The sequence below is a fragment of the Myodes glareolus genome, chromosome 8, assembly GCF_982192425.1.
Source record: "Myodes glareolus chromosome 8, mMyoGla1.1, whole genome shotgun sequence".
Taxonomy (NCBI): Eukaryota; Metazoa; Chordata; class Mammalia; order Rodentia; family Cricetidae; genus Myodes; species Myodes glareolus.
The window spans coordinates 20,827,773-20,931,304 of NC_142033.1; the positions used below are offsets into that span (position 1 = coordinate 20,827,773).

Below are 103,532 nucleotides of genomic sequence, written 5' to 3' on the forward strand. Positions count from 1 at the left end.
GTTAGAAATTTGAATGGCCACACCCGCTTGTTCCTTAAGTCTGTTTGCTTGGAAAAGCTTTTCCTAACCCTTTACTCTGAGTATGTGTCTGTCTTTGTGATTGAGGTGTGTTTCTTGTAAATAGCAGAATGTTGGATCCTGTTTTCGTATCCAATCTCTAAGTCTGTGCCTTTTTATAGGTGAATTGAGTCCATTGATATTAAGTGATATTAATGACCAGTGGTTGTTTACTCCAGTTATTATTATTTTTTGTTTGTTTGATTAATAGAGTTTGTATGTGTCCCTTCTTTGAGTTGTGCTTGTGCAGGGTCGCTAGATGTCTGAGTTATTGTTGGCAGTGTTGGGAATGTTGGATTCCTTTGGTTGTGATTTTCCTTCTAATATTCTCTGTAAGGCTGGATTTATAGCTATGTATTGTTTAAATTTGTTTTTATCCTGGAATATTTTGTTTTCTCTGTTGATAGTGAACAATAGCTTGGCTGGGTGTAGTAGTCTGGGCTTGCATCATGGTCTCTTACTTTTTGCAGTACCTCTATCCAGGACCTTCTGGCTTTCCTGGTTTCCATAGAGAAGTCTGATGTAAGTCTGATAGGTTTACCTTTATATATTACTTGACCTTTTTCCTTTGCAGCTATTAATATCCTTTCTTTAATCTGAATGCTTTGTGTTTTGATTATTATATGGTGAGGAGATGTTTTTTTCTGATCCAGTCTATTCTGTGTTCTGTATGCTTCTTGAACTTTCATAGGAATATAGTTCTTTAGGTTGGGAAAGTTTTCTTCTATAATTTTGTTGAATATATTTTCTGGACCTTTGATCTGCAATTCTTCTCCTTCTTCTACCCCTATTCTTCTTAGATTTGTTTTTTTTTATTATGTCCAAGATTTCCTGAATGTTTTGTGATAAGAATTTGTTGGATTTGCTGTTTTCTTTGGTCAGAGTGTTTATTTTCTCTATGGTCTCTTCATAATCTTAGATTCATTCTTCTATATCTTGTATTCTTTTGGTTATGCTTGTTCCTGAAGTCTCTGTTTGTTTACCTAGATTTTCCATATCCAGCCGGTCCTTGGTTTGTGTCTTCTTCATTGCCTCCATATCAGTTTTCAATTCTTGAACTGATTCCATTACCTGTTTGATTGTTTTTTCTTGGTTTCCCAGGGTGTCGTTTACGAATTTTCTCATTTCTTCAAACTTTTTGTTATATTTCTCTTCCATTTCTTTACTCATTTCTTCAATCTTTTTGTTATATTTCTTTTCTATTTCTTTAAGTGAGTTATTCATACCCTGTTTAAGAGACTCTATTGCTTTCCTAATGACACTGTTTTCCACTTCTTCTGGAATAGGGTGTTCAAGTCCTTCTGTCATAAGATCGCTGGGATCTGGTGTTTTCATGTTGTTTTTCAGATTGTTGGAGAAATTCTTGCCTTGGTACCTGCCCATCTCTTCCTTCAGATGCTCTCCAATGGCTCTTCCCTCTGCTGGGTGTTCTGCTACAGGATTAGTGCCCCATGCTGGCCAGGAATCACTTTGCCTGCAGTCCTACCTTGCGGGCTTGTTTGGCAGGTCAGGAACACACTTACCCCTCCATTGTATCTTCTCCTACAGGATCAGTGTCACTTGCTGGTCAGAAATCTCCCTGCCTCCAGTCTTACCTTGCTGCAGGCAGGCTATTAAAACAAAGGAACTCCCTCCTGTTTGCACTCACCACTCCATCCCAGCGGTGCCCACACAGTCTGAGTTGGAGGATTTTATGCCCCCCAAAAGGGAGAGAGGAATGGTAGAGGTTCCTGGCTGAAAGCCGGAATGGGGTGGGAGGAGAGAGGGTTTAGCTGGGGGAAGCTGCCCCTTCGAAATACCCAGGGAGATAAGGATGGTGGGAAAATTGTGTGTTCCCTTACCGGGCTTGTGTGGCAGGTCAGGAACACACTTACCCCTCCATTGAATCTTCTGCTACAGGATCAGTGCCCGGTAAATTTTTTTTAAATTTATTTTATTTAATTTAATTCATTTCTGATGAAAGTGACTCTACATTTGTCATTAGTTTTTTCTCCCAGGGAAATAGATATATAATCAGTGGACTTAAACATCTTGCTATCTAGAAAGTCAAAAACCTCAGGAAAGAGTGTGATAGACCAGTGAGTGACATATTCGTATCAGTGAATTAAATTAGGCCTGCTAGGGTACTTGGTTGTCTAGCCATTGGGTAAAGTCCTTACCAAACAACTAAGAGGATGCAAGTTTGAGTCCTAACACCCAGGTAAAAATTTTGAATGTCCCAGTACAGTGCAATGGCATTAGTGCTGGGGTTGCAGAAACAGGTTGATACTGGGAGCTTGCTGGTCACTAATCTGATAAAAATTGTAAGATTTGCTTTCAATGTGAGACAATCTAAAAAACTATGTTAAAGATTGATAGATGAAGGTATCAGATTTTAACTCTTGGCATTTATATGCTAAACAAATACAAGAAACCTCCCGAGCACACCCAAAACACATACACACACACACACACACACACGAACACACACACAAAAGCATACATGTACACGTGAACAGACACAAAATACACACACAGGCACACACACATATACCAAATACACGTGCACACAAGCACGCACACACACATATACCAAATACATGTGCACACAAGCACACACATATAAATACATGCAAAAAGACAGAGAAATTAAGTCAGTTAAATTCATCATTCAGAAACTGCTAATCACCAAAAGCCATGATGAACATTTACCCAAGGTAATTGATAGTTGGACAAACAACATAGACAAAGTTTCTTTCCAACCAGTAAATTATGCATGTTAGCTCTGAAAATAACCTATTCATATACAATATCATAAAATAATTACATGGTATATGTTTATCATGAAGTTATGATTGTGTCTCAAAGAACCAAAACATTTTATTAAACATAGTAGGAAGTTTGTGTAAATTACCACATATGTACATACAACAACATAAATATTATGTCATCAAACACTAGTTAATAATTTTCAATCAGCCATTTTAGGAGAAAATAAAATAACAAGGGAAAATATTTTCTATGAGACATAAGCCTGTAAATGAATCTACAATTTTATGAATACATCATAGAATATGCTTTTACTCCTGATTTTTAATTTTGCCAGAGGAAAATATTTAGAATGTTTGTTGGACAATGTGTGAATACAGTTTGTATGGATGTCTGTGAAGTTCAGTCTTTGATATTGCTTTTTTTCTCTTCTGTGTGTTTTAACACCACCATTCTAAATAGTCCTAGAAACACTTTAACTTTTATTCTCATACTTTTTCATAAATGATTCATAAGTGATTATTCTACAACTACATTTTTGTCATGAAACAAATACTCTTCACAGGAAATGGAAGATTTTGTCCAGAGCTCTGGAGAGCATGGTGTCGTGGTGTTTTCACTGGGGTCAATTGTCAGCAACATGTCAGAAGACAAAGCCAATGCAATCGCATGGGCCCTAGCCCAGATTTCACAAAAGGTGAGGGAAAGCATTCTAAGCAAGGTGACTCTATACTAAGTCTGTGAACATCCTTGAAAGGTCTGATTACAGAAATACTGCCATGAAAAGTGAAGTTTTAAGGAAGCAATAATTTTCCTTAGTCAAACAGATATTAGAAATTTATATTAACAACAAATGCTTCAATACTACAGAAGGTGTAGTATTTTTGACTAGAGTGACTTGTAGATGTAATGTGACCACCATGCGCACATTTTGAAATGCTGGTATGATGATGGTATTGCTATCAAGAGTATGCAGATATAGCCAAATTCCTCAGAGTCACTTGTTCTATTCGTTGGTTACTTAACGTCACTGTAAACATTAGAATTTCAGAGGTGAGTTAACTTGTATTTAGTATTTCTATGAGAATAAAAGTAAGCAGGTGTTGAAAAAGTTTGAAACGCAGCATGACTCTGCACCCTAATTTTGGAGTTCATTTTGCTGTTGAAAGGGTCCTTTAAAGGAAGGGAGTCTGAGGTTCACTAACTGTCAATCAAAGTACAATTTTGGCTAATTGAGAGAAAAAGCAATAAAAGAAAAAAATCTATTTTCTGGTTGGCCTGCCAGTATTTGTAGGAGAAATATCCAAGGGAAACTTAGAGACAGGTGCTTCCCTCACAGTGATGTCTGCATCATAAAAGATGAAACTCAAGATTCTGCGCTTAACCAGACAGAGTGAAAGTCGAACCATTCAAGGAATAAATAGAGAAAAAAGAAAGAGTCCAAAGGAGCATTAGGTAAAAAATAAAGTTTCAGATGACTCACTTCATAAAGCATACTAGAAAGTAATTTTTCACAGTTTAAATTTGAATGTTTATGAGCATTTTAAATTTGCAATGGAACAGCCACTCTTTATTCAACTACATTAATTCTTTGATGTCATCCTATAGTTGATTTCATCAGTCACATAGCAAATTTATGTTAACCGTGTGGCTAATATTCCAATTTATGAGATCTGTCTGAGAATTTCAACATTAGCACTTATTGTAAGCCTCAGATAGACTAATTTTTCTGTCACAGAATATTCTGACCTCTGCTGCAAAATCTTTGCAGTTCATCACAAGAACTGCATACCTACCAGTATGCACAAGTCAGTAGGACATAAATCAGTGTCATTAGATTTTAATTTTTTTCAATAACAACACTTGTGAATAGCAAGTAGAAGAGACTTATGTAGATGAGACTGCTAGGAATCTTTGCAAAGATTAATATGGTCAGCAATACCCAAATCCATCTAATTCAAGCCCCAAATATGGTCATAATTTTAGAATTCCTCATGGAGCCTTTACTGCTTGTTTAACATCTATTTGCTACATGTAATGAATTTCTGAGGAAGAGTAGTGACTGAGTATGTCAACTCTTTCCAGTGCAGAGTGATCAGCTCAATCTGAATCCCCCAAAGTTACATCAAGTCAGGCAGAGTATTTTATGTGTCTGTAATGCCAACACACCTATCAAAGGCAGAAGGCAGAAACAGAAGAATTCCCATGGGCCAGCTGCAGAAAAAAAAAGTCAAATAAGAAATTCTGTCATCAACAGGAGAGAAACCAGAATGAATATTTGAAGTAGTCTTCTCCATTCCACATTCACCTTGGTATTGAATGAGGTTTCTGTTCCATCAGATCCCACATTTGTTTAGTCCTTTGTCTGGGGTTTCTGTTCTACCTGGTTCCTTTTCCAGCAAGGCAGTCACTGTATCTGGTATACTTCCTCTGTATCCAGATCACAACTGCAGACTGAAATGTTCCTTTTCCCAGAAGTCTCATTGCCCACCTCTCCTTCCTGCCTGATTGCCATCGCCCCCGCCTATACTTCCTGTCTGGCTACTGGCCAACCAGAGTTTTATTAAAATTAATACAAGTTGCGGCATTTGACTTGACCAGCAAGAAAAACACCACACGTGGCTCTCTTTCCTAAGCTTTATTTAGGACCTTGAACAATTTCTGAGTAGAACAATGGGATGGGAAAAGCCCGCTCGCTGCTTGAATACCCCCTGGGTAGCCAACCGTAGCAAGCCATGTGGGAAATGCGGATAGGGCTAAGTACGCAGAAGCAAGCCAGGTCACATATTTGGCCATAAATAAAGATGTTTAGGGTCAGAGAATGTCCATCGGTCAGGGGTGAAGAGCGGAAGCCAGCGCCATTTTCAAGGCACAGAACAAAGCAGCTCTCTACATCTCCCCCTTTTTTGTTTAAGATGACACAGGTAAGAGTAGAGGCCTGCTCTCTGTGAAACAAGAGCCTTATATTGATCCTCCTTAGGTGTCTCCCACTCAAAGAGTGCCAGATTGGCTCGATGTCATTTTCCAGAGGTGGAATCTTGGACACCAACCCATATGCAGTCAGGCGTGCTCTTCTCAAGGCCAGCAAATAGCTGTCCTTGAGTGTAGTGTCTTGTCTTGCACCCTGAATTCGTCAGATCAACTTTTCATGGTGGCTAACCATGCTTGGGGGGATTGGCCAGCCTCTATGGCTGTAAAGGCTTGTATTATCATGGCTGCACTGCATCTTTGAGAGACCCTAATCCAACAGATACACCACAGACATGCTAGGGAGACCAACACCAGAAGGCCAGCTAACGCTCCCAAGCCCGCCCACTCCTTCAGATGATTCATAGCTGCAGAGATCCAGGATGAAAGCCCTTTAGCAATTCCAGCATCCACTCGGGTGGAATTCACGGTAACGATGGCCACCCTCAGCTGCTTCATCATGGTTTTAAATTCTCCAGTTCAATTACCTAGGAGATAACTAGACAGTTGTTTAGACAAGTTCGCAGCATGGGTAAAATTCTCATATTGTATGCTTGTCACACAGAGTCCAGCATACTTCCATTGGCATCCTAGCTGAGCCAACTGCCAGAGGACATCGATTTGTTCCTGCACCAAATCAATTCTTTGATTAACTACCATTAGCCCTCCTTTCAGTTGTGCATTGATCCCTTTCTGAACATCTAAAGCCAATGCAACGTTGGCTGAAAGGTTGTTTAGGGTTTGTGCAGTCTGTACAGTATGGCTCATGGCAACCGCCGCAGTGGCAGCTCCAACCGCTGCTAGGGAAGTGGCAGCAATGACGGCAGCGGTAATTCCAAAATCCCTTTTTAGTCTAAATAAGCTCATAGCGTGAGGAGCATCCACATGGACGGGTATCCACCGTGGCATGCGGGTAACAATCGCATATTTAAATAAGCTGGCATTCCAGCATTGGGCATAAAAGCAAGTTACATTATCACAATTGCTTGGCTCTATATTACTTACCACAAACATAAATGGAGGATAAACACACACTGGGGTTGGCTTATAGGTAATATTATAAAATGTTTTACTCCCTTCACCAGAGCAGCCAGCATAGGTTGAATGAATACCAGTGGTGCCATCAGGCGAAGTGACAGTAACGTAGGACGGTTCAGAGCCCCAACATCCCCACGGGCGAGATGTACCCCAGGTAAATTGGCTAGTTCCATGGACTCCTCCACCAATCATAATCATGGGTTCTAAATTCATGCAACTACCATTAATACCACATAACAGTCAATTATCAAAGGGGTTAGACATATAGCTTCGAAAAGGATTCTGATCACTAAAATTAAAGCCTGTAAAACTTTTATTAAAGCTTGTGCTAATTCCTGGGGAAAAGGTAAAACGCTGTGCTTTATCAGCCCAAATTACTGTATGAGACTGACAACCAGTCCAGGGCCAAAACTCTCCCCAATTTATCCCCCAACAACAGGGAGCCCATTTCGGCTGGTGTGGAGGAATACCATCATCCATCTTTACAGGCCACCATCCTGATGCCCAAGTGGCATTCGCTGAATGACAGGGGCCACTAGAACTCAAGGGCAAATCAAACCAACCGGCCGTTTGATTGTATAAGGGAATGCAGGAGGATGTTTCAGAAATGTTGCGAACTATATAAAAACATAAGGTTCCTTTCAGGCCAAAAGATCTATTTTCTCCTATGGGTGCTAAATCCGTTTCTATTGGCAAATAAGGAATATCAAGACTTCTATTACTGGTAAACAGTCGTGGAAACAACCTAGCATCATGATGAATCGGCATTGGTCGTGGGAACACGGAGAGGATTCCCCCATCTTGGTTCCATCTGTCCGTTCGGAATCATCAGCAGAATGGGCCATAGTATTGTCAGCACCAACTTCATGGTCTTCATGGTCCTGGATCCGTCTTATCAGTCGCTCAGGGACCCACATTGGATCTTGTCGATCCTGGGGAAAAATGCAAACAGAACCTCGTGCCCATGCCAGCACTGGATCGGGCCCGTACCAGAGCCCTGTCAAAATATCTTTCCACTTGACCATCCCTTTAGTAGGGCCATGGGGGTCCTGATGTCTATCAGCTGCAGAACGACCTTGAGCGTCCAAATTTAAAAAATTTATAGTAAATAAAGCGATGGAAAGTCTCTCTTTTGGGGTCCAGCAATGGCCTATTCCCTCTTTTTGTTTTTGTAGACATTCTTTTAGTGTGTGATGAGCATGCTCCACAATGTCTTGTGTCTGAGGATTGTATGGCAATCCATGAACAAGCTGCACTTCCATTTGTAGACAGAAAGAGGCAAACATTTGACCTGTGTAAGCTGGTCCATTGTCATTCTTTAATTGTTGAGGTTTGCCCCAGGGAGCCCAAGCTTCTAGGCAATGAGCTATGACATTGCGGGCCTTTTCTCCTGTCATAGGCGTGGCATGTATTACACCTGAGCAGGTGTCCATAGACACATGTACATACTTCATATTTCCAAATTTAGATATATGTGTTATATCCATTTGCCAAATTTTTAGAGGGCGTAGACCCCGTGGATTTATTCCAATATTGGGTGGATGTTGATGAGTTGCACATTGAGAGCAATCTAGAATTATTTGTCGAGCATCTGCTCAAGAGAGATGAAATTTTTGTTGTAATGCTTTAGCATTAACATGAAAGACTTTATGAAAAACTCTCGCATTTTCCAAGGTAGAACTTATGAATATATATTCCATCCTGGTCCATTGATCTACTATATCATTTCCTTCATTCAAGGGTCCTGGCAGACCTGTATGAGCTCTCATATGCTGGATATAAAAGCAATTTTTTCTCTTCCAAATTAAATGTTGCAATTGTTGAAATAAAAGGCATACTGGACTGGAATTCTTAATAGGTCCAGTTACTTCTAGAATTTTGAGGACATTAACAACATATGCGGAATCTGATATTAAATTAAATTCAAAAGGGCAAACTTTAAAGACTTCAACTACAATCTGTAACTCTACAATCTGAGGAGAACCGGGCTGAAATTGATGCCTCACAGGTTTTTGTTTATCTATCATATACATTTCATAGCCTGTCTTAGATCCGTTTGTAAATATATTTGGGGCTATGGAAATAGGCTGAGATGATGTTATTTTAGGAAATATCATAGGATGCTCCTTAAAAAATCTCAACAACGGATGTTTGGGATAATGATTGTCTATGTTGCCATTAAAACTACAGTGCAAAATAGCCCAATCATCTACCATAGCAGACAAAATCTTTATTTGATGGCTGGAATAAGGCATTATAACAGTGGTGAGGGCAGCCCCAAAATATTGTAAACACTGTTGAATCCCGTTCAGGGCTAAAGTTGCCACAGCAGTAGGATAATGCTCAAGAGATTTGGATGGAGATATTTTGGGATAAATCCAAAGTAATGGCCCATCTTGCCATAGCAACCCTGTAGGCTGATAATACGAAGGAAGGATGCACAAAATGATATCTTGACCCTCTTGAATCCTTTGTAAAAAGGCATCTTGTAATCTACTTTCTACCTTACACAATGCCTCTCATGCTTCATTAGTCAACTGCCTTGGAGAATTTAAGGCAGAATCTCCATTTAAAATATTGTATAAAGGTTTTAATTCATAATTTGGCAACTTCAAATAGCATCTAAGCCAATTTATATCACCTAACAATTTTTGAAAATCATTTAGGGTTTTTAAATTATCTTTTCTCAATTCTACCTTTTGTGGAATAATTTGCTTCTCATCAATTCGTGCATCTAGATAATTAACACTCCTATCCTTTTGCACCTTTTCAGGGGCTATAGACAGACCCTTCTTCTCAAGTAATTTAACTAACTCCACATAGGCCTGGTCTTGCATTTGTTCACTTTTGGCTGCCAACAGGATGTCATCCATGTAGTGAACGCATCTTAGAGCAGGGAATTTCTCCCTCAACGGTGCAATAGCCTCTCCTACATATAATTGACACATAGTGCCATTATTAGACATTCCTTGTTGTAAGACGGCCCACTCATATCTTTTATCTGACTCTTCATGATTACAGGATGGAATAGTAAAGGCAAATTTTTTACTATCCTTGTAAAACAAGGGAATGGAGAAAAAACAATCTTTTAAATCAACTACAATTACAGGCCAGGAAGCAGGCAAGGAAGACAGCAGAGGCAGCACGCGTTGTACTGGCCCCATAAGCTGCATCTGATTATTAATTACTCGTAAATCATGCAGTAGGCGCCACTTTCCTGATTTCTTCTTAATCACAAAAATAGGAGTGTTCCAAGGAGAGATGGATGGCTTAATGTGGCCTAAAGCTAACTGTTCTGCTACCAACTCATTTGCAGCTGCTAACTTTTCAGAGGAGAGAGGCCACTGAGGAACCCACATTGGCTCCTCTGTCTTCCATGTGATGGGAATTCCCTCCCCAGTGGCCCCTAGAAAAAATCCAGCCCCTGCTTAGAAGGGCGTGGTTGCATAGATATTGGGTCTTTCTGCCCTTGCAGCTTTTTTCCCAACCCGAAGCTTGAATGATAGCCCATTTTAGTCATCATCCGCTGTGAAGCTGGGGAATATTCATTATTGAGTTTAAATCCCATGTCTTTCAGCAGATCTCTCCCCCATAGGGAAACGGGGAGTTCTACAACATAAGGTTGAATACTCCCTGAGTGACCTTCATCATCGCTCCATTGTAATTGCCTAGCATTCATATCTGGGGTTTTTGCATAACTTAGGCCTTGTAAGGTTTGAGAGGAGGCTTGGATTGGCCACCCTGATGGCCAATCCTTTATGACTATGATGCTTTTATCAGCACCTGTATCCAGCAGGCCCAGAATGTCTTTTCCATCTACTTTAAGTGTCAAAACTGGTCGTTGGTCTAAATCAAGGGATAAAAAGGTTAAGTCCGTGCCTGAGGAGCCAAAGCCTTTACCTCCTCTTTCTGTAGGACAGGCCTTAAACTGCCCATGGAGACTGGGAAGGAGTACGAGTTGAGCAATCCGATCTCCAGGGGAAATTGTAAAAATGCTTTTAGGTGACTCCACCATAACCTTGACTGTCCCAGTGTAATCTGGATCTATAATTCCAGGATGAACTCTTAGACCTCTTAATGTCATGGAAGATCTCCCTATAAGTAATCCTACTGTTCCTGGATCAAGAGGTCCTCTAAAATCTGTTTCTACAAGCTGGATTCCCATTCTGGGAGTTAATACGAGTCTGGTGGTGGCACGGATGTCCAGTCCTGCCGAGCCCGCAGTGGCTCTCCGTGGTCTCTCGGATGTTGGAGAGAAGGCCACATCCCCTGACACGTGTCCTCGCTCTGACTCTCGACTGCCCCATATATTTGCGGGCCCTGGGGGTGGGCCCGTGGTCCGTTTTTTGAACGGGAGCTTGCAGGCGTCTGAGACAAGGGCTGGCCATTTATATCTTTTACAGATCTGCATTCGTTTGCCCAGTGTTTTCCCTTTTTACACTTTGGACAGAGGTCTTGCTGAGTCAGATGTTGGCCATCATGCCCTTGAGAGGTACCTTTCCTCTCTGGACACTGTCGTTTTAAATGTCCCACTTTGCCACACTTAAAGCAGGCACCTGAAGCTGCTCTTTTCCCTTGTGTCAGCTGAACCATTGCTGCTGTTAGGCCTGCATTTGTAAGAGGTCCTCCTAACTCCCTGCAAATTTTCATCCACACTTCAAGTCCTCGGCTTTTGTAAGGATTTATAGCATTCCTACATTCCTTTGTGCATTGTTCATATATCAGTTGTTTTATTATTGGCATGGCCTGTTCTGGATCTCCAAAGAGTCTGCCTGCAGCTTCAACCATGCGAGCTACAAAATCTGAAAATGGTTCCGCAGGGCCTTGCAGGATCTTAGTAAGATTGCCGTATACTTCTCCCTGGTTGGGCCATGCCTTCCAAGCCCTGATGCCTATTTTATTAACTTGCTCAAAGACTTGGGCTGGGTAGCCAGTCTGTTGATTGGCAAAGCGACCCTGGCCAAATAGCATGTCCCTATCCCAAGCATTGTTCCCTGCTGCTTGATTGATAGCCGCTTCCTCATTTGCAAACTCTATCAAAAAGGCTCTCCAGTCAAGATACTGCCCTGGGCTTAAACATGCATGAGCTGGCCCGCTCAAATCACTGGACGTCATGCAATATCGGTTCAGGGCCTCCATCTGCGCCACCGTGAAGGAGGTGCTTGTCCCGTAAGTCCTCATAGACTCAGCTAAGGATTTTACCACCTTAAAATCCAGGGGCTCCTGGTATCTATTTTCTTGTGGATCCTGAAACACTGGACAAGCTAATCGTAGTTCTGTTCTCACTTACTTCCAAACTCCTGGACAAAAGGTGCTTCCAGTGCTGCCCTGACTTCCCTCCACATAAGGTGGGGGGGCAGAGGGTGCCATGAGGCAAGGCCTTGTAGCTCTCGAACTTCCTTTCTCTCTGCTTTTCTTCCTTTTCCTCAGCCTCACTTTCCGCAATCTTTCTGCAAGTTCTAAGAGTTCCCTATCAGATCCACTTGATTCTGAGTCCCTTTCTTCCGACTCTTCGAACTCAGAAAGGTCTGGGTACAATTTTTGCTGCTTATGAAAGCTTCTTTCACTGCCTGCCTTCTCAGACTTATTCGATCAATCTTCCTGCATGATTTCTAGGGCTGCTTGTCCCTTTTCTATCGCCTCACTGCAGCGCTGATCTTCCAGACAGCCCCTAACTAGTTTCCAGACCGGCCTAACTCCGCCCCTAAGGTTCCCTTGTTCATGCGCAAAATCCAGGTCTTTGCCCAGTTTATCCCATGAAGACATTGATAGACTCCCACTATCAGCAAACCACGGAGCTATTGTCTCACATTCATTTAGGAATCTTTCTAGAGTAGTTCGTTTTATTTTCAAATTTTTTGATCGTAGCAACTCATTCAGAGCTATAAAAATTGGGCGAGAGTGATTTCCACCCATAACTATTCAAAGCCTTTCTTCACCTTCAGCTTGCTAACTCGCAGAACCGGTTTCTCTGCCTTCCCCTTATCTAAGAGGCAGCGCAGTAAAAAATCCCTGCTTTGATGCGGTCACTCTCTCTTTATTATGTAGATAAGAGTGATTATCCTCCGCTTTGCCAGGGCTACCCTTTCTATCCAGGGACGAGCAGTTTACCCCTGCTTTGTTGCAGAACCCCCCCTTCTTACCTTGGGGACTTTAGTGTACTTCCCTGAGCATTAGGAATTTCTGAGTCATCGCCTGGTGAAGTTCTCCCAGGTTTCGGCAGCAGCTGTGGCATTCGACTTGACCAGCAAGAAAAACGCCACAGGTGGCTCTCTTTCCTAAGCTTTATTTAGGACCTTGAACAATTTCTGAGTAGAACAATGGGATGGGAAAAACCCACTCGCTGCTTGAATACCCCCCTGGGTAGCCAACCCTAGCAAGCCACGTGGGAAATGCGGATAGGGCTAAGTACGCAGAAGCAAGCCAGGTCACATATTTGGCCATAAATAAAGATGTTTAGGGTCAGAGAATGTCCATCGGTCAGGGGTGAAGAGCGGAAGCCAGCGCCATTTTCAAGGCACAGAACAAAGCAGCTCTCTACACAAGTAACAGAATAAAAGACCATTGTAGCACAGTACTCTCCCCCTTTAAAAAAATAGAACTCTGAATCTAATATCCTTTGTTTAGCTTTTCTCCTGACCATTATCCATAACAACTAGTATCCAACATTCCAAACAAAAAAAAAATATCCACAGTCCATTTTTTGGAAATGTGGGTATAGTTTTCCAGGCCATTTAATGTTGAATGGAGGTGCTGATAATATTATGGGACTTAAAGAAAATTTAGAATTATGATCAAGTAGTGACTAGAGTATGCTGTGAGGCTTGATTATCTCAGCCAGCTGTCATGGGTGTGTTCTAGATGTAGAACCCAGACATCTGGGCCATCTATCTGCTCCTATCAGATTTCTCAGGAAGTCTTCCTTCTTCAAACCTGATTTTTCTAAACCCAGAATGGATCCACAGCCTCTCATTTCCTGTGCAAACAAAATTAAAACATCTTCTCCAAAGTAACATAACTTTTGACTTTAATTTTCACGTCAAGATATTTTCAAAATATCTATCTTGGATTATATCAGCAACATTTATAAACAAATACCTTTTGGCAGCTGTTACTCCTTCCTCAGCATTCAAACAACTCTGAAAAATATAATAACATACAGTATCCAGATTCTCTGTGTGTTTTCTATCTTTACATGGCTTTATTTTATCTCTATTTTATTTTATTTTTAATTTTTGGCTTTTAGAGAAAGGGTTTTTCTGTGTATCTTTGTCCTGGAACTTACTCTGTAATGCTTCTTTTCAAGTCACAGAGATATGCCTTCTTCTGCCTCCAAAGTGCTGGGATTAAAGGTGTGTACCACCACACCTTGAACTCACAGAGATCCTTCTGCCTCTGCTCTCAAGTGTTGGCATTAAAGGTATGCCACCACACCCAATTACTCTCTTTTCTTCTTTTTATTTTAAGGACTTTATTCTTTTTTCTTTTCTCTCTCAAGTCTACATATATTATTAAGCAACCATCAACCATTTAGAAGTTTTCTTCATCTGAATCTATCTTTACTGTATGTCTCTCTTTTTCTGGTCATGTGAGTCTTAAATTTGCTATGTGATATGGCTAGAATTAAAGCCCTGACTTTGATGACTGGATCCAGCCCATTCTTTAGCTTTCTGAGATCCCAGTCTCGTGGCGGAGGTAGCTGGAGTTGTGCTTATCGGCACAATTCCGTGGCATTTCAAGGTCCCTGCCACCATGAAGAAGCATGCAATCAACTTTTCATAAAAACCATATAATGTTTTGTGGCAAGACCTCTTAAAAGAGCTGCAAGGTTTTGCAGCTAAAGCTAAGTAAGGAAGCCTCTCTTAAATGAGATATATTTGCCTCTAACAAACAGAGGCCACCTGAGAAAATGCTGCTGTCAATAAGCTGTGCTTAACTCTATTCTTTTCTCTCTAGAATTACTTCCCAAGCTCTCTCAGGCTTTCAGTGGATGCAGTTGTCTACATGTTGATCACCATTTGTTGACTGAGGATTTTGGTCTATCAGGTCCCACATCTGTTTAGTCCTTGGTCTGGGTTTTTTTTTCTGCCTGGTTCCTTTTTAGTGAGGCAGTGACATCTTGTTTCCTTTGTGACTGGATCATTACTGCTGACTGAAACATTCCTTTTTCCAGAATTCTCATTGCCTCGCCTCTATTTACTTCCTTGTTGCTATCACCTCACCTATACTTCCAGCCTGGCTACTGGCCAATCAGCATTTTAATAAAAATAATACAAGTAACAGGATAAAAGACCATTGACCCACTGCACCTTGGAACATTTAAATATATATCTACACACATGAATTGCCTCTTATATTCTCCATCACATACAGAACATCCAGGGAGGAAAAGAGAAAATGAGATACAGACAGAAAAGAATTTTCCAATCTTAGTGAAAATCCAAGAATGTGCATTCATGTTCAGAACCCTACAAGCAATTTTTCCTCTCATTGGTGTTTAAGATTACAAGAAGATTCTTACATTACATTAAGATTCTTAGAATCCTAAAGTAAAATTGACTTATCATTTTTTTTCATTTAAACACTGCCAGGCCCATTAGCTCTAGCCTCTTATTGACTAACTCTCACACCTTGATTTAACCCATTTCTGTTAATGTGTATCACCAATTGACTTTGACTTACTGGCATGAGTCTAACCAGTGTCTGTCTTGGGCAGGAGAATTATGGTGTCTGCCTCACTCTGCTCTTCTTCCCAGCATCCAGTTTTGTCTTTCCAGCCTACCTATATTTCTGCCCTACCAAAAGACCAAGGCAGTCTCTTTATTCAACCAAAGAAAGCAACACATCCTACACCACTAAACAGTTGGTAATGATAATTTTCAAGGACTAGAAATCTGCATTACATTGTTAAATGAGCAGTATAGGTACAATACTTTGAACAAGATTAGAAAGGTATGTACAGTATGTTTTAACAAAATTAATCTCAAATTTGTATCAATACACAAAATTTGGATACAATATATAAAAGTCTAATCCAATGTAAAAGATTTAAATCTAGTAGTTACTTTGTAAAAATAGATTCAATAAACTACCTTTTTATCTTACCATGTCTATATCCTCCCTTTATCTTTTCAGAGTAGATTCAATAATCCAACATTTTAGCCTATCATATCTATATGCTCCCTTTTAAAAACAAGATTATATCTATATTGTCCCTTTTGATCCAGAATAGATTTAATAATCTACCCTTTCAGCCTATCCTGACTATATCCTCCCTTTTATTCTTTTCAAAACAAGATCCTTGAATCTAACTTCCATTGTTTAGCATGTTTCCTGGCCATTATCCATAACAACTTGTAACCAACAAACTAAATAAAAACAAACATTCATAATCCATTTTTTGGAAATGTAAACATAGTTTTCTAGGCTACTTCCTGCTGATTGGGAGCACTGATAATCTTATGGCCAATAATTGTTCATAGTTCCATGGCTTTGAGTAGGATAATGTACCTATCTTTCCACTGCATGATCAGGTTTGGTCTGTTTTTGGTTATTCAGTTATTTTTCTTGTATTTGATTCACATGAGTTCTGACTTCCTTGCTCATATTCTCCCTCCTTCTGCTCTTCATCTGGATCTTGGGAGGTCAGTCCAGTGCTCCAATGTGGGTCTCTGTCTCTATCTCTATCTTAAAAGACAATGATTGCATAGATTTTAACTCATGTGAAACAAAAGAAAATAATAATAACTGTACAACGAAAAACAAACCAAACCTGAGCATGCAGAGGGAAGGTGGGTACATTATCTTACCCAAAGCCATGGAACAATGGACAATTATTAGCTTGTGAGAAAGAGTATAGGTCCTGGTAAGTCAACCTTTCTCTACCAGAAGGCCACACGTTTAAGAATATTTGTAGAGCACAAATTGGTCTTGAAAGATTCTTTTTTTAAGAACACCGATTAGAGTGAATAGAGAAGGGGGTGATCTAAGTAAGATTGGGGTGTGGGAATAAATATTACAAAAGTATATTATATGAACTCCCAAAGAAATAAAGAAAAAAATGTCTGTTTCACTTGGTGTGGTCATAGTCATCTTTTGGGCAACAGATGGAGTTCCAATGTGCAAATATTACAGGCATATTTTGAGCCACTTAGTCTACCACAATAGTTCTACAAAGAACATGAGTCTTTGGGTGAGGTGATTTATCAGGTTCAACATTTTATAATAAAACCTATACTGTCACTGCTTCAGGTGCAGTGATACTTGGGAGAATGGGCCAGAAATGAGACAGAATAAAGGATTATGCAATAGTAAACTTTATTCATAGAATCAGACAACGTCTACTGTGAAGGCTGAGAGAGATCATGTGAGAAAATATCACAGTAGTTGAAGCTATGTCCAATCATAACAGGAAGCCCTGTGGGTCAAAAACATGTTTTCCCAGAGTACCCCAAAGGCTGTTTAAACATTATCTGTATAACAACAGCACATCTGGGAGAAGGACAAAAACACTTTCCAAGAAATAATAGGACATTAAGATAAATGTAAAGTAGTTTTCTATCCTTCCATAGCAATGTATAAATAAAATTTGAAAATCCATACAGTTCTGTAAATCTCTTTAAACCTGATTGTTAGTAAGGGGTACAGCAAGGATCAAAGTCACATGATTGTTAACATTGGGCCCTCCCCTGTTTTACTGATTGGGCAAGAAAAGGAAGGTAAGCAGTTAGTATTTTATGGACCTGATGGTGGAAATAAATTCATTCTAAAGTTTTATCCTTTGTGCTACACTACCTCTAGGAGACAATTAAGTGGTGAAAATAAGTTTAAAGGCAGCAAAGAATCCACACAGTGGGGGCCCACTGAAGTGGTTCTACTCCACATTGAGCAAAGTCAGAGAATTCAAGCCTATTTCTGCTCCTCCAAGGATAATACAGGAGGTTTCAAACAGGGAGTGGTTGCTTACAGGATAATTGGTCTAAAGTGTAGTCACTGCATGTCCTGCCTAAAACATCAGAATGCTTAACTCAGGAAATAGTGACTTGACATCTGAAGTATTGAAGCAAGTGATTGTTCTATTTGTTCTTTGTGTCACGTTATATCAGTCTTTTACCTTCTTCCCCCTTTTCTGGATTAAGGTATATAAGCATATGGAAAATAAACACAGACATATTCAGCATTCACTGGATAACCCACGTGCTTCTTTTCTCCATCTCCGTATTTCTTTCATATCTCTGTTCCTCCTACCTAATTTTTCTAATTCACATGCTGCTCACTACCCTGGAAAATGCAAGTTCCATTAAGGCTGAACCCCAAAGATGTCACCCTAACAGATGTCAGCCCAACTTGTGGCTATGACACCACACAATATACAAATGCATCTTTATGTTTAAAATTAAATAGCTATAATTCTTCCTTTAAACTTGAGATAAAATTAAAATAAACTTAAGATAAATTAGTGTTGTCTCTTCTTTCAAAGTTTTAGATAGATTGGTTAGGTCATAATTAGTCATTTATAAAGTAGTACATAGAAAATTAACAACCCTAATAATTTGTGAAAGGAATTTAATATTTTTAGATTATCTAATGGACATTTGTGGTGAAGGTGGGATGTTGCTTAGCAGGTGTTCTAGTAACTAGTTGCCCCAGATATTACAGAGTGTCTCATTGCTGTACTTTTTCAGGTGTAATAATAAGCCCATATTTATGTAGTACATCCTGAGTCATGTCACTAGGATTTTATATAATTTTTAATATCTTATTTAAAAGCTAATTCATACTTATGTACTTTTCCACATGGGAATGTAGGTCTCATAATCCCTTGTAACACTTTTCCTAGTCCTTTTTGATAACCCAAACTTTCTATTACAATTTTGATTCTGAAGAATGGGTATCATTAGATGTGGGAATATAGATCTCTGCATGAGTCCATTGTAGGAATTCTCTCTATCAAAATTAATCAGAACATGAGTAACATGAGGCTGGAATACTTCCATAGTTCTGGGCATATACATTGTAATTTTGTAGCATTCTGTTTAATCTTTTAGAACTCATAGTTCTCAACCCCATCAGGGTTGAATTTACCCCCCATAACAAGCCATTCAGGTAGTCATTATTCCATGGTTGTAATAGAAGCATCAGTCACATTATAACTAATTAATACTGTAAACATATTCCCTTTATTTTTAAATCCAATAATGGTTTATCATTTTCCTTTTGTAGGGTGTTTAACTGTATATAGCATTACTTGTACTGAGCCATTGCTCACAAAGCACATCTCTTTGTGAAGAGCTATATAGACAATACTAATAACTGCAATTTTTCTTCTGTCTTAAATGATCAATTTGTAGGCACTGCAATGCCCCTTGTTTAATCTCCATCAATAACTCCTGCATGGTGATTGCATTCATTGATAAACTACTGCAACCCCATAAAACTCAACTGTTTGAGGCAGGAAAGTCCCCAATATTCTGTGTGTAACCTTAAAGGACATTGAAGAGAGGAAACAGCAATACATAAGGGCACGGACTACCAATAGCACCACTCCTTGAATAGCACCTTGTAGCAAAGGACTAGACTGATTACAATCTGAAGTCTGGCATCAATGTTGTTATTTCTGCATCGAAAGCCTTTATTTGGGTGGGGACTTTTGGGGACCCCTCAACATGTTTCCCTATTGTAACTGGTATTTGTATTGTTGCTGGGCAATAAATTTCCATTCTGATAATATTTAGTAAAACATTTCTTAACCCAGTGTTTTCCTTTCTTGCATATAGGAAATAAAACTGGAGCTCATTGATTCTAAACTTTCAATTGCAGTGTCGATTTACATTGCTTCTTCAAGTGACCACTTTGCTAACATATGTTTTTGTATTACATAGATTTCTATACTAGCTAGTTTTACTCATGTTTATAGATCCATACATTTCTATTGAACTTCAGAAAATTCATAACATTTTATATCTCTTTTTTTAATTTCATTAATTCTTAGCAATCTTCACTATCATTATCAAAAGCTAAGTGTGTTAATATTAACTCTTGAATTTGTTACACCTTTGCTTGATTTTAAATAGCGTCTTTGAGTCTCTCTATGAAACCAGCATAAGTCTCAGAGGAACTTTGTATATTTTTTATATCTACCTAGACCTTAAGTCAGATTCCGTATCACCTCTCATTCAGGCAGCAATAGAGAGAGCTGCCAGAAGCATATTATGCAGCTGAAAATCTGTTGATACCCACCTACCACTCTCCGTCAGCATTTCATATGTGAAATTTAGGATTAACCCTCAGTCATAGCCACAGAAATATTCATGGACTTTATCTGCAAACCATACTGGCCACTGAAGAAGTTTGAAACGGCTTAGAACCTTCTTAGCAATTATAGAAAAATCATACAGCAACCACTGTGCACTATTGTTCCAACCAAAAGGATTCATAACTACATGGAGCAGGAGATCCACAGGAAGTACAAGCCTTCTTAAAATATTTCATTTCATCCATGTCTAGTCCCTGATAAACATTTTGATTTTGTTAAAATTTCACTGGAAACACCAAGCTGAGTTTATGAGGTCAGGGAGGAATTTGCAAATAAATTCCTTCTTTTTGTCATGTCCAAGCTTGTCTAGATTGGAAAGTTAGATTTTTTGATAGGCTTCCTGAAATCCTGACCAAAAAGTAGAAAGAATGTAAGATTGGGTTGATTATCAGATTCCTTACCCAATGCTTCAGGATCATCTTTAAGCAATACAGGAAACATTTTTAAAGGAGACTCCAAAAAGTGAGCTGCAGGAGCCATCACCTGCATCATTAACAGTGGTGTCATATTTACTTTTGATTCTACCTACACTGGGAATTTTTTCTCTTTTTGCCTTCTTTACTAATTTTAAGATGCTATCATCCAGTTTATATTCATGCAAGGAATTAGCTATCTCTTCCTCATGACTAATAACCTCCTTATCTTCCTTTAGTATTTTAACAGTCTAAATCAATCCCTAACTGACACCAAATTGAATGGGCAGCTCTCTCCCTTCTTTGTATGCCTTTCCAATATTTACTGAGACTCTGTCTAATACTTCTTCATCTAAAGGAACTTCTCTTGGAAACTTGTGGTTATAATCACAAACAATAGTCAACTCTTTTCAGAGAATCAGACAATGTATACTCTGAGGGTTTAGAAAAGTCATATGAGTAAAGATCACATAAGTTGAAGTTGTATAAAATCACTACGACAAGACATGTGAGACAAAAAAGAAATGTTTTTCCATGGAGTCTTACTTAGGTTTCTATTGCTGTGAAGAGGCATTATGACCATGGCAGTTCTTGTAAAAAACACATTTAATTGTCGTAGCTCACTTAACCATTATCATTATGAATGATTGTGCAGATAAACATGGTGCTGGAGCTGAGAATTCCACATTTTGCAGGGAACAGGAAGTCCCAAGATTGAATTTAAGAAATATAAGCCTAAGGAAAAGCATTCCTCACAGGTTCTAGAATGTTTCCTGCATAGTACTGACACATAATAGGGGATTTTGTCATACCTTGAAGGTAATACAGTCCGTTGATATCAGAGTTGAGGTTCTTTCTGGTTGAATGAAGGAACAGAAATGCTAAAATATACCTTATTATCAATATGAATATGTATAGTATAAAGGCAATCTTTTAAATGCAAAACTCTTAAAGGCCAATCTTTAAATATAGCTTTGTATATTTAGACAGTTTAACATTATCTGGAAAACAATAGCAAGCTTATCTGTTACACCTGGGTGGAAGGTGCAAAACACATACCGAGAACAATCTTTCATTTCGAAGAAATTGAGATCACAAGACTCTTTCCTGTTTTCTTAAGAGTGTTCTCTTAAGCACTCAGAATTCTTTTCATGTTACTACATTCCTGGATCACGTTCCAAAAACTACACCTACACTATACAAAATTGCTCCCTGGATGGGCATTTTCCTGTTGATCAACACGATGGCATTCTTGTAAAGAATTCTCGACCAGAGAGGATTGTGGATCAGGAGTGGTTGTCCTAAATAAACAATCAAAGATAAAAACTATAAATGCAGTGAAAATAGCATAGAACAGATGAATAAAAGTAACCCCCAAAGCATTTAAAATATAATGGTGTTAAACATACACTATTAGAACTGTCAAAATATGAATTATTAGTAATGTGCTATTATTCTCTGCTATTGAATTGTATCACCATGGGAGTGTATTAAATATTTTCATGAATCATTAGCTATGTCATTTGTCTGAACATCTCTGAGTAGCAAAATGATGATTATGTTCAACCTGTCTGAATGTAATATTAAGCACAGATTCTGCTGGCACAATCTTCTCAGTCTCTCAGGAGTTCTCATTATTTACCCTTTCTGATGTCTTCATTCCTCCTATGGAAGGTATTTGCCTATGTTATATATAAACTTAAAAAGATCTATTTTTACAATACTCTTTTTGAAATTATAATATAATTGCATCATTTTAATCTTTGCTTGACTCACTCCAAACCTTCTCATTTTCAAGGTCCTTGCTTTCTTTCAATTCAAAGCAGCATTTCTATTAATGTTGTTACATACATATATGCATATGTTAATGCATTTATATTCCTAAATATAACTTTTCAGTCTGTATAATGCAAAATTTGGCTCCAGCAATAAGAACTATCTAATCCTTAACAGGTAATTTGGAGATTTGATGGCAAAATACCAGACACCTTAGGATCCAATACCAGAGTCTACAAATGGCTCCCACAGAATGACCTTCTAGGTGAGACTCTGGGAACAAACCTATTGTAGTTGACTTTAAAATCCTTTATATTACGATTAGTGAATGTATTATCTATTTGAAAAAACAGGTTCTGGTACTCAGTTGGTCTTTTTTTAATACTCATTTTTTCTTATCTACCATGTACCCTTTGTGTTCAACTGGGAATCTGTATTTCATAGTTCAAGTCACAAGTCAAAGCAAAACTGCAAAATATCTCTCTGTCAATTTAATTTCTTATTGCTCTTAGTCAGGAAAACATTTCACCAAAGTTATGAGTATAAGAATCTTCCCATAGGTTTTGTTGGGAAGAGGAGGGAGGAGAAACAGCACTGTGGTGTAAACTAAACAAATAAATTTCATTAAGAAAAAAAGAATCTCCACGTAGAAAATCTCCTTTCAGTTCCTGATAGTTCATGTATAAGACTGCTAATTAATGTCAACCTGCATTCATCATATTCTAGGGGATCCAAAAACCAAAGCCTTTGTAAGTCATGGTGGAGCCAATGGAATCTATGAGGCGATTCATTTTGGAATCCCTATGATTGGCATTCCTTTGTTTGGAGAGCAGCATGATAACATTGCCTACATAGTAGCCAAAGGAGCAGCTGTTTCATTAGATTTCAGAACAATGACAAGGTCAGATTTGCTCAGTGCACTGGAGGCCGTCTTAGATAATCCTTTGTAAGTATAACCTTTTAAAATGTGTATTTATTGTTGTTTATTTATCATTTATTGTGCTTTTTTACTGATGGCCAAAGGAGCAAAAATTATCCTGAAAGCAAAAGTAAAGGAAATTACAGAGACAAATTTGGGCATGATTCAGAGTCATAGGAATTTCCCTCTTTTTCTTATTACATTTTATTTCCATGTCATGCTTTATATTTTTTACCTATGTAAATCAAACTGGTCCTAAATGTGCAACCCTTCTACCTCATCCTTCAAACTGCTTGACCAATAGGTATATGCCACTAGCTCTGGCCAATTTTTATTTTCAATTCTTTTAGTAAAGTAATTGGTTAGAGTTTAAGGATAGTATAAAATTTAAATGGTCAGTAAGTGAAGTGAAATGAAATGGTAGGGGTGGTGCCAGATGTATTACACCTAGAAGCCAAAGGAAAATATTGCAACAGAGAAACTTGAATGTTATAAAAGAGATAGGTAGTTTTTATGGACGTTGTAACTTTCTACATAGAAATAACACAGGTATTAACATAAAAGTAAATATATGGTTAGATATTTAAATTAGCAAACTGTTTTAGGATAATCAAATAAGAGAAACTTATTATTGTGATGCAAATTAACATGTTGATCATTATTTTTCTTTGACTTACAAAACCCATTTGAAAGATCTTTCCTGGAAAAAAGGCTGTATCTCTCTAACTTTCTGCATTATTTTAATGCCTATAAAAATGTTTGGTGGAGTTAGGACCACAGTGAAATCTACCTCTTTTCCTGTTAGCATGGTTACTGGTGTCATTCTTATTCATATCTTTTGTAAGAAGCTGCTTGTTTGTCCCAGTCACTCAGACTCGAAATAACCAATCAGAAACTATATTAATTACAACACTGCTTGGCCTATTAGCTTATGCATATTTCTTGCTAGCTCTTATATCTTAAATTAACCCATTTCTATTGATCTGTGTATAGTCACGTGGTTTTGGCCTAACAGTAAGGATCTGCCATCTATCTCTTCCGGGGGCAGCATGACTTCTCTGACTCTACCTTCTTTCTCTCAGAATACAGTTTAGTTTTCCCTGCCTAACTCTGTTCAGCCCTGTTATAGGCCCAATATGCTTCTTTATTAACTAATCTTATTCACAGAATACTGTGGATAACCTACATCAAAACATTGTTTAGGAACCCATGTTGTTGAGAATGACTATTTACGCCATATTTATTCAAATTTTGTTAGAGACATATGATGTAGGAGGTCCTTCTGTCTTTGTTTACTTTCATTGGTTAATAAAGAAACTGCTTTGGGCCCTTGATAGGGCAGAACTTAGGTAGGTGGAGAAGAAAGAACTTAATTATGGAAGGAAGAAAGCAGAGGCAGGAGAGACACCATGGAGCCACCAGAATCAGACATGTAGAATCTTTCCTGGTAAGCCACTGTCACGTGGTGATACATAGATTAACAGAAATGGGCTAAATCAAGGTCCAAAAGTTAGGCAATAAGATGTTAGAGCTAATAAGTCAAGCAGTGATTTAATTAATACAATTTCTGTGTGATTATTTCGGGGTTAAGCTAGCTGGGCAGCTGGGACAAACAAGAAGCTCCTTCTCTCTGCACAGGCCTATGTTGATAAAAACGACTATTGGTGAACCCATTATTCAGATCTTGTTTAGGTATCTATGTTGTTGAGACTTAATGAGTGTAGTTTATCAAAGAAGCAACTTCGCAGCAGTTATCTTGTCCCTTTGGGTTTTGCACTATTTTTGTTATTATTATATTATAAATAATACCAATCAAAATTCCCAATTCCTCCCCCTCCAATTTCCCTTCTGTTCCCCCACACACTGTCCCACCACCCCCTCCAGTACAAAAAGAGATCAAGGCACCGTGCCCTGTGGGAAATCCAGGGCCCTTCCCACTCCATCCAGTCTTAGGAAGGTATGCATCCAAAGATACAGGATCCCAAAAAGCCAGTACATGTAGTAATGACAAATCCCAGTGCCATTATCATTGGCCCCTCAGTCTGCCCCAATTGTCAACCACATTCAGAGGGTCCAGTTTGATCTCATGCTTGTTCATTCCCAGTCCAGCTGGAGTTGGTAAGCTCCCATTAGATCAGTCCCACTGTCTCAGTTAGTGGACCAACTGTTCATGGGCCTGACTTCCTTGCTCATATTCTCTGTCCTTTTGCTCTTCAAGTGGATCTTGGGAGTTTAGTCCAGTGCTCTGATGTGGGTCTCTGTCTCTGTCTCAATCTGTCGCTGGACAAAAGTTCTTGCTGATATTCAAGATAGTTGTCAGTCTAACTACGGGACCAGGACAGGCCAACTCAGGCACCCTCTCCTCCACTGCCCAGGGTCCTAGCTGGGGTCATCCCCGTGGACTCCTGAGGGTAGAAGAAGGAGAAGAACTCCAGCTCAAAGTCCCTTCTGTGTTTAAAATCTTTCATCCTCTCTACTATTTTGAACCACAAGAGATACTTTTCAGGAACGGGATTTCAAGTCAGTGCCAGATCAGTGCTCTCTTGGCTCTGCTTGTGAATTAAATGCTCATTCAGCAATAGAAAATTAACTTCCACCTTTGGAGAATAAGCAGCATCAATAGGCTTTATGTTTAGGGAGTTTCATTGACAGACTTGGCCAACCTCTTAAAAATAGGATTTCTCATATCTGATATTGGCGTTAAAGTTAGGTGTTCTTTGACTCTTGGATTGAGCACCATCAGTCCAGAAGACAAAAGATTATTAAAATTATATATGTATATATGTATACATGAAATTGTATGTGTTATGGGAAATTTGGATAAATTGTTAACAATAAAATTCTTCATGTTTTTTTATGACATTCTTATTGGTAGTTAATTACAGTCTATCCTTTGTATTATCCTCCCTCTCCCTTCCCTAAGAAGCCTCCCCTCTTCCCATTTACCCATCAGATAAGTTACAATACAAATTTTAAATAAATATGGCATGCATAATAAGAAATAATGATTATTTAATCGGAACAAATACACAGTTCTCTCATTTTGCTTTGCAAATAAGAGGACAGTAAGTTATTATTATTACAATTGCTATTTTGCTACATAAAACCGACATTAGAGTTGCACTCATGTCTCTATATTACCCTTTTCATTTATATGTTCATCAATAATTATCTCAGCATATAGAATCAAATGCACCCACAATACTTCAGGGTGAGATTTTTTACAACTCTTATTTCTAAAATTACAGTGATAACAAAAATGAGTATCAACAATAATTGCAAAAACTAGGCTTGAAAGATGATTCTGTGGATAAGGGAAGGTCTAACCTAACAGAGGACCAGAGTTCTGTTTCCAATACTCACCTCAGATGGTTACAAAAATCTGTAACTCTAACCTCAACAGATCACATAACACCCCCCCCACACATGCACACACACACACACACACATATTTAAAAATGATAGCAAATTTTACTCTGATTATACTTTACAATGAGAATAATGAAAGTAATAAGAAATTCCAGTAAAGTAGCAGAGAAGAAAATTATTCATCCTATTAATTTTATCAAATATTTGGTAACCTTTTTGAGAAATAAATAAAAGCAGTGATAAGTAGCAATTAGAACCTATTATAGAAACCAGGAAACATTTACAATTAAACCACTAATCATTTATAGATGTACCATAAAAATCTCATTTCAGTCTTTATCAAATTTACACAGATGTACCCCACCTTGGACACTTAAAAGTTATTTGCCTTCTAATTTATACATCCTGATACTACTATGCAATTTGCACACAAAATTTACTAATAATCATATATATATATATAAAATATGATATATGTATAATATATAATATAATATAAATAAAATATTATATATAAATATAATATATAAATTATAAATATATAAGCTTTATATACTGAAGCTTTGTATACTCAAATGATATCTTATTTTGATTTATTTTGATTTCATACTTAGCTATCTCCAAACTCTATTTTAGGAATATTTGATTTGTTATTTTTCTTTTTACATGCTTAATCTTACATGCACAAGGAGTTCAGTCTTGCCTCTGAAGATCTTCCTAGTCATAAACATAAGGCATACACAAAAAAATTATAAAGTACTTTTTTTATATTTTATGTAAGTTGATGTCCATTTTTGTTCTTTCAGCTATAAAAAGAATGTTATGTGGTTGTCAACCATTCACCATGAACAGCCCATGAAACCCCTGGACAGAGTCATCTTCTGGATTGAGTTTGTTATGCGCCACAAAGGGGCCAAGCACCTGAGGCCACTTGCACAGAACCTCACCTGGTACCAGTACAACTCTCTGGATGTGATTCCTACTGGCCTGTGTGGCAGCCATGGCTTTTCTTTCCATAAATCCTTCTTATTCATTTATCAAAAGTTTGTAAAGGTGGGAAAGAAAACAAAGAGTGAGTAGAGCTCATTGAGAAGGCACATGAACTATATTTCAGCATCGTTCTAGTTTATGAACGGCCTTCTGAACATTTACTGATTACTCTACCAAGGCATATCTTCATTAGAGGGAAAGGAAGAAATAATGCAATTATATTATAATCTCACAAAATAAAACACATAATGAGAAGAAAAAAAGCTGAGAAAACAATAAGGAACAACCTAGTAAGCAAATTTCCTCTATGGTATCTTCTTCAATTCTGCCTCCTGAGTCCCGCCTCGAACCCCTGGTCTACCTTTCCTCAGCAATGGACAGGGAACTTTGAGATAAAATAACCCTCTTTTCAACAAATAAAGATGAAAAATTTAAAAATTCAAACAAAGGAGAGGCCTGAGACAGGGACAGGCCAGACATCGTTATGATGAGCAACTATGTGGTGGAAAGATGAGACAGAAAGGGAAGTTCGAGCAGTTTGTTCCCTGTGAAGCCAACAAGGAACGGCCTTATGTGAGAGGCCTGAACTACCATCAGAGGCCATGGTGTTATCTGGACCTGTGCTGCTGCAGAGGACCATGGCTGAGGTCATGGCCCTTCTGTAGCAGGGTTCTGTGTCAATGTCCGTGCAATGTGGACCTCCTTGATCTGGGCTCCCATTAGAGGCCATGATGTTGTCTGAGTGTGGTGCTGAGCTTCTCCAACCCCTCACCAGCCACTGCACAGTAGCAGCACAAGTAGCGATACAAGTGCAGGTAACAGTCAGGCCCAGATTCAGGGTTTTGATCTGACCCATCCAACATCTACTCCATCTGCTGCTGGAGTCAAAGGAGGGGCAGGTCCTGCAGAACCAAAGTTGCAGGATCACCATGAAAGATGGCAGCAACAGAATAGCCCAGAGGAGTCTCAGGAATGATCCAGCCTCAATAGTGTAGCAGAGCCCAGAGGCCTTGAACCAGTCCAGTGACTGTTGCAGTGAACATTCAAGTAAAGCTGTTTGTTTAAAGAGTACAGCATGTGACACCCATGAGACACTGCAGCTTCTACCATGAGACATTTTTATAATTTTTATTTTCTATTGTCTTTTGGGTAGGGAAGTTACAAGCTTGGAAAGCAGATATGGAAGGACTGGAAAATAATTGGGATTGGGGTGTATAATGTGAAATTTACAAACAATCAATTAAAAAATGTGGAAAAAATTCAAACAAGGAATACCCTTATTCTTTTATAAAATATTAGTGTGAAAATATTTTGCACAAGTAATGATATCATCCTGATATCCCTCCTTATATTCACACAAGTTGTGTTTGCAACTTGGTGTTGGGTAATTACATGTGTATTAGTTAGTTCAATAATTAATGAAAAACAATACCTGAAAAAAAATTCATACATCTTATCATAATATGCTACTCATGATTGGCTCAGAACAGGAAAGACAGAAAATGTAAGAGAAGATCAAGAAAAAAATGAGATTGTGTTGTAAATGACGGTGAAAGTTGTAAATGCAGTTTTTTGTTTTTGTTTTGTATTACTGGTCAATTTTACTTTAATTTTTAATTTGTTTTTATTAATTTTTTCATTTATTTTTCATATAAAAAACAGTTTCTACTCCGTCTTGTTCTTCCATACCCTACATTCACCTACCAACTACCCCACATCTGTGCCTCCTCCATTAAAAGGGGCAGGTCCCCCATGGGAGTCAGCATAGCATGGCCTATCAAATTGAGAGAGGACCAAGATCCTCCACCTCCATCTAAACAGGGCAAGGCATCCCAAAGTATGGAATAGGATCCAAGGAGCCAAGTCCTTGTCTCACTACTAGGGACCCCACACACAGACCAAGCTACACCTACTTGCAGAGGAACTATATTGGTGCAATGCAGGCTCCCTAGCTGTTGGTACAGAGTCATTAGCTGCCACTAGCTCAGGTCTGCTGTCTCTAGGGTTCCCCTGCCATGATTATGATCCCCATGTCTCTATGAAAATGATAAATGAGATAAAGAAAGTTCTATGTTTTATTAATTCAGAAATATACTATCTGGCAATAATCCTTCCCCATTTAGCATTTTTTTTCTTTTTTTTATGAGAAAGTAATTTTATTAAATTATAAAAGTTTCCATTTCTGCCCCTCCTCCCAACACCCTCCCACTTCCCCCATTCCCTCTCCTCCTCCCTCTCCATCACTAAGAGCAGTCAGGGTTTCCTGCCCTGTGGGAAGTTCAAGTTCCTCCCCCCTCCCTCCAGGTCCAGGAAGGTGAGTGTCCAGACAGACTAGATCTCCAAAATCCAGTCTATGCAGAGGAAACAAGTCCCAGTGTCATTGTCAATGGCTTTTCAGAAAGACTCCGGGCCAGCCACATTCAGAGAATCTGGTTGGATCGCGTCCTCGTTCAGTCTCAGTCAACTGGCCTTGATAAACTCTCATTAGATCAGCCCCCTTGTATCAGTGGGTGATCTCATCCCTCGCAGTCCTGATTTCCTTTTTCATTTTCTTCCTCCTTCTGCTCCTCATTTGGACCTTGGGGGGCTCAGTCCGGTGCTCCAATGTGGGTCTCTGTCTGTATCGCCATCGATCGTCAGATGAAGGTTCCCTCTGGTCTTGCCTTCTTTGCTCACGTTCTCTTTCCTTCTGCTTCTCGTTTGGACCTAGAGAGTTAAGTCCAGTGTTCCAATGTGGGTCTCTGTCTCTATCTCCATCCATCGCCAGATGAAGGTTCTATGGTGATAAGCAAAATATTCATCAGTATGGTAATGGACCAATGCCAGTTCAGGCACCCTCTCCTCTGTCCAGAGAACAATCTGGGGATCTCTCCTTGGACCTGGGATCCCATTTATAATCAAGTCTCTTGTAAACCCTAAAATGACTCCCTTAGTTGAAATATATTCATCCGTGATCCCATATCCATCCTTCCTCCCTCCCCCCATCCCAGTCCACCGAGCTTTCCCCATTCCTCCCCTACTCCCTTCTCTCTAACCATCTCCCCTTCCAACAACCCTCCCACCCCCCATGCACCCGAAGTTACCTGGGACTCTTGTCTATTTCCAATCTCCAGGAGGATAGCTACATGATTTTCATCAGGTTCACCTTCTTATTTAGCTTCTCTAGGACCACGAATAATAGGCTCAAAGACCTTTAATTATGGTTAGAATCCACTTATGGGTGAATACATACCATATTCCTCTTTTTGGGTCTGGCTTACCTCACTCAGTAAAGCATTTTCTATTTCCATCCATTTGCATGCAAAATTCAAGATGTCATTGTTTTTTACCGCTGAGTAAAACTCTAATGTGTATATGTTCTACACATTTTTTAACCATTCTTCTATTGAGATTCACCCAGGTTGTTTCCAGGTTCTGGCTATTACAAATAGTGCTGCTATGAACATAATTGAACAAATACTTTTGTAGTATGATAGGGCATCTCTTGGGTATATTCCCAAGAGTGGGATTGCTCGGTCCTGAGGGAGGTTGACTCCCAGTTTCCTGAGAAACCACCACACTGATTTCCGCAGTGGCTTCAAAAGTTTGCATTCCCACCAACAATGGATGAGTGTTCTCTTCATTCCACATCCTCTCCAGCATAGGCTATCATTGGTGTCTTTGAGTTTGGCTATTCTGACAGGTGTAAGATGATATCTCAAACTTGTTTTGATTTGCATTTTCTTGATCGCTAAGGAGGTTAAGCATGACCTTAAGTGCCTTTTGGCCATTCGAAGTTCATCTGTTGTGAGTTCTCTGTTCAGATCAGTATCCCATTTGTTAATTGGGTTACTTAGAGTTTTAGTGTCTAGTTTCTTGAGTTCTTTGTATATTTTGGAGATCAGACCTTTGTCTGATGAGGGGTTTGTGAAGATCTTCTCCCAGTCGGAAGGTAGCCTTTTGGTCTTACTGACAGTGTCCTTTGCTTTACAGAAGCTTCTCAGTTTCAGTAGGTCCCATTTATTCATTGTTTCTCTTATTGTCTGCGCTCCTCGGGTTCTGCTTAGGAAGTGGTCTCATGTGCCTATATCTTGTAGACTACTTCGAACTTTCTCTTCTCTCAAGTTCAAAGTGGTTTGATTAATGTTGATGTCTTTAATCCATTTGGACCTGAGTTTTGTGCATGGTGATAGATATGGATCTATTTTCATTCTTCTACAGGTTGACATCCAGTTATGCCAGCACCATTTGTTAAAGATGCTTTCCTTCTTCCATTGTATACCTTTAGCTGCCTTGTCAAATATCAGGTGTTCATAAGTTTGTGGGTTAATACCCGGATCTTCTATTCGATTCCATAGGTCGACTTCTCTGTTCTTATGCCAATACCAAGCTGTTTTCAATACTGTTGCTCTGTAATAGAGTTTGAAGTCAGGGATGGTAATGCCACCAGAAGTTCCTTTATTGTATAAGACTGTTTTGGCTATCCTGGGTTTTTTGTTTTTCCATATAAACTTGATTATTGTTCTCTCAAGATCTATGAAGAAGTTTGATGGGATTTTGATTGGAATTGCATTGAATCTATAGATTGCTTTGGATAGAATTGCCATTTTTACTATGTTGATTCTCCCAATCCAAAAGAAGGGGAGGTCTTTCCATTTTCTGGTATCCTCCTCAATTTCTTTCTTCAAGGACTTAAAGTTCTTGTCAAATAGGTATTTCACTTCCTTGGTTAGAGTTACCCCAAGATATTTTATGCTATTTGTGGCTATTGTGAAAGGTGATGTTTCTCTGATTTTCCTCTCTGCTTCTTTATCCTTTGTGTATAAGAGGGCCCCTGATTCTTTGGAGTTGATCTTGTATCCTGCCACATTACTAAAGGTGTTTATCAACTGTAGGAGTTCTTTGGTAGAGTTTTTGGGGTCGCTTATGTACACTATCATATCATCTGCAAATAACGAAAGTTTAACTTCATCCTTTCCAATTCGAATCCCCTTGATCCATTTATGTTGTCTTATTGCTATTGCTAGAACTTCAAGCACTATATTGTAGAGGTATGGAGAGAGTGGACAGCCTTGTCGTGTTCCTGATTTTAGTGGAATGACTTTGAGTTTCTCTCCATTCAATTTGATGTTAGCTGTCGGCTTGCTATATATTGCTTTTATTATATTTAGGTATGATCCTCGTATACCCAATCTCTCCAACACCTTTATCATAAAGGGGTGTTGAATTTTGTCAAATGCTTTTTCAGCATCTAATGAAATGATCATATGGATTTTTTCTTTCAGTTTATTTATATGAAGGATTACATTGATAGATTTGCATATGTTGAACCAGCCCTGCATCTCTGGGATGAAGCCCACTTGATCATAATGGATAATTTTTCTAACGTATTCTTGGATTCGGTTTGCCAGTATTTTATTGAGTATTTTTGTGTCAATGTTCATGAGTGAGATTGGTCTGTAATTCTCTTTCTTGGTTGTGTCTTTGTGTGGTTTTGGTATCAGGTAACTATAGCTTCATAAAAAGAGTTTGGCAATGAATCTTCTGTTTCTATATTGTGAAATACATTAAGGAGTATAGGTATTACCTCTTCCTGTAAGTTCTGGTAGAATTCTGCATTGAAACCATCTGGTCCTGGGCTTTTTTTGGTAGGGAGATTTTTGATAACAGCTTCTAATTCTTCAGGACTGACAGGTCTATTTAGATTGTTTACCTGGTCTTGGTTCAACTTTGGTATATGGTACTTATCTAAAAAAATGTCCATTTCTTTAACATTTTCCAACTTTGTGGCATATAATCTTTCCTAGTAAGATCTAATGATTCTCTGAATCTCCTCTGTGTCTGTGGTTATGTCCCCCTTTTCTTTTCTGATCTTATTAATTTGCATATTCTCTCTCTGCCATTTGATTAATTTGGATAGGGGTTTGTCAATCTTGTTGATTTTCTCCAAGAACCAGCTTTTTGATTCATTGATTCTTTGGATTGTTTTCTGTGTTTCTATTTTGTTGATTTCAGCCCTCAGTTTGATTATTTCCAGTCTTCTAGACCTGCTGGGTGAATCAGCTTCTTTTTTTTCTATAGCTTTCAAGTGTGCTGTTAAGTCTCCAATGTGTGCTTTCTCCATTTTCTTTAATTGGGCACTTAGTGCTATGAACTTTCCTCTTAGCACTGCTTTCATAGTGTCCCATAAGTTTGAGTATGTTGTGTCTTTATTTTCATTAAATTCAAGGAAGACTTTAATTTCTTTCTTTATTTCTTCTTTGACCCAGGGGTGATTCAGTAGTTGATTGTTCAACTTCCATGAGTTTTTTGGTTTCCTTGGAGTAGCACTGTTGTTGAATTCTAACTTTAATCCATGGTGGTCTGACAAGACACAGGTGGTTACTAATACTTTTTGTATCTGTGGAAGTTTACTTTGTTACCCATTATGTGTTCAATTTTCTAGAAGGATCCATGACCTGCAGAGTAGAAGGTATATTCTTTCCTACTTGGGTGGAATGTTCTATATATGTCTGTTAAGTCCATTTGATTCAATACCTCCAATAATTCTCTTATTTCTCTGTTAGGTTTCTGTCTGATTGATGTGTCCATTGGTGAGAGAGGAGTGTTGAAGTCTCCTACTATTAGTGTCTGTGGTTTGATGACTCCCTTGAGTTCTAGAAGTGTTTCTTTTACATACATAGGAGGCTTTATATTAGGGGCATAGATATTCAGGATTGAGACTTCCTACTGATGAATTGTTCCTGTTATGAGTATAAAATGTCCATCTCCATCTCTTCTGATTGATTTTAGTTTGAAGTCAATTTTGTTGGAAATTAGAATGGCCACACCTGCTTGTTTCTTAGGTCTGTTTGCTTGAAAAACCTTTCCCCAACCCTTTACTCTGAGTAGATGTCTGTCTTTGTGGTTGAGGTGTGTTTCTTGTAAACAGCAGAATGTTGGATCCTGTTTTTGTATCCAATCTCTTAGTCTGTGCCTTTTTATAGGTGAATTGAGTCCATTAATATTAAGTGATATTAATGACCAGTGGTTGTTGACTCCGGTTATTATTATTTTTTGTTTGTTAGTTTAATAGAGTTTGTATGTGTCCATTCTTTGAGTTAAGCTGGTGAAGGGTCGCTAGATGTCTGAGTTATTGTAGGCAGTGTAGGCAATGTTGGATTCCTTGGGTTGCGATTTTCCTTCTATTGCTTTCTGTAAGGCTGGGTTTGTGGCTACGAATTGTTTAAATTTGTTCTTATCCTGGAATATTTTGCTTTCTCCATTGATAGTGAATGATAGCTTGGCTGGGTATAGTAGTCTGGGTTTGCATCCATGGTCTCTTAGTTTCTGCAGTACCTCTATCCAGGACCTTCTGGCTTTCATGATTTCCATAGAGAAGTCCGGTGTAAGTCTGATAGGTTTACCTTTATAAGTTACTTGACCTTTTCCCTTTGCAGCTCTTAATATTCTTTCTTTAATCTGTACGTTTTGTGTTTTGGTTATTATATGGCGAGGCGATTTTTTTTTTTTTGATCAAGTCTATTCGGTGTTCTGTATGCTTCTTGAACCTTCAGAGGAATATCATTCTTTAGGATGGGAAAGTTTTCTTCTATAATTTTGTTGAATATATTTTCTGGGCCTTTGATCTGCAGTTCTTCTTTTTCTTCAATCCCTAGTATTCTTAGATTTGTTTTTTTTATTGTGTCCCAGATTTCTTGAATGTTTTGTGATAAGAATTTGTTGGATTTACTGTTTTCTTTGATCAGAGCATTTATTTTCTCTATGTTTTCTTCAGACTCTGAGATTCGTTCTTCCATCTTTTGTATCCTATTGATTATGCTTGATTCTGTAGTCTCTGTTCATTTACCTAGATATTCCATATCCTGCCAGCCCTCGTTTTGTGTTTTCTTCATTGCCTCCATTTTAGTTTTTAATTCTTGAACTGTTTCCATTACCTGTTTGATTGTTTTTTCTTGGTTTCCCAGTGTATCATTCACGGATTTACTAATTTCTTCGAACTTTTTGTTATATTTCTCATCCATTTCTTTACTCATTTCTTCAATCTTTTTGTTATACTTCTCATCCAGTTCTTTAAGGGAGTTGTTCATATCCTGTTTAAGGGACTCTATTGTTTTCATAATGGCACTTTTTTCCACTTCTTCTGAATTAAGAGGTTCAGGTCCGTCTGTTGTAGTGTTGTTGGTATCTGGTATTTTCATGTTGTTTTTTAGATTGTTGGAGGAGTTCTTGCCTTGGCATCTGCCCATCTCTTCCTTCAAATGCTCTCTATTGGATCTTCTGGTACCAGGTCAGGTTCCCTTGGTGGGCAGGGACTTCACTGACAGAAGGCCTACCTTTCCTCAGGCAGTCTATTGAAACAAAGGCACTCCCTCCTGCCGGGCTGCACTCACAGCCCAGGCCCAGCATGCAAGTGAGCAGCTGTGGGGAGATCTTGTGGCCCCAGGGGGAAGGGGGAAAAGAGGAAGCTGTACCTGGATGAATGCTGGGATGGGATTCAGGAGAACTCAGAAGGGTGGAGCCACCACTGCAGGGTGACCAGAAAGTTGAGGGGGGCGGGGAAAGTCTGAATTCCTCCTAGCCGAAGCCCTCGGGGCCAGGAGCAAACTCACCCCTCCTCCAATTGATGTCTGCTAGAAGTTCACTGCCTCTTGGTGGCCAGGAATGTGGCTGAGCTGCCTGTCCTCATGGAGGCTATCAAAGCACAGGAACTGCCCCTGCTGGGCTGAGACTACAGCCCAGGCCCAGCGTGCAAGGGAGCAGCTCTGGGGATATCTTGTGGCCCCAGGGGGAATGGGGGAAGAGAGAGAGGTGTACCTGGATGAAGGCTGGGATGGGATTCCACATTTTTTTTCAAAGATCAAAGTTTATGGTTAAGGTTGAATGTTGACTCAAAATTGCACTTTTCTCTTCAGCTGTACCATTTTGAATTAGGCAAACAAGAGTGAGGAAGTAGAGAGAATGGCCAGTGGTCTGCCAGGAGTTGGGCAATTAGAATGTCCACATGAGATTTGTTTTTTTGAATATGTTCGGTTTATTCACAACAAACATTTCTTGTAATATCATGTTAATAAAAGTTTAACAGATATCTTACCAAGCAGGGAAAAGTTGCCACTCAGAAAATGCTGCTTCAGGGTTCCATTGGGAAATCTCCTCCCGTGAGGATGCTTAGAAAACTATGGTCTGGACCCATGCCATGGTGAAGTCCTGCAGCTGTGTCAGGCCAGCACAGCAGGGGTTCCCGAAAGTCTTTGAGAGCACAAAGGGGAACGTGTGAGCTTAACAACAGTGCTGGAAGTTCGATGGTAACCAAAGCTAGGGTCACACACAGAGTCGAGTTTCAAAGTCTTCAACACAAAGGCTCGAGGAAGTGCTTCTCAGGAGGATCACATCATATGATCCACAAAATCTGATCATATTTGTACTGCTTAAATATTGGAACAGTCAGGTCCATGTGCTTCTTAAAGAATTATACAGAGAGAAATGTGGACAAAACATACTCTGAGCCCAGGAAGCTATGCAGCCAAGTGTTTGCTTGTTGTTCAGCCAAGTGTCTTTAAGGAACCAAAAATCAGCTGCATAGGAAAGGATACCTGTATCTTTGTCTGAAGTTGGAAGATGTAAGAGAAAGAGTAAAAGCAAAAAGTAAAATCAAAGCAAGTCATAAAGCCTATTACACTAGCAAAGTACAGACAGTACTTTGGGAAAATATAATAATGTGTGTTACAAAACCTCAAACTCTGACAGTTATAATGAAGTTTGTATATTGTAAATGATAAAAAGTGTTTTGACTTAATATTGGACATTGCATTTTAGCAGATTTGGAAAGTAAACATGTTTTGAGATGGTGTGTCTAGAGCTGGCTGAGAAAATTTTGTTGAGTTATGTTAATAGATACTAACCTTTAGATTACTAACTACCCTAGTGATATACTAAGATTTAATACCTGCATCACAACTCCACATTTATTGCTTTGTGTTTCTGATTAGAGCTCACAGTTCTGAGAAGTCAAGTGGAACTCATGTATTACTATAGGAGTATGAGAAGCTGACCTGAGGATATTTTAAATCCATTGCTTCTGTTTTATGTTCTTATGTATATACAAATTCCCTCTCTGGTAATTCACTCACCTGGGCTGAAAATTTAACACTAGTTAGGATTATTTTCCGACATTCCTTCTTCTTTGTCCCTTCCTCTTCTCTCTATCTTTCTCTTTATTTCTCTCTCTCATTCTCTCTCTCTCTCTCTCTCTCTCTCTCTCTCTCTCTCTCTCTCTTGGCAGACATCTGCAAATCACAGAGTAGAACATCAATGTTTCAGTGGCTTGCTTTCTATTAGCTCTTATATGTTCCGCACTGACTAATAAATATTGATAAAGACAGACTCTCCGTCCAGTTAGTGACTTCTAACAAGATCTTGATAGTCTGTGTCATCCAAAAGTTTAAGTTTAAAAAACCTGCATTCTAAGGGCTGATTGTGATCCCATTCTGGTATTATTAAATGTACTCACCTGTTTACTTGTCTGATGTTCTAGGATTTAGTTTCCAACTTCCTGACCTATGTTAGAACTTTTACATGTAGACCGCTCACTCATTTCCTGACCATGCATATCTGAAATAATCACACAGAAACTATATTAATTGCAATACTGAGACAAATAGCTTAACTGTATTTACATATTAAATTAACCCATTTCTATTATTTTATATCCCAAATGATGCTCGTTGTTTACAGTTAAGGTTCAGGTGTCTGTCTTCTTTTGGTGTTTTCATGGTGTCTCTCTGACTCTTTCTTATTTTCTCTTCTATGTCTGCTTGGAATTTGTGCCTTGCTCTATTCTACCCTGTCATAGGCCCAAGAAGCTTCTTTGTTAATTAACCAAAAAAGCAACACATATACAGAAGGACTTCCCACACCAAGAACTGGATTCTTTTTATTGATGTAAGATTATGTACATGTAATTTTGTGGATTCTGTGAGTTTTTATTGTGCCATTTCTTATTATTCTAAACAAATGGTCAAGGGAGCTTTCCACATTTAAATTCAGAGTCAATCATACACATATCAGTTAGCTTTTATTCATTATCAAAATAAGAAATTTAATTTTAAAAGAGTTTCTCTTTTTTCTTGAGTATATATAATGTCTTCTGGCTTGCTGTATATCTTTCATTATTTACAACAAATAAAATTGGACCTAAAATTTCTATTCTAGTCCTTTACTTCTATTGCGGCATATTTTGAGTCTAGCATTTGATCCATTTTGACAGGTGTACCATAAAAATCATAGACATTGGATATGATTTATTTTATGCAATTTACATACAAAATCACTTCACCAAAATTTGAGGAATGTTCACAGGAGTTCAATAGATTAGAAGTGACTCTAAAATAATGAAGCGTCTAAAATGTAGGACTTCTCAGAGCCTTCAATATCAGATGGTCGTAATTTCATTACTTGGGATATAAATTATGAGTACAATAGTTGCCCACTATACTAATGGCTACGAAAAACTTGCTAATTGAATTTATGAGCCACTCAATGAGAGAGAAATTATGCCAGGTACTGGAAATCTAGCTAACTGCAGCTGATGACATCATAGATATATGAGGAAAACTTACAACGAACTTTATTAAACTAGCAAACACAGATGAGAGCAGTGTTCATCCATCTTAAAAAAAAAAGCTAAATAACTATTTGCAACAAATGGAGACCATACAGAAAATCATAACCAATCAAAATACAAAGCACACATGATTATTTGGTGCCCATCTCCAACCAACATTTCCACAACACAGCACCCACTGTTAAGGCTCAGGGAACATTGTGGAAAGGGGACAGAAAAAATGTAAGATTCAGAGAAACAGGAAGTCTTCTGTGAGATTTCCCTTCCCGATGTCAAGGAAGCTACATGCATGAAATCTCATTAACATGGATGCTTAAACATGATCTGAACGAGAAGTAGGACACTATATATACAACACTAAAGGGAGAAATTGCATATGTCCCCAACCCTAGACAAAGAACTGGAGACAACTAAGAAATACTCAGAGTCGGAGGAATAGTCTTCCCTAAGGAACAGTTCCCATATTGGTTATCAAGTCCCAAGTGGTGCGGCCTGAAACAATCTACATAAGTGTAACATTATGTGAAATTAGCAGATTATATTTATATATTTAGGTAAATATATATATATATATATATATAATATCTCTCTTTCTTTGTGTGTATGGTGCTGCGTGTACATGCATGTGCTTGGGTGTGTGTGTGTGTGTGTGTGTGTGTGTGTGTGTGAGAGAGAGAGAGAGAGAGAGAGAGAGAGAGAGAGAGAGAGAGAGAGAGAGAGACCAAGGCAAGGGTACAGAGAAGAAGTTGAAGGAAAGAAAAGAGGGGAAAACATTTTAATTTTAAAAGTTAACATTAAAATGTAGCAGTGCTATTGCAGTAGGTTTATATGTTGCAGATGGCCTAATAGGAGTACAGAGATTACCCAGTCTCTTTGAAGCCAGTATGACTATGTCACAAGCCAAATTGCAAGAGACGGTACTATAGAAGTTGTATTGTGAAAACCTTTCTTGGGCCAGATCATTCCATGCTGTACACTTTAAATTGGAAGTGTTTATCGTGTGGCATTGTTTGGGGGGACTTTGTAACCTGACTTTGATTTTATCAACTTATGGTAAAATATTCACTTGGAATATCAGGAGATGTTTTAGACTTTGGTCTTTTAAACATTGCTGGGACTGTTAACTGAGGCAGATTTACAAAGTCTCAATGAATGCACTTTAGTTTATGACACTATGGCATCAAAGAGTAAACTTTTTTCTTGGCAATAACTTGGTAGAGTTCTGAGTTACTGGGAAAGAGATGCACACACAATAGAAAATATTGATTGTCTATTTGAGAGGATCTAAGACACTTTAGGAGTCAAGCTTCCAAACACTTTGTGGATTAAGAAGATAATAGAGGTAGGAAAGCTGTTGCTTTGTCTTTGTTGTTTATTAAAAGATTATTTAGTTATTTATTCGTTTGTTTGTTTGTTTTGGTGTTCACAGGATAAATCTTTCACAGGACTATGGCAGGCAGTTGTAGCTGCTGGGAGGTAATGACTACACAGGTTGAGTTAAGGCGAGAAGAAATTTATAGCATTCCTTCTTATGTATAGGGTCACAATTAAATTTCCTCTTTTAAAATGTTACTTCAGACACAGATATGGTTATATAAATCCCCCATCTTGTGAGGATCATTCAACTGCCCATCATTCTCAGCATATTGAGTAGACATGCTTCATTTATAGTTGTTCATTGTAAATAGGAGCTTCTCTGATTAAGGATGAGAGTAACATTTTCTCATGTATTGAGGGCAGTAGGCAGTCATTGTTTGCTATAAGGAACAGAGTATAAAAAAGGGTAAATTTTATTTTCTTTGGATCATGATATATGCTAAGTTAAAAATTTGGGTTTCATTCATTTGTGGTAAGGTTTTTGGAGGCTGCTAGCCTCAAATAATGACAGAGAGAAGTCTTATTAATTATGAAAGCTTGGGCTTTAGCTTAGACTTGTCTCAACTAGCTCCTAACTTAAATTAATCCTTTTATATTAATCTATGTTCTGTCACATGGTGTTAGCTCTCTTTCAAGTTGCACCTTTTGTTTCCTCTCTATCTCTCCTGATGTCTCCCCTGCAACTCATTTATCTCCTCCTACTTCCTCTCTCTACCTGGAAGTACCACCTATACCCCCTGTCTAGCTATTGGCCATCCAGCACTTTATTAAATAAATCATAGCAGTATACCTTCAACCAATATATAAATGTTGTGGGAGTAACTTCCGCTGCCTCAACCAATAGTCACTGAAATACGAGCCCACAATGCAGCGGGGAGCAACTTCCGCTCCGTCAGCCAATAGCTGCTGAAATACCAGCCCACTGGGGCGTGGTATATTTCTCTTTTAAAAAGAGAAGCAGTTCCGGATCAGGCCCTCTTGGTTCCGGCTCTTGGTTCCGGTGCTTGCTCCTGGCTCCTGATCCCGGCTCCTGCGACTAGGCTCCCTTCCTGATGGTTTATGGTGTATGTAAGTTTTACCCCCCAAAATAAATAACCCCTTAAAACATAACTGGTGTGGGATTGATTTGCCGACAATTGGCGCCCCACGTTGGGCGCCATTTGTAACATGAGGGGCCGACTTGTTGGGGTTTTTGTTCCACCCGGTACCCCAGAGCCGGCATACCCCAAGGAAAATCACACACAGGACTCCATAAGATTATAAACTGATTGGCCCATTAGGTCAGGCTACTTATTAGCTCTTATAACTTATGTTACCCCATTATTCTAATCTATGTTAGCCTTACATGGCTCAGTACCTTTCTCAGCTGGGCAAGTTACATGCTGCCTCTTCAGTGGTCTGCGCAGGAGTGCTCAGGGAGCTCTGCTTCCAGAATACTCCCAGTCTCTTTGCTCCACCCCTACTTCCTGTCTGGCTTTCCCACCTATACTGCCTGCCTGGCCAATCAGCGTTTTATTAAAATGATTGACAGAATACAGACAATTCTCCCGTATCATATAAATACCCCACAAAATTGCCTACGAGTATCAGCAATATGTGAATGATAGGAAGTACATCATATGCACACTAGTACTTTTCAACAAGTTATTTATCAAACTTTGGGGGGATTATAGCACCTTGTATGCAAGAAGAAATTAGGGTATACATTTTATATATACACACCAAAGAAATAATACTGATGTCAACTGCTTATTATCTGACTCAATTTCTGTATGTACTAGTTAATCCTAGCTTCATTTTCTGATTTAAAGGATAAATACAAGCTGCAACAAGGCTAGATAGGTTCTCTTATACACAATTTTAAGAGGACTCAAAATATGTATTGAAGATTATTGGGGGGGATAGAAAAACACGGGTTCAAGAGAAGGTCCAAAGTTGAATAATACTTCAGCAAGAGGTTTAATTCCATGTAGCTGATAGTTAATGAAAAGCCTGAGCTAATAAGTCAATCAGAATTCTAATTAATACAGTTTCTGTGTTATTATTTGTGTCTGGGTGTCAGGAAATAAAGGAGCAGTCTCTGTTCATAAGCATAAATTTACAAAGAGACATTCTACTGATATTATTTTGTCTTTAGACAATACTTGGTTTTACTCTAGGTCTCTGGGCTATCAAGTCTGTAATTCCTGGTCACCAAAAAGTGTTGGGTATGGTTTCTGTCTGGTAGAATGGACCTTATGTCAAATAAAATATAGTTGGCTACTCCACAGGTTGTGTGCTACTTCACTAAGGAAAGTAGGTCTATCTAAATTGCTTGTCTGATTTTGATGTACGTTAGGTGAGTACCTAACAAGAATATTATCCATTTCTTTAAAATTTTCCAATTTGGTGGAGTCATAGGACATTTATAACTGGTAAGTTTTGTTTGTTTTTTGGGGGGGAATATTGGCTGGGGGTGGCGTGTATTTAATAATTTATTTATTTATTATTTTCTTCTCATACAATATATCTCAAGCACAGCTTCTCCTCCCTCCACACCTTCTAGTTGACTTTAAAGTATATACTTATGATTCCCTGCATTTTCTCAGTGTCACTTGTTAAGTGATTGAAAGTTTTATTAGGTATAACAGTCTGGGCTACCAACTTTGATCTCTTAGAATCTGCAGCACATGAGTTCAGGCCTTTCTGGCTTTTAGATAATATACATTGTTATTAATTAATCATTCCCAGGATTTACCTTATAAGACTAAGAGTTTGTAGTTAATAATTACCCTTTTATCAATCGCTAATTGACCTCATTTATCTGAGTTTGATGATGAATAGTGTCATTGTGATTCAGCAGTTTGAGAAAAGCCAAGGTTATTCTAACTTCACCAAAAGAGATCCAACAGAAAAATCCAACAGTATGTGAGTGCAGGATGTAAACAAAATTACATGAAGGTATCATACACGTGGGGTGATGATTATTCAGATCATTAACTAATGATTTCCGCTTAAATCTCTGAAAGATTTTTACCAGTCTTATATTTAGAAAAATAGGTACTATAGCAGAGGCAGCTAATACTTGGCAACCAAAGTAATGGCTTGTGAGTATTCACAGAGAATCACATTTTCTTTCATTGTTACTGGCTACAAGAAGCCAAAGTTCTATTATGCTTTGTTCTTTCTGGTCATTGTTAAAAACAGAAAATCACAGTACTATATTGAATAAAAACATTTATACCTCTAACCTTAAAGTCCATTAAACATTTATATTCTAAGAAAAACCCATTTTTTTAATAATGCAATCACACAATACTCTAGCATGCTAAGAACCGGTAGATATTACCTGTTCTTTATAGAGTTGACTGAGTGTGTTGTTCATTTTTGATTTCCCCTTAGGTTATGTATGTGTTTGCAGAATGAGAAAGAATGGCAGCCGTATTGATCACCTCGCTATATTACACCAATGAGACTGCAAATTATGTGTTTAGAATAAGTGATAATCCCTATTTTTTCTCACCAATCTCCTGATTTTATTTCCTTGCAGAGTTATATCATGTAAACATGTTAATATTTGCCAAGGTTTCTTCTATAATCTTTCCAGAGGCTAATTAAGGAAAATATATCATGTCCCCTGAAACTATGCATGTACTCCTATACATTCCTCTCTATCTTTGACAGACAAATTGTGCTCCTTGGCTGTAATGTACTTAAGTCATACTACCCACTTTTGCCTAAATGGGATAAAATTACAACTATTTTCTGCTTTCATTTTAATCAATATCTCATGGAATGTATATGAAATTAGAATTACAGTCACATCAATCTTATTATTGCACTGAGATATGAAAAGACTTTGTTTTCACTAATTGGTTTTCTGTTTCAGCACCGCCTTTGAAAATATTCTCCAGTTCATTTTATACATTTGGAGACTGCGTCTCAGTCTGTAACTCAGTCTACAGACACAAGAATCAAAGACCTACTCATTCACACAACCACAAGTCGTATAAAAATACTTAGTCTGAAAATTATAACGTATGTGGAAAGGAAGTGGTTCAGATCTGTATTGATCCTGTGGTTGCCGCTTCACTCTCTGAGAATTTATACCATCCTTGTTCAGTTGATTCAGAGAGCTTTGCTCTCCTGGTGTCCTCTATTCTCTCTGACTCTTACACTCTTTCCTCCTCCTCTTCCTTTGAGTACCCTGAGGTCTAAGTGGACACATGTATTGGAGGCATCCTCTTTAGAACTCTCTGTTTCAAGGACTTTCTCTCTTCATTGTATTTTTCTAGACAGTGCTATTGGCTTTTACCCTTGCTTCTCTGTGAGTTTGAGGACAACCTGGCCTACATAGTGAGTTCCAGGCCAACCAGAGATGCAAAGAGGGACCCTGTGGGTTACCCAGCCATCTTTTAAATTTATGAGGCAGTCTTTTCTTTTTCAGAGGCTACACCGACCTCTTGTGGACAGTTTGTGCTACTGTCCCAGTTCAGAGAACAACTTGGCTCCCCAGCAAAGATGGATGTGACTCAGAGAAACTGACAAACTAAAGAACTGAATCAATCACTGACATAAAAAAGATACTAATTAACTAGCAATTCTAAGTATAAACATCAAAATTTAAAAGTCAAACGCCAATCGTAACTTCATGCAGTTTGCAAAAGTAATGATGTGATATCAAAATGGACATTAACATGGTGAACCACAATATTTTTAAAAAACAAGATGGGTGACTGTGACTAGAAAATCATCAAAACAAAGGTGTTAGCATATAACTCGTGGATGAAGACGGACCTAAAGTAAGGTGGTATTCATCCCTTGAATCCATTTACTGACAATTGATGGCCACTTAGCTGACCAGTGAGAGCAGTGGAAGTTGAAGATCAGTGAGGTAGAGAATTAGTATTTAACACTATGATCTTTATTCTTTTCCTTTAAGATTTATTTTATTTTAAATTATGTGTTTGGGTTTGTAAGTTTGTGTGAATGCAGGCATACAGAGAGGCCAGAGTCATCCAGTTCCCTGAAGCCAGAGTTACAGGCAGTTATAAACTGCTCAGTGTGGTTATGGGAATCAAACTTGGTCCATGAAAAGGATGCATGCTCTAAATTACTAAGGTATCTTTCCAGCCATTGTATATTGTTTTTTATTATTCTTTCTCTGACTTTTATATTCATATTATTAGTTATATTTTCTGCAATTAGTAAATGCACTTCTATAGTAATTTCTTTTACTATTTATTAAAAAATAAAACTAGGGGATAGATATTAAAGATAAAAACTTGAGATAATTGTGAGACTGCAACACACCACCACCATCTACTTCTCAGCACAAAAAGCTGCACAAACCCCAGTCCCTGCCTTTTTCTCTTCTGAGGATCTTTCTTTCCCTTGTCCAGCATCTGCCAGGGATCTCCATGATAAATTTGGTCACCTGAAATAGGATCCCCACATCTCAAACCAATGTACTCTTCCAATTGGACACTGGACCCCAACATACACAAAATTCCCATAAAATTTCCCTGTTTCTGTCTAAAAAGAAGGCACGATTATAACATAGAAAAACTATATACAATAAGAATGATCATCAGGTAAAGTCTAAATAGAAAGAAAGGCTATTAAACTTAACAAAAATGAAAGTACATACAATAAGAACAATTATCAAGTAAGAAATATATTCAAAATGTCCAGTCTATTTGTAATTGGAAAATTAAGAGAAATTGTTCCATTGGCTGTCCTCTCCTAAAGAATCCAAAGTTTCTGACCTAAATACTTTCAGACATGATTAAGAAAAACTGTAACTGTAACGATCTAGCTTTCAGCCCCATCAAAGACCTGAGAAGGGTACAATATTACCTGAGTAAGCAGGAAGTATAGTGCAAGCAACTCCCAATGATTCAAGAAATGACAGAAACAGCTGGATGCCTGGGCAGTCATCTAAGTTTTCTTTGCAATGTTGGGGCATCCAGCTTTGACCTAAAAGCCTAGAATATCTGACAGACTTTTCTAAGAAGCAGGAAAGTTTAAAGACTGCCCCAGCCTATCCTAGCAGTCACTTTTTTGTGTCCTACTTTGCCAGTTTGGATACCATGTTACCAGCAGTCAAGGCAATGGCAATTTCTTGCTTAAAGGACTAGATTTTGCCACAAAGAAACAAACTTCAATATGAAGGTTCTTTGATGCCCATCATATTCTCTGAAGTAGATCAGTCCTGCCAGGAGCAGAAGTATCTCATTGTCATGAAAATCCTTAGGCTATTAAAGCAACTTAAATGCCATGTTCTGTATATCTCTGAAGTGTTTGATGGTCACCTATCAATCTAAAATATATCTCTGTATGATAATGAAAACATAAGTAATATGACTATAAATTTGATAGTTATGAGTGATTAACTATTAACCTGTATTTATTTATTATCCTAAATAGCTTTCAAGCACTTAAACTTTAAATTACATAATTAAATGAGGTGCATAGGTACAATACTTTAAATAAACTTAGAAACATGTACAGTATAACAAAAATAACCTTAAATTTGTATCAAATCCATACCAATGTAAAATTTTTTGAGATTAATCATTATGTTGGGAATTAAATTAGATTCAATAATCTGCATGTTTTCTCCCACCATTTCTATCCCCCTTTTTCTATAGGAAAGAGATCCCTGAGTCTAACCTCTTTTGAATAATATATTCTTGACCACGACCAGTGACAACTTGCAACCAAACCCTCTAAACAATGACAAATATTAATAATCCATTGAATGATTATTGGGAATATGGGCGTCATGTTTTCTAAATTGTTTCCTACTAACAAGGTGTACTGGTATCTGTAGGGGACCCTGAGAAAATTGAGATAATGGTCAAGTCTCAGGGAGTCCATCTGTTGTCCAGTTTGGTATGATGGGACAATGCAAGGTGACATGGGATTCCCCTCTGTATGCTATGAGTATGTTTTATTGCCATTGGTTAATAAAGAAGCTGCTTTTGGCCAATGACTTCACAGAATTTAGTCATGTTGGAAAGGGTAAAGAGAGAGTAGGCAGAGTCAGAGAGAAACCATATAGCTGCAGGAGGAGAAAGATGCCCATGCTCCAGTACGGATAAACCACAAGCCTCATAGTAAAATATAAAATAATAGAAATAGGCTAAGTTAAGATGTAAGAACTACATAGAAATACACTTAAGCTATTGACCAAACAGTATTGAAAATATTATAGATCCTGTGTGATTATCTCAGATTTGGGCAGCCAGGAACAAATAAACAGCCACTGCCAAGAGCAAGGCTATCTGCAGTCCTGGTTGGAGTATCCTAATAGGCTGGACCATCTTATCTAACTGTCCTAACAGTTTGTTGTCCAAAGATAATCTTTGAATAATGTTTGCTAGCTTAGTGGTGTTACCACAATCCTGGTGGAATCATCGTGGGGCCTGACCATCTTTTGGAGACCTCAGAGGTCACTGTCAGGAATTTTCATTATTCATCGCAAAAAACTTAAATATTTTTAATGTCATATGCAGTAGATTTTGGAGAGTTAAAGGGCCATAATCTCATAAATACACTCACAATACACTGGCTTACTTCCTTAAAACTTGTTTCAGACTCAAGCCTGAAATCATGTAAGGAAGCTACATGAAGACTATGATTAAAATTTGTTATACCATCATTAATATCAAAACAGAAAATTTAAATATATATAAACATTAAGGGAGCTGCAGCACACTGCCAGCAAACAGCAAGAAGCTGTGTTAAACTCTGTATTTTCGTGTATAGAATTCCTTTTCAAGCTTTCTCACATTTTACATTGATTTAAGTCCACCACATTGACAACAATTTGTTGGAGGGGAGAGCCATTTGTTGGTTCCCAGCCATCTAGACTGGAAATAATCACACAAAAATGTATTCATTAAATCACTTCTTGGCCCATTAACTCTAGGTTCTTATTGGCTAAGTCTTATTAATTTAATCTATTTCCCTTGACCTATATATTACCATGTGGTCATGGCCTACCACCAAAATTTCAACATGTCTATTTCCAGCAGCTTCATGGCATCTCTCTGACTCCACCTTCCTTCTCCCATCATACAGTCTAGGTTTTCCTGCCTAATTATTTTTTCCAAGCCATTGACTCAAAGGGTTTCTAAATTAACCAATAATAGCAGCACACAGACAGAAGGAACTCCCACACAATTTACCCTTTTCTGGATATAGACATGATAGAACAATGCTGGTAAGCCACTGTCACGTGGTGATATACAGATTAATAGAAATGTGTTAAATTAGTATATAAGTGTTTCCAAAAGAATCTAGAGCTAATGGGCCAAGTAGTGATTTAATTAGTGCAGTTTCTGTGTGATTATTTCAGGTCTAAGCTAGCTGGGTTACCAAATACCAACAAGCAGCCCTCCTTGCAACAATGAAATGTTAGAGGTAGTACCAGATATCGTACACCTAGAAACGATAGGAAAATATTACAGCAGAGAAATCGAATGTTATAAAAGAGATAGGTAAATTTTATAAAAGCTGTAACTTTCTACATCGAAATAGCATAGATATTAACATAAAAGTAAGTGTATGGTTAGATATTTAAATATACAACCTGTTTTTGAATAAATTTAAATAATGAAAACTTATTACTATGAAGCAAATAAACATGTTGATACTTATTTTTTTTAATTAAAAAATTCATTTGCAAACTTTTTCGAGAAAGAGCTTTTTTGAATAAAGAATGTTCCTTTTCGACTTTCAGCATTACTTCTGTGCCTATACAAAAATATGTGTTGAGTTAGGAGCAGACTGAAAACTACCCCGTTTCATGTTAGCATGGCTACTGGTGTCATCCTTTTTCAGATCTTTTGGTAGAAGCTGCTTGTTTGTTCTCAGTCACTCAGACTCAAACTAACCAATCAGAATCTATATTAATTACAACACTGCTTTCTCTATTAGCTCATGCATTTTTCCTAGTTCTTGTATCTTATATTAACCCATTTCTATTAATCTGTGTTTTGCCACGTGGTTTTAGCCTACCAGTAAGGGCCTACTATCTATCTCCTCAGGGGGCTGCATGACTTCTCTCTGACTCCACCTTCTTTCTCCCAGAATTCAGCTTAGTTTTACCTGCCTAGCTCTGTTCAGCCCTGTCTTTGACCCAAGTCACTTCTTTATTAACCAGTCTTATTTACAGAATCCTGTGATAATACTATGTAATTATTTTTAATGTTTATACAAAAGGATCCACATTAAGTACTTGTTTAGGGACTTCTTTGGTTAAGAACAACTCTAGACATCCTAATTATTCAGATTTTGTTAAGGTCTTATGTTCTTGAGAATGACTATAGGTTTCATATTTATTCTAATTTTGTTTGGGACCTATGTTGTGAAAAATGACTATAGGTGTCGTGATTATTCAGATCTTGTTTAGGTACTCATGTTGTTGAGATTTGAGTGTAGTTTATCAAGGAAACAACTTCACAGCAGCTCCCTCTGGCTTTTAAAATCTTTCAATTCTCTCCACTGATTTTTACCACAAAAGCTAGTCTTCAGGTAGGGGGATGTCAAGTCAGTTCCAGCTGAGAGGTCTCTGGACTTTGCTTCTGAATTGAATGCTCATTCAGCAAAAGAAACTTACCTTTCACATTTGGAGAAAAAAAATATTTCAATAGGCTCATCTTTTAGGGAGTTTCTTTGAGAGACTTGGCCAAACTCTTATAAAGAGGTTCTCTTGTGTTTGGTATTGAGGTTTGTGCAAGGTGCTCTTTCACTCTTTAGTTGAGCACCATCAGTCCAGAAGAGGAAAAGATTATAAAAATTATATATGTATGTTTATACAAAAATTGTATGTGTTATGGGTGATTTGAATAAATTATTAATAGTAAAATTGTTCATGCCTTTTTTTCTGGTATTTTTATTGGTACTTTATTAGTGTCTGCCCTTCTTTTGTATTAACCATCCTCACCCTTCCCAATTTCCTAATCAGATAAGTTACAAAATAAACTTTAAATAAATGTAACATGTATACTAAGAAATGATGATTATTTAATAAGAATAAATAAATAATTCTCTCATTTTGATTTGTAAATAAAAAGATAGTAAGTTACCATTATTACTATTGAGAATTTGCTGCATTAGAGTTGACATCAGAGTTGATGACTTGTCTTTATAACCCTTCTTCTTTATATGCTCATCAATAATTATTTCAGCATTAGAATCAAGTACACCTTGTATTTGATGTTCAGTGTGAAATTTTTCTAAGTCACACTTCTAAACTTACAATGCTAACAGAAAACAAATATCAACAATAAAAGTAAAAATTAGGCTTAAAAGTTGGCTCTGTCAATAAGAGAAGGTCTACATTTGCAGAGGACCAGAGTTCTGTTCCCAAGACATACATCAGTTAGTTACAAACATCTGTAACTCTAATACCAACAGATCTAATAGTACACACACACACACACACATATACCACACAGTTGAAACACTTTACACACATATTCCCTCACACACATATTTGAAAGTAATAGCAAAAAACTATTGTAATTATACTTTACAATCAGAATCATAAAGGTAATAAAAAATCAATACAGAAACAAAGAACAAATTTATTCTTCCTACTAATTTTATCAATTAGTTGATGAGTTAATTAGAAAAAAGTAAAAGCAATGAGAAGCAGCTATTAGAGCTAATTAATAAAAACTAGGAAATATTTGTAATTAAAACCACTAATCATTGGTAGATTACCATAAAAATCTGATTTCAATCATTAATAAATTTAAACAGATATGCACCACCATGAGGACTCAAGAGTGATTTGCCTTCTACTTATACATCCTAACACCAGTACATATTTTGTACATGAAAATTACTAATAATTGCTTATGGGTAACTGAAGCTTTATATACTCAAATAATACCTCATTTTGATTTATTTTGTATTTAAGACTTAGCTGTCCTAAATTCTACTTTAGGAATATTAGATCTTTATTTTATTTATTTTTTTAAATGCTTAATCTTGCATTTTCAAGGAACTCAGACATGCCTCTGAAGATCTTCCTGGTCATGAACATGAAACAAAATATATTTTCCTCTTTTTGGGTCTGGGTTACCTCATTCAGTAAAGCGTTTTCTATTTCCATCCATTTGCATGCAAAATTTAAGATGTCATTGTTTTTTACCGCTGAGTAAAACTCTACAGTGTATATGCTCAACACCTTCTTTAACCATTCTTCTATTGAGGGGCACCTAGGTTGTTTCCAGGTTCTGGCTATTACAAATAGTGCTGCTATGATCATAGTTGAACAAATGCTTTTGTAGTATAATAGGGCATCTTTTGGGTATATTCCCAAGAGTGGAATTGCTGGGTCCTGAGGGAGGTTGACTCCCAGTTTCCTGAGAAACGACCACACTGTTTCCAAAGTGGCTGCGCAAGTTTGCATTCCCACCAACAATGGATGAGTGTTCCCCTCACTCCACATCCTCTCCAACATAGGCTATCACTGCTGTTTTTGATTTTTGCTATTCTGGCAGGTATAAGATGGCATCTCAAAGTTGTTTGGATTTGCATTTTCCTGATCTCTAAGGAGGTTGAGCATGACCTTAAGTGTCTTCTGGCCATTCGAAGTTCTTCTGTTGAGAATTCTCTGTTCAGTTCAGTACCCCATTTTTAAATTGGGTTAATTAGAGTATTAGTCTCTAGCTTCTTGAGTTCTTTGTATATTTGGGAGATCATAGAATTGTTGGTTAATATCCGGGTCTTCTATTCGATTCCATAGGTTGACTTCTCTGTTTTTATGCCAATACCAAGCTGTTTTCAATACTGTAGCTCTGTAATAGTGTTTGAAGTCAGGGATTGCAATGCCTCCAGAAGTTCCTTTATTGTATAAGATTGTTTTTGCTATCCTGGGTTTTTTGTTTCTCCATATAAAGTTTATTATTGTTCTCTCAAGTTCTGTGAATAGTTTTGATGGGATTTTGATGGGGATTGCATTGAATCTATAGATTGCTTTTGGTAGAATGTCCTCACTCGTAAGTGGATTCTAGCCATAATTAAAGGTCTTTGAGTCTATAATTCGTGATCCTAGAGAAGCTAAATAAGAAGGTGAACGAACCTAAAAAAATCATATAGTTTTCCTCCTGGATATTGGAAGAAGACAAGATTGCCAGGCAAAACGTGGTGGGGGGTAGATGTAAGGGGAGAGGGGTAGAGAGAAGGGAGAATGGGAGGATTCGGGATAGCTTGGGGGAATGGGATGGGTGGGATGGAAGATGGGTGGATATGGGAGCAGGGAAGTAAATATCTTAGATAAGGAAGCCATTTTACGGTTTGCAAGAGACTTGATTCTAGACGGGTTGCCAGGTCCAAAGAGAGGTCCCCAGATTGTCCTTGAACAGCAGAGGAGATGGTGCGTGAATTGGCCTTGTCCTATATCCACACTGATGAATATCTTGCTTATCACCTTAGAACTTTCATCTGGCGATGGATGGAGATAGAGACAGAGACACATACTGGAGCACTGGACTTAGCTCCCAAAGTCCAAATGAGGAGCAGTAGGAGGGAGAACATGAGCAAGAAAGTCAGGACCACGAGGGATGAGATGTCTTCATCTATTCCCTCCTCAGGACTTAGGGAACCCTGAGGAAGAGGGAGCAGAAAGAGTGTAAGAGCCAGAAAGAGAGGAAGAGAACCAAAAAAACAAAGATCTATCTCTAAATTAACATGATCAGTGGACAAATGAACTCACAGAAACTGGGGCAGCATTCATAGGGCCTGCACATATTTCCACAAATACCTTTATGTATATGTTATGACTTTCAGTTTAGTGCTTTTTACGGGATTGCTGAGTGTGCAAATAGTGGATCTCTTTTTCTTTTTTTGTTTGTTTGTTGTTTGGGGGAGGGGTTGTTGTTGTTGTTTTGGTTTTCATTTTTCAAGACAGGGTTTCTCTGTGTAACAGTACTGGCTGTCCTGGAACTCTGTAAACCAGACTGGCCTGAAACTCACAGAGATCTGCTTGCCTCTGCCTCACGAATGGTAGTATTAAAGAGGTGTCTCACCAAAAATAAAAATAAAAAAATTCCGTCTATATGGTGTGATTAACTTTAATGTTTACACAAAGTTTACACGTGTGTTTTCATTTCTTATGTTAGTTAATGTCTGTTTTCATTCTTTCAGCTATAAAGAGAATGCAATGTGGCTGTCAGCCATTCACTATGATCACCATGACCAACCCATGAAACCCCTGGACAGAATCATCTTATGGATTGAGTTTGTCATATGCCACAAAGGGGCCTAGCACCCGAGGCCACTTGCACACAACCTCACCTGGTATCAGTACCACTCTCTGGATGTGATTGGATTCCTATTGGCCTATGTGGCAGCCATAGCTTTCCTTTCCATAAAATCATTCTTATTCATTTATTGAAAGTTTGTAAAGACAGGAAAGAAAATGAAGAGTGAGTAGAGCTCATTGAGAAGGCACATGAACTACATTTCAGCATCGTTCTAGTTTATGAACGGCCTTCTGAACATTTACTGATTACTCTATCAAGGCATATCTTCATTAGAGGGGAAGGGAGAAATAATGCAATTATATTATAATCTCACAAAATAAAAGACATAATGAAAAAAGCTGAGCAAATAATAAAGAGTTACCTAGTAAGCATATTTCCTCTGTGGTATCTGCTTCACTCCTGCCTCCTGAGTCCTGCCTTGAACCCCTGGCCGACATTTCCTCAACAATGGACAGAGAGCTATGAGATAAAATAAACCCTCTTCTTTATCAAACAAAATCAAACAAAAATAAAAATTTAAAAACTAAGGAGAGGCCTCAGTATTATTCAGGGCATGCAGCATTATGATGAGCAAATATGTGTGGAGAGATGAGACAGAAAGGGAAGTGGGAGCAGTTTTTTTCTCTGTAAAGGGAAGTAGAACTGTAGCCACAAAGACAGCGAGGCCTGAATTGCTATCAGAGGCTACGGTGTTATCTGGACATGTGCTGTTGCCGAGGACCATGACTGAGTTTATGGTCCGTCAGTTGCAGTGGTCTGTGACAAAGTCCATGCAATGTGGACCTTCTTGGTCTGGGCTCTCATTTGAGGCCAGGATGTTGTCTGAATATAGTGCTTAGCTGGTTCAGCCCCTCATGAGCCACCACACAGTAGCACTAACAGTGATACAAGTGAAGAAAAGATGGCCTGTCCCTAGCATGGACAGCGAGGGAGGGCTGGCCCCAATGGTGTGGGCATGGGAGAACTAAACTCATCAAATAATGTCCACAAGACTAGGGTGAGCTTGCCCTGAAACTTGCCTGAGAAGCTAGGTAGAGCTGGCCCTAAACAAAAGTGTGGATGGGCATGGCCTCATTAGTGTGGGAGAGCTGATCCTTACCCCTCATCTTGTCAGTGTCAGAGAGTTGACCCTGCTGACATGGGTGAGGAACAGCTAACCCTGATTGTGTGGATACAGAAAAGACTGCCTCACCCCTCACCTGGGCATCATGGAGAGCTAGCCATCAATGACCAACTCAGCTACCACTCGGACCCAGACCCCAGGCTTTGAGCTGGCCAACTCAGCACATACCATATCTATGAGCTGCTGCAGTTCATGGGGCAGGACGTGCAGAACCAAAGTTGCAGGACATAGGGCAGCAACAGGATAGCCCAAAGAAGTCTCAGGGAGGATCTAGCATCGATATTGTAGCAGAATCCAGAGGTCTTGACCAGTTCAATGACTCATTGTAATGAACATTCACAAGTAAAGCTGTTTGTTTAAAGAGTACACCGTGTGACACACCATGAGACACTGCACATTCTACCATGAGACTTTTTGGTAATTTTTATTTTCTATTGTGTTTTGGGGAGGGTAGTTACAAGGGTGGAAGACAGATCTGAAAGGCCTGAGAAATGAGTGGGGCTGTGGTGTATGAGAAGAAATTCAAAGAATGAATAAAAAAACTGTGGGAGAAAATTTAAACAAGAAAATAACCCTTATTCTTTTATGAAATAATAGTGTGACAAAAATTTAAACAAGTATGGATCTCATCCTCAAAGCCCTTTTCATATTCATATGAGTTGTGATTACAACTGGGTGTAATAACATATTTATGTGGAAGTTAATTCAACAATTAATTCAAAAAACAATAACTGTCAAAATTCATACATCTTATCATAATATTCTACTGATGATTGCCTCAGAACAGGAAAGACAATGTAAAGAAGACTTGAAGAAAACAATGATATTGTATTAAAGGATGGGAAAATATGTAAATGTAGTCTTTTTGTTTTGTTTTATTTGTTAACTTTATTTTAATGTTTTGTTTGCTTTTATTATTATTTTTTCATTTATTTTCCACACGAACCACAGTTTTCTCTCCCTCCGTTGACCTCTTTACTACCCTCCATCTGTGCCTCCTCCATTTTGAAAGGGGAAGGTCCCCCATGAGAATCAGCATAGCATGGCTTATCAAGTTGAGAGAGAACCAGGATCCTCCCCCTCCATCAAAGTTGGGCAAGGCATCCCCATATAGGGAATAGGTTCCTAGGAGCCAGCTCATGCATCAGGGATATGTCCTGGTCCCACTTCTAGGGACCCCACAAACACATCAAGCTTTTCAACTGTCACCCACATGCAGAAGTTCTAGATTTGTCCCATGCAGGCTCCAACCTGTTGGTCCAAAGTCATGAGCTTCCACTAGCAAAGGTCTGCTGTTCTGTGGGTTGTCCATCATGATCTTGATCCTGCTGTTTCCTATGAAAATATTGAACGAGACAAAGAAGGTTCTATATTTTATTAATTTGGAAATACACTCTTTGACAAAAAAAATACGTTTCTCCTGTTAGCATTTTTTTCAAAGATTAAAGTTTAAGATTAAGTTTGAATGTTGCTCTCTAAATTGCACTTTGCTCATCAGCTGTACCATTTTGAATTAGGTAAACAATTAGAATGAGGATGTAGAGAGCATGGTCAGGGGGCTGTGAGGAACTCAGCAATTAGGATGTTCACACAAGATTTGTCTTTTGAATATGCTTGGGTTATCCACAGCAAACATTTCTTATAATTTCTTGTTAATAAAAGTTTAACAGATACCTCACTAAGCCGGGAAGAGTTTCCAGTCAGAAAATGCTGCTGCAGGGTTCCATTAGGGAATCTCTTTCCATGAGGATGCCTAGGAAAGGATCTGTGGCCTGGATCCTTGCCATGGTGAAGTCCTTAAGCTGTGTCAGGTCTGCACAGCAGGGGTTCCAGAAAGACCCTGAGAGCACAAGGGGAACCTGTGAGCTTAGCAACATTGCTAGAAATTCGACGGTAATCAAAGCTAGAGTCACACAGAGTCTAGTTTCAAAGTCTTCAACATAAAGGATTGAGGAGCTGCTTCTCAGGAGGATCATGTCATGTGACCTACAATCTGACCATATTTGTACTATATGCATATTAGAACTGTGAGGACCATACGCTTCTTTTTTTTTTAACAATTTATTATTTATTTATTAAAAATTTTCTCCTCCTCCCCTTCTCCCATTTCCCTCCCACTTCCCCCACTCCTCCTCTCTCTCCCTCTCCAGTCCTAAGAGAAGTCAGGGTGCCCTGCCCTGTGGAAAGTTCAAGGAACTCCCGCTTCTATCCAGGTCTAGGAAGGTGTGCATCCAAACAGACTAGGCCCCCAAAAATCCAGTACATGCAAGTAGAATCAAATCCCAGTGCCATTATCATTAGCTTCTCAGTCAGCCCTCATTGTCAGCCACATTCAGAGAGTCTAGTCTGATCACATGCTCATTCAGTCCCTGTCCAGCTGGCCTTGGTGGGCTCCCATAAGATCAGTCCCACCGTCTCAGTGGGTGGATGCACCACTCGTGGTCCAGACTTCCTTGATAATCTTCTCCCTCTTTCTGCTTTTTACTCTGGACTTTGGGAGCTCAGTCCAGTGCTCCAATGTGGGTCTCTGTCTCTATCTCCACACAACGCCAGATGAAGTTTCTGTGGTGATATATATGATATTCATCAGTGTGGCTATGGGACAAGGCCAGTTCAGGCACCCTCTCCTCTGCTGCCCAAGGACCTAGCTGGGGACATCCCCTTGGACACCTGGGAACCACTCTAGAGCCAAGTCTCTTGCCAACCCTAAAGTGGCCCCCTTAATTAAGATATCTTCTTCCTTGCTCCCATATCCACCCTTCCTCCATCTCATCCACCCCATTTTCCCACTCTCCCCAAACCTTCCCTTGTTCCTCTCTCTCCCCATCTCCCCTTCCCACCAACCCAATGCTCCCTATTTTTTTTCCCAACTATCTTGCCTACTTCCATTATCCAGGAGGATAAATATATGTATTTTTTTATGTTCACCTTATTATTTAGGTTCTCTAGGATCATAATCTATAGGCTCAATGCCCTTTGTTTATGGCTAGAAGCCAATAATGAATGAGTACATACCATATTCATCTTTTTGGTCTGGGTTATTTCACTCATTAAACTATTTCTATTTCCTTCCATTTGCATACAAAATTCCAGATGTTGTTGTTTTTTTACCGCAGAGTAGAACTCTAATGTGTATATGTGCCAAACCTTCTTTATCCATTCTCCCATTGGGGGGCACCTAGGTTGTTTCCAAGTTCTGGTTATTACAAATAGTGCTGCTATGAACATAGTTGAACAAATGATTTTGTAGTATGATTGGGCATCTCTTAGGTGTATTCGCAAGAGTGCAATTGCTTTGTTATTTCCAGATGATATGATAGTGTATTTAAGTGACCCCAATAACTCTACCAAAGAACTCCTACATCTGATAAACACCTTTAGTAATGTGGCAGGATACAAGATCAACTCCAAAAATCAGTTGCCCTCCTATACACAAAGGATAAAGAAGCAGGGAGGGAAATCAGAGAAACTTCACCTTTCACGATAGCCACAAATAGCATAAAATATCTTGGGATAACTCTGACCAAGGAAGCGAAAGACCTCTTTGACAAGAACTTTAAGTCTTTGAAAAAAGAAATTGAGGAGGATACCAGAAAATAGAAAGATCTCCCTTGCTCTTGGATTGGTAGGATCAACATAGTAAAAATGGCAATTCTACCAAGAGCAATCTATAGATTCAATGCAATCCCCATCAAAATCCCATCAAACTTCTTCACAGACCTTGAGAGAATAATAATTAATTTTGTAAGGAAAAACAAAAAACCCAGAATAGCCAAAACAATCTTATATAATAAAGGAACGTCTGGAGGTATACTTCAAACTCTATTACACAGCTGCAGTATTGAAAACAGCTAGGTACTGGCATAAGAACAGAGAAGTCGACCTATGGAATCGAATAGAAGACGCAGATATTAATCCACAAACCTAGGAACACTTGATTTTCGACAAGGGGGCTAAAGGTATGCAATGGAAGAAGGAAAGCATCTTTAACAAATGGTGCTGGCATAACTGGATGTCAACCTGTAGAAAAATGAAAGTAGTTCCCTATCTATCACCATGCACAAAAATCAAGTCCAAATGGATTAAAGACCTCAACATTAATCCGACCACTTTGAACCAGATAGAAGAGAAAGTGGAAAGTAGTCTACAAGACATAGGCACAGGAGACCACTTCCTAGGTAGAACCCCAGTAGCACAGACAATAAGAGAATCAATGAATAAATGGGACCTCCTGAAACTGAGAAGCTTCTGTAAAGCAAAGGACACCGTCAGTAAGACAAAAAGGCTACCTTCTGACTGGGAGAAGATCTTCACCAACCCCTCATCAGATAAAGGCCTGATCTCCAAAATATACAACGAACTCAAGAAACTAGACAATAAAACTCTAACTAACCCAATTAAAAAATGGGATGGTGATCTGAACAGAGAATTCTCAACAGAAGAACTCCGAATGGCCAAAAGACACTTAAGGACATGCTCAACCTCCTTAGCGATCAGAGAAATGCAAATCAAAACAATTATGAGATACCATTTTACACCGGTCAGATTAGCTAAGGTCAAAAACACCAATGATAGCCTATGCTGGAGAGGATGTGGAGAGAGGGGAACTCTCATCCGTTGTTGGTGGGAATGCAAACTTGTGCAGCCACTGTGGAAATCAGTGTGGCGGTTTCTCAGGAAACTGGGAGTCAACCTCCCTCAAGACCCAGCAATTCCACTCTTGGGAATATACCCAAGAGATGCCCTATCATACTAGAAAAGCATTTGTTCAACTATGATCATAGCAGCACTATTTGTAATAGCCAGAACCTGGAAACAACCTAGGTACCCCTCAATAGAAGAATGGTTAAAGAAGGTGTGGAACATATATACACTAGAGTTTTACTCAGCGGTAAAAAACAATGACATCTTGAATTTTGCATGCAAATGCATGGACATAGAAAATGCTTTACTGAGTGAGGTAAGCCAAACCCAAAAAGAGGAATATGATATGTATTCACTCATAAGTGGATTCTAGCCATAATTAAAGGTCTTTGAGCCTATTATTCGAGATCCTAGAGAAACTAAATAAGAAGGTTAACCTGAAGAAAATCATGTACTTATCCTCCTGGAGATTGGAAATAGACAAGAGTCCCAGGTAACCTCCGGTGCATGGGGGGTGGGTGGGTGGGAGGGTTGTTGGAAGGGGAGATGGTTAGAGAGAATGGAGTAGGGGAGGAATGGGGAAAACTCAGGGGACTGAGATGGGGGGAGGGAGGAAGGATGGATATGGGATCAGGGATGAATATATTTCAACTAAGGGAGTCATTTTAGGGTTTACAAGAGACTTGATTATAAATGGGATCCCAGGTCCAAGGAGAGATCCCCAGATTGTTCTCTGGGCAGAGGAGAGGATGCCTGAACCGGCCTTGGCCTATAACCATACTGATGAAGATTTTTCTTATCACCATAGATCCTTCATCTGACGATGGATGGCAATACAGACGGAGACCCACAATGGAGCACCGGACTGAGCCCAACATGGTCCAAATGAGGAGCAGAAGGAGGAAGAACATGAAAAAAAACTCAGGACCGCGAGGGGTGCGATCACCCACTGATACAAGGGGACTGATCTAATGAGAGTTCACCAAGGCCAGTTGGACTGGGACTGAACGAGCATGTGATCCAACCAGATTTTCTGAATGTGGCCGGATTCTCTGAATGTGGCTGGCCAGGAGCCTTTCTGAAAAGCCATTGACAATGACACTGGGACTTGTTTCCTCTGCATATACTGGATTTATGGGATCCAGTCTGTTTGGACACTCACCTTCCTGGACCTGGAGGGAGGGGGGAGGAACTTGAACTTCCCACAGGGCTGGAAGCCCTGACTGCTCTTAGGGATGGAGAGGGAGGAGGAGGGGGAGGGGGGAGTGGGAGGGTGTTGGGAGGAGGGGCGGAAATGGAAACTTTCATAATTTAATAAACTTTGAAAAAAATAAATTAAACATTCAAGATAAAAAAAACCAAGGAAGTAAAAGATCTATTTGACAAGAACTTTAAGGTTTTGAAGAAAGAAATTGAAAAGGATACCAGAAAATGGAAGAATCTCCCATGCTCTTGGATTGGGAGGATCAATATAGTAAAAATGGCAATTCGACCAAAAGCAATCTATAGATTCAATGCAATTCCCATCAAAATCCCAACAAAATTCTTCACAGACCTTGAGAGAACAATAATCAAGTTTATATGGCAAAACAAAAAACCCACGATAGCCAAAACAATCCTATACAATAAAAGTACTTCCGGAGGCATTACCATACCGGACTTCAAAGTGTGCCTTGTAAAAGTAACTGCCTATTATGGGGATCATTGTTTACTTACCTTGGCTTTTACAGAATCATTTTATATCTGTTCCCTTTTCTGAAGCAGGAATATTTCAAAAACTGCTAAGAAACATCAAATCAACGACTTATTGCCCTTCACAAAAAGTTCACACTATCTATCATACAACAATACAGACACTTTTGTTGTTTTTTTCACTACCAGGTTACTCTGCAGCTTTGGAGCCAGTCCTAGAAATAGCTGTTGTAGACTAGGCTGGCCCCAAACTCAGAGATCTGCCTGCCTCTGCCTCCCAACTGCTGGAATTAAAGGTTTGTGACACCAGCTCCCATCTACAATACAGCACATTGATTGCCATGGTATTCCTGGATCTATCCAGCACTCTGTTTGTCATGGTTTTCCTGGCACAACACTCTAGTTGTCCTGAATGCCATAAAAAAGACTTGTGTCAGACTTAGGAGATGTGCAATTAATCATTTTCCTTTGTGTAATATTTCAGTTTTGTGAAAACCATAAACAGGTACTAAATTTTCATCGTTTTCAGGCTCATTTCTGTTTCTTTCACCTCCATCTTTGCCCTCTATCATGTCACCATCCCACTGAATCCAATTTTTGATGCTTGCTATATACACATATTTAGGGCTGACAATAGAGTATTGGATAATAGATCAGGAAGGTCATACTGGAGAAACCTGACACTCCCATCTTGACAGCCATTGATTGTCCACAGATTACCCTATAGGAATCGGATTTTGTGAAATTTTCCCCATCTATGATGACAGGTCAAATGGGGCTGTCATTACACAGGTCTTATTTAGGCAATCACTCTGGTGAGATTTCTTGGAGGCACTATTACAATAATACATATATATTTATATATACGTATATATACATACATGTAATATATATGTATAAGTGTGTATTTCAATAATACACATATATACATACGTATATATACACGTAATATATATATATGACATATATATATGTGTCACCATTTTCAATCAACATCCTCTTCCTCTGTCTCTTATGCTTTTATGATACATTTTCCAAAATGTTTCCATTGCCTTTGATTTAGAAGTTGTGCTGCTCTAAGTGTACTTACTGGGTTTGGTAATCCAATGATCATTTATTCTCTTCCTTTTTGACCAGCTTTGGATCTCTGCAATATTCTCCACTTGTCGCAAGAAAATGTTTTTGATGAGTTGTGAGGGCTACAGTTACCTGTTATTATAAGGATAAATGCTAATAATATAGTTAGAAATTATACTTGCTTTGGAAAACAGCAGTGGGAGACTCTACTCAGGTGTGTGATTTCTCCAGTCATGAACAGCTGACTCTCTTTACAGTACCACACATGAATTTCTTACCACTGTGTTGGCTTCAAATCCAATTAGACTTACGTTTATCTTGATTATACCTAAGATAAAAGTGCCACAATTTTACTGTTATGGATATCTTGCCATGGCAGTCATTGTTATAAGCCGTAGGTCTGACAGATAATAGGACTATTGGTTATTTTTCCCTAAACATCTTATGTAGCCTCTTCAAATGCTATGAAAATTCTCAGAGAGGAAGTTTGCTTCTGAACTACTTCAGGTCCTAAGTCTGAAGTGTATAATGTCTTCAAACATCTTATCTTCAAGTTCTGGGAAGCGATCAAGGACAATGACTAGAATCTGTATTGTTTGGGAAGAGTCAAGGGTGAAGTTTTCCATTCCTGCACTGGATATTTTGATATTATTCCTGAGGCTAATAACATCACTACATTTGATAAAACCTCTTCCAACCCCCTGCACACATGAGTATGCATGAGTATCCATGTACTAATAAGCAAGCCTGCATGACAGTGTTTCCCAACTGATTCCTCCAGTGACTTTGGTTCCATTTGTTATTTTGGGAAGAGGGTAATGGAAAAAAAGAAGCAGGAAAGAAATGGCTTGCACTAACATATGAACGCTTTAAGGTGATATGTTAAAACAAACACATGATATTCTTTAACATCCAATTTCTTCCATCCACGATATACTCTATGTATTCAATTGAAAACCCCTCATCATTGTTCCAGTGTCACCATGTGCCACATCTGTCATTCATCCATCACTCTACTAATTCTCCTGTAAATCCTAGCATCACCTTTAAAAGAAAACAAAAGGTGCAACTCTCTCAGTTACATTACTTTGGTCTTGGATGATTCTTGACGTGAGTCTTTAAAACAATTTAAATAATTCAGTTTAACTTTTAATGTTAAAAATACTCTGATACTTTGATCACTTGATTACAGAGTATTACCTATATTTAAGACCTCTACTTAGTATATTTTTCTGTTGTTCTTCTGATCTTAGGTAATCCAAAAACTAAAGTCACATGTCAGTTTCCGGAATCTGCATGTGCAATCTTACAGAAATTGATGACCTCAGGAATGGTCATCATAGTGTTTACTTGAGAGGAGGGAATGTAGATGCATGCACTCATGTAATTTTTAGAGTCTTTGTGGACTAGATCCTGATAACAAGCTATTCAACTACTTCTTGGACTTATGAAGGGCCTCTGGACAGGCAAGATGAACCAACTGACTGCCTTAGCAGATAATATCACTCAGGTAAGTCTGTCAACTATGAGTCTAACAATTCAATTGCTAATCTACATTTTCCCTAGGGACATGTGTAGGAGGAGGTTTTTGTTTATCTGCTTCCCAGGGCTTTGGTCAGTAGAGTTCATTAGGTGCACTACCAAGCTACTTAAGAAATTTTATGCATGTGTATATGTTTATCAACATTCTTACAAAGAATTTCTTAAAATGATAGTAATAAAATACATACTTTATATTGCAAGTATTTTACATTGGCTTCTTTGTTGAGAAGAAATTGCTGACTAATGTTCTAGCCACTATTCAAACATCTTAGAAACAGAACAGTTATGCAAACAGGTCACGGACTCTTGAATTTGCTTCATAACAAAACATTTGTCATTAAACGCTGAGATGCAAATATGGATAATTAATATTTGCTTTTACTATCTCCATTAGACCAGAAGTTCAATGTGGTCATTTACTGCATTTGCCTTGGTCAACCTCGGTTATATTTTAACTCAAGGCCTTTTCTCCTTAGATATAGGATAAGCGATGACACAGGGGACACACTGTGAACAGAAGACTTGATGTCCCATGATGACTGTGAAGTGGATGTCTGTCCTGCTGCTCCTGCAAATGGGTTGTTACTTCAGATCTGGGAGCTGTGGGAAGGTGTTGGTATGGCCATTGGAATACAGTCACTGGCTGAATCTAAAGACAATACTGGATGAACTTGTACAAAGGGGTCATGAAGTGACAGTTCTGAGATCTTCAGCTTCCATCTTTCTTGATCCCCAAAAATCACCTGGTCTGAAGTTTGAGAGTTTTCCTACATCTGTCAGTAAAGATGATCTGGTCAAGGTTTTCACAAAGTTTGTGGATGTTTGGACTAATGAGGTACCAAGAGATTTGTGTTTATCCTTCTCTCCTTCACTACAAAACGTGGTTAATGAAGTATCTGATACCTATCTAAGGCTTTGGAAAGACACAGTTTCAAACAAACAACTTATAACAAAACTGCAGAGATCCAAGTCCCTCCCTCTTATGTACCTGTAGTTTTGTCAGGACTAGGTGGTCAAATGACTTTCATGGAGAGGGTAAAAAATATGATGTGTATGCTGTATTTTGACTTTTGGTTCGAGACAACTAACGAGAAGAAATGGAGTCAGTTTTACAGTGAATCATTGGGTAAGTTATGTTTCTTCTCAGTAGCTCAGTGACCTAAATTTCACACGTATTTAAATCTATAGTCATATCCATAAAATACAAAGTCAACTTGCCTTTTATAGGTGATCAAATGTAATATGATATTAGCTACCAAAATCACTGTAAAAGCTCATATTATTGATCAAAGTGAAGCATGTATCAGACCTTACACAGGACATTCTGGTAAGTTACAGAGCCGCAAAGAGAAGCAAGTAGACTTTTCTTCAGTGGTTCCTCCTTGTTTTGCTGTAATTTTTAATCTATTTTAATAAGTAACTAGCTAGTTATTCAAATCATAATTAATGTAGATCAAGGAATAAAATATTTTACAGTTTTACTATGTATATAACATTAAAGAAATTATTTTCCCTTGCATATGCAGCTGTCTTTATTTAAAACTGAACTGAGGGGCCTGAAAATATGACTAAAAGTTTAAGAGTTTTTTTCTTTTCATTTTGTGTAACTGAGTTCTGCCCCTAGCACTCATCTAGGATGACTGACTGAAAATTGCCTGTAACTTCTGCTTTTGGGGACCTGCTGCCCTTTATGGTATTTGCCAATTTCTGAATAAACTTGGTATATATTCACAGACACACATATACATAAATAAAAATATAAATTATAAAATATTTTCTCTGTGTTTCCTACAGAATTCCTTTACTCTGGTAAAATACTATGTTAGGTCACAGGTTTAAAAGTGGAACTGGAGTTTCTACCAACACCATACTTTTGTATTGTATACTTTCCTAACATCCATTGTTTAAACACCACAGAAGCATAAATACACAGGTACCTGGTCTTTATTTTTTGAAGTCTTGTTTTCTTTCCTCTTTAAAAGTAATTCATAGGTAAGACTAGCCAAAATTTCTCTTCTCATAATTTCTGAAAATATTGTGGTTGTTTTTGTAAGATAAGTACTATTAAATTTCTTAATATGAAACAAAGTTAGAAGCACTAACCAGAAATCCAGCCATTCATAAACTTTACAGCTTCTTTTGCAAAACAAGGATGAAGGACTAGCTACAAACTACAAGGACCCTGGGGAAGTCTGGCCATGGTACATGGCGTTATGTGAATTTGGCCCTGGAATGTGTGTTTATATTTGCACTGTTCCTTTTAAAAATGTAGAGAGGATTAAAATGTGTGCTCATTAAATAGTGGCTTAGAGGGTTATTTCAAATTATTGTGGAGACATTAGGTAATTCTTACAGTTTGCTTTAAAAATAAACCCCAAACTGATATTTATGTATATCATGTAAGTCAAATACGCTACAAATTATGTTACATATGAAAAACATTGATGTTTAAAAACATATGTTTCATATCAAACATATATTCTTCCATCATTTTAAGGAAATATATTTTATGTTCGAATGACAATTCTGTCAACTTTTCTCTTTCTTATTTGCTCATTTCTCCTTCTAGGAAGGCCCACTACCTTAACTGAGACAATAGGAAAAGCAGAAATGTGGCTCATTAGATCCTACTGGGATTTGGAGTTTCCTCGCCCATCCTTACCAAATGTTGACTATGTTGGAGGTCTCCACTGCAAACCTGCTAAACCCTTGCCTACGGTAAATACAATCTTGTTTTTAATAATAGGATTGAACATTTATTTTATCGTTAAATGCTTGCCAAATGAATAAAGTTTAAGATCTTAGCAAAGTGAGTATTGAGAAAGATATGGAACAACAGTATCTTTCATATAGCTCTTGTAGAAACTACTCGTAGAATAATTTATAAGTTTTGTTAAGAAATATATTTCACAATAACTAGCTAACCCTTGCTAAATTCTACCCAAGAGAAACTAAAGAATAGATGCTTAGGAAGAATTTTTGAAATATTCTTATTTCCAGTCATGTTTGTCAGTGTCTAGTGCTAGACCCAATCATAAATTTTTAAAATTTATTTATTTATTAAAAATTTCCACCTCTTCCCCGCCTCCCTTTTACCTTCCCCTTCCCACCTCCCCCTCCCTCTCTAGTCTTAAGAGCACTCAGGGTTCCCTGCCCTGTGGGAAGTCCAAGGTCCTCCCCGCTCCATACAGGTCTATAAAGGAGAGCATCCAAACAAACCAATCTTTCACAAAGTCAGTCCATGCAGTAGAATAAAAACCCAGTTATATCTCTTTTTCATTTGATTTCCTTTCTGGTGAATGTGATTCTACACCTTTCAGTACATTTTTCTCCCAGGAATAGAGATATATAGGAAGTGGACTTAAGCATCCTGCTAAATAGGAGTTCATTTAACCAAAGAAAAATATGATAGACCTAGAAAATATTCATATCAGTGACTTAAATTAGGTTAAATAGGGTATTTAGGTTGTTAGTCACTGTGTAAAGTCCTTACCTAGTAACTATGAGGATGTAACTTTGAATCCTAACACCCAGGTAGAAAGTTTCGTGACCCAGCACAGTTCTATGACATGAGCATCGCGGTTGCAGAAATAGGTTGATTCTGGGATTATGCTGACCACTAGTCGGTTAAAAAAAATGATGACATTAATGTTCAATGTGAGACAATCTCAAAACCTATGTTGAAGATTGATAAAAGAAGATATTAGATTTTAACTTTTGGCATCTATGTGCTAACCAAAGGCAAGGAACCTCCCCAGCACACCCAAAACAAACAAACACACACACACACACACACACACACAGGCACAGACACATAAGCACATATGAACATGTGTGCAGACACACACTAAGCACACACATGTTCACACGCATATACACAAACAGAAATGTGCACACAAGCTAACACACATATAAACACATGCACAAAAGACAGAGAAATTAAGTCAGGTAAACTCATCATTCATAAACTGCTCATCACCAAAAGCTTTGATTAACATATATCCAAGGTAATTGTTTGATATCCAAACAAACAATATAGACATAGTTATTCTCCAACCAGTAAATTTTGAATATCAGCTCTGAAAATACCCTATTCATACACAATATCAGAAAATTATTGTATAGTATATGTTTATATTGCAGCTATTATTATTTTACAAAGAAGCAAAACATTTTCTTAATCATAGTAGGAAGTTTGTGAAAACCACCACATATGTACATAGTATAATAAAAATATTATTTCATCAAACAATAGTTAATAATATTAAATCAGCCATTTTAGGAGAAAAATTAAATAGCAAGGGAAAAATACAACCCTTTCTGTAGGAAGAAAGCTTGAAATTGAAGCAACAATTTTTGAATGCTTCATAGAATATGCTTGCACTCCTGAGTATTAATTTTGTCAGAGGAAATTATTTCAAATGTCTGTTGAACAATGTATGAGTATAGTTTGTGTGGATGCCTGCAAAGTTCAAAGTCTTTGATATTGTCATGCTTGTCTCTGTATGTTTTAACAACACTATACTAAATATTCTTATAAACTCTTCAATTTTTATTCTTCTAGTTTTTTCACAAAAGGTTTCATAAGTGATTATTCTACAACTATAATTTGTTATGAAATAAATTCTCTTCACAGGAAATGGAAGACTTTGTCCAGACCTCTGGAGAGCATGGTGTCGTGGTGTTTTCTCTGGGGTCAATGGTCGGCAACATGTCAGAAGACAAAGCCAACGTAATCGCATGGGCCCTTGCCCAGATTCCACAAAAGGTGAGGGAAAGCATTCTATGGGAGGTGACTCTATACTAAGTCTGTGAACGTCCTTGAAAGGTCTGATAATAGAAATTATTTGTGAAAGGTAGAGTTTTAAGGAAGATCTAATTTCCCTTAGTCAAATTTAGAAATTTGTGTTTACAATAGATGCTTCAATACAGCAGAAGGTGTTTTTGACTGAGAGTGATTTGGATATAAACACAGTGATCAATATGGAAACATTCTGAAATGCTGGCATGATGATGACATTGCTATCAAGAGTATGTAGACATAGCCAAATTCTTCAGAGTCACTCGTTCAATTTGTTGATTACTTAAAGTCAGGGCATACATAAGATTTTCAGAGGTGAGTTAATTTGTATTTAGTATTTTTATCAGAATAACCGTATGCAGGTGTTTTTAAAGTTTGAAATGCAACATGACTGTGCACCCTAATTTTGGAGTTCAATGTGCAGTTGAGAGGGCCCTTTAAAGTAAGGGAGTCTGAGGTTCACCACCTATCAATCAAAGTACAATTTTGGCTGATTAAGAGAAAAAGCAATAAATGAAAAAAATTTGTTTTCTGGTTGGCCCGCCAGTATTTGTAGGAGAAATATCTAAGGAAAAGTTAAAGACGGGTGCTTCCCTCACAGTGATGTCTGCATCATGAACGATGAAGCTCACAACTCTGCTCTAAACCAGTCAGAGTAAAGTCTTACCACTCAAGATATAGGAAAATAAGAAAGGAACCAAAAGAACATGAGGTAAAAAATAAAGTTTCAGATGACTCACTTCATAAAACATACTACAAAGTAATTTTCTATGGATTAAATTTGAATGTTTATGAATGTTTTTAAGTTTTGTAGTGGAACAGTCTAACTTTAATTACCTACATTAATTTTTTGATGTCATCCTGTAGTTGATTTTATCAGTCATGTAGCAAATTCACGTTAACCGTGTGGCTAATGCTCCATTCTATAACGTCTGTCTGAGAATTTCAACATTAACACTTATCCTAGGCTTCAGCTTGAGACTGGTTTTTCTGTCACAGAGCATTCATGACTATTTGGAGTACACAACTGGTCTTGAGGGAACGTTTTTGGGAAACCGAGTGGAATTGATAGAGAAGGGCTGGCTTAGGGAGGATTGATGTAGGGGAATGAATATGATAACAGAATACTATCTGACCTCCCAAAGAAGTGAAGACAAAAAGAGATGTCAGTTTCACTTTCTGTGGTCATAATCGTCGTTTAGATGGCAGATGGAGTCCCAGTGTGCAGGCATGTTCTGAGCCTATTGCTCCGAATAAATAACTTCACAGAAAACAATAGTTTTGGGGGGCAAATGTGATACAACTGGTTGAATGTTTTATTTTAAAATCTAAACTGTCCCTGCTCTAGGGCCAGTGAAACTTGGGATAACGGGGCAGAAAATGAGGTAGAATAAAGTCTCAGGCCAGAGTCATCTTTATCTAGAGAATCAGACAATGTATGGGCTGAAGGTTAAGAAAGGTCTTATGAGCAAAACATACATGAGTTAAAGCTGTATATAATCATAATGAGAAACTCTGTGTGACAAAACATGTTTTTCCACAGAGGCACAAAAAGAGCAGTTTAAATATTATCTATTGAGGGGCACCTAGGTTGTTTCCAGGTTCTGGCTATTACAAATAGTGCTGCTATGAACATAGTTGAACAAATGCTTTTCTAGTATGATAGAGCATCTCTTGGGAATATTCCCAAGAATGACATTGCTGGGTCTTGAGGGAGGTTGACTCCCAGTTTCCTGAGAAACCGCCACACTGATTTCCACAGTGGCTGCACAAGTTTGCATTCCCACCAACAATGGATGAGTGTTCCCCTCACTCCACATCCTCTCCAGCATAGGCTATCATTGGTGTTTTTGAGTTTAGCTATTCTACCAAGTGTAAGATGGTATCTCAAAGTTGTTTTGATTTGCATTTCCCTGATCGCTAAAGAGGTTGAGCATGACCTTAAGTGTCTTTTGGCCAATCGAAGTTCTTCTGTTGAGAATTCTCTGTTAAGTTCAGTACCCCATTTTTTAATTGGTTTAATTAGAGTTGTAGTGCCTAGTTTCTTAGTTCTTTGTATATTTTGAAGATCAGACCTTTGTCTGATAAGGGGTTAGTGAAGATCTTCTCCAGTCAGAAGGTAGCCTTTTTGTCTTAGTGACAGTGTCCTTTGTTTTACAGAAGCTTCTCAGTTACAGGACGTCCCATTTATTCCTTGTTGCTCTTATTGTCTGTGCTACTGGGATTCTACCTAGGAAGTGGTCTCCTGTGCCCATGTCTTGTAGACTACTTCCCACTTTCTCTTCTATCAGGTTCAATGTGGTCAGATTAATATTGAGGTCTTTAATCCATTTGGACTTGAGTTTTGTGCATGGTGATAGATCGAAAACAGCAGCAAGCAGTAGTGGCTACCCTGAAGTAAACCCACTCCTTTCTACTACATCAGGGAGAAGGGTAAAAACACATTCCAAGAAATAATAGGGTATGAAGTTAAATGTAAAACAGTTTTCTATCTTTCCATTGTAATGTATAAAAAAAATTTGAAAACTCATACAGTTCTGTAACTCTCCTTAAAACTGATTGTTAGTTAGAGGTAATATAGCAAGGATCAAAACCGTATGATTGTTGACATTGGACCCTCCCCTGATTCACTGATAGAGCAAGAAAAAGAAGGCAAGCAGTTAGTATTTTATGGTCTTTATGGTGTAAATAAATCCATTCTAAAGGTTTATTTTTTTGTGCTACACTACGTCTTGGAGACAATTAAGTAGTAAAAATAAGTTTAAAGGCAGCAAAGGACCTACACGGTGGCCCAGAGATTTAGTTCCACTCCACATTGAGCAAAGGCCAGAGAATTCAAGCCTATTTCTGTTCCTTTAAGGATAAGATAAGTTTGACCCAGGGAGTGGCTCCCTAGAAGACACTTGGTCTAAAGTGTAGTCACTGTATGTCTTGCCTAAAACATCAGAGTGCTTAAACAAGGAAATTGTGAGTTGATGTCACAAGTATTGAAGCAATTAATTGTTCTGTTTGTTCTTTGTGTCATGTTAAATCAGTCTTTTGCCTTCTTCACCCTTTTTTGGATTGGCGTATATAAGCATATGAAAAACAAACACAGGCATATTCACTATTCAGTATTCACTGGATAATCCTCCTGCTTCTATCCTAAATGACTGAATTTCTTTAATGTCTCTGTTCCTTCTACCTGAGTTTTCTAATCCACAGGTTGATACCCTGGAACTTGCAAAACCTGTCAAGGCTGAACCCCGACAGATGTCACCACAAAAGATGTCACTTCAACTTGTGGCTATGACACTACACAATATAAAAATGCCTCTTTTAATTTTAAATCAAATAATTATAATTCTTCCGTTATCACTGAAGATAAAACTAAGAACTATAGAATACTTTTTCTCCTTTCAGAGTCTTACATAGATTGGTTATATCATTATTAGGAATTCATAAAACGGTATACAGAAAATTAACATACCCTAATAGTTTATGAAGGTAATTTAATGTTTTTAAATTGTCTAATGGACATTTGTGGTGAAGGTGGGGAGTTGCTTGAATGTTGCTGTAGCAACTAGTTACACCAGATACTACACAGTTGTTTCATTGCTGTACTTTTTCAGGTGTAATAATTAACCCATATTTATGTAGTACATCCTGAGTCATGTCCTAGATGGATTGTAGCTCTTTCTCTTTGAGGAAGACTAACAGGACATCATTCATATAATTAATAAAATTTAATTAAAAAAGAAATAGAAAGATAAGGAAAGGATGTAACTGTTCTTATGTATGCTGCAGAAGAAGGTTTATTATAGATATATGAGAGAGCAGAGCCAGAGGCAGAGACAGCGACATCTCAAAGAGTGCAGAGAGTTCATGACCAGACTGTGCTGTGCCATGTGAGGAGAGGGGCGAGGGGAAGGATGAGGGTAGAGAGGGGAATCAGGTGAAGCAGCCTGGAGAGGAAAGGCATGAAAAAGGGCAGGATATCATAATGGTTGGGTTATGTAGGGAAGAACAGCCCAGCCCATTGGGCTGGAGAGTTCAAGTTAGGGGGTAGGGTATGTCAGGTAGGAGGGTTTCACAGGTTTCACTGAAGAATGAAGGGAAAACCAGGCAGCCAGGTCAAATTTGCAATATTAAAAAATCACCTTAGCAATTTGTCCAAGGTTTGAACCTATCAAATCTAGGCCAATCCAAGGGAAGGCCTCCCTCACAGGCTCTAAATCATTTGCAGCACAGTATTGATACATAATAGGGGATTTTGTCATGTCTTGCTTTAATACAGTTTATTAATATCAGAACAGAGATCCTTTATGGTTGAACAAAGGAACAGAAAAGCCAAAATGTACCTTATTATGATGATGAATATGTTTAGTAAAAAACCAATTTTACAAATGCAAAATTATTAAATGCCAACAATAGCTGTCTTTAGGTAAACCAGGTTGTAAAGTTCCCATTGACCACATGGTGGCAATAATATTTCATAAGTCAATCAACCATCTCCATTTACCAGATTATTTTTTAATTATAAAACTAGGAGAATTTCAGAGAGAAAAAGAGGTCTCCATGTGCCTATTCTTCACTGTTCTCGGGAAACCTTGTGAAGATCCCATATTTTTCTTTAGAAACAGACAAGACAGGGTCACTAGATTTTATGTAATTTTGACTCCTATGAAATCCCAAGTCATGTTTATATTTTTGTCCACGTGGGAATATAGACTCTATAATCACTTCTAACTCTTCTCCTATTTCTTTCATTTTCAATAACTAAATATTTTCATTAGCAATTCTGATTGTGAAGTTGACTGAATGTCACACTGAGAAACCTCAAAGTTCACCCCACAGTGACATACTTCCTCCAGCAAGGCCACACCTCTTGATATTGCCACTCCCTTGGGGGGGCATTTTTATCAAATCACAACAGAAATGCACAAAGGATAGTTTAATCTTTATCTCGATGACAATAGCAAGCAGTAGTGGTTAACCTGAAATAGACCCACTCATATCTGTTATACCTGGAGGGAGGGTCAAACACACTTACCAAAAACAGTCTAGCATTTTGCAGAAATTGAGGTCACAAGATTCTTGTCTTATTTTCTCAGAGTGCTCTCTCAAGCACTCAGAATTCTGCTCATGTGACTCCATTCTTGGGTCATGTTCCATAACTACACTATGTAAAATTACTCCCTGGATGTGCCAGATGATTCCATATTCCTATTGGTCAACACAATGGTATTGTTTCAAAGAACTTCAGTCTAGAGAGAACTGTGGATCAGGAATATTTGTCATGAATAAGAAATCAAAGTTTAACAACTTGAAATTCAATGAAAATAACATAGAACAGGTGAATAAAAGTAAACCTCAAAAGCATTTAAAATATAACAGTGTTAAAAATGGACTATTAGAACTGTCAAATTATGTTCATATAAATATGAGTTATTAGTGTTGTGCCACTCTTCTCTGAGATTGAATTATATCACTGGGGCAGTGTATTAAATATTTTCATACATCTTTAAATATCTCACTAGTCTAAACATCTATGCTTAGAAAAATGATGATTATGTTCAACCTGTCTGAATGTAAAAATAAGCACAGACACTTCTGGCACAATCTCCTTCACAGTCTCTCTAGAGTTCTCAATATTAACCCTTCCTGAATTCTTCATCCCTGTTATTGGATGTATTTATGTACATTATATTTAAACATACAAAGATCTATTTTTACAATTTCTGTTTTTGAAATTATAATACAATTGATCTTCCTCCCTTTTTGTTATTCCTCCAAACCCTCTCATATCCATTCTCTTGCTTTCTTTCAAATTCATAGCACCATTTTTATGAATGCTGTTACATATATATATGTATATATATGTATATATATATATTACTAAATATAACTTATTTAATCTGTATAATGCTATATTTGGCTCCAGAAATAAAGACTATCTAATCATTTACAGGTTCTTTGGAGATTTGAGGGCAAAACACCAGATACCTTAGGACCCAATACCAGAGTTTACAAATGGCTCCCCCAGAATGACCTTCTAGGTAAGTCTCTCGTAACAAACCTATCCTGGTTGACTTCAAAATCCTTTATAATACACTTAGTGAATGTATTATTTATTTAAGATAACAAGTTCTGGAATGCAGTTGGTCATTTTTAATACTCATTTTATCTTGACTACCATGAACCTCGTGTGTTCAAGTGGGAATCAAGATTTCATAGTTCAACTCTCAAGTCCAAAGCAATTGTGTAAAATATATCTCAGTAAATTTAATTTCTTCTCACCATTAAAGAAGAAAAGATTTCATCAAGTTTATGAGTATTAGAATCTTCACATCGGTTTTCTTAGGATGAGAAGTGAGGGGAAACAAAAGTTGTATGGTAAACTAAATTAACAAATTGAATTAAATACAATGAGTCTTCATGTAGAAAATCTCCTTTCAGTTCCTGATAGTGAACATTTCTTATTTCATGTCTAAGACTGCTAATTAATGTCAATCTGAATTCATCTTATTCTAGGTCATCCAAAAACCAAAGCCTTTGTAACTCATGGTGGCGCCAATGGAATCTATGAGGCGATCCATTTTGGAATCCCTATGATTGGCATTCCTTTGTTTGGAGAGCAGCATGATAACATTGCCTACATAGTAGCCAAAGGAGCAGCTGTTTCATTAGATTTCAGAACAATGACAAGGGCAGATTTGCTCAGTGCACTGGAGACTGTCATAAATAATCCTTCGTGAGTATAACCTTCTGTAATATATATATGTGTGTGTGTGTGTTTGTGTGTGTGTGTGTGTGTGTGTGTGTGTATGCTGTTATTTGTTTATCATAAATTGAGATTCTTACTGAAGGCCAAAGGAGCAAGAATTATTCTGAAGGCAAAAATAATGGAAGGTACAGAGACAAATTAGGGTATGATTCAGTGTCATGGTTTTTTTCCTCTTTATGTTATTACTTTTTATTTCCATGTTGTGCTTTATCATTCTTTTCCATGTAAATCATACCTTTCCTAAATTTATAATCTTCTACTTTATCCTCCAAACAGCTTGTCCAACAGGCATATGCCACCAGCTTTGGAAAATTTTTATTTTCAATACTTTTAATAAAGTTATTGGTCAGAGTTTTAAGGATAGTATAAAATTTAAATAGCCAATAAGTGAAGTGAAATTAAAAGGTGGAGGGGAGAGTCACTTGTTTGTTCCTTGATATCCAGACCTAAAATAATCACACAGAAACTATCTTAATTAAATGACTGTTTGGTCCATTATCTCTAGCTTTTTATTGGCTAACTCATACATCTTAATTTAACCCATTTTTATTAATCTGCATATCACCACGTGACAATGGCTTACAGGCAAAGTTTCAACATATATGTCTGCAGAGTCAGCTCCATGGCATTTCTCTGATTCTGCCTTCTTCCTCCCATGATATAGGCCAAAGCAGTTTTTATTCATTCACCAATAAAAGCAACACAGAGATAGAAGGACCTCCCACACCATTGTCCCTTTTCTGTTGAAACAAAAAGGAAGACTTTAACATAGCAAAATTACATTTAATAAAAAATATCAAGCAAGAATTTTAGTTGTGTAGGAGGTCTTTCTGTCTATATGCTGCTTTCATTGGTTAATCAATAAAGAAACTGCTTGGCCTGATAGAGCAGAACTTAGGTAGGCAGAGAAGACAGACTGAATGTTGGGAAGAAGGACAAAGTGGCAGGTGTCATGGATCTCCTGCCTGAGGCGGATGCTGGTTAGAATCTTGCCAATAAGCCACAGTCACATGTCAATAAACATATTAATCGAAACGGGTTAAATGAAGATGTAAGAATTAGCCAATAAGAAATTAGAGCTAATGGGTCAAGCAGTAATTTGATGAATACAGTTGCCTTGTGATTATTTCAGGTATAAGCTAGACAGGCAGCTATGACAGAACAAAGTGACCCTGTCTCCCACCATTTCCCTTTTTCTGTTTAAACAAAAACGAAGGCTTTAACATAGTAAAATTACATTCAATAAAATGGCTTTCAAGCAAGAATTATAGTTACAATTGTATACCTACTTTATCTTCTATCATAACTAAGGAAAGTAATAAATATAAATTCTTTAATTCCATCAAAGACTCCAGCAGGATATCACATTGTCTAAGTAAACAGTAGGTGGAATGTAAGTAATTTCTAAAACTGTAGAATTGAAGAGACATCTCGCTGCCTGTATAGTCACCCAAAGTTCTTCTGCATTGTTTGAGTATCCTCAGTCTACAAGCCCATAGTACCCACCCGACTTTTTTAATATGATTTCCTTATTTTACAACTCTCCATATTCTTTTCTTTCTCTCTCCCAAATCTACATACATTTATTCAACACTGTGACCCCTTTAGACGTCTTCTATTTCTGAATCTGTCCTGTTGTGTATCTATAATTCTTTAACGTCCAGGAGTGCTTCTGAAATTGCTAATCTCTTCTTAAAACTTAAACTGTGCCATTATTATGGTATATATGGTACTACCTGCTTGTCTGTACAGTCTAAAACTCAAGCTGCGCAATTAATATGATATGTATGGAACTTACCGCTTGCTCGACACAGTCCAGAATGGAAGAGCTGTTTGTTGCTTCTGAGAGCCATGCCTACAGCCCCGTTCTCAGGCACACAGCCAGTCCATGTGCCATTAAGCTACTTGAAAAGTAGTCTGTTCACAAACACAAATCCAAATGTTCTATCCCCTGGAAGAGCATGAGGTCACACTGGAAGCAAGGCCAAAAAGCTGGCATTTCAAAATGATCGCAACTGAATCAGAAAAATATCTCTTAAGAGAGCTGTAGCACACTGCCAGCAAACAGCAAGAAGCTGTGTTAAACTCTGTATTTTTGTTTATAGAATTCCTTTTCAAGCTTTCTCACATTTTACATTGATTTAAGCCCACCACATTGACAACAATTTGTTGGAGGGGAGAGCCATTTGTTGGTTCCCAGCCACCTAGACTGGAAATAATCACACAAAAATGTATTAATTAAATCACTTCTTGGCCCATTTACTCTAGTTTATTAATGGCTAAGTCTTATTAATTTAACCCATTTCTCTTGATCTATATGTTACCACATGGTCATGGCCTACCACCAAAATTTCAACATGTCTATTTCCAGCAGCTTCATGGCATCTCTCTGACTGCACCTTCATTCTCCAATCATATAGCTTAGGTTTCCCTGCCTAACTGTTTTTTCCCTGCCATAGGCTCAAAAGGTTTATAAATTAACCAATAATAGCAGTATACAGACAGAAGGAACTCCCACACAATTTACCCTTTTCCGGATATAGACAAGCTGGAACAATGCTGGTAAGCCACTGTCATATAGTGACATACAGATTAATAGAAATGTGTTAAATTAGTATATAAGTGTTTCCAATAAGAATCTAGAGCTAATGGGCCAAGCAGTGTTTTAATTAATGCAGTTTCCATGTGATTATTTCAGGTCTAAGCTAGCTGGGTTACCAGATACCAACAAGCAGCCCTCCTTGCAACAATGAAATGCTAGTGGTGGTATCAGATATCATTCACCTAGAAGTCAGAGGAAACTATTACAGCAAAGAAATTGAATGTTATAAAAGAGATAGGTAAATTTTAAGAAAGCTGCTACATCAAAATAGCATAGATATTAACATAAAAGTAAGTGTATGGTTAGATATTTAAATATACAACCTGTCTTTGAATAAATTTAAATAATGAAAACTTATTACTAGGAAGCAAATTAACATATTGATACTTATTTCTCTTTGATTAAAAAAAATTCATTTGGAAACTTTTCCGAAAAAGAGCTTTTTTTGAATAAAGAATGTTTCTTTCCGACTTTCAGCATTACTTCTGTGCCAATAAAAAAAAATTTGTGTGGATTAAGGAGCAGAGTGAAATCTACCTTGTTTCATGTTAGCATAGCTACTGGTGTCATCCTTATTCAGATCTTTTGGAAGAAACTGCTTGTTTGTTCCCATCACTCAGACTCAAACTCACCAATCAGAAACTATATTAATTACAACACTGCTTTCTCTATTAGCTTATGAATTTTTTCCTAGTTCTTGTATCTTAAATTAACCCATTTCTATTAATTTGTGTATTGCCACGTGGTTTTGAGCTATCAATAAGGGCTTACTATCTATCTACTCTGGGGGCTGCATGACTTCTCTCTGACCCCACCTTCTTTCTCCAAGAATTCAACTTAGTTTTAGTTACCTAGCTCTGTTCAGCTCTGTCTTTGACCTAAGTCACTTCTTTCTTAACCGATCTTATTCATAGAATACTGTGATAATATTATGTAATTGTTTTTAATGTTTATACAAAAAGATCCACATCAAGTACTTGTTTAGGGACTTATTTGGTTGAGAACAACTCTAGATGTCCTACTTATTCAGACTTTGTTAGGGTCCTATGTTTTTGAGAAAGACTATAGATGTCCTACTTATTCAGATTTTGTTAGGGACCTATGTTTTTGAGAATGACTATAGGTTTCATATTTATTCTGATTTTGTTAGGAACCTATGTTGTTTAAAATGACTATAGGTGTCATGATTATTCAGATCTTGTTTAGGTACTTATGTTCTTGAGACTTTATTAGTGTATTTTATCAAGGAAACAACTTCACAGCACTTCTCTCTGACTTTTAAAATCTTTCAATTCTCTCTATTGTTTTTTTTACCACAAAAGCTAGTTTTCAGATAGGGGGTTGTCAAGTCAGTTCCAGCTGAGAGGTCTCTGGGCTCTGCTTCTGAACACAATGCTCATTCATCAATAGAAACTTATCTTCCACATTTGGAGAAAAAGATATTTCAATAGGATCAACTTTAAGGGAGTTTCTTTGATAGACTTGGCCAAACTCTTATAAAGAGGTTCTCTTGTGTTTGGTATTGAGGCTTGTGCAAGGTGCTCTTTCACTCTTTAATTGAGCACCATCAGTCCAGAAGAGGAAAAGATCATAAAAATTATATATGTATGTTTATACAAAAAATGTATGTGTTATTGGTGATTTGAATAAATTATTAATAGTAAAATTGTTCATGCCTTTTTTCTGATATTTTTATTGGTACTTTATTAGTGTCTGCCTTTCTTTTGTATAAACCATCCTCACCCTTTCCAATTTCCTAATCAGATAAGTTACAAAATAAACTTTAAATAAATGTAACATGTATACTAAGAAATGATGATTATTTAATAAGAATAAATACATAATTCTTTCATTTTGCTTTGTAAATAAAAAGATAGTAACTTACCATTATTACTATTGCGAATTTGCTGCATTAGAGTTGACATCAGAGTTGATGACTTGTCTTTATAACCCTTCTCCTTTATATGCTCATCAATAATTATTTCAGCATTAGAATCAAGTACACCTTGTATTTGATCTTCAGTTTAAAATTTTTACAAGTCACACTTCTAAACTTACAATGCTAACAGAAAACAAATATCAACAATAAGAGTAAAAATTAGGCTTGAAAGTTGGCTCTGTCAATAAGAGAAGGTCAACATTTGCAGAGGACCAGAGTTCTGTTCCCAAGACTTACATCAGTTGGTTACAAACATCTGTAACTCTAATACCAACAGATCTAATAGCACACATACATACACACACACACACACACACACACACAGTTTACACAGTATACACACATACTCCCTCACATACATATTTAAAAATAATAGCAAAAAATTATTGTAATTATACTTTACAATAAGAATCATAAATGTAAAAAAATCAATACAGAAAAAGAGAAGAAAATTATTCTTCCTATTAATTTATCAATTAGTTGATGACCTTAAATAGAAAAACATAAAAGCAATGAGAAGCAGCTATTAGAGCTAATTAAAGAAAACTAGGAAATCACTAAACATTGATAGAGGTACCATAAAATTCTTATTTCAGTCTTTATCTAATTTACACAGATACGCACCACCATGAGGACTCAAGAGTGATTTGCCTTCTACTTATACATCCTGACACTAGTACATATTATGTACACGAAAATTACTAATAATTGCTTATGAATAACTGAAACTTTATATACTCAAATAATATCTCATTTTATTTATTTTGTATTTAAGACTTAGCTGTCTCTAAACTCTACTTTAGGAATATTTGATCTTTATTATTTTTCTTTTTAAATGCTTGATCTTGCATTTTCAAGGAACTCAGACATGCCTCTGAAGATCTTCCTGGTCATGAACATAAAACAAAATATATTTTCCTCTTTTTGGGTCTGGGTTACCTCACTTAGTAAAGCGTTTTCTATTTCCATCCATTTGCATGCAAAATTCAAGATGTCATTGTTTTTTACTGCTGAGTAAAACTCTAATGTGTATATGTTCCACACCTTTTTTAACCATTATTCTATTGAGGGGCACCTAGGTTGTTTCCAGGTTCTGGCTATTACAAATAGTGCTGCTATGATCATAGTTGAACAAATGCTTTTGTAGTATGATAGGGCATCTCTTGGGTATATTCCCAAGAGTGGAATTGCTAGGTCCCGAGGGAGGTTGACTCCCAGTTTCCTGAGAAACCGCCACACTGATTTCCACAGTGGCTGCACAAGTTTGCATTCCCACCAACAATGGATGAGTGTTCCCCTCACCCCACATCCTCTCCAGCATAGGCTATCATTGGTGTTTTTGATTTTACCTATATTGACAGGTGTAAAATGGTGTCTCTAAGTTGTTTTGATTTGCATTTCCCTGATCGCTAAGGATGTTGAGCATGACCTTAAGTGTCTTTTGGCCATTCGAAGTTCTTCTGTTGAGAATTCTCTGTTCAGTTCTGTACCCCATTTTCAATTGGGTTAATTAGAGTTTTAGTGTCTAGTTTCTTGAGTTCTTTGCATATTTTGGAGGTCAGACCTTTGTCTGATGAGGGGTTGGTGAAGATCTTCTCCAGTCAGAAGGTAGCCTTTTTGTCTTAATGACAGTGTCCTTTGCTTTACAGAAGTTTATCAGTTTCAGAAAGTCCCAGTAATCATTATTCCTCTTATTGTCTGTGCTACTAGGGTTCTACATAGGAAGTGGTCTACTGTGCCCATGTCTTGTAGACTACTTCCCACTTTTTCTTCTATTGGGTTCAATGTGGTCAGATTAATATTGAGGTCTTTAATCCATTTGGACTTGAGTTTTTTGCAAGGTGATAGATATGGATCTACTTTCATTCTTCTACAGGTTGACATCCAGTTATGCCAGCAACATTTTTTAAAGATGCTTTCTTAATTCCATTGTATACTTTTAGCTCCTTTGTCGAAAATCAGGTGTTCATAGGTTGGTGGGTTAAGATCTGAATCTTCTATTCAATTTCATAGGTCTACTTCTCTGTTTTTATGCCAATACCAAGCTATTTTCAATACTGTAGCTCTGTAATAGAGTTTGAATTCAGGGATTGTAATGCCTCCAGAAGTTCCTTTATTGTATAAGATTGTTTTGGCTGTCCTGGGTTTTTTGTTTTTCCATATAAAGTTGATTATTGTTCTCTCAAGGTCTGTGAAGAATTTTGATTGGATTTTAATGGGGATTGCATTGAATCTATAGATTGCTTTTGGTAGAATGCACTCACTCATAAGTGGATTCTAGCCATAATTAAAGTTCTTTGAGCCTATAATTCATGATCCTAGAGAAGCTAAATAAGAAAGCGAACGAACCTAAAGAAAATCATATAGCTATTCTTCTGGATATTGGAAGTAGACAAGATTGCCAGGCAAAACTTGGTTGCACGGTGGGGTGTGGGGTGGATGTAAGGGGAGAGGGGTAGAGAGAAGGGAGAAGGGGAGGATTTGGGAAAGCTTGTGAAATGGGGTGAGTGAGATGGAGGAAGGGTGCATCTGGAAGCAGGGAAGTAAATATCTTAATTAAGGGAACCATTTTAGGGTTGGCGAAAGACTTGCTTCTAGACGGGGTTCCCAGGTCCAAGGAGAGGTCCCCAGATTGTTCCTTGGGCAACAGAGGAGAGGGTGCCTGAACTGGCCTTGTTCCATAGCCACACTGATGAATATCTTGTATATCACCATAGAACCTTCATCTGGTGATGGGTGGAGTTAGAGACAGAGACCCACATTGGAGCACTGGACTTTGCTCCCAAGGTCCAAATGAGGAGCAGAAGGATGGAAAACATGAGCAAGGAAGTCAGGACCACGAAGGATGAGATGTCTTCATCCATTCCTTCCTCAGGACTTAGGGAACCCTGAGGAAGATGAAGCAGAAAGAGTGTAAGAGCCAGAAAGAGTGGAAGACACCAAGAAAACAAGGATCTTTCTCTAAATTAACATGATCAGAAACTGAGGCAGCATTCACAGGACCCACACATGTTTGCACAAGGACCTTTGTGTATATGTTATGACTTTCACTTTAGTGTTTTTTATGGGATTGCTGAGTGTGCAAATGAGTGGATCTCTGTTTCTTTTTTTGTTTGTTTGTTGTTTGGGGGAGGGGTTGTTGTTGTTGTTTTGGTTTTCATTTTTCAAGACAGGTTTTCTCTGTGTAACAGTCCTGGCTGTCCTGGAATTCAGTAGACCAGATTGTCCTCAAATACACAGAGATCTGCCTGCCTCTGCCTCACAAATGATAGTATTAAAGAGGTGCCTCACCATATATACATACGTATATACAGTACATACATTACATATATGTGTATATATGTAGGTATATGTATACATATACATACATATGCATGTATATGTGTAAGTATGTGTATGCATATACATATATGTTTGTATATATACATATACATACATATATGTATGTATGTATATGTATGTATATTCCTTCTCTATGGTGTGATTAACTTTAAGGCCCGGACCTTCCCCTGCCTCTCGTGGTGCAAACCAAGGACTGTTTTGGCAACCTCCTAAGGCTTCTTGCTAAGTTCCGTGCTTGCTCTGCTGTAGCCTGGTATTATAGCCTAGGGTTCCATATCACTTTAAAATGGTAATTTCTCAACCTTCCTGGAAGAGCCCAGGCACCAAGGTACTTCCCACCTGCCTGTGGATAAGCTCACTGGGCACCAGCTTCCCCATCCCCCTCTTGCTGGGAGGGGTTTCCATTAAGGGAGCCAAAGGGTATTTTAACCCCGGATTAAGTTGAATAAACCGGCATTCTCCTCTTGAGAATGACTCGAACTCTCTGTATGTGCTGTGTACGTCTTTTGTTTTAACCCCTAGGACTTTACCTAGTTCGTGGAAAGTATGGAGTCGCGATCCATATTTGGTGGGTGGTGATGCAGACCCCGTGGCGTGTAATAACCGCCACTATTAACTTTCATGTTTACACAAAAGTTTACACATGTGTTTTTTTTCTTTTGTTATGTAAGTTAATGTCTGTTTTCCTCCTTTTAGCTATAAAGAGAATGCAATGTGGCTGTCAACCATTCACCATGAACAGCCCATGAAACCCCTGGACAGAGTCATCTTCTGGATTGAGTTTGTCATGCGCCACAAAGGGGCCAAGCACCTGAGACCACTTGCACACAACCTCACCTGGTACCAGTACAACTCTCTGGATGTGATTGGATTCCTACTGGCCTCTGTGGCAGTCATAGCTTTCCTTTCCATAAAATCCTTCTTATTCATTTATCAAAAGTTTGTAAAGACAGGAAAGAAAACGAAGAGTAAGTAGAGCTCATTGAGAAGGCACATGAACTACATTTCAGCATCGTTCTAGATTATGAACGGCCATCTGAACATTTACTGATTACTTTGTCACAGCATATCTTCATTAGAGAAGAAGGGAAGCAAGAAATAATGCAATTATATTATAATCTCACAAAATAAAAAACATAATGAAAAGAAAAATGCTGAGCAAATTATAAGGAACAACCAAGTGCTTACCAAGTTCCTCCATGGTATCAACTTCAGTCCTGCCTCCTGAGTCCTGCCTTGAACCCCTGGCCTATTTTTCCTCAGCAATGGACAGGGAGCTATGAGATGAAATAAACCCTCTATTTCATCAAACAATTAAAAACAAAAATTAAAATTTAAAATCTAAGGAGAGGCCTCGGCGTTATTCAGGGCATGCAGCACTATGATGAGCAAATACGTGGTAGAGAGGTGAGACAGAAAGGGAAGTGGGAGCAGTTTGTACACTCTGAAGAGAGGTGGATCAGGAGATGTGAATGCAGCAATGAACAGCCTGATGAGAGAGGCCTGTACTGCCATCAGAGGCCTTGGTGTTATCTAAGCCTGTGCTTCTGCAGGGGACCATGGCTGAGTTCATGGCCCTTCTGTAGCAGGGATCAGTGTCACTGTCCATGCAAAGTGAACCTCCTTGGTCTGGGCTCCCATTTGAGGCCATGTTGTTGTCTGAGTATGGTGCTGAACTGGTAAGACCCTCACCAAACACCACACAATCACACCAGCAGTGATACAAGTGCTGAAAACATGGCCCTGCCCTTCTCCTGGGCAGTGTGCAATTTCTGGCCCCACTGTTGTGGGCCTGCGAGAGCTAAACCCACCCATTGCTGGCCACCGGACTAGGGTAGGCTCTCCCTGCAACTTGCCTGAGCAGCTAGGAAGAGCTGGCCCTGATTGCAGGTGTGGATGAGGATGGCCTCATTAGTGTGGGAAAGTTGTTTTTACCTCTCATTTTGTATGTTGTCAGTGTCAGATAGTTGGCCCAGGTTACATGGGTGAGGAACAGCTAGCCCTGATTGTGTGGAGACAGAAAAGTCAGCCTCAGCTAGGCTTCATGGAGAAGTAGCCTTTTGGACCAACTCAGCTACCACTCAGGCCCGATTCGGGGTTTTGAGCTGGTCCACATAGCACATACCACATCTATGAGCTGCTGGAGTTAAGGGAGGGGCAGCTCCTGCAGAACTAAAGCTGCAGGATCTCCATGGCACAGGGCAGCAACAGGATAACCCAAAGGAGTCTTAGAGAGGATACAGCGTCAATATTGTATCAGAATCCAGAGGTCTGGACCAGTTCAATGACTCATTGCAGTGAAAATTCATAAGTAAAACTGTTTGTTTAAAGAGTACACCATATGACACACCTTGAGACATTGGAACTTCTCCCATGAGACTTTTTTGTAATTTTAATTTTCTATTGTGTTTTGGGGAGGGAAGTTATAAGGGTGGAAGGCAGATCTGAAAGGCCTGAGAAATGAGTGGGGCTGTGGTGTATGATATGAAATTCAAAGAATCAATGAAAAAATGTGGGAAAATTCAAACAAGATAATAACCCTTATTCTTTTATGAAATAATAGTATGACAAAAATTTAAACAAGTATGGATCTCATCCTCAAAGCCCTTTTCATATTCATATGAGTTGTGATTACAGCTGGGTATTGTGTAATAACATGTTTATGAGGGTGTTAATTCAACAATTAATTCAAAAAACAATAGCTGTCAAAATTCATACATCTTATCATAATATCCTACTGATGATTGCCTTAGAACAGGAAAGACAATGTTAAGAAGACTTGAAGAAAACAATGATATTGTATTGTAAACGATGGGAAAATATGTAAATGTAGTCTTTTCTTTATTTTGTTTTATTTGTTAACTTTACTTTAATGTTTTGTATGTTTTTTTTTATTATTTTTTCATTTATTTTCCACACAAACCACAGTTTTCCCGCCCTCCATTCACCTCTTTACTACCCTCCATCTGTGTCTCCTCCGTTTTGAAAGGGTCAGATCCCCCATGAGAATCAGCATAGCATGGTTTATCAAGTTGAGAGAGAACCAGGATCCTCTCCCTCCATCAAAGCTGTGCAAGGCATCCCCACATAGGGAACAGGTTCCTAGGAGCCAGCTCATGCATCAGGGATAGGGCCTGGTCCCATTACTAGGGACCCCACAAACACATCAAGCTTTTCACCTGTCACCCACATGCAGAGGGCCTAGATTTGTCCCATGCAGGCTCCAACCTGTTGGTCCAAAGTCATGAGCTTCCACTAGCAAAGGTCTGCTGTTCTGTGGGTTGTCCATCATGATCTTGATCCTGCTGTTTCCTATGAAAATATTGAACGAGACAAAGAAGGTTCTATATTTTATTAATTCAGAAATGCACTCTTTGACAAAAAAAATACGTTTCTCCTGTTAGCATTTTTTTTTCAAATATTAAAGCTTAGGGTTAAGTTTGAATGTTGCTCTCTAAATTGCACTTGCTCATCAGCTGTAACGTTTTGAATTAGGTAAACAATTAGAATGAGGATGTAGAGAGCAAGGCCAGTGGGCTGTGAGGCCCTCGGTAATTAGGATGTCCACACAAGATTTATCTTCTGAATATGCTCGTGTTATCCACAACATACATTTCTTATAATGTCTTGTTAATAAAAGTTTAACAAATACCACACTAAGCAGGGAAGAGTTTCCAGTCAGAAAATGCTGCTGCAGGGTTTATTGGGGAATCTCTTCCCATGAGGATGCTTAGGAAAGGATCTATGGCCTGGACCCCTTCTATGGTGAAGTCATTCAACTGTGTCAGGTCTGCACAGCAGGGGTTCCAGAAAGACCCTGAGAGCACAAGGAGAACCTGTGAGCTTAGCAACAGTGCTGGAAATTCGATGGTAACCAAAGCTAGAGTCACACAGAGTCTAGTTTCAAAGTCTTCAACATAAAGGCTTGAGGAGCTGTTTCTCAGGAGGATCATATCATGTGTTCTACAATCTGACCATATTTGTACTGCAAGCAAATTAGAACAGTGAGGTCCATATGCTCTTTTTTTATCATTTATTATTTATTTATTTATTAAAAATTTTCTCCCCCTTCCCTTCTCCCGTTTATCTTCCACTCTCCTACTCCCCCTCTCCCTCCCTCTCAAGTCCTAAGAGAAGTCAGGGTGCCCTGCCCTGTGGGAAGTCCAAGGACCTCCCGCTTCTATCCAGGTCTAGAAAGGTATGCATCCAAACTGACTAGGCTCCAAAAAATCCAGTACATGCAAGTAGAATCAAATCCCAGTGCCATTATCATTGGCTTCTCAGTCAGCCCTCATTGTCAGCCACATTCAGAGAGTTCAGTCTGATCACACACTTGTTCAGTCTCTGTCCAGCTCTCCTTGGTGAGCTCCCATTAGATCAATCGCACTGTCTCAGTTGGTGGACACACCCCTCATGGTCCAGACTTCCTTGCTCATCTTCTCCCTCCTTCAGATCTTCATCTGGACCTTGGGAGCTCAATGCTCCCCAGGTCCAGTGCTTCAGTGTGGGTCTCTGTCTATCTCCATCCATCACCAGATAAAGTTTCTAAGGTGATATGCAAGATATTCATCAGTGTGGCTATGGGACAAGGCCAGTTCAGGTACCCTCTCCTCTGCTTCACAAGTACATAGCTGGGGACATCCCCATGGATGCCTGGGAACCACGCTAGAGCCAAGTCTCTTGCCAACCCTAAAATGACCTCCTTAATTAAGATATCTTCTTCCTTGCTCCCATATCCACCCTTCCTCCATCTCATCCATCCCATTCCACCAAACTCTCCCCAATACTCCCCTTCTTCCTTCTCTCTTTACATCTCCCCTTCCCCCTGCTCCACCCCAAACCCCATGCTCCCAATTTTTACCCAGTGATCTTGTCTACTTCCAATATACAGGAGGATAACTATATGGTTTTTTTTTTTTAGGTTCTCCTTATTATTTACGTTCTCTAGGATCATGATCTATTGGCTCAATGTCCTTTGTTTATGGCTAGAATCGACAAATGAGTGAGTACATACCATGTTCATCATTTTGGGTCTGGGTTATCTCACTCAGTAAAGTATTTCTATTCCTTTCCATTTGCATGCAAAATTCAAAATGTAGTTGTTTTTTACTGCTTAGTAGAACTCTAATGTATATATGTGTCAAACCTTCTTTATCCATTCTTCCATTGAGGAGCGCCTAGGTTGTTTCCAGGTCCTGGCTATTACAAATAGTGCTGCTATGAACATAGTTGAACAAATCCTTTTGTAGTATGACTGAACATCTCTTGGGTATATTCCCAAGAGTGGAATTGCTTTTGTTATTTCCAGATGATATAATAGTGTATTTAAGTGACCCCAAAAACTCTACCAACGAACTCCTACAGCTGACAAACACCTTTAGTAATGTGGCAGGTTACAAGATCAACTCCAAAAAAATCACTTGCCCTCCTATACACAAAGAACAAAGAAACAGAAAGAGCAATCAGAGAAACATCACCTTTCATGATAACCATGAATAGCATGAAGTATCACGGGGTAACTATAACCAAGGAAGTGAAAGATCTATTTGACAAGAACTTTAAGTCTTTGAAGAAAGAAATTGAAGAGGATACCAGAAAATGGAAGGATCTCCCGTGCTCTTGGATTGGTAGGATCAACATAGTAAAAATGGCAATTCTACCTAAAGCAATCTATAGATTCAATGTAATCCCCTTAAAAGTCCCATCAAATTTCTTCACCGACCTTGAGAGAACAATAATCAACTTTATATGGAGAAACAAAAAACTCAGGATAGCCAAAACAATCTTATACAATAAAAGTACTTCCAGAGGCATTACCATCCCTGACTTCAAAACCTATTGTAGAGCTATAGTAATGAAAACAGCTTGGGACTGGCATAAAAACAGAGATGCTGACCAATGGAATCGAATCAAAGACCTGGGTATTAATCCACAAACCAATGAATACCTGATTTTCAACAAAGGAGCTAAAAGTATACAATGGAAGAAAGAAAACATCTTTAACAAATGGTGCTGGTGTAACTAGATGTCAATCTGTAGAAGAATGAAAATAGATACCTATCTATCACCATGCACAAAACTCAAGTCCAAAAGGATTAAAGACCTCAATAAAATCGGACCACATTGAACCTGATAGAAGAGAAAGTGGGAAGTAATCTGCAACACATGGGCACAGAAGACGACTTCCTATGTATAACCCCAGTAGCACAGACAATAAGAGCAACAATGATAAATGGTACCTTCTGAAACTGATAAGCTTCTGTAAAGCAAAGGACACTGTCATTAAGACAAAAGGCAACCTATTAATTGGGAGAAGATATTCACCAAGTCCTCATCAGACAAAGGCCTGATCTCCAAAATATATAAAGAACTCAAGAAACTAGACATTAAAATTCTAAATAACTCAATTTAAAAAATCGGGTACTGAACTACACAGAAAATTCTCAACATAAGAAGTTCAAATGGCCAAAAGATACTTAAGGTCATGTTCAAATTCCTTAACAATCAGGAAAATTCAAATCAAAATAGCTTTTAGATACCCTCTTACCCCTGTCAGGATGGCTAAAATCAAAAACACCAATGATAGCCTATGCTGGAGAGGATGTGTAGTAAGGAGAACACACATCCATTGCTGGTGGGAATGCAAACTTGTCCAACCACTTTGGAAACTGGGAGTTCATGTGTTTCTTAACGAATTGAACAGAGAGAAAGATGGACAGAATATACTCTGAGTCCAGGTACCTATGCAGCCAAATGAATTTAAGGCACCAAAGTTAACCACATAACAAAGAATAGCTTTATCATTGTCTGAAGGAGGAAGATATAAGAAAAATAATAAAAGCAAAAAACAAAATCAAAGCAGGTCATAAAATCTATTACAGTACCAAAGTACAGATAATATTTGAGGAGAATAGATACTAACCTTTAGATTATTGTGTAACATGAGGGCCTCTTCTGTTGGTGTTTCTGCCCTCCCACCAGGTCCCACATCTGGTTAAGCTCCAAAGAAAATCACACAGAGATCTTCATAGGTTATAAACTGATTGTCCCATTAGCTCAGGCTACTTATTAGCTCTTATAACTTATCTTAACCCATTATTCTTATCTTTGTTAGCCATGTGGCTCAGTACCCTTACCAGCAGGGCATATCACATCCTGCTTTTTTGTGGTCTGGGCAGGACTGCGAGGAATGGGCTTCCTCCTTCCTAGAATTTTCCTGTTCTCATTTTCCTGCCTCTACTTCCTCTCTGGTTGACCTACCTGTACTTCCTGCCAGGCCAATCAATGTTTATTTAAAACATGATTGACAGAATACAGACAATTCCCCCATACCATTATTGTCCTAGCAATGTGCTAAGATTTAATACCTGCAACATAACTCTGTGTTTATTGCTTTCTGTTTCTGATTAGAGCTCACAGTTCTGAGAAGTCAAGTGGAATTACTATTTGACCCGAGAATATGTTAAAATTATTGTGTCTATTTTATGCTCTTATGTATATACAAATTCCCTGTCTGTTAATTTACTTCACTGAGCTGAAATTTTAGTTAGGATTATGTTCAAATGTACTTATTGCTTCTTCGTCTCTCTTTCTCTCTCCATCTTTCTGTCAGCGTCTTTCTCTTGTTGCAGAAACCCATGAATCACAAATTAGAATTTTAGTGGGTTCCTTTCTTCTAGTGTGTATATGTGCAGTATTGACTATTCAATATTCATGAAGATCCTGCGACCAGTTAAAGAATTCTAACAAGATATTGACAGTCTGTATCATCCAAAAGTTGTGTTTAAGCTAGGTACATGCAAGTGCTGATTATGTGAGATTCCTTTCTGTATGCTGTGAATACCATTAGGTAATAAAGAATCTGTCTTAAACTGTGCAGGGAATAGAGGTAGGTGGGGAAAGCTAAACTGAATGCTGGGAGAAAAAGGCAGAGTCAAGGAGAATCCTTGTAGCCCACCAGAGACAGACTCTGGACAGAATCCTGCCAGTAAGCCACAGACACGTGACGATACACAGATTGATAGAAATGGGTCGTATTTAAATGTAAGAGATGGCCAATAGGAAGCAAGAGCTAAAAGGGCAACCAGTGGTTTAATTAATACAGTTTCTGTGTGCTTATTTTGTGGTTGAGCAGCTGGAAAAACAAGCGACCTCCCAACAACAGGCTGATTGTGTTCGAATTCTTGTATTAGATTAACTTACTTCTTTACCTGTCTGATGTGTTAGGATTTAGTTTCCAACTTCCTGACCTATTCCAGAACATGTTGGTGGAGACTGCTTGTTCATTTAATGACCACCCAGTCCAAAATAATCACATAGAAACTCTATTAATTGCAATACTCTTTGACCAATAGCTTACAAATATTTCTATCTAGCTGTTATATCTTAAATTAAACCGTTTCTATTATTTTATACTTTACCACAAGTCTCATAGTTTACTGCTAAAAGTTGTGGTTGTTTTTGTTTGGCATCTATATGGCGTCTCTCAGACTCTATCTTATTTTCTCCTCTATCTCTGCTTACAATTTCTATTTTGCTTTACTCTGCCCTGTCATAGGCAGAATTTACACAGCACCCAGCCTTCCATTTTATTCCACATAAGCTATATCCAATGCTCATGCCAACTCCACAGTGTACATACTGTATTCTGTCTCAGACTCTGTGGCCATATTAGACATAGAACTCACAAAAGAAATCCCTATGTCCAGATAGTATCATAAAATACAAACAGTATGAAAGGCATAGTCTGTTTTCCCTCAACAAACCTATCACTCCTTTAGAAATATATAAATGGTCTCCAGTGAGAATTACATAAATAGCATGCAGAATTTAAAATAACCATCTTAAAATTTATCCAATAGTCAGGGAGTTTAATAGAGACCAAAGAAACATCTGAATAAATGTAAAGAAAATGAAATTAAATAGAAGAAACATCTGATGATAATGAAGAAATCACAAACATAAAACTGATAGAAATGATGAAGACAATCCAGGATTTGAAAGTATAATTTGGTGTAGGAGGGTATTCTTCCTATGTGTTGCTTTCATGGGTCAAATAAGGAAACTGCCTTGGCTTTTCGATAGGGCAGAATTTAGATAAATGGAGTAGACCGAACAGAATCCTGGGAGAAAGAAAGCAGAGTCAGGTAGACGCCATGGCTCTCCTCCGAAGACAGACGCTGGTTAGACTCATGCCTGTAAACCACAATCAAGTGGCAATACAGATTATTAGAAATGGGTTGAATCAATGTGTGAGAGTTACCCAATAAGAGGCTAGAACTAATGGGCCAGGCTGTGTTTAAATGAATACAGTTTCCACGTAATTATTTTGGGTAAAGCTGGCCAAGCATCTGGGAGATGGGTTGGATGGGAAGTGGTCCACTGCTCCTTTTACAACACATACCAAAACAGAGCCATAAGCGGCCAGGAGCCAGGCGGTGGAATTGCAGCCCATAATTCCTCTTTACAACAATAATTAAAGGAAGAGATAGTGATGGGGAAGCTCAACCAATTACATCTGGTTAGGGTGTGGCTGCCTGGAGCCCAAGGTAGAAAAACCAGGGTAGGTAGGTAGGTGGGACCTCTACTCTGTGCTTGCCTGACCATTTTGGATTTTGGACCTCCCACTCTGGTAGCGTGAATTACCCCCTTTTTCAATTATTAAAAAATATAACTGTTGTTTTTGAGCTGGTGTGGTTATTTATCGTACTGACCAAATACGGAAACAAGATAAAAGAATTAAAATGAACCCAAGCTGAAATGAAGATGAAACTGAAAATCTCAATAACCCAACTAGAAAATTCAAAGGAAAAAAATCTCACAAGTATAGTGAGTCAGGCATCAACGGATAGAATATCTGGACTAAAATATAAATTAGAGGTCCTAGGCAGTTTGAAATCATAAAAAAGGAACATGAAGGTTAAGTGGCAGACCAAGAAAAGACAAATCTTTTGAATTATGGAAATAATTGAGGAAGAAGAATCTCAAATCAATGGCATAGAACAGATCTTCAATAGTAAAATTTCCCCTTAGAAAAGACATACCCATATAGACAGAAGAAACACACACAACACCAAACATATAACATCAAGAAAAACCCTCACACAACATTATCACAATTGCAACACAAAGTATGTAAGTACACAGGAGAAACAAAGGATATTAAAAGCTGCAAAAAGAAAACACACACACACGCACACAAGTCATTCTAATAAAAAGAAAAATTAAAAAGAAATACATTACTATCTTAAAAACACATTCACCAAATTCTGGTGCCAACTTCATTAAAAATATACACTGAATTTAAAGAAATAGATTAACATCAAGGCATTAATAATAGCTGACTTAAGTAACTTGCTTTCTCCAACAGACTAGTTATCTGGACAAAAATTAAACAGAAGAAACATCAGAAGAAAATGACATCATACATCATTTGGGATTCAGAGATATCTGGAGAATACTCCTGAAACACGAAAGAATTCAACTCAGCATCCCATGGAAACTACTCTAAGATAAACAACACACTGAAACACAAAGCAAATATTCATTAATTAGGAGAGATTAAAATAACTCTTTGTATCTCTTCTGAAGGTGAGAGAGAGAGAAACGGAGAAAGAGAAATAAAGAGAGAGAAATGGAGAGAACAAAATAATTGTAAGGATATATTTACCTAAAGATGCACATAGTACATATAAGTCTATGCATATGTATCTACATGTACAGTTTTTATGTAATTTTCCTACCTAGATTGCAAAAATTCCTGCAAGAACCCTAGACTGGGAAAAAAAACTGTCATAAATTACATGAGAAGTCACATTTGGAGCTGCTGTTTAGGGTTGTCCAAAAGACTCTCAAAACATAAAGATTATTGCTATTGATTTGGTTGCTCCCCAGAGGTGGAAAATAAGTTCCTATTGTGGAAGACACCTTGCACTTAAGACAAAGGATCCATAGCAGCTGAGCTTAATCTGACCTGAAAGACTTTCCTGAAGACTAGCTTTGCTGGTAGCAGTAGATATCTTGCAAGTTAGAGAGAAGACACCAATGCTGGATGACTAAAGTCACGTTTTATTCAAGTCTACTTGGTAAAGTAGGCAGAAAAAACCTCTTCCCCAGGTGACCTCATAGTTAAAATGGAAGGAGCAGAATCTTATTAGCATCCTACCTCAGGATGGCACTGAGTTTACCCAACTTAAAAAGACGGCAGGCCACCACATCCTTTGTCTGGAGGTGCAGATTGTGCCAGTTAGTTTCTCAGATCCTCTGACCGCCAGACAATGTGGGAAATGGGCCTGCATTTCTCAGCCCCCACAGTCTTAAACATTTCTTATCTGACCGAATAAGTATTGGTTGTGGCTTTGTACTGATAACATTTGATGGGCCTTGTATATTGTCAGCCAGCAAGATAGGGTGATGGTTTATTGCACAAGAGTGAAGTGACACCTTTGGGCCCAGAGTGCTTCTGGTTCGAATCCAAGGTCTGTAACAGTTTTTTGAAGGTGGATAAATTCTCATCAGTGAGTAGTCATTCTGCTTCCTGGGGATGTAAATTTATGAACACTAACATTTTATTTCTCATCTTATTAGGTAGTGTTTCTGAGTATGAACTACTCAACCTGTTTTGGGGTCCAAATGAGTAAGGCTAGCTGAGTGCTTCAGAGAAATGTAAGAATTTCAACAGAGGTAAAAACAATCAGGCTAGCAGTTGTGGCCGCTACACAGCTAAAGTAGAAGGTGGATGGGACAACTTTTCAGCTTCTTTGGACCTCTCTAAGCAAAGAACCTTATGCCAGGATTTCTGACAATTTTATTGTCGTTGAGGCTATAGTATTTCTTCATCAGTCTGCAGATAATTAAGCAGAAACTTAAAATTGATACCTGGGCAACAGTGGGATGAAAAGGCATACTTATTTTTTCCTGAAGGTTCTTTACAGTTTGAGTCAATTGGGTTACAAAGTTTTACTTCCTATGGCAATCTGAAGGTGGCAGAGCCCATTGTCTTATTTTGAGACGAAAACTAAGTTGCTGATACAGTTATTCAGCTCCTTCACACGAACGCTCCTAGGTAAAGGCCAAAGATGGTGATATGGAACAAGCACTCAAGATAGAATTTGCTGTTGAGTGGATTTTCCAAGGCAAATCTTCAATGTGATAAACTAATAACTCATAAAAATGGGTTCAGAATCAGTCTTAGCCTCTTGCTAATTCTATTGTTGTGAGGAGACACCATGACCATGGCAACTCTTATAAAGAAAAACACTCATTTATAGTTTAGTGTTTCAGTTCATCATCATCATGGTGGGACAAGATGCCATGAGTCAGACATGCTAGAGAAGTAACTGAGAGTCCTACATCTTACAGTCAACAGGACTACTGTACATACATAAACCAAGAATTATATCATATTGCCCTAGATATTTCTTAATCAAATAAATTTAGTAAACAAAACTAGCCGGCATGACTTCCTACTTATAAAATCAATACAGTTGACATGATCTGTGGACAAATCACAATATGCAGATACAAAATCTCTGAAACAATAAGACAATATATGGCTCTAAAGGAGAAACAGACCTTAAAGTAATTTAAATTGACATATTTCCTTATAAATATAATAATAAAATTAAAATAAGATATTGAGTTCATCATATCAACAAAGTCAACAGTTGCAATATGGGATTATGCTATTATCATAACCCCACATACTTTCCCAATGTTGATAAAAGATTTTATACAATAGATGTGGGATATATATTCTACCATCAGAACATGACACATTCTCCAGAATGTATCAGTCATAAATTAGACTCACAAAACAATCCTCAGTAAGTTCTAAGAAACCTAAACATTTAATCTCTCACTATGTACAATCTTATACAATTTCAACAAAATGGGCTCTCTCTCTCTCTCTCTCTCTTTCTCTCTCTCTCTCTCTCTCTCTCTCTTTTGAAGTACCTCGGAGGTTGGACAGCCAGAAGACAGATGATAGATATAACAAGAGCGTTGTGAGTTTGGAAGTGTTCTATGTGGCCTCCACAGATCCCATACGGGCTGCATAGTTTCTCAAGCAAACACCAGAAGTTTGGGTTCAGGGCTTCTGAATTTTACCCTCTGTTGCAGCTCGAGTTCATTTCCACAGTTTCCGGTCTCCCAGCCCATTGTCTTTTCTTTGGTAGCAACTCAAGTTATGAATATCTCTCCATATAAAATTCATTTTCCTTCCTCACATACCTCCTCTCATATTGTATAGTGTGTGGATACATGTTTCACATTAGGCTACCACGTAATCTTCAGAAAAGTATGGTAAACAGACCATCTTTTATTGTTCTGTACAACCAGCTAAAATTGCATATTAAAGAGATTTGTGCCCTTCCTTCCTTCCTTCCCTACATCCCCCTTCCCTCCCTCGCTTCTTCCTTCCTTTCTTCCTTCTTTTCTCCCTTTAATCTTGATGTCCATTGCCTAGTCTGTATTTTCTTAAGTGTTGCTCTAGTGGTTGGAGAGATACACTGGCGAGGCAACCATAACACCAACAGTGAATGACTTCTCTTTGTATATGTCACACAGAACTCAAAAACATCACAGTAGCTTTTAAATAACTTTAAAAATATTGCTATTCTTCTTTTAGTGCCAAATCTTGAAGTGTACTTGACTTGAATCTCTGACTACTGTACACCCATTTAAATGAAGACTATTTGGATTGTCACAAGTTTTAGCCTCTGAAAAACACTTAACATTTATTGTCTAGGCAACAAATGTCCTCTAAAGACAATGGATAAACAATTACCCCTACAAAATATGTATGGCAGGAGTGTCTATTCCTTGGAACTGCCACATTTTTTGTGTTCACCGACATTGGTTCCATTCAAAAAAATAAGATTTCAGAGTTCTGATTGCATATTTGCATTTTAAAGTAATGTCAAAAAGTAGGTCAGATGTGAAACATTCTCTAAATTTCTTCTACCAAACATATTCCATTACTTTTTAATTTAGTGTCACTCAAGTTCTTGGAACACAATCAGAATCTTCACAAAAATAGAACATAAATGCCACTAACATAGACACTGATAAAATCATTATCATCTACCAAAATTACATAAACCCAGTCTTCACTGTTAACACTTTGTTTTTTTTTTTTTTTTAAATTCTGGTCTTTTGGACCCTAATCTAAATGTCCCACAGAATTTGCTTACAGAATTTTAGATTCTTCCATTTTCATATGTTCAGATTATTCCATATTTGTTTTTTAAAAAATCATTAGACAAAGACTTATGTACCTTAAAGTGACACTTTCAAGGTAATGAGCTCACTTATCATCATTAATTTCCTGTATTGGCTACTATTCTCATTATCATAATCAAACAACCTACAAAAAGTCAACTTAGAAGAGGAAGCATTTACTTGTACAGGCATTTCCAAAGAATACTCAACTTTTAGTTTCACAATATAAAAGGAATAACTGTGAAGGCTCATACCACCATGAACACTCTTATGGATTTAATGACATGATGTACACCAAAAGCTCAAAATATGCTCCAACCTAAACCATTTCTCCTATAACTTCCTTTTCTGTCAGACTAATCTAATATGACACAAATAAGTAATGAGTGAATCTTATTTTTAAATAATGGAGAATTTTCAATATTGTCTTTTACTGTGTTTAGGTAACTGTATGACCATCATTCTAAGGGAGTATTTGATACCGAAGGAATCCAACATTCCCAACACGGCCTACAATAAATCGAACATCTAGCGGCCATTCACAAGCACAAATCAAAGAAGAAAAACACATACACTCTACTACCTAAAAAAAAAAAAATGACCGGAGTCAACAACCACTGGTCATTAATATCACTTAATATCAATGGACTCAATTCACCTATAAAGAGGCACAGACTTAGAGATTGGATACGAAAACAGGATCCAACATTCTGCTGTTTACAAGAAACACACCTCAACCACAAAGACAGACACCTACTCAGAGTAAAGGGTTGGGAAAAGGTTTTCCAAGCAAATGGACCTAAGAAACAAGCGGGCGTGGCCATTCTAATATCTAACAAAATCGACTTCAAACTAAAATCAATCAGAAGAAATGGAGATGGACATTTCATACTCATAACTGGAACAATTCATCAGGAGGAAGTCTCAATCCTGAATATCTATGCTCCTAATATAAAGGCACCCACATATGTAAAAGAAACTCTTCTAGAACTCAAGGCGGTCATCAAACCACACACACTAATAGTAGGAGACTTCAACACTCCTCTCTCACCAATGGACAGGTCAATCAGACAGAAACCAAACAGAGAATTGAGAGATCTATTGGAGGTATTGAATCAAATGGACTTAACAGACATCTATAGAACACTCCACCCAAATAGGAAAGAATATACCTTTTTCTCTGCAGCTCATGGAACCTTCTCGAAAACTGACCACATACTCGGTAACAAAGCAAACTTCCACAGATACAAAAAATATTAGTAACTACCTGTGTCTTGTCAGATCATCATGGACTAAAATTAGAATTCAACAACAATGCTCCCCCCAGGAAGCCAACAAACTCTTGGAAACTGAACAGTCAACTACTAAATCACCCCTGGGTCAAGGAAGAAATAAAGAAAGAAATTAAACTCTTCCTTGAATTTAATGAAAACAAAGACACAACATACTCAAACCTATGGGACACTATGAAAGCAGTGCTAAGAGGAAAGTTCATAGCACTAAGTGCCCAATTAAAGAAAACGGAGAAAGCACACATTGGAGACTTAACAGCACACTTGAAAGATCTAGAAAAAAAAGAAGCTGATTCACCCAGGAGGTCTAGAAGACTGGAAATAATCAAACTGAGGGCTGAAATCAACAAAATAGAAACAGAGAAAACAATCCAAAGAATCAATGAATCAAAAAGCTGGTTCTTGGAGAAAATCAACAAGATTGACAAACCCCTATCCAAATTAATCAAACGGCAGAGAGATAACATGCAAATTAATAAGATCAGAAATGAAAAGGGGGACATAACCACAGACACAGAGGAAATTCAGAGAATCATTAGATCTTACTATGAAAGTTTATATGCCTCTTCAGCTGTAGTAAGTATTGATATCGGTGAATGTTTCTCTGTCCTAGGCTGAATGGTTTTTGTGCACTTCTCTTTTAAGCTAGTATTCAACTTTCTAACACTGCTAGTCTTATCAAGGTATAACCAGTTATGGATATGTGAGAATTGTCATTTTCTACAGGTTATATAATGTAGAGTCACCATGTTGAGTCCAGGAAGTTTCCTTCATGAATGTAATATAGTAGATAGGATTCCAAACTGAAAGCTTATGGGATTTCTGTGCCATATCAGGGGCCTGACGTAGAACATAATGCAATTTAAAATTTTTCAGAGGATAATACTTGGAATGTCTGTTGCCAGAGATATGAATATACACAGTGCTGATACCCATGTGTACTAGGTGATTATGACAGCAATGATTATTGTCTGTGTGCTTGACCAGTGGTGGTTATCTCTCCAATAATGCTTCATTGTTCTACTAGATTAGTAGTGATTTGAACAGCGTTTTATCTGCTATTGATCTTCAATAATAAAACAATTTCTGCATCCACAGGAAATGGAAGAGTTTGCACAGAGCTCTGGGGAACAGGGTGTTGTGGTGTTTCCTCTTGGGTCAATGATCAATAACACAACACAAGAAAAGGCCAAGACAATTGCGTCAGCCCTTGCACAAATTCCACAAAAGGTAAAATGAAGTCCCCATGGAAGACAATTATCTACTTAGTTTACTGAAGTCTGGAAAGGGGTGACACTGGAAGGTCCCTTTATGTAAAATCAAGTATTTTCATTGCCCTTAGTCAGTTTAGAAACAGAGATAAAAATGACAGATTCCACAGAATGTGTTTTTGAAGACAATAACAGTGACATAAACATTGTGATCACAGGGAAGCATGGTGAGTGAGTGCAATCTAAACTTCTCAATTCTGATGATACTGGGAGCAAAACTACACAAGAATAACTAAATTCTCAGTGGTCACTTACTCCTTTTTCCTGAGTTTTGTTTGAAACTAGACATTCAGGGAAAATGAAGGTTTATATTAAAAATGTTGTTAGCAGATAATAGAAAATATTTGTAGTATAGCATTAATAGTGTTCCAGACCTTCAGTAGCATAGAGACTCCCCAGGTTTCTCTCCCCTCTTTATGAGACTGCTGAACTAGGATTGCTTAGTTACCACTCAGTAGACTTCTCAGTAATTGGAAAAAAGAAAAAAAAAAAACAGTTCACCATCTCAGTCCCTTTGTACCCTGTTCATTGAGGAAAAAAAAAAAAAAGAATCGGCCATTTTAGAATTCACCAAACCTAAAACAGGACGATGTAAACGAGAAGGTGGAATATTCCCTGTCCTTCTGGTGAACCACACACAGTCAAACACTGTCTATGGCACTTTGTCTCTAACCCAGAAGAGTAAAGTGTGTTTCATTTAGAAACAAGTGGGAGCTAAGAGATAATGCAATATAAATAGGATTGATACCAGAAAAGGTCCTGCTGACTCTCCATAGGGTATATGAAGATAATTTACCACATCTGAACTGTAATCTGGAGTAATTGTAAATATGGAATATTTGCCAAAAATAAGTAATAAATAACAAAAAACATGTGTCAAACACTATTAAAATAGCAAGAAAAATGAATATAAGTAAGATCTGTGGTTATTTTAACTGGCATGAAATCAAAAATGAAAAATTAGAAGTATTATATTAAATACACATGAAATTTAATCACTCTTCCTTGCCACTGATTTATGAACATATAAACTATTCTTAAATATATTCATGTTTAATTAACTCTCTCATGTGTGCACATAACTGCACATAAAAAAATTACGATGACATTTAACCTAATTAAATGTAAAGAAAAACATAGATGGTGTTGCCATACTCAGCCTTATGTTTTGATAGTTCTTTTGTTTAATGTCTCTTTACCTGTTTTGCACACCAGGAATTCAAATGGCATTTAGCTATGCATTGTCTAATGTGTAAAACTAGATTTTAAATTTGGTAATCAGATATAAATTATTGTCTAACTTCTAACAGGTGTTTTGAAGACTTAAGGATATGAAACAACACACTTTAGGTCCCAATACCAGGATTTTCCAGTGGGTCCCCCAGAAGGACCTTCTGGGTAAGACTCTGGGAAACTGAAGCATGAGTAACCAGCTAAAGAGTGATAGGAATCAAACTATTTCACTTTAGAAAAGTAAAAAATAAAACCAATTTTTAAATATTTTTTGTTTGAAAGAGAATGAAATGTGAGCTGCTGTTGTATTTTTTTATTCCAGGAACAAAGTGTGCATTATAAAAGTAACTGCCTATTGTAGGGAGCATGGTGTACTTACCTTGGCTTTTACAGAATCAATTTTATGCCTGTTCCTTTTTCTAAAGCAGAATTTTTTCAAAAACCACTAAAAAACATTAATGATCAACGACTTATTGCCCTTCACAAAAAGTTCACACTGTTTATCATTCAACAATATAGAACACTTCTGTTGTTTTTTTCACTACCAGGTTTCTCTGTAGCTTTGGAGCCAGTCCTAGAAGTAACTCTCGTAGACCAGGCTGGCCCCAAACTCAGAGATCTGCCTGCCTCTGCCTCTCAACTGCTGGAATTAAAGGTGTGTGACACCACCTCCCATCTACAATACAGCACTCTGATTGTCATAGTTGTCCTGGCACAACACTCTCGTTGTCCTGAATGCCATAAAAAGATTTGTGTCAGACTTAGGAGATGTGTTAGTTATCATTTTCATTTTGGAAATACTTCATTTTTGAGTAAACCATACACAGGTACTAAATTTTCATCATTTACAGGCTCCTTTCTCCTTCCTTCACCTTCTGCTTTGCCCTCTAACATATCACCATCCACTGAGTTCATTTTTTGATGCTTGCTATATACACATGTTTAGGGCTGACAATGGAGTATTGCAAAATAGATCAGGGAGGTCATACTGGAGAAACCTGGCATTCCCATCTTGACAGCCATTGATTGCCCACAGTTTTCCCTATTTGAATAGGTCTTTGTGAAACTTTCCCCATCTATGATGACAGGTCAAATGGGGCTGTCATTATGCAGATCTTATTTATGCAATCACACTGGTGAGATTTCATGGATGCAATATTTCTATAATATATATATATGTGTGTGTGTGTGTGTGTGTGTGTGTGTGTGTGTGTGTGTGTATCACCATCTTCCATCAGGCATCCTGGTCCCCTGGCTCTTATGATCATCTGATATCTTTTCCATAATGTTTTCTAAGTGTACTTATTGGCCTTGGGCATCCAAAGATCATTTATTCTCTTCCATTTTGACCAGCTGTGGATCTCTGCAATATTCTCTACTTGCCGCAAGAAAAGATTTTTGATGAGTTGTGAGAGCTACAGTTACCTGTGATTATAAGGATAAATGATAATATTATAGTTCCAAATTATACTTATTTTAGAAAACAGCAGTAGGAGGCTATACCTCTCTGGTGTGTAATATCTCCAGTTAAGGACAGCTGTCTTGCTTTTCAGTACCACACATGAATTTCTTATTCCTGAGTTGGCCTCAAATCCAATTAGACTTACATTTCTCTTGATTACACCTAAGATAAAAGTGCCACAATTTTATTGTTATGGATATTTTGCCAGGGCAGTCATTATTATAAGCCATAGTTCTGACAGATAATAGGACTATTGGTTACATTTCTCCCTAGAGATCTTATGTAGCCTCTTTAAATACTATGAAAATCCTCAGAAAGAAAGTTTCCAAATCCATTGCTTCTGAATTGCTCCAGGTCCTAAGTCTGAAGTGTATAATGTCTTCAGACATCTTATCTTCAAGTTCTGGGAAGCAATCAAGGACAATGACTAGAATCTGTATTATTTGGGAGCAGTCAAGGGTGAAGTTTTCCATTCCTACACTGGATATTTTGATAAGATTCCTGAGGCTAACAACATCACTACATTTAACAAAATCTCTTCCAACCCCCTGGACACATGAGTATCCATGAGTATGAATGTACTAATAAGCAAGAATATATGACAGTGTTTCCCTACTGATTCCTCAAGTGACTTTGGTTCCATTGGTTATTTTGGAAAGAGGGTAACGGAAAAAAAGAAGTAGGAACGAA

The 103,532-nt window shown here is 37.9% G+C and overlaps 2 long non-coding RNA genes and 1 pseudogene across 3 annotated transcripts; 1 reads left to right on the forward strand and 2 right to left on the reverse strand.

Moving 5' to 3' along the window:
- Positions 1-7,445: 7,445 nt before the first annotated feature.
- LOC148121127 (uncharacterized) lies at positions 7,446-13,108 on the reverse strand. Its single transcript, XR_015738546.1, has 2 exons — positions 12,954-13,108; positions 7,446-7,742 (listed from the first exon to the last, which is right to left on the reverse strand). It is a non-coding gene; the product is annotated as an uncharacterized LOC148121127 (long non-coding RNA).
- Positions 13,109-21,257: 8,149 nt separating this feature from the next.
- On the reverse strand, positions 21,258-42,022 carry LOC148121128 (uncharacterized). The gene is made up of 3 exons (XR_015738492.1): positions 41,929-42,022; positions 38,082-38,182; positions 21,258-21,839 (listed from the first exon to the last, which is right to left on the reverse strand). It is a non-coding gene; the product is annotated as an uncharacterized LOC148121128 (long non-coding RNA).
- Positions 42,023-64,408: 22,386 nt separating this feature from the next.
- On the forward strand, positions 64,409-85,959 carry LOC125400888 (UDP-glucuronosyltransferase 2B17-like; annotated as a pseudogene). Its single transcript, XR_015738547.1, has 6 exons — positions 64,409-65,040; positions 66,484-66,632; positions 68,551-68,682; positions 74,666-74,753; positions 75,229-75,448; positions 84,061-85,959. The product of XR_015738547.1 is annotated as a UDP-glucuronosyltransferase 2B17-like (transcript).
- Positions 85,960-103,532: the final 17,573 nt, after the last annotated feature.